Raw genomic sequence first — 129,782 nt, 5'->3', positions numbered from 1 at the left:
AGGGAGGGTGTTTCATGTGCATGCACACTTCTTCAAATACTTTCTTCAGATATTTTGTGCATGCACACCAAAGCTCATACCGATAACAAACTGAGTTGGTCTCTAAGGTGCTACTGGAAGGAATTTTCTTTTGTTTTGTTTCGACTACGGCAGACCAACATGGCTACCGACCTGAAACTAGAACGAGAAGAAAACTTATTTTCCCTCGGGGTGCGGTCCAGCTACCAACCTGCAGCCTGGCCTCCTGCCTTCTACAGATAGTTCTGGATCCCTCCGAGGATCCCTTCCCACTGCTGCTTTCCCGGATCCCCAAGGCCTCTCTCTGCCTGTGGGCAATCTGCAGGCACAACAGAGCTGTGAAAAGTGAAAGACAGACTTATCCCAAAGCTACTTCAACCCGAAGTATGACTATACCTAGCTTTATCTCCTCATTCCAACGCCATTTTAACCCGGCTCTGACCCACGAGACCAGGGCCCTGCAGGACTTGATCTCCTTCCTCCGGGCCTGTAAGACAGAGCTATTCCGCCTGACCTTCAAGTTGAATTAGCCTGCTCCTCTACAGTCATACCTCAGGTTACAGACACTTAAGGTTGCATGTTTTCCAGTTGCGCACCGCGCCGAACCCAGAAGTACCGAAACAGGTTACTTCCGGGTTTCGGCACTCGCGCATGCGCAGAAACACTAAATCGCACTTTGCACATGCGCAGACGCGGCGCTGCGGGTTGCGAACATTGCAACCCGAGTGTCCACTGTACACTTAAATCCGGCACTGCCCCCCCCTTCTGCCCCACTGACTGAGCAAGGCATTGTGGGAATCCCTGTGGGCGAAGAAGAATCAAAGCCCATTTCTGTGACTGGTGTTGAGTTTGCCCCCTCTGCCTTCCGGGCCCCTTCTGCTCAATCTCTCCCCTCCGCAACCGCAGTCCCTGCTGGCACCACAGACGTCATTGGGGAGGAACAAAGGCTGCCCCGGTGCCAGGCTGGGGAGCCACTCCCTGCCTCCGGGGGCCAGAAGCAAAGGCAGGCGGCTGACATCACAGCGCTGGCAGGGCAAGAGAGGGGCAGACTCAGCGGGAGATCTGAAGATGCTCTGCTGGGTGGAGTCCCTGGCAGAAGGGGCAAATGGCAAGGGGCCTGGGGGCCCCTCAAGGACTGCATCTCTCCCTCCTGCTTTGCAGTCTGGACTTTCAGATGCATCTCCTTCACCCAGAGCAGAAATAATAATAATAATAATAATATTTTTTTATTTATACCCTGCTCTTCCCGGTTAAAAAACCGGGCTCAGAGTGGCTAACAACAAATTTAAAACACTTTAAAACATTTAATTATAAAAGCAGCATAAAATACAGTATAAAAACATGAATAACAATAAAATTCAAAAATCAATTAGATAATCCCCAGGGCTAACTGGCTGAATTGGTCCTGCTTGGGCCAGCGAGGAGGCCAGGGGAGAATTAGCTGTGGGGTCTCAGAGCGGGTGATCTTCATAAAAGGGGAGGGGGAGGGAAGAGAAGGGAAATCAGGCTGAGTTCAAATTAAAGGCCAGGCAGAATAGCTTTGTCTTACAGGCGCGGCGGAAGGAGGTTAAATCCTGAAGGGCCCTAGTCTCATGGGACAGAGCATTCCACCAGGTCGGAGCCATCACTGAGAAGGCCCTGGCCCTGGTGGAGGATAGTCTGACTTCCTTAGGGCCTGGGACCTCTAAACTATGATTATTCATGGACTTTAAGGTCCTCTGCGGGGCAGACCAGGAGAGGCGGTCCCGTAAACACAAAGGCCTTAAGCCACAAAGGGCTTTAAAGGTCGAAACCTGACCCGATACTCCACTGGGAGCCAGTGCAACTGGTAAAGCAATGGGTGAATATGCTCCCATGTCAAGGACCCCGTGAGGAGCTCGCCGCAGCATTCTGCACCTGCTGGAGTTTCTGGGACAGTTTCAAGGGCAGCCCCACGTAGAGCGAATTAAACTGTGGAACTCCCTCCTGCAGAGGCAGTGGCAGCCCCCAACCTAGATGCCTTTAAGAGAGGATTAATGGAGAAGAGGGACGCGGGTGGCACTGTGGGTTAAACCACAGAGCCTAGGGCTTGCCAATCAGAAGGTCGGCGGTTTGAATCCCCGTGACGGGGTGAGCTCCTGTTGCTCTGTCCCTGCTCCTGCCCACCTAGCAGTTTGAAAGCACATCAAAGTGCAAGTAGATAAATAGGCACCGCTCCGGCGGGAAGGTAAACGGCGTTTCCGTGCGCTGCTCTGGTTTGCCAGAAGCGGCTTAGTCATGCTGGCCACATGACCCGGAAGCTGTACGCCAGCTCCCTCGGCCAATAAAGCGAGATGAGCGCCGCAACCCCAGAGTCAGCCATGACTGGATCTAATGTTCAGGGGTCCCTTTACCTTTACCTAATGGAGAAGAAGCTACTAGCCAAGATGGCTCTGCTCTGCCAACATGTTCAGAAAAATAATAGGGGGGGGGAGTTCTGGGGCCCCCCCACATCTTTAAAGTTGTTACAATGTTACAGATATTATGCCTGAATGTATCCTTTCGACTTGACGGCTCAGATACCTAGCTTTATAAATTTGAAGAAAATCCATACTTCAACCGACTCTCCTCATTCCAATGCCATTTTAACCTTTAAAGAAAGGTGAATTTGGGCTCCACGTCCCTCCATGGACCAATAAGCAGGCAGCAGGAACAGGACATCCTGCCATAATTCCCCAAGCATGAGAGCACAGACACGGCCCCCCACCCAGGGAGTGACCAGGGGGGCAACACTGGACATCCGCAGAGGCAGTTGAGCAAGTCAGGTGTTCTGAAAGCCCATCTCCAGACAAGTCCTGAGGGCAAGGAGATGTCAGGAGTTTTATTCTTCTTTCGGTGATGGTGTTGGGAAAGGTGTCTGATTACCGGTAAGTGACCTAATGTTGAACTTGTGTAACCCTTGTATAACCCTCCCCATTTGTGACATGCTAGTGATGTAGTGATGACGTATCAATGATGCTGCTCGAAGTGTATTCTGGAGGAAAGAGGGAAGTTTTGAAAGAGGATGTCACCCCGTGTTCGGGGTTCTTACTCCTGTGGGGACCTGTTGTGCAACGATAAAGATCGTGCTCTACTGACAGCTGTTTTGCTCCAAATTACTTGGCTGGAATTTCCTTCTTTTACTGACCGCATGGACCCACAGGAGACTTGCACCCCGACGAGCAGGGCTGTTGAGTAGCCTCTCACCCCGGAATTTTTCCCATAACATGCTCAAATCCTGCTTGTTTGGGGTTTCCCACAGGCATCCGGTTGGCCACTGTGAGAACAGGAGGCGGGACTAGATGGGCGTCTCTCTGGCCTGATGCAGCAGCCACGCTCTTCTTACGTTCTTGTGGAACCTCCAAATCCAGTGGCAGTCTATCCAGATTCCTAGGTTCTTTCTGGTATTCAGCCACTGTGAGAACTAGATTGGCTCCCTTTGAGTGATGGGGAAGCAGCTTTCCGCCGCGGCTGCACTGGGCCCGGGGGTAACCCATGAAACGCGGTCCAGGACCGGTCCAGAATCCGAAGGTTCCGCTGGGAGTCAGTCCGACAGGGCGAAGGCAGGAAACCAGGCAAGGACAGGTGCAGGATCTCAGGCAGGATCTGGCAAACAGCAATGTTGCTCCCGCAACCTGGGGCGGGGTCCGACAGCCTTTTATCTTTGTTGGGGTAGCGGCCGGTCCTGATCCCCCAGCGACTCGCCTCCCTGTTTCGCCCGAAGGTGAGCACTCCTTCTGCGAGTACTCAGGTCTCTCCTTCTCTCAGACCTTCGTCTCTGCAGCTCAGGAGACGTCAGTGGGTGACTAGACCCAGGGGCTGCCTCAGCCTCCCCTGACCCAACCGGCAGTGGAGCAGCTGTAAGTGATGGCCCAGCTGGAGGCAACGAGGGAATCCCCACATCTGGAGCCAGGGCAGGCTCAGGCCCCTGACTCGGCCCAGCTGGTGCTTGTTGCAGGGGAACCTGTGCAGACTGAGACTTCAGGATTGGGCCCCAGACTTGGTTCGGATGATGCCTGAGGCAAAGGATCCGGTGCCGAACCCAAGTCCCGGGCCATCACACCAACTCTCCTCATGTTCTGATGTAGGCCATCTTCTGAGGGCCACAGACAGATATGGGTGATGAATGTGATTATTATTTTTTACCTGTGCAGTAAACCAGGTTCTTCACACTCACACAACCCCTTCTGCCCTAGATCCACACAAAGAAGCAGTGTGAGGGGAGCTGCAGGATGCTCTGCAGGCAAGCAAAAGCCCTCAGGTAAAGGTAAAGGGACCCCTGACCATTAGGTTCAGTCGTGGCCGACCCTGGGGTTGCGGCGCTCATCTCGCTTTACTGGCTGAGGGAGCCGGCGTACAGCTTCCGGGCCATGTGGCCAGCATGACTAAGCCACTTCTGGCGAACCAGAGCAGCGCACGGAAACGCTGTTTACCTTCCCGCCGGAGCGGTACCTATTGATCTACTTGCACTTTGACATGCTGTTGAACTGCCAGGCTGGCAGGAGCAGGGACCAAGCAATGGGAGCTCACGGGGATTTGAACCGCCGACCTTCTGATCGGCAAGCCCTAGGCTCTGTGGTTTAACCCACAGCGCCACCCGCGCCCCTAAAAATAGCCCTCAAGGGCACTGCAAATCCAGGCCGGCGAGGGAAGGGTGCAGTATGGCCTGGAGAGAGTCCTGTGGGCCAGATTGTGGGGTGCAAAGGGCCACATTTGCCCCCCAAGTCCTGAACACCCCCCCGATCCCTGATGCAGACTCTGCTGCAGGGAAGAGATTACCTGCTGCTGTGCAGGAGGCGAAGGGGGGCTTGGCAGCCTTTTTGCCTGGCCAGCAGACATCCCCGCTGAATATTGCATGGAAAGTGCTTCCATCTCTCTACTCAACCCATAAAGAGCTGTGCTGGAACGAGGCCAGACAAGCTCCCAGCCTTACTCTCCAGTGGAGGGTGGAGTGGATGGGGAGCGCAGAGGGGAAATAAATATGATGGACGCCCAGTGCGGATGCTGAGCGGGCAGAAGCCGTCTCGGATCGATGAGGGGGGCGGGAGGCGCAGGCAGTAAAAGGCTGGCTGAGTGAATGGGGGTGGGGAGAGGCCAAGCCAGGCACCCCCTTGGCAGAAACCAGAGCCTGCGCTGCACTTTCTGCCTTGTTCCCGGCCGATGAGAACCAGAAAGCCGATCTGTTTTATTGGACCAGAACTGTTATGTTCTACAAACGGTGTTGGTACAATAAGAAAGAATCCTTTCTTGAGTTTCTGCCCCTTGATTCGGCTCCACGTTGGTGCCTCAATTCGCTCCAAATGGCCTGCCTGTTTTTCCTGAACTATATTTATTGATTTCCGTCCCTATGACCCAAATAACGAAACATAACTTCATGAGACCAACACATAAAAAAGCAAACCGATCCAAACCAAGCCTGGAGTGGGATGCTGGATTTGCCGGAAGAAATGATGAAGCAGGTTATCCGGATATTTACGATGAGATAACAGGCAGGTAAGGGACGCGGGTGGCGCTGTGGGTTAAACCACAGAGCCCAGGACTTGCCAATCAGAAGGTCGGCGGTTCAAATCACCGCGACAGGGTGAGCTCCCGTTGCTCGGTCCCTGCTCCTGCCAAGCTAGCAGTTTGAAAGCATGTCAAAGTGCAAGTAGAGAAATAGGTACCGCTCCGGCGGGAAGGTAAACGGCATTTCCGTGCGCTGCTCTGGTTCGCCAGAAGCGGCTTAGTCATGCTGGCCACATGACCCGGAAGCTGTATGCCGGCTCCCTTGGCCAGTAAAGCGAGATGAGCACCGCAACCCCAGAGTCGGCCACGACTGGACCTAATGTTCAGGGGTCCCTTTACCTTTACCTTTAACAGGCAGGTACAAGTGGAGAGAGATTTTGTTAAAATTGAGAGAGCAAGAGCCCACCTGACTCGCAAGATATATGTAAGCCTAGGGCTGAAACCCTCCGAGGCATGAGGTGTATGCAGAATAAAAGGCTCCATGTTACATCAGTAAATTTTCAGCCAATTAGATGTAACTTATCCCAAATTTCTTGAGAGACTTGTAGAAGAGACAAATATAATCTCTTTATGCATTTGATAACATCCCACCAAACTCGGATGAAAGAGGTTAACTTTGTTTATACAGCAAGAGTAATAAAAAAGAAATTGTTATTTAGGGGATTTGAATTTAATTCTAAATTATATACCAGAAAAGTGGGAGATTACAAGGGGTCAAAAAAAAAATGGATGTACCGTGCCATATTAGAAGCAAAAAAAATTGTTTCGATGAATTGAATGAGCCACAAAAAGATTCCATTTAGCACATGGATTCAGCACATAGCTACATACGAACGAATTGCATATTGACGCAAATTAAGAACGGATAAATATGAAGAAATCTAGAAGGAATACTTAAGCGATAAGGCGGACAATGGTGGGAAGTAGGGGGAGGAGAGGTGGGGAAATATTGTTTAAAAGGTGTAGTTATAGGTATGTTGTTGTTGTTGTTTAGTCGTTTAGTCATGTCCGCCTCTTTGTGACCCCCTGGACCAGAGCACGCCAGGCCCTCCTGTCTTCCACTGCCTCCCGCAGTTGGTCAAACTCATGCTGGTAGCTTCAAGAACACTGTCCGGCCATCTCGTCCTCTGCCGTCCCCTTCTCCTTGTGCCCTCCATCTTTCCCAGCATCAGGGTCTTTTCCAGGGAGTCTTCTCTTCTCCTGAGGTGGCCAAAGTCTTGGAGCCTCAGCTTCAGGATCTGTCCTTCCAGGGAGCACTCAGGGCTGATTTCCTTCAGAATGGAGAGGTTGGATCTTCTTGCAGTCCATGGGACTCTCAAGAGTCTCCTCCAGCACCAGAATTCAAAAGCATCCATTCTTCGGCGATCAGCCTTCTTTATGGTCCAGCTCTCACTTCCGTACATCACTACTGGGAAAACCATAGCTTGAACTATACAGACCTTTGTGGGCAAGGTGATGTCTCTGCTTTTTAAGATGCTGTCCAGGTTTGTCATTGCAGTTATAGGTATATCTGTACTCAAATCTGAATTGTTAAATTGTGTTATTGGTGTTATTGTGGTTTTTGTTGTATGTGTCTTTTGTGGTTGCTGTTTGTATTGAAAAATGATTATTATTTTTTTTAAAAAACCCACTTTGTTTTTACTTTAAAAAAAGGTGACGCAGTTAAGTTTTTCATGAAATGCAGTCAATGAAAGGTTCATTTAAATATCAATGAGCAACAAAGCAGAAAAAATGTGATGCGTCTTAAGGTGCCCAGGAACCCCTGCTTAATCGATGAGCAGGTGGGTGATTTTCTGCTCTTATCTTTGCCTGGAAAGCCCACTTCACCCTGCAGTTAGGATTCCCTTCTTTTGCAGCCCGAAAGAGTGGCGTTTGCAACCGGCCACGAGAGGACAGCATCTCACTATTTTTACTCGCCTGCCAAGACTCCTCCAGCCCGTTCCTCAAAGGCCCTGAGAAACCCCCGGCAGCAATGCCAACTGGGTGGTGAATGTTTGCAAGCGGTTGCTGGAGGAACCAGCCTGGGCCCCTTGTTCCCATATGCAAGTCCTTGCAGTTCCCGGACAAAGTTCTGGACCTGTTTCCGCAGGACAGAATCGTCTGCTGTTTTCCCAGTAGCTTCATGAACTGTCAGGGCTGGTTTGAAGACAGCTGCCTTCAGTAGAGCAACTCTTCTCATGCTTCTTATTCTTCTGCAATCCCTCGTAGCTGAGTAAGATTGTCTTCCATAAACACGGTTTTAACATTGAGTCTGTAAGTGTGGAGGCCAGTTCTGGATCCACATGTCCTTCCACAGTGGGGACATGGGTTTCTGGGCGGGAGTTGATCCTGGTGAGGGTTTGCCAAGCGTACCTTCCTCTTGGCATGTTTCTCCCTTGTGTCCTGAGTTCAAGTGTATTCCAAGCCCATGACACCTTTGGTAAAGGCTGTTCTCCAACTGGAGCGCTCGCAGGCCAGGGTTTCCCAGTTGTCAGTGTTTATACTACATTTTTTCAGATTTGCCTTGAGAGAGTCTTTAAACCTCTTTTGTTGACCACCAGCATTTTAAGTTCAGAGTACAGTGGTACCTCAGGTTACATACGCTTCAGGTTACATAAACTTCAGGTTACAGACTCCGCTAACCCGGAAATAGTGCTTCAGGTTAAGAACTTTGCTTCAGGATGAGAACAGAAATTGTGCTCTGGTGGTGCGGTGGCGGCAGGAGGCCCCATTAGCTAAAGTGGTGCTTCAGGTTAAGAACAGTTTCAGGTTAAGAACAGACCTCCGAAACGAATTAAGTACTTAACCCAAGGTACCACTGTAGAGTTGTTGCTTTGGAAGACGATCATCAGGCATCCGCACAACATGACCAGTCCAAAGAAGTTGATGTTGAAGAATCATTGCTTCGACACTGGTGATCTTTGCTTCATCCAGTACACTGATATTAGTTCGCCTGTCTTCCCAAGTGATGTGTAAGCACAGCGATCCTGGAAAGGGAGGCGTCAAGGATTACACCCAAACTTTTAACGGAAGGCAATGGCACTAATTGGGCCCCCGCAAGAGAAGGGAGTTGGTCCCTCGTCCCCATGCCATCCCGACCCAGCCAGAGGACCTCTGTCTTCGAAGGATTTAATTTCAATCGGCTCCCACAAAACCATCCAGCCACAGCCTCCAAGCATCTGGTCAGTGTGTCCGGGGCCGAGTCAGTGTGTATATCTCAGTATACACACTGCTTGGTCAGCAGATAGAGCTGAGTGTCATCAGCATACAGTCATACCTCATGTTATGTCCGCTTCATGTTCTGTTCTTTCAGGTTACGTCCCGCGGCGACCCGGAAGTACCGGAAAGGGTTACTTCTTGGCTTTGTCGCTCGCACATGCGCAGAATGACATCATGCGCATGCGCAGAAGCGGCAAATCGCAACTCGCGCATGCGCAGACGCACCACTGCAGGTTGCGCTCAATTCATGTTGCGAATGTGCCTCTGGAACGGATCCTGTTCACAACCAGAGGTACCACTGTATTGGTGACAACCCAGCCCAAAGCTCCAGACAATCTGGGCAAGGGTGTGTGTGCCTCTGTGCATGTGCAGAAAGCACACCACTAAGGAACCACAGTCAGTCGTCCCCATCCCCCCCCCCAGTTATCAGGGGCTGGGTTTTCTCATTGGAGGGCTCCTGGCAGCCCGCCCCCCCCCCCGTGCTTTTCAGAAAACTGCTGCCAGCTGGGTCTCCTGAGCCAGAATGTGGGGCAGGAGCAGTTCTGGCAGACAGGTTCCCCCCACAGGGACCAAACTGTGCTTAAGTCACAGAAAGTGTGTTAATCACCGGCTGGCCTCTGGGGGTGGCCTGAGCTAATGAGCTGCGCTTTCTCTCCCCCCCCCTCAAAAATATGGGTCACATCCAAGCTCCCTTATTGCTGGCACATGGATTGATGAGCAAGATGCAAGTTGCTAGCGCAGAACCCCAGTTGGCTGCGAAGCTCGCTGGCGGTGACTTTGGGCCTTGTCGCAAGGTCGCAGGTTTGATCCCCCTGTGGGACAGCTGCCTATTCATGCATTTCAGGGAGTCGGACTAGATTATCCTCAGGGTCCCAGGGTCCCTTCGAACTCTGTGATTTATTGATTTTTTTGAATTTGAATTTGATTTATTTGTTAGCATTCTGATATTACATCGGTAAACGCTGTCATGTTACATTACAGGACTTACTATAATATAATTTCCAACATGTATACAAAAATTATATACAAATTTTATATACCTAGAAAGAAAATGAAACAAAAAAAGAAAGAACAAATCCCCCCCACAAAAACAACATATACATGCCAACACACTAGACATCCTGTCTTTCCTGTTGTATATTCCTTTTTCTTACAAATGAATGTACTCTTATTATTGTGTATTTCTTTACATATTATCTAATACATGATGTCACCTTGCCAACAAAGGTCTGTATAGTTAAAGCTATGGTTTTCCCAGTGGTGATGTATGGAAGTGAGAGCTGGACCATAAAGAAGGCTGATCGCCGAAGAATGGATGCTTTTGAATTCTGGTGCTGGAGGAGACTCTTGAGAGTCCCATGGACTGCAAGAAGATCAAACCTCTCCATTCCGAAGGAAATCAGCCCTGAGTGCTCACTGGAAAGACAGATCCTCAAGCTGAGGCTCCAAGACTTTGGCCACCTCATGAGAAGAGAAGACTCCCTGGAAAAGACCCTGATGTTGGGAAAGACGGAGGGCACAAGGAGAAGGGGACGGCAGAGGACGAGATGGCAGGACAGTCTTCTCGAAGCTACCAGCATGAGTTTGACCAAACTGCGGGAGGCAGTGGAAGACAGGAGTGCCTGGCGTGCTCTGGTCCAGGGGGTCACGAAGAGGCGGACACAACTAAACGACTAAACAACAACAACAAATGGAACCTCCAGCTCCAGAGACAGTCTATCCAGATTCCCAGGTTCTTAGGGGTATTAGGCTGCTGTGAGAACAGGATTCTGGAGGACTGGGTGGGACCCCTTTGGCCTGATCCAACAGCACTCCTTTTGCTCTTTAATTACATAAGAAGAGCCAGGTCCTGGTCCTGACACATTGTGAAGGAGCACCCTTGGGCCTGATCCTGCAGGCACTTCTTATGTTCTTAAGGGGCTGGGCTGGGCTTCTGAGGAATGCACCAGCAAGATACCAGTCTCCTTGGGAGGGAATTTTTCCGTGTGTGTGTGAGAGAGAGGAGAGCGTGTGGGGCAGTGCATGCCACTCACAACCCCTGCCCGATTTTTTTGTCCATTGGTATGGCCTCATGCTGCGACCCAATAATGAGCTCTGCATCCCATAATCTCTCCCCACAGGTGCAAGGAAGAGCCCTGCGACAGGTGCGGCAGGCGGCGCGGGGAGCCCCAGCGAACCTGTGAGCCTTGGAATGCCACAGGAGGGAGGCCATGGGGTGTGTGTGTGTCAGTGTGCGAGTGTGCATGTGTGGGTCAGCTGATAAATGAATGGTGGGCCAGAGACAGCTGCTACTGGCAGGCGATTCTGAAACCTTGCAGGAGCCGGCGCCACCTTCTGCAGCAAGCAGCTTTCCTTCTTTGGTTCCCGAGGAGGAAAACGGCAAGTGGCGCCTCCACAACCCGCCCCTGGTCCGCACATGGAGCGCACTCCTCCTCTGGAAGCCTCGGCGCTGAAACGCAACGGAAGCCTCCTGAACACGGCTGCCGGTGTTGGCTTGTCGCAGATGTGGGTCAAGGCAGGCGGTGGCTCCCCGCAAGAGACCCGAATCGCAGAGTTCAGAATTCGAAGGGTCCCCCAAAGGTCATCCAGACCAACCCGCCTGCAGCGCAGGAATGCACTTGCACCCAAGCAGGGAGGTGCTCACAGGCAATGGCCAAACGGTCCAGTGCAAGGGTGTTTCGCCCTATGCCCTAACCCCAGAAAAGCAGGGTGTGTTTCAGACCACAACTCTCCCCTCCTCCGGTTTCCATAGTATTGTAGGGCTGGGAGGGTTCCCAAGGGATCATCTAGTCTCACCCCGTGGACCGTGGGAATCGCAACGAAAGGATCCCTGCCAGGGAGCCACCTGACCTCCACTTAAAAACCATAAGACCTTAAAAAACATTTTAAATCTTTAAAATCTCCAGCCCTCCGCTTTCTGGGGGTGTCAGGATTTGCACCCCCAGCCTGAGAATGCTGGCTGCTTCTCTGGGGAGCCGGGGACAGGGAGACAGTTTTCTGCACCCTTCTTTCCAAAACCTGCCTCTCTTTGGCGTGAAACTGGAGACGGGACTTGCAGCTGGAGAGGTCTCTAAAAATACACTGCTCAGCCCAGTTCTGACCGTCTGCCAGGATTGAATTCCCATGAGTGAGCTGATTTATTGGGGTGTGGAGGCAAATAGCAGCCCCTCAAGGCACCCAGTCCTTCACTCCCCTTGCAAAATATGTAGAGAGACAACTCCCCACCCTCTAACACCAGGTATCCTGCATGCCCCCCCTCCCATTAGCGAAAGGGCTAATTGGGGAAATTAACAGTGGCCTGGAATCTGGATTTGCGGTTTTTATTTTTCTGCCAGAGAGACTGTGCAGAGGTTGTTGTTGTGGGGTTTTTTTGCCCTGACGCTGCAGATATGTGTGTCCAACTCCCCCTCCCCAATTCACCTGGGCCTCAGTTTCCAAAATGTCTGATTTGACATGCTTATCACTCGCCCCCTACCCCGCTCGAGGTCTAGATTTCTGCCGCCTCAGCTATCAAATACGAGGAACCGAAACTGATCCGATGTCCCCGGGACAGTTTGTTCCAACCAAGTCATATGTCAGGCCTAGAGGCGGCGGCAGGGGGGGAGGACAGACAGACGCCAAATGTGGATTTCCCCAAAAGAATCAAATCCTGAAAAGTGCAAAGAGGGTATGTTTGGCGGAGGGTGCCTCTGAGCATATGCCGAGTGCCCAAGTCCCTATGGGGTTCTGGATTCCCGTGTCTCTCTCTCCCGATGCTGCATTGCTTTTTAAAATCTGAATACAGGGGAGAATACAGTGGATATTGCCAATTTTGCTCTCTCTGTGATGCATGTGAAGCCCAGAAGCAAGGGAGCCCCACTGCAGGGCTTGTGGGCTGCTGCACCGATGAAGATGCTAATCAGCGGTTTGCGCGTCTTCTTAAAAAGGAGCGTGAGGTCCTGTTACACGCTTCAGCCAAACGGTTTCACCTTTCTCTTGGTCCTGATCCATATTCCGGCCTGCTAAAGCATCCATTACCACACCCCACCCGCTCAGCGAAAAGGCTCAAGGCCAGATATGCTCTTTCTGGAGGGAAAGAACCACTGAACTTGGAAGGGTACCCAAAGGTCATCCAGTCCAACCCCCCATCCAGTGCAGAGCTCAGGCCCAAATTCTTCATGTGCATGGAGACACTTCCTTCCCCAAATCTTCAGGGGCCCAGCGGCCTGGAAAGTGCCTCCCCACGTTCCCATGTAGGGCGTTTGTTTCACTCTTTGTGTGCTCAGGGACTCCCTTTCCCACCTCTCCAAGCAAACCAGAGCCAAAGAACGGGTCCCAGGGCTGGTGTTCTCTTCCCGGTCTCCATCTGCTCGGGTCGCAAAGGCTGCTGGGAGCTGGCCGCTGGATCACCAAGGTTGGCCAAGAGGAGAAAGACAAGATGGGGCAGTGTCCCTGGGCCCCACGCAGCAGCCAGCGATACTGCCAAATGCTCCAACATTTCTCGGATGAAAGTACAGTCATACCTCAAGTTGAATGTGCTTCGGGTTGAGTGCGTTCAAGTTGCGCTCCGAGGCAACCCAGAAGTAACGGAGCGCGTTACTTCCAGGTTTCGCTGCTCGCGCATGCGCAGACGCTCAAAATGACATCACACGCATGCATGGAAGCGGCGAAACGCGACCCACGCATGCGCATGCGCAGATGTGACGTCGCGTCTTGCGTTCTGTTCGGGATGTGAACGGGGCTCCGGAATGGATCCCGTTCGTGTCCCGAGGTACCGCTGTATTGTTATCCCAGAAATGGAAGCAAGAAGAAATTCCGACGAAAGAAGAACGGCAGGCAAAATTAATGGACCACGCAGAATTGGATAAAATGACAGGAAGGATTCAAAACCTGTGGGACCAGAGATTCACAGAAGATTGGAATAAATATATGAACTATTTGAAGAGCAGCTGTAATCAACAAATTACGTTAGTAGGACTACAAAGAAGTTTTGTGAGGAGGAATATATGAAACATTGCAAAGTAGAAAAAGGGTAGAGATATCAGTTATGAGATTTAAATGTAATAGTGAAAGTAAGAAATGTATAGGTAAGGGACTCCTGACCATTAGGTGCAGTTGTGGCCGACTCTGGGGTTGCGGCACTCATCTCGCTTTATTGGCTGAGGGAGCCAGCGTACAGCTTCCGTGTCATGTGGCCAGCAGGACTAAGCCGCTTCTGGCGAACCAGAGCAGCGCACGGAAACGCCGTTTACCTTCCTGCCGGAGTGGTACCTATTTATCTACTTGCACTTTGACGTGCTTTCGAACTGCTAGGTTGGCAGGAGCAGGGACCGAGCAACGGGAGCTCACCCTGTTGCGGGGATTCGAACCGCCGACCTTCTGATCGGCAAGTCCTAGGCTCTGTGGTTTAACCCACAAGAAATGTATATTAAGTGATTAGGTTGGAAAATTTTCAGATGTGATTGATGGAAGTAAAAAAAAATCGTATAAGATGTAAAAGTATGTTTAATTACTGTTGAAAATGATATGTTAAAAAACTTCCCGTATTTTTTGCCCTATAAGACGCACCAGACCACAAGACGCACCTAGTTTTTGGAGGAGGAAAACAAGAAAAAAAAGATTCTGAATCTCAGAAGCCAGAACATCAAGAGGGATCGCTGCGCAGTGAAAGCAGCAATCCCTCTTGCTGTTCTGGCTTCTGGGATAGCTGCGTAGCCTGCATTCGCTCCATAAGATGCACACACATTTCCCCTTACTTTTTAGGAGGGAAAAAGTGAGTCTTATAGAGCAAAAAATACAGTGTGTGTGTGTGTGTGTGTGTGTGTGTGTAACATTTCTTGGATGAAAGCAGGGACGTTGTCTTAAGGAAAAGTGGGGCATTCTGGGACCAAATCCGGGAGTCTGCATGGAAAATAGGGACATTTAGAGGGTCTGGACTCCTGGCTTGGCTGAAGCCTGCTCACCTGATCTCTCGCCGGCAGGGAGAGGGTGAGGCGAGGGCAGCAAGGTGCAAACCCAGCGTCTAGGGAGCGTCCGGCTGGCTCTGCACCAATCTCACCGCCGCTTTGCTTCTCGACCTGCTGGTCAGCGGCCAGTCACAGGACAGAGTCAGCTCAGGAAGGATATTGTACAGTTCAGAGAAGGGCAGACAAGATGGTCAAAGGGATGGAGGTTGCAGGGTTTGGGACTTCCAGATTAGAGAAAAGCAGAGGGAGGGCTGACATGATAGGAATTTATAAAATGGCATGGAGCGTGTGGCTTGGGAAAAGCAGCTTGCGCCCTCTCTCAAAACACTGGGATTCATCGGAAGATGCAGTACAGGTCAAAGAACAGTTGATCTCTTGAACATTTCGGCCTCTGACCTTGGAGCACAGCCACCAACATCCCTCTCCTCCATGAATTTGTCTCATTCTCTTTTAAAGCCATCTGGATTGGTAGCCGTCACTGCCTCCTGTGGCAGGGAGTTCCATAGTTTAACTGTGCCATATTTTGTGTTTTCTTCTCCTTGTATTTTTATGTTGCAAACCACCCTTAGATACAGGGTGATGCAGAAGATGGGAACATTTTATCACATGTGGTGGGAATGTAAAAAGGTGAAATGCTTCTGGGAGATGATATATAATGAGTTGAAAAAAAATGTTGAAATAGACATTTATTTCGGCCATTTGGTGCTGACCCCTGGTGTACACTGCTCTTTGGGTTTTCATGCAGTGGAAGGGAAGAGTCCCAGCTTTACCTGGAGAAGTCGTTTAAGGATTGAACCCTGTGACATTCTGCATGCAAAGCATGCCCTCTGAGCAACGGCCTCTCCCTAGATGACCCTTGATCCCGCTGCATTGCAAGGGGTTGGGATGGATGGCCTCTGGGATCCCTTCCGGTCACGCTACAGTTCTGTGATTCTATGACCCCCCAGCCGGCATATCAGCTCTGCAAAATGCTTTCACCCTCCAAAGCCCACACCTCTAATCTCTCTGCCCCACTCCCCCAAGGCCTTCCTCTTCCTTCGCAGGCCTCAAGGTCAATCGAGTGGGCAGTCCTTTGCCAGGAGGCAGCAGGCATGCCAACCTGGGGGTGGGGGCTGCGCGAGATGATGAGATCAGGTTCCCACAAATCACTGTTGAGAAGCAGCTGCTGTCAGGCCCCCCCGCCCTCCTTTCGCTGCCGCTTTATAAAGGGGGCTGGGAGGGCGAAACCCAATCGCCCGGCTGTTTTGGGGGCCCAGGGTGCAGAGGTTGGGAAGGGGGCCAGCTGAGAAATTGCAGCCTATATAAAGCCCTGAGCTTAGAAATGTGCGCCTGGGGGGGGGGGGGCGGCGGTAAGGAAGATGACCCCACGCCCTGGGAGGTTTTGTGCATGTCAAATTACATGCAGGAGGTGTCTTCCCTCCGCGCCCCCCCTCATAATCTAAGGGGGCAGCCCAAGAGGCATCCAGTCTTTAGGGGGGGGCAGATGTCAAATAAGACTGAGGGGCACCTGGAGCACAAGCCCTCAGTCCCCCCTCCCACCCCTACAATTCCCCAGCTGTGTTCAGATCGAAGGATGATATCCTTCACCTGTTCCTGCTTGCCACCTTATCCCACCCTCCTTCCTCTGCCATCATATATTTCAATTAATGGATTGTGATTTTATATAAACTGTGTTACTTTTATTGTTGTTAGCCGCTCTCGACTGGGGAGGGTGGGATATGAATAAAATTTATTATTATTATTATTATTATTATTATTATTATTATTATTATTATCTCCCAAGGCTGGCATCAGCACCAAGCATCTGTGGGCAGCTGGTGGTGCTCTACTGCCCTGCAAGGACCCGCTTTTCTTCATGCGGTGCAGAGTTAAGACTGTGGAACTCCCTGCCACTTGAGGCAGCAATAGCCACCCACTCAGAAGGCTTTAGAAGTGGCCTGGAGAAATTCACAGAGGAGGAGAGAGCTATCAGTGGCTGCTACTAACCGCAATGGCTATGCTCTGTCTCCACAGTCAGAGACAGCAGTGCGTCTGAATACCAGTTGCAGGAAATGGCAGGAGGGGAGGCGGTTATTGCGCTTGAATGCTGCTTGTGGGTTCCCAATGGAGGCATCTGGGCGGCCACTATGAGAACAGGATTCTGGACTAGAAAGGCCACCAAGCTCCAGTTAGGGTCTCAATTTTCTGCCATGTTATTTATTTACTTTGTGTTTACTGAACTTAAGGTAAAGGTAAAGGGACCCCTGACCATTAGGTCCAGTCATGGCCGACTCTGGGGTTGCGGCACTCATCTCGCTTTATTGGCCAAGGGAGCCGGCGTACAGCTTCCGGGTCATGTGGCCAGCATGACTAAGCCGCTTCTGGCAAACCAGAGCAGCACACAGAAACACTGTTTACCTTCCCGCCGGAGCGGTACCTATTTATCTACTTGCACTTTGACGTGCTTTTGAACTGCTAGGTTGGCAGGAGCAGGGACCGAGCAACGGGAGCTCACCCCGTCGCGGGGATTCGAACCGCCGACCTTCTGATCGGCAAGTCCTAGGCTCTGTGGTTTAATCCATAGTGCCACCCGCGTCCCTTTTACTGAACTTATATCCCACCTAATTTCTCCAAGGCGTCCTAGGTGGCTTGCATGATTCTCCCCTTCCTCATTTAATCGCCACAGCAGAACCCTGTGAGATAAGGTTAGGCAGAGAGAGAGAGAGAGGGAGAGAGAGAGAGAGAGAGAGAGAGAGAGAGAGAGACTGGTCCCCAAGGTCACATGTGAATTCCATGTCTGAAGGGGGGATTTGAACCCAGGTCTCTCCCAGGTCCTAGTCCGACACTCTAACCCAGAGGTTCTCAAAGACTGGGGCAGGAGAGGAGGCTAAAATGTGGCAGGAAGACTCCAGGATGATAAAAGAAACATTTAAACAGTACAGTATTTTATCAAAATATTTTTTGTTATTTGCAGAATATGGAGAGATATCTTCTCAAAATGAGAGCATTGGAGGAGCACGAGACTCTTGTGGGTTTGAGCCCCATGTTGGACAAAGGATACTGTACCTCCATTGCTGCAGGGTTGGACTTAGATGATCCTTGCAATCCCTTCTGACTCCACAATTCTACGATTCTGCGTTATACAGAGGACAATCCCTGTTGCGTTTCCCAACGCATTTCTTATCAGTAAAATAAACTGGCGTGACGGCAGCATTTTATTCTTCTGAAAGTGTGGCCCAGGGACAAAAGTTTGAGAACCGCTGCTCTAACCACTATGTCCCACTGCCTCCTCTAGCCTGTTGATGCTACGATGAGAGCAGTAGCTGCAAATTAAAAATGGCAGGCGTCAAATAGCTTTGCCCTCCATGAATTCATCCGCTCCACTGTTCTAATCGAACGGACATACCCTGGGGGGATTCCCTCATGCCCAAGAAGGGAGGGGGCGGCAGGAGATCAACCCGCCCCCCCCAGATGCATCTGTCAGGGTTCCAGTTACCACCAGTGTCATCTGCGGATGGGGCCCCACTTTCTCTGCAGCTGTCAGCAGCACAGAGGGGGTCTCCTCCATTTGGATAAAGCAGAGAAGGTCCGTCTGTAGCGCATACCAGTCCTGGAATGGTGTTTGTGTGTTGAGCATCTTGCAGCCCCCAGCAGGTGCAACATGCCACTTGGAGGTGGGGTGAAGGCTGTCTAGTTGGGGGCTGGGATGTTCGGGGAGGGGGGGGCGCCTTTGGCACGGCCAAAAGGAAAGACCCTGGAGAAGAAACGCCTTGCGGCTCTCCCAGGCCTGCGAATCTGGGAAGGGCAAGAATTTCTACAGCTTCCTCCAGCTTTTGCTGCCAATCGAGGTGGGCATCTTTCAGGGCCAAACCACCCCCCTCTCTGTGCGCTGGATGAGACCCACTGGATTTAGGGGGCGGGGAGAGCAATTAGCAGGCTGCCCCCGACACCCAGCGATGGCTCAACCTTACGCAAGTGATAAGACGGTTTTGCACCAAAACAATATAATCCAGAAACAATGGAAATGTTTAAATGATTATTTATGTAGACAAAGATTAAATGTAAGGTATTAGTTGTGTTTAGAATAGGTTTATGAAAGATTTAGAAAACTTATCGGTTGGAATATTTGTATGAGGAAAATACGGAATAACGGATACAATTTTGCTTAAAATGTATATAGGAAGTGCAGTGTAAGCGATGGAAGTCAATCATTGAAATATCTGTGGAATAAATTGGGAAGAAATTCTTCCAACTTTTCTTCTTTTTCTCCTTTTTTCATTTCTTCCTTTTTCCTTTGTTGTTCTTTTTTTTAATATCTGTGTGCTTATCTGAAATATATGTGTATGCATGTATTTGCAATATTTTGCTTATATTTTGTAATAATTATGTTAAATAAAATTAAAACAAAAACAAAAACAAATGATAGGCGGTTTTGCAACTGCTTGCCAAAGGACAGCCGAAAACAGAAGATCCTTCTGCCCACGACAAATGATTGGCACCTGTTGGCGCAGAGGGTGATAATGGTCTCTGACTCAGAGGGTCCTCAGGGAGGGCGAGAGCGAATCGATGGAGGCAGAAGGGGTCTGGTCTGGACCTCTTTGCCAGGGCAGCTCAAAAGGCTTCCCAGGTGCAGCAGCTGTGCAAAAAGGCACACATCCTGCCAGGAATCATTAGGGAAGAATCTGAAAACAAAACCGCCAATTAACGTAAGGCCACTCTGCAAATAGGGAATCATCGAATCATAGCATTGTCGAACTGGAAGGGAACTAAAGAGTCATCTGGTCAAACCCCCTGCAATGCACTGCGTAGCGTTTTGGCCACCTCACCTCAAAAAGGATGCTGTACAGTTAGTAACAGGGGTGACGCTGTGGGTTAAACCACAGAGCCTAGCACTTGCCGATCAGAAGGTCGGCGGTTCGAATTCCTGTGACGGGGTGAGCTCCCGTTGCTCGGTCCCTGCTCCTGCCAACCTAGCAGTTCGAAAGCACGTCGAAGTAGATAAATAGGTAGGTACCACTCCGGCGGGAAGGTAAACGGCGTTTCCGTGCGCTGCTCTGGTTCGCCAGAAGCGGCTTAGTCCTGCTGGCCACATGACCCGGAAGCTGTACACCGGCTCCCTCGGCCGATAAAGCAAGATAAGCGCCGCAACCCCAGAGTCGGCCACGACTGGACCTAATGGTCAGGGGTCCCTTTACCTTTACCTTTACAGTTAGGAAAGGGTCAGAAAAGGACCACAAAAAGCATCAAAGGGATGGAGCTTGCAGTTTAGAGGAAAGCTGAGGAAGAGGCAGCGTGATAGAAGTTTATAAAATTAGGCATGCCATGGAGAAATTGCAGAGAGAAAGCCTTTTTCTGTCTCGCCTAACACCAGAACCCACGGACACCCAAAAAAGGTGAATGTTGGGAGGTTCAGAACAAAGACAGTTTTTATTCACGCAGCAGAGTTTTGTCTTTAAATATACGTATTTTCATTTCATTTTCAATAAGGGACACAGACATGTTTGTAACTTAAAGAAGGCAGTAAAGAAATTCAAGTGAAAGGAGAAGGAAAAGAGGTAAGATACCGCATTTTTTGCTCTATAAGACTCACTTTTTCCCTCCTAAAAAGTAAGGGGAAATGTGTGTGCGTCTTATGGAGCGAATGCAGGCTGCACAGCTATCCCAGAAGCCAGAACAGCAAGAGGGATTGCTGCTTTCACTGCGCAGCGATCCCTCTTGCTGTTCTGGCTTCTGAGATTCAGAATATTTTTTTTCTTGTTTTCCTCCTCCAAAACTAGGTGCGTCTTGTGGTCTGGTGCGTCTTATAGAGCGGAAAATACGGTAGCAACCTGCCACGGAAACTGTGCCGTGGCCTTAAATTAAAACTTGCCCAGTTCTGTGCATTCGCAGCTTCCGTTTCCAGGATGCAAAGGTTCGTCCTCAACCGCTAGGGCTCATCGACAGGAGTCAAGCTGGCATCTCTCACCGGAACACTTTGGATGTTCTCGACGTCGTTTACGTAAAAAATTAAAGACTGCCAAACTTTTTTTTTTAAAACGCTTTACAAAAAATTATCCTCGACTCAACCTCATTTCAACTGTTGGAAATCGCACAGTGTAGAGTTAACCGGTGGAACTCCCTGCTACAGGATCTCGTATGGCTTTAAAAGATGGTTGGACCGATTTATGGGGGAGCAAAGGGCTATTGAAGGCTACTAGGCAAGATGGCTGTGTTCAGAGCAGGCCACGCCTCTGAATACCCACTGAGGGGTCTCAGAAGTGGGGAGAGGGCTTCAGATCCACTCAGACCCCATTGGTGGACTTCCCATTGGAATATCTGGCCGGCCACTGTGAGAACAGGGTGCAGGATCAGACGCAGGCCTCTTTGCATGCTCAGAGGCAGTCTAGCTCTGAATACCAGTTCCTAGGGATGGATGGGCTCTTGTCACCATCGTGTTCTGAACTTCATAGAAGCATCTGGATAGCAGAAGCAGGACGCCAGGATGAATCCGTTTGTCTGATTCAGCAGGGTTTGGCCAGGGGAGAGGTCTCTTGTCCTTGAATCCTGCTCGCGAGGATCCAGGCAGCTGGGTGGGCCCTGAGAGAACAGGATGCTGGGCTACTGGTCTGATCCAGCAGCCAGGCTCATCCTATGTTCTTATGGAACCTCCAGCTCCAGAGACAGTCTATCCAGATTCTCAGATTCTTAGGGGTATTAGGCTGCTGTGAGAACAGGATTCTGGAGGACTAGGTGGGACCCTTTTGGCCTAATAATAATAATAATAATAATAATAATAATAATAATTTTTTATTTATATCCCGCCCTCCCCAGCCGAAGCCGGCTCAGGGCGGCTAACAACAATAAAATAGTACAACATTCTAAAATCATTTCATTCTAAAATTAATTCAAATCAAATTGATGGCAACCATTGGGCTAAGTTCTGTGAAGATTGCCAAAGGAGGGGGTCAGACTGTGCCTTGGCCAAAGGCCTGGTGGAACAGCTCCATCTTGCAGACCCTGCAGAACGATGTCAAGTCCTGCAGGGCCCTAGTCTCTTGTGACAGCGCGTTCCACCAAATTGGGGCCACAGCTGAAAAAGCCCTGGCTCTAGTTGCGGCGAGCCTAACTTCTCTGTGGCCTTGGGACCTTCAGGATGTTTTTGTTTGAAGACCGTAAGTTCCTCTGTGGGACATACCAAGAGAGGCGGTCCCGTAGGTACGAGGGTCCTAGGCCATATAGGGCTTTAAAGGTTAAAACCAGCACCTTGAACCTGACCCTGTACTCCACCGGGAGCCAGTGCAGTTGGTATAGCACTGGGTGAATGTGATTCCGCAGCAAGGACCCCGTAAGGAGTCTCGCCGCAGCATTCTGCACCCGCTGGAGTTTCTGGGTCAGTCTCAAGGGCAGCCCCACGTAGACCGAGTTACAATAATCCAGTGTGGAGGTGACCGTCGCGTGGATCACAGTGGCTAGGTAAGGAGCCAACTGCTTAGCTTGGCGGAGATGAAAAAATGCTGCCTTTGTTATAGCTGCAATCTGCGCCTCCATGGAAAGGGAGGTGATCCAGCAGCCTCTTCGTTTGCCCTTTAATTACATAAGAAGAGCCAGGTCCTGGTCCCGACACATTGTGAAGGAGCACTCTGCACATGCTCCAAACCACTCACTTCACGTGTTTTTGGGCCCTGCATTGCGGAAGCAGGACCTGGGGCTGAGCTTTGCCTCGGGGGGGGGGGCGGGAAGGAGAGCCCTGCAGGAGTCGCTTCAGCTCCATCAGGGGACGGAGGCGAAGAAAGCTCCCGACCCAAATTTCAAGCGGGGACGGGGAAGCAACGCCCAATCAGAGGCTGGCTGCTTGTCAGCGTTCGGCCAATGGCAGCGGGGCACAGGGTATATATGTCTAGGTCCTTGAGCCAGGCTTTCGGGTCACCTGTTGTGCTGGAGTGAGACAAGGCAGCGCCAAGCCCCTGGGGATTTTGCAGGATTTGATTCTCCCTGTCAGGTAACAGCCGTCTCTGGTTCCCAGATTTGGGTGCGTGGGGTGGGAGAAGGGAGGACAGAGAAACGGGCAGCAACAGCTGCAGGTGCGTCGCCTGCAAAGCAGGCCAGATTTTTTAAAATCTGGAATTTGATCTATCAAGTGGATGGGGAGCGTGTGCGGCAGTCCAGAGAATTTGGGGTGCCAGCAGGGACCCTCTACTCCAGCAATCTGCTTCGGTGCTTCGCCCCCTAGAATGGCCAAGTATAGGGTTGCCAGGCTCCTAGAGCTGCCCTTCTTTTCGGACGGCCCCAAATGGCGCCAGTGACCCCAAACCTTGCAATGACCTTGCTGAGTGCCCTAGACGGGCGTCCTTGCTGGTTGTAAGCTGGAGAGGAGGTCCAGGAAGACCCTGGCATGCGCCCACTGGCCAGCCCTCCTGCAAGCGCCTGCGAAACTCTCCCCCTCTCTCCTCCCTTGCTGCATGCAGAGTGCTTTCCCCGCTTCCCTCCCCACCCCCCTCAGCCCGCCTGGAGATTGGATTCCTCGCTGGGCACTTGGATCCGGGGACCGCTGACACTTTGCAAAAGTAGCCGCTGGAATGCAAGCTGAGCTGGCAGCCAAAATGTTCTTCCACGCCATCGGGGGCCCTTTTGTGGACAAGAAAGTCGGCTATAAATAAACCGGTTTCCGAGGGGCCGAGGGCTAAAATTATCCCTGGCTCTCCACTGGCGGCAACTAGATAGGAGTGCTGGAGCCTGCACGCCCCCCTGCCCCACACCTCCCCACCCACTTGGCCCTCTTGACCTCTCCATATGGGTTCCATACAGACAGGCCGCAGAGCTGGGAATGGGATTCCTCACCACCTTGGGAACTCTCCACTCTCCAGCAAAGGCTGGGTGACTTGCGCAAGGAGAATAAATAATATTAATAATAACAACAATGCATATCTAGAATAAGCACTGACCCATGGAACGGCCCTTGCCACAGGGGCTGCCGATGTGCTTTGCACGCTTCAAGTTCCCAGATCTCGGCTGGGCAAATTACGAAGGAGGTGGAGAAAGTGGATAGGCCCCTCATTAAGAACCTCGGAAGAGCCTGGCTGTGGTTCAGGGCAACGGCCCAACAAGCCCAGCATCCCAGATGCTTCTTCTAGGGAACCTGCAAACAGGATTCAAACGCAGAGCCCTCTCCTCTCCTCCTGTGGTTTCCAGCAATTGGGATTCAGGAGCACTGCTGCCTCCAACGGTGGAGGCAGAGCAATAACCGTTATGGCTAATAGATAGCAAGAGGCATCTCCTCCTCTATGAATCTGCCCCATCCTTTTTTAAAGCCATCCAGGTTTGTGGCTGCAGCGAGTTCCATAGTTTAACTATGTGCTGTACGAAGGACGACTTTCTTTCCTCCGCAGTGGCGTAGCGTGGGGGGTGCAGGGGGGGCGGGCCGCACCGGGCGCAACATCTGGGGTTAGGGCAAATCCATGGGTTAGGGGGCGCAAATCCACGGGTTAGGGGGCGCAAATTACTTGCCTTGCCCCGGGTGCTGACAACCCACGCTACGCCACTGCTCCTCCGTCCCAAATCATCCAACGCTCAGTCTCATTGTGTTATGGAGAGAGGATGCAGATGGCACTGTGGGTTAAACCACAGAGCCTAGGACTTGCCGATCAGAAGGTCGGTGGTTCGAATCCCTGTGACGGGGTGAGCTCCCGTTGCTCGGTCCCTGCTCCTGCCAACCTAGCAGTTCGAAAGCACATCAAAGTGCAAGTAGATAAATAGGTACCGCTCCGGCGGGAAGCTAAACGGCGTTTCCGTGCGCTGCTCTGGTTCGCCAGAAGCGGCTTAATCCTGCTGGCCACATGACCCGGAAGCTGTATGCCGGCTCCCTCGGCCAGTAAAGCGAGATGAGCGCCGCAACCCCAGAGTCGGCCACGACTGGACCTAATGCTCAGGGGTCCCTTTACCTTTACCTTTACCTTGCGGGGTGGAAAAACTTCTCTCTCTCTCTATCTCCATGCCACACATAGCGTATTTTTCGCTCTATAAGACGCACCAGACCACAAGACGCACCTAGTTTTTGGAGAAGGAAAACAAGAAAAAAAATATTCTGAATCTCACAAGCCAGAACAGCAAGAGGGATCGCTGCGCAGTGAAAGCAGCAATCCCTCTTGCTGTTCTGGCTTCTGGGATAGCTGTGCAGCCTGCATTCGCTCCATAAGACGCACACACATTTCCCCTTACTTATTAGAAGGGAAAAAGTGAATCTTATAGAGCAAAAAATACGGTAATTTTTATAAAGCCCTATTGCACCTACCTGCAAACTTAAAAAGCCCTCAACGCTGTGCCCTGCTTTCTTGCCACAGGACTCTCCCCGCCACCCGCCACCATGCCTTTCGGAAACACCCACAACAAGTACAAGCTGAACTACAAGTGTGATGAGGAGTTCCCTGACCTCTCCAAACACAACAACCACATGGCCAAGGTCCTCACCAAGGAGCTTTACGAACAGCTGCGTGGCAAGGAGACTCCCAGTGGCTTCACCCTGGACGACTGCATCCAGACCGGTGTGGACAACCCAGGTGGGTCCTACCTCTTGGACGAAGCAAACGCCAAAGCCACACTGAGCATCTCTCTTTGCTTTGCGGGCAAAGAGGTCACCCAAAGCCAGGCATGCAATTTCTCCCCAATCCGGCTTGCCATCTCCCTCTGGCGGCCAGTTTGCATAATGCATTTGCCACACGGTGGGGTGGGGGGGTGGAGGTCGGGGGGGGGCGGGGAAGGGGGAGGAAACAAAAGAGTCCAGAGTCCAGCCTGCTTTGAGCCCCAGCAGCTAGAAAGAGTAGCAAGGCATGAGAATCACAGGAGAGCACAGCTGGAAGGGATCCCAAGGTCATCTGGTCCAAACCCGTTGCAATGGAGGAATAGCACCTATAATTCAGAACAACTCATTTTCCCGTGGAGATTTAATTGGAAGGTCCCTGTGGCAGAACATCTGCCTGGGAGCCCTGGCCATAGCTGTCAACTTACAGATTTGAAAATAAGGGACCAGCAGCCTCGAAAATAAGGGATCAGCAGCCAAAATAAGGGATTTTAGTCAAGCAGCAGCCAAACGAAGCCTCAAGCGGTGGTTCCCACAGCGCAGCAACCGGGCAAAGGGGATGCAGCAAGGAAAACCACCGTCACCTCTCCGCTGGGAAGCGCTGAGCAAAGGCGAGTCCCCAGGAAACGCGGCTGATTTGATTGGCACAAGGCATGCAAGCTCCACCCCCCAGTCGTTCTTAGACTCCTTATTGGGTGAGCAACGGAGCCAAGCAACACAGTTGGAGCCTCCCTCCTCCCTGGCCGGCAGGGAGGGAGGGAGAGGAGCTGCTTCCTTTGAAACCCGGGAAATTTAAGGGACGCCATCAATAAGGGATAGCAGCGGGACACGGCGCTGGGATAAGGGAGTTTCCCACCAAATAAGGGACGCTTGACAGCTATGGCCCTGGCAATGTCACCATTCTGAAACCCTGGAGAGCTGGGCTGCCAGTCAGTGTTGGGAACACTTGGCTCAATGGGCCAGTGGGTCTGACTTGACATAAGACAGCTTCCTAGGTTCCTAACTGAGAAAAGATTAAAGCTAAAGGGACCCCTGACCATTAGGTCCAGTTGTGGCCGACTCTGGAGTTGCGGCGCTCATCTCGCTTTACTGGCCAAGGGAGCCGGCGTACAGCTTCCGGGTCATGTGGCCAGCATGACTAAGCCGCTTCTGGCGAACCAGAGCAGCGCACGGAAACGCCGTTTACCTTCCTGCCGGAGTGGTACCTATTTATCTACTTGCACTTTGTTGTGCTTTCGAACTGCTAGGTTGGCAGGAGCAGGGACCGAGCAACAGGAGCTCACCCCGTCACGGGGATTCGAACCACCGATCTTCTGATCGGCAAGCCCTAGGCTCTGTGGTTTAACCCACAGTGCCACCCACGTCCCTTGAGAAAAGATTTGTTGTTGTTGTTTAGTCGTTTAGTCGTGTCCGACTCTTCGTGACCCCCTGGACCAGAGCATGCCAGGCACTCCTGTCTTCCACTGCCTCCCGCAGTTTGGTCAAACTCATGCTGGTAGCTTCGAGAACACTGCCCAACCATCTTGTCCTCTGTCATCCCCTTCTCCTTGTGCCCTCAATCTTTCCCAACATCAGGGTCTTTTCCAGGGAGTCTTCTCTTCTTATGAGGTGGCCAAAGATTAGACCATAACAATTTATCAAATCAGGTCCCCAGCTGTAGTATGAATACAAGGACCCACATATTACATACAAAAGCCCAAACAAACCTCTTGCAAGTTGCAAATATTACTGGGAGTGTTGACTTCCAGCCAACCACAGGAAGTGGTTTCCAGCTGACCACTCCTGGATTAAATAGCCAAGCCCCCTTGCTGGGTTCAATTTGTGGGGGATGCACATAAAACCCCGCGTATAATTCTGCATGTCTCCAGCAGAGACACAGGCTTCATTCATTCATTTGTATGCAATTGTATGCAATTGTATGCAATTGTATGCAATTGTATGCAAAAATCATGCTCAAAGCGGCTTACAACAAAGAAAACAACATTATGAAAACAATTGCATCATAGCATGGAAAAGACACTGGAGGGAAATACTTGTGGTTTTGGTTGTTTCTATACTAATGCACAGAGCATGGGAAATAAGCAAAATGAGCTCGAGCTCTTAACACAGGAGCCTACAATTCTATGATTCCCTGACCCTGCAGAGTGAGATCTCACATGCAGCGCCTGTTCCTTTTCAACAAGCCCTGCCAAAGAGAGCACCCCACTGGTCATACCCGCCAATCTCCCACTTTGAACACTCTAATCCCATTCCCACCGGGAATCATCAGTTTTTTAAGGGGCAGGGCAACGTTCTTGATCATATTATTTATGAATTATAGAATTGTAAAGTTTGAAGGGACTCGCGCCCCCCAGGGGTCATGTAGTCCAACCTCCTGCAACGAGAGAATCACAGCTAAAATAATCCCTGGCAGATGGCCATCAATGAAGAACGCTGCTTCAGGCGCCCTTCTCCTAATCTAACACCTCCTCCCTCGTTCACACACAGGCCACCCCTTCATCATGACCGTGGGCTGTGTGGCTGGTGATGAAGAGAGCTATACCGTATTCGGCGGACTCTTTGACCCTGTCATCCGGGACCGTCATTGCGGCTACAAGCCAACTGACAAGCATAAGACTGACCTGAACCATGAGAACCTGAAGGTAGGAACCAGGACTGGCCAGGGCTGAGGGGCTGGAGGGCTGGGCCGTAGTTCTATAGGGGCGCCCATGCTTTAGACACCCAAATTTTAACCACCCCCCCACAGTGCCTGGTTCCCTGAACAAGGGAACTCACCTGCACAGGAGGCAGCGACAACTATCAACCTGGATTCAGGACAGATAAAAAGAAGGACAGAGGCCGAGTTAGCCTGTGGAACTCCCTCCCACAAGAGGCAGGGATGGCCACCAAAACTTGATGGGCCCCGTTTGCCCTGATCCAGCAGCCAGGCTCTTCTTGCCAGTCAGAGTAGACCCGCCTTTGCCAACCTGCTGCCCCAAACATCTGGAGGGCATCAGGTTGGCAAAGGCTGGAAGAGAAGGCACTGTGCTTGACAGATTCGTGGTTTGACTTGGGAGGGGGGCAGGTTCAGACGCTCGCACGGAACGGGGAAGGACCGCCGTGCTTGTGAGAAAGGCAGGTGTGTTGGGGGCTTGCCTAGCCAACTCACGGCAGGCCTCTGCCTCTCTGTTCCCCACAGGGTGGAGATGACCTGGACCCCAACTATGTCCTCAGCAGCCGCGTGAGGACTGGGCGCAGCATCAAGGGGTACACCCTGCCCCCCCACTGCAGCCGCGGAGAGCGCCGGGCTGTTGAGAACCTCTCCATCACTGGTAAGATTGGAAGAATCGCGTCGGGCAAAACAGATTCCTTCTTTGGGTAGCGCAAGAGTTGAACTGCGGAACTCCCTGCCACAGGATCGCTTCGAAATACAATTAGGCAAATTCAGGGAGAAGGAGAGGGCTGTTAGCCACGATGGTTGGGCTCTGGCCCCCACAGCTGGAGGCAGCAGTGCACCTGAATACTAGTGGCTGGAAACCGCAAGAGGGAAGCGTGCTCTTGTGTTCAAATCCTGCTGGTAGGTTTCCTGTGGGGGGGAAACAGGATGCTGGAGTATTTGAACTCCCTTCGCCTGATCCAGCCAGCTTTCCTTATGTTGTTAAGGCGACAAGAGGAACCGGGAATGTCTTAAGGGCTCTCTCTTTGAAAGATCAGTGCATTCCCCCTAATTTTGGGCCATTTCTGCACTATTTATACTAATTTAAGTCATTCCTTCTTCCTAAGGAAGCCTGGGAACTGTATTTTTTTGAAAAGCCTTTGCAGGGCCAGACTAGATTACAATTCCTTCTCCGGTGGAAGAAATTCTAAGTTTGAAGTGCAGTTAAAGAGGGCTTTTTGCAACCTCCAGAATCAAGAGGGAACAGTCTGCTCAGGTTCTCTTTTGGGATGAATATCCATCAGACATTCGCCAAATATCTGCTGACTCTGGGCAGCGTATGATTTCAGTCTCAGTTGTTTGAGAGCTGACATGCAATGGCATGAGGTATTTGGCAAAGGTCTGATGATGTTTACTTCTGTGTTTAGTAAATAGCAGGCAATGGGATCCGGTCTTTAACAGATGTCAGTTCACAAAGCTTCAAATTTGACATATACCCCAAATCAAAAGAATGAGGGAGAATGCCCTCAGCTACAAAGCACACCCAAAAATTCAAAGTTGGGAGAGAGGCCCCCCATTCAGAATTTGCTGTGCACGTACACAGATAGACGAAATATGCTTTTATTTGGCAATATGGGGAGCATATTAAGACCTTGGTGGGGTTTTTTTTTGTTTTTTTACTAACAAAAAGTTTTATTTATAAAGAACTACAATTCAACACCAGTGTAGAAAAGTTATTGAAAATTATGCAAGCTCAAATTAAGTAACTGGCTTCATTCTTCACTCTTCAGACACCAACGGTAGAATTGGGAGTGATACCATGAAACCACTGCATATTTTCTTCTATAGGTTTAAAGATTAAAATAATAAGCAAAACACACTCTATAGCTATTTCTAGTTAGAAACACTCTGTAGAAGAGTAATATCATCTCCTTTTAACATGATTTGACCCAGCTGTTTCCTTGATTTTGTCTTGGAGTGAATCTCCTCAGCATCATACAGAACCAAGTTCATATATTCATCAAATCCAATAATACAGCCTTCTAGCCTCATGTTCACCTGTTCATACAGCCACACCTGAATTCTGGACCTATTCTGTAGGTATCTGAAGATGAGGTTGATGGGCTGCAGCATCACTTTCTGCACCTTCTGGCCTTGGCCGGCAGCTGGGCTGGGAACGACCCCCGGCTTAGGTGGGACGGGGCAGCCGATGGTCAACTCCTCTCACTCCTCGCTTTCATTGTTATTGTTGTTGTTGTTGTTGTTTAGTCGTTTACTAGTGTCCGACTCTTCGTGACCCCCTGGACCAGAGCACGCCAGGCACTCCTGTCTTCCACTGCCTCCCGCAGTTTGGTCAGACTCATGCTGGTAGCTTCGAGAACACTGTCCCACCATCTCGTCCTCTATCGTCCCTTTCTCCCTTTCCCAACATCAGGGTCTTTCCCAGGGAGTCTTCTCTTCTCCTGAGGTGGCCAAAGTACTGGAGCCTCAGCTTCACGATCTGTCCTTCCAGTGAGCACTCAGGGCTGATTTCCTTAAGAATGGATTGGTTTGATCTTCTTGCAGTCCATGGGACTCTCCAGAGTCTCCTCCAGCACCATAATTCAAAAGCATCCATTCTTTGGCGATCAGCCTTCTTGATGGTCCAGCTCTCACTTCCATACATCACTACTGGGAAAACCATAGCTTGAACTATACAGACCTTTGTAGGCTAGGTGATGTCTAGCGTTAGCCTTTTTTGCTGCTGCATCACACAGTCAACTCATGTTTGGCTTGTGGTCCACAAAGTCCCATAGATGCTTTCCACATGTACTGCTGGCAAGCCAGGCGTCCCCCATCTTATATTCCTGCCTGAGTGTAGAACCTTGGGGGGGGGAAGCAAAACGGTAAATAAGCGCCGCCGCCAAAATGTGTGGGTGTCAAGGGATGAAATAGCGAGCCACACATCCAGACAGCAATTGCTAGAGATAGGCGGTCATGGCTGTAAGGCCTCTTTGGTCCACACTCCCATGCACCATAGTGGGCCATGCAGGCTGTGTCCAAATGGTCCTCCATTGCAGCGGGTTGGGCTAGATGACCTTTGGGGGTCCCTCCCAATTCTGCAACTCTATGGTTCTACGAAATGGTCAGCGCCTAGGAGTGGCCTCCTCCACTTGGTGTCTCTCCCCAGCTCACCTCCCTACCTTTCCCCCTGTTCCACAGCCTTGAACAGCTTGACTGGAGAGTTCAAGGGCAAGTACTACCCTCTGAAGAACATGACCGACGCAGAACAGCAGCAGCTCATTGACGACCACTTCCTCTTTGACAAGCCCGTCTCTCCTCTCCTGCTTGCCTCAGGCATGGCCCGGGACTGGCCCGACGCCAGAGGCATCTGGTAAGCAGCAACACATTGATACCCCGCAACATTTTTCTGATGAAAATAGGGACATCCTGTTCAGTGACAGAGGGACGCGGGTGGCGCTGTGGGTTAAACCACAGAGCCTAGGACTTGCTGATCGGAAGGTTGGCGGTTCGAATCCCCGTGACAGGGTGAGCTCCCGTTGCTCGGTCCCAGCTCCTGCCAACCTAGCAGTTCGAAAGCACGTCAAAGTGCAAGTAGATAAATAGGTATCACTCCAGTGGGAAAGTAAAGGGCGTTTCCGTGCACTGCTCTGGTTCGCCAGAAGCGGCTTAGTCATGCTGGCCACATGACCCGGAAGCTGTACGCCGGCTCCCTTGGCCAATAAAGCGAGATGAGAGCCACAACCCCAGAGTCGTTCGCAACTGGACTTAACTGTCAGGGGTTCTTTACCTTTTTCATTCAGTGACAACAACAAGAACAATTTTATTGTTTATACCCTGTCCATCTGACTGGGTTGCCCCAGCCACTCTGGGCATGTCCAGCTCCACCCAACCTCTCACGCCCTTCCCTCGCAGCTTGAAAAATGTTTAATGGAGCAGGGGCCACCCAAATTGCATTGTGCGGCTTGCAAAAATATAGCATAGATACATTTTTTCTGCAAACGATACAAACATTTTGCTCCCTGTTCTACGTGTCCTCCCCTTTTTTTGAAAGCGTTGCAGTGCGTATCTGCATTGTACTGCCTGATCACGTCATGTGTGCAATTATCTTATGCGGTTTCAACCTTACACTGGTTGAAATCTTGCAGATTAATTGCATGCAAAGCCGTGAGCTTAAAAGCCCCTTTTGCACCAGGTTTTCCTGACATGGGAAGAGCTTCTAAGCCTTGCTCTGGTGAGAATTTGGAGGGCCCACGAGATCTCACGAGAGCATCCCAGATTCGCCTTGCTTGTGAAGTAAGGATGGTCGTTCAGGGGGTGGATCGGCTATGTGCATTTTTGCATATATACACCATCCTACAACATAACCCCTGTGCAAAATGCATTCATACCATATGGTTTCTATCTTCTGTTGAAAGCTGCCTCAAACACCCTGGTAGAAAGGTTGGAGAGAAATGATCATGATAAAGATGCTAAATAATAATAATAATAATAATAATAATAATAATAATAATAATAATAATAATAATAATTTATTATTTATACCCCACCCATCTGGCTGAGTTTCCCCAGCCACTCTGGGCGGCTTCCAATTAAGTGTTAAAAACAATACAGCATTAAATATTAAAAACTTTCCTAAACAGGGCTGCTTTCAGATGTCTTTTAAAAAGAAGATAGCTGCTTATTTCCTTCACATCTGAAGGGAGGGCGTTCCACAGGGCGGGCGCCACCACCTAGATGGCCGTCTGCCTGGTTCCCTGTAACCTCACTTCTTGCAATGAGGGAACCACCAGAAGGCCCTCGGCGCTGGACCTCAGTGTCCGGGCAGAACGATGGGGGTGGAGACGCTCCTTCAGGTATACTGGACTGAGGCCATTTAGGGCTTTAGAGGTCAGCACCAACACAAACGTTCTGGGAGCCAATGCAGATCTCTCAGGGCCGATGTTATGTGTAAATGATAATAATTACATTCCTGGTGCGCTTCAATGCCCTTTTGTGCTGTCCCAGTACCTCCAATGCACTCGAGAGGTTTGAGGCACTCAGGCCTGCGGCGTTCACACTCTCCCCTCTGCCCACCCCCCAGGCACAATGACAACAAAACCTTCCTGGTCTGGGTGAACGAGGAGGACCACCTCCGCGTCATCTCCATGCAGAAGGGCGGCAACATGAAGGAGGTCTTCCGGCGCTTCTGTGTCGGGCTGCAGAAGGTGAGCTTTGCAGAGGGGCTGCTTTGAAAAGGGGGGGGGGAGGCACCTGGCTGTCTCAGAGGCCACGTGGGGAGAGCTGTGGGGTTTTGGGCTGGCAGAGAACGGTAGCCCAGAGCGACAGTCCCTGGCAGGCAGGGGAGCAGCATGTGATACATGATTCCCGCATCGCAGGGGGTTAGACTAGAGGACCTCTGGGGGTCCCTTCCAATTCTACAATTCTCATTGCCAACAACTATTTATTACAGTTCTACGATTCGTTGGCAGGCACCTGACAGGCTCACAGGTGACTCAGGCAGGCTGTGGTCAGTTGACAGTGTCCGAGCTGGTACCACCTGCAGTTCTGCCTCTTCACTGGCTGAGCCGGGTTTGAGGTCCGGGATGCTTGCCACAATTGCTAGCAGGAGTGAGGCCCTGGCAGCCCAAAGCACCTGTGCTCAAAGATCTGTGCCGGCTGCCGAGGTCCCTCTGGACCGAGTTAATGTTGTTGCAGTGTGGTGTAGTGGTTAAGAGCAGTAGTCTCGTAATCTGGGGAACTGGGTTCGCGTCTCCGCTCCTCCACCTGCAGCTGCTGGGTGACCTTGGGCCAGTCACACTTCTCTGAAGTCTCTCAGCCCCACTCACCTCACAGAGTGTTTGTTGTGGGGGAGGAAGGGAAAGGAGAATGTTAGCCGCTTTGAGACTCCTTCGGGTAGTGATAAAGCGGGATATCAAATCCAAACTCTTCTTCTTCTTCTTCAGTTCATAACCACTTGAAGCCCATTTACCTCACTCCAAATGTGCCTCACCCCATATGTGCCCACTTGGTCACTTCGATCGGCAAAACTGGCACTATCACAGGTGCCATATAAGACCCATTCTACACTGGTTAGCAATCAATCATTTAGTGTGGCTGCACCTACACTTTGGAACTCCCTGCCTGTTGACATCAGGCCCTTTGCTGTACTTTTTCGGCATCTCCTAAAAACATTCCTAGAGACGCGGGTGGCGCTGTGGGTTAAACCACAGAGCCTAGGACTTGCCGATCAGAAGGTTGGCGGTTCGAATCCCCGTGACGGGGTGAGCTCCCGTTGCTCAGTCCCTGCTCCTGCCCACCTAGCAGTTTGAAAGCACGTCAAAGTGCAAGTAGATAAATAGGTACCACTCCAGCAGGAAGGTAAACAGCGTTTCCATGCGCTGCTCTGGTTCGCCAGAAGCGGCTTAGTCATACTGGCCACATGACCCGGAAGCTGTACGATGGCTCCCTCTGCCAGTAAAGCGAGATGAGCGCCGCAACCCCAGAGTCGGCCACGACTGGACCTAATGGTCAGGGGTCCCTTTACCTTTACAAAAACATTCCTGCCTAAAGAACCCAGAGGCTTAGAAGGTTGGTGCAAGTTTCGATCCGTTTTTAACTTTTTGAATGTTTCAAAGTGTCCTTGTTGATTTTTCCTATTTGATCTTTTCTGCAAACTGCTTCGAGGTGTTCTCCCTCCTGCCAATCAATTGGTGGTATAAATTTCATGAAATAAACCAGAGGTCAGCAAACTTTTTCAGCAGGGGGCCGGTCCACTGCCCCTCAGACCTTGTGTTGGGGCAGGACTATATTGTGAAAAAAATAATGAACGAATTCCTATGCCCCACAAATAACCCAGAGATGCATTTTAAATAAAAGGACACATTCTATTTCTGTAAAAACACGCTGATTCCCAGACTGTCTGCGGGCCAGATTTAGAAGGCGATTGGGCCGGATCTGGCCCCCGGGCCTTAGTTTGCCTACTCATGAAATAAATGAATGAAAACTCCCAGTCCTAGGCACTGCTAGCTCCCTACAAGTTCCTACAATGGACATTCCCAGTTTTGCAGATAAAAGACTGAAGGAGCTTCTTTAAAAGCCATCTGAAGGCAGCCCTGTTTAGGGAAGTTTTTAATGTTTAATGCTGTATTGTTTTTAACATTTGATTGGGAGTGGCTGGGGAAACTCAGCCAGATGGGAGGGGTATAAATAATTAATAATAATAATAATAATAATAATAATAATAATAATTATATTATTATTATTATTATTATTATTATTATTATTATTATTATTATTATCAGTGGCGTAGCGTGGGGGGTGCAGGGGGGGCCGGCCGCACCGGGTGCAACATCTGGGGTTAGGGCAAATCCATGGGTTAGGGGGCGCAAATCCACGGGTTAGGGGGCGCAAATTACTTGCCTTGCCCCGGGTGCTGACAACCCACGCTACGCCACTGATTATTATTATTATTATTATTATTATTATTATTATTATTATCTCTCATCCTGCTCATCTTTTCCTTTCTCTTGGGGAAGATTGAGGAGATCTTCAAGAAAGCTGGCCACCCCTTCAGCTGGAACGAGCACTTGGGCTACATTCTGACCTGCCCCTCTAACCTGGGCACTGGGCTGCGTGGGGGTGTCCACGTCAAACTGCCCCATCTCAGCAAGCATGCCAAGTTCGAGGAAATCCTCACGCGTCTCCGTCTGCAGAAACGTGGCACAGGTGAGAGGGCAGGAGGGGATTTCCATCCTTATTTCCAGAAATAAGACAAGCTGGAGGCACCTCAAAGGGACTAGGGACTTGATTCTATTTTTAATCGCTCCCTTGGCCCCACTTACCTGGGAGCGAGCCCCGGGGGGGCGGGGATTCAGTCCCTGCACTTCTGAGTAGACAGGGTTAGGCCCGTGCTGTTATTTGTGGGGCCCCCTTGCCCATCTCGTGCCATGCAATTGACTGGCGGTTGCTGCATTGCAGGGGGTTGGAGTAGATGACCTCTGGGTGTCCCCCTCCAGCTTTACAGTTAAATGACTTAGTTGAATTAGCAGAGGGGTGAGGGGAAGGGGAATGTGCTTCTTTGCAGAGATAAATCTTTGGTCTGGAATCCAATCCTTATGAGGGATGCTCGAGGGAGCTGGGTATTTTTAGACTGGAGAAGAGATGGCCAAGAGCTGATACAATGACCCTCTTCAAATATCTGAAGGGCTGTTGCATTCTTGTCCATGGCAGCTGTCTGCCAGCTCCATCTGGTACGCAGGATGAGACCCTCCCTGCCCGCAGACTGTCTCTCCAAAGTGGTGCATGCTCTGGTTATCTCCCACTTGGAGTACTGCAATGCGCTCTACATGGGGCTACCTTTGAAGGTGACCCAGAAACTACAACTAATCCAGAATGCGGTAGCTAGACTGGTGACTGGGAGCGGCCGCTGAGACCACATAACACCGGTCTTGAAAGACCTACATTGGCTCCCAGTACGTTTCCGAGCACAATTCAAAGTGTTGATGTTGACCTTGAAAGTCCTAAACGGCCTCGGTCCAGTATACGTGAAGGAGCGTCTCCACGCCCATCGTTCTGCCCGGACACTGAGGTCCAGCTCCAAGGGCCTTCTGGCAGTTCCCTCATTGCGAGAATCCAAGTTACAGGGAACCAGGCAGAGGGCCTTCTTGGTAGTGGCTCCTGCCCTGTGGAACGCCCTCCCACCAGATGTCAAAGCGATAAACAACTATCTTGACATTTAGAAGACATCTGAAGGCAGCCCTGTTCAGGGAAGTTTTTAATGTGTGACATTTTAGTGTATTTTTGGTCTCTGTGGAAGCCGCCCAGAGTGGCTGGGGAAACCCAGCCAGATGGGTGGGGTACAAATAATAAATTATTATTATTATTGCATCAAGGAGGGAGCCAGCAGGGCCTGAAGCGATAGATTCCGGACCACCAGGAAGGAGATACCTTCAAACAGACTCTCTCCTTCCTTGGAGGTTTCTGAGCAGAGTTTAGATGGCCACCTCTCAGGGATGCTTTGCTAGCACTGAATTGCAAGGGTTTTGAGCTCCATGAGCCTTGTGGGTCCCTCCAGTTTTATGAAATCCACACTACAAGGAAAAAATAACCCGAGCAGATGCTTGTTTTTAAATCTCTTCCACCACCTGCCTTCCAAAACTGTGGGCATACATATTTATTTATTTTTATATATACCCCGCCCTCCCCAGCCAAGACCGGGCTCAGGGCGGCTAACACCAGGTATAAAAACAACTGATTAAAATACAACGTTAAAATGCAGCCTCATTTCAGTAGAAACTCAAATCAAAAACTTTTGGGGGGATGAAAACGTCCAATCTTCACCAAGGCATACTATCCAGACTGGTTCTACGTGGGCCAGAAAAAAGCCTGGGAAGTCCCCAAATAGGAGTTCCATCACAGAAGGCGAAAGGAAAGAGGGGGAGGGAATCAAATTGGCTCCAAGCCAAAGGCCAGGCGGAACAACTCTGTCTTACAGGCCCTGCGGAAAGAAATCAGATCCCGCAGGGCCCTGGTCTCATGAGACAGAGCGTTCCACCAGCCGGAGCCATCACTGAGAAGGCCCTGACTCCAGTTGAGGCTAATCTGACTTCCTTAGGGCCCGGGACCTCGAGGGTGTTGCTATTTATGGACCTTAAGGTCATCCGTGGGGCAGACTGGGAGAGGTGGTCCCGTAGGTACGAGGGTCCCAGGCCCATTTGTGTGCATTGTGTCCATGGGGAATCTTAGCACCGTGATGCAAAAGGTGTCCATAGGCAAATGGAACAGACTTCCTCTGAAGGTGATGGACACCCCTTAATTGGGTGGCTATATCTCAGGGATTCTTTAGCTGTGATTCCTGAATTGCAAGGGGTTGGACTAGATGACCCTTAGGGGTCCCTCTCAAGCCTACGATTCTACCAGACTGATTCCTGGCTCAGTAGGGAGTGCAATTTTAGGGGGTGAACCTGAATTATTCAGCGAGCAGTCTTAAAAAACACATTTTGGGGGCGTGAGGAATTCTGACCAGCTATTATTTCTGTGGCAGCGCAGGCACCATTTGGCCTAGTAAGTCTATGGTTTAATGACAAAGCACATAAACCAGAAAGCCGAATTCTTTTAGCTTTACCTTCCAAAAATGTCGCGTAATGCTAAATACTAATAAAATGTTAATATATAGCGTAACGGCAAGCAACGACCGCTGCGTCATTGTACACACGCATTCTGCTTACCGACCAAAAACTAAATCCTATTCATTTAAGCAAAATACACCGCATTTTTCGCTCTATAAGACGCACCAGACCACAAGACGCACCTAGTTTTTGGAGGAGGAAAACAAGAAAAAAAATATTCTGAATCTCAGAAGCCAGAACAACAAGAGGGATCGCTGTGCAGTGAAAGCAGCAATCCCTCTTGCTGTTCTGGCTTCTGTGATAGCTGCGCAGCCTGCATTCGCTCCATAACACACACACACATTTCCCCTTACTTTTTAGGAGGGAAAAAGTGAGTCTCATAGAGCAAAAAATACGGTATTTCAAATGGCCGAGTCACTTGTTGCGACTTACAACCACTTCTTGGAAACTGAACGTTGCAAAACGAAAGGCGCCCTATGGGCTCAGCAACCCACTTCCAGTTTCTGGAGGGTCTGGAGGGGGCGATCCAAGTAACGGCGACTCTCCCCCCACCCCCCCAAAAAACCCTGCAGGTGGTGTGGACACAGAGGCCGTGGGCGCCGTTTTCGACATCTCCAACGCTGACCGCCTGGGCTCCTCTGAGGTGGAACAGGTGCAGCTGGTGGTGGATGGCGTGAAGCTGATGGTAGAGATGGAGAAGAAACTGGAGAAGGGCCAGGCCATCGATGACATGGTCCCTGCGCAGAAGTGAGGTTTCCCGCGGCCGCTGTCCTGCTGACCCCGTGTGGACTGGGACTTGGACTCCGGGAGGGTGACCCCAACCTGCCACTCCCGGCCACCCACCGCCCCGTCCCTGGGCGCCCTCCCTTCTCTTGTGAAGGAGGGCGGAGGGCCGCCTGGGGTGGGGTGGGGCAGCCGGGACGCTCGTGACACCTGAGTCCTAGTGGAAGGAGTTAATAAAGCGAATTATGGCCCCCGGAGCCTTGCCTCCTCCCAAAAGGAGTCTCTTGTGCTTTTTTTTTTTTAAAGGTATTTTTTAGTAAGCATACCAGGGGGTTGGGCTAGATGACCCCTGGGACCCAACTCTATGATTCTGTGATGAGCACCACAACCCCAGAGTGGTCTGCGACTGGACTTAACTGTCAGGGGTCCTTTACCTTTACCTTTTTAAAGAAAGGGTACAGTGAAGGCAAATGGGATGCGGGTGGCGGTGTGGTCTAAACCATCGAGCCTCTTGGTCTTGTCGATCAGAAGGTCGGCAGTTCGAATCCCCGCGACGGGGTGAGCTCCCGTTGCTCGGTCCCTGCTCCTGCCAACCTAGCAGTTTGAAAGCACGTCAAAGTGCAAGTAGATAAATAGGTACTGCTCCGGCGGGAAGGTAAATGGCGTTTCCGTGCGCTGCTCTGACTCACCAGAAGCGGCTTAGTCATGCTGGTCATGACTGGACCTAGTGGTCATGGGTCCCTTTACCTTTACCTTGGGTTATAGACGCTTCAGTTTACAGACTCCGCTAACCCAGAAATAGTACCTTGGCTTAAGAACTTTGCTTCAGGATGAGAACAGAACAGCTGGAGGCCCCATTAGCTAAAGTGATGCTTCAGGTTAAGAACAGTTTCAGGTTAAGAATGGACCTCCGGAACGAATTAAGTACTTAACCCGAGGTACCACTGTACAGTTGCATTTGCACCTTTTCTTCGGCGGGGAGGGAGAAAAGCCGGTGAGGTCTGAAAGGAAAGCTGTGTGCAGTGAGCTGCTCTTGTGTTCTGATCCCGATTGCATGTTTCCCATAATGGGCTCTCGCACCCAGGTCTTGCCTTTGGGCTTCACTTTGGGCCACTGTGAGAACAGGATGGAAGACGAGATGGGCCAATGGGCTCTTCTGATGGAACCTCCAGGCCCAGAGGCAGTCTATCTGATTCCTGGGTTCATAGTGGTAGTAGTATTTGACAACAGAAGGAGCAGGAGGCTGGGCGTGATGGTCCCTGGCCCTGATCCAGAATGCTCCTCATAAGTAAATAAGAGGCCTGCTCGATCAGGCCAAAAGCACATCTGGGAATTAGAGAAGGCCACTGATTACTACTAGCTACAAGGGCTATGAATTGCCTGCGGGACGCGGGTGGCGCTGTGGGTTAAACCACAGAGCCTAGGACTTTGAATCCCCGCGACGGGGTGAGCTCCCGTTGCTTGGTCCCTGCTCCTGCCCACCTAGCAGTTCGAAAGCACGTCAAAGTGCAAGTAGATAAATAGGTGCCTAGGTCCTTAGGGACATTTGGCTGAGGATTCTGGGGCAGACGGGCACTGGGTAGCCCAGCTTGGAGAGAAGAGATTATGAAGGTGTGAGTGTCAGGATCCTACATACGTTCCCTGCCATCACCAGCGTCAAGAGTTTCACAGGGCTGGGCTTTTGACGTCCTGACGTTTAGGAAGGGTTACTAGGCTATGAGCCGGAGAGCTTGCAGCGTGCGTCCCTTGACTCAGTTCAGCTCTTCCCCGTCACACACCAGCTGTCCCCAAAGTGTCAAAGGAACCCCAATGGCAACCCCACACTCAACCCAGTACCCACAAACATACTGGAGGAGCTCTCCGCAAGTCTTGTAACCCTGCCGGAGGCTAGGTCAGCAAACCCCAAAAACGAGATTCAAAAACGGGCCTTTCTCCACGCAACACAGCACCTATTTGTGGAGTTTGCTGCCGTGGGAGGCGATTTTGGGCACCGGCCAAGATGGTTCTAGAAGTGGTTTAAACACACACCCGCCTATTGAGGGTTATTGTAGCTGCAATGGTTCAGTGGAGCCTCCATTGGGAGGGGCAGTGTACCCCGACATAGAAGGAGAAGCTGATCTAGGACCTTCTCAGTCACTCCTTGAAATCAGAGTCCTGTTTCAACCCCCCCCCCCACGCCAAATACGAGAAGGAAGCAGAGCACCTCTGAACATGGGCAGAGGGCTGCTCTCAAAACCGAGTGATCCCAACACACAAACACACACACAGAGACACACCTCCTCAGGCACACAAAGGGTGTGAGTTCCACGGACTCTACCTCTCCGTTGAGATGTGGGGTTGGGCTGGATAACCTTTGGGGTTCCCTTCAGTTTCCACGAAGGGCCGCTTCGAGCCCCATTCCACCCCCACGGACGAGAGAAGCGGCTCAGGAGCGGACGAGGCAGAGAAGACGACGGGCGGAGGCTTTCTACGTTTATTAAGGGTTTGGTACAGAACTGTCGCTCTGGGGCCGGAATAACTTACAATCGTCCCAAGGCTAAAGGGTCGGCTCATTTAATAATATCGCTAACCCAATGATAACGGGGGCTAACCGGACAATTATTTACAGGGGAGTCTGTACAGATGGGGAGGGGTGTGCGCCCAAAGAGGCAGGGTCCGGGAGGAAGGGGGGGAGGTCACAGCAGGGGGACCCAGTGTACAGAAGTGGGGTGAGGCGAAAGGAGCAAGGGGGAAAAGGGGGCAGGAGGAAGGAAACCCACTTAAAATTTCTCCCCGCCAGAGCTGCCGAATTTCGCGTCGCCGCTGTCGCCCGTGACCCCCCCCAAGCCGCCCCACCACCAGAGACCAGGCTGCCCCTCTCCTCCGCCCCGGGATGTGGGGGGTGCTGGCCGCAAGGCCCCCTCCACACCGCTGAGCCCATTTCCCAGGCGAGCAAGAGAAGGCAGGGAGCATGGCAGCCGTGCCCGAACCGGTGTGCAATGCCCGTTTGTCCGGTGTGCGAGAAGCAGCCTTTTCTTTTTGGGGAGGGGGGTGGACGCTGCCCCCTCCCCTCCTGAGGGGAGCCGCAACCCCCCCAACGTTGCACCAGCTCTGGCGGGGGCCCCAGCTGTCAGGACGATGGATCTGAGCCCTTGAAGCGACCGCCGGGAGGGCCAGCCTCCTCTCGAGAAGGCCGTCTCAGCACCGGGATTCCGGTTTGCGAGTGTGTGTGTTGTTGGTGCTGCTGTTGTTTTTAGTCTAGCGATGTGGGGCTGGTGGGGAATGGCGGTGAGGGGGCCGGCCCGCCACTCAAGGCCTTGGTGCGCTGCGGGGGAAGTTCAACAGGAGAAGCCAAAACCCAAACCCCCAACCCACCCTCCCCAAGAGGAGAAGAAGCTCAGCGGCCGTCTACCACCACGGCTGCTGCACCGGTTGAATGGCTGCCGCCGTATCCTGCAGCCTGGGGGCTGAGCACCAACCGGGACCCAAAACTGCCCTTCGCGGGCCAAGCCAGCCCCTTGGCAAGACGGGGTCACGCCATCCCCAGGACCTCCCAACTCTCCCCCTACTTCTCACCACCCCTGCCTGGGCAAGAGGATATCCTCTTTTGGCAACATTGCCCCCCAAGTTTGGCTAAAGGCCGGGGTCCCCACTCCCTGCTCCAGAAAGACTTTGGCAGATTTTGCTTCGTGGCTGTTGAGTTGGCTGCCGGGCTTCGGGTGGGAGTTGCACCCCCAGCTCTCTGGCAATCAAACAGCCCCCCCCCAAAAAAAAGAACTGGGATTCGCATCAGCCAGAGACATAATTGTGTCCCAAATACTAAAATGGAGCTGGAATTAAGACACCCACCCAAAAAAGTGGTTTGCAAGAGGGAAAGTTTGCTACTTCTGGGTGCAGCATTTGCCAATGGATGGAAGTGGGGGGCTGGGGGGGGGACCAAAATTATTATTATTATTTTATTGAATTTATATACTGCCCTATACCCGGGGGGGGGGGTCTCAAGGGTCTCTGAGAGAGACTTGCTTTGCAGGGATCCCAGTTCCTAGACTGCAATGGCAAAGGGGGTAGGAGAGGGGTCTGCAACACCACAATTTGCCAAAGACCCCCCTTTTGCTTTTGAGGCTCCCCATGCCATGCACCTGCTAGTTAACTGAGTAAAGCCCCCCCAAAAAAAACTTAGAAAGGGAGGCAGGCCGAGAGAGAGAGAGCTCCCCCTTTAAGATTCCCGCAGCAGCTGAGGACCCCCCTGGGGCGATCCAGGGACCCCCCCTAGAGGCAATCCTTGGGCCAGGTAGGGTGGCAAGGGCGAGGCCGGCCCCGGTGGTAGCTTGACCCCCTTTCCTCAACGCCCCCCCTCTTTCCCCTCCCCCAACCCCACAGCCCCTAGCGCAGCGGGCAGGCCAGTGGGAGCCCCCCCAGAGCAGCTCCTCGTCCTATCAGGCAGCAGGATCAGGCCCCAGATGAAAGCCCCCGGGGGGACGCAACAGAGAGGGGCACGCCCCCTCTCTGGCCCCCCAACAGCCCGTGGGGTTGGCGCGGAAGGAGGAAGCCCCGCCAGCCAGCGCTGTGCCCCTGCCGCTGGCCTAGAGTTGCAGCTGGTCCGAGATTTTTGCCACCAGGGTGCGGAAGGCCAGGGAGGTGCCCGCCTGGCGCCGGAAGAGGACGCCGTGGAGGCCGCCCAGGCGCTGGAGGCGACACACCTCCACCTCGAAGGAGCAGAAGTGCTCGCTGGGGCTCTTCTCGTGGGTGCAGGACAGGACGAAGGGCTCCGTCTGGCGGCAGCAGCAGCTGGCGGAGTCCGTGGCCTGGCGGAGGGCAGCCAGAATGGCCTCGGCCGAGCGGGTGCTGGTCAGCTTCACATTCCAGGTAAATCGGAGCAGCCGGGGTTCTGCTTCCTTTTGATGCCAAGGTAGATTGCAACTGCGCAGGGGAGAGGATAATAAGAAATAATAGTAAAATTTTATTTACCATATTTTTCGCTCTATAAGACGCACCAGACCACAAGACACACCTAGTTTTTGGAGGAGGAAAACAAGAAAAAAAATATTCTGAATCTCAGAAGCCAGAACAGCAGTGAAAGCAGCAATCCCTCTTGCTGTTCTGGCTTCTGGGATAGCTGCGCAGCCTGCATTCGCTCCATAAGACACACACACATTTCCCCTTACTTTTTAGGAGGGAAAAAGTGAGTCTTATAGAGCGAAAAATACGGTATATCCCGCCCTCCCCAGCCGAAGTCGGGCTCAGAGCAGCTAACAACAATAAAAGTAACAGCATTCTAAAGTCAATTTATTCTAAAAATCAATTCAAAATCAAATTAATGGCAATCATTGGTCTAGAGTTCTGTGACTATTACCAAAGGAAGGGGTCAGACTGTGCCTTGGCCAAAGCCCAGGCAGAACAGCTCCGTCTTGCAGGCCCTGCGGAAAGATGTTGTGTCCTGCAGGGCCCTAGTCTCTTGTGACAGAGCCTTCCACCAGATCGGGGCCACAGCCGAAAAAACCCTGGCTCTGATTGAGGCCAGCCTAACCTCCCTGTGGCCTGGGATCTCCAAGATGTTTTTGTTTGAAGACCGTAAGGTCCTCCATGGAACATACCAGGAGAGGCGGTCCTGTAGGTACGAGGGTCCTAGGCCGTATAGGGCTTTAAAGGTTAAAACCAGCACCTTGAACCTGATCCTGTACTCCACTGGGAGCCAGTGCAGCTGTTATAGCACCGGGTGAATGTGATCCTGCGGTGAGGACCCCGTAAGGAGTCTCACCGCGGCATTCTGCACCCGCTGGAGTTTCCGGGTCTGTCTCAAGGGCAGCCCCACATAGAGCGAGTTACAGTAATCCAGTCTGGAGGTGACTGTCACGTGGATCACAGTGGCTAGGTCAGGGCGAGAGAGGTAAGGAGCCAACTGCTTAGCTTGGCGGAGATGAGAAAATGCCACCTTTGTTATAGCTGCAATCTGCACCTCCATGGAAAGGGAGGTGTCGAAGATTACACCCAAACTCTTAACGGACGGTGCAGGCACTAATTGCACCCCCGCAAGAGATGGGAGTTGCCCCCCCCCCAATCCCATATCTTCCCAACCCAGCCAAAGGACCTCTGTCTTGGAAGGATTTAACTTCAACCGGCTCCCATGTAACCATCCAGCCACAGCTTCCAGACATCTGGTCAGTGTGTCTGGGGCCGAGTCAGGATGGCCGTCCATCAACAGATAGAGTTGGGTGTCATCAGCATACTGATGACAGAGGGAGAGAAATTTAGGGCACACACACCACATATGCCCGCTTGGCCCCTGTGATCGGCAGGTGCCACCTAATGCATGTTCTGCGCTTGTAGGAAATTGACTTAGTGGGTTGGCAGCTGCGCTTTGGAGCTGGCCCGGGTTCTGTGGAACTCTCTGTCACTAGAGATTCGGAAGGCGCCTTGCGGGCCGACTTTCTTTTAAAATCAATTCTACTGAGAGTCTTTAACATAAGATACAATGAAAACCAAACTAAAGAAGATAAACAGAAGAGAAGCAAGCAGAAGGAAGAGATGAAAATAAAGAAACAGAAAAGGAAGAGAAGGAAAAGGAGAAGAAAAGAAGGAAATAGTTCCTCTGTGCCAACTTTCTAATGCCTGCTGAAATTTTTCTCTATTCCTCCAGCAAGGCAATGAAAAATACACCCTTCTACTTCGGGTAACTGACTTCAGATTCTAGCTTTTTAAATATGGTTTTCATTGCATGGTTTTATATTCTCGTTGTAAGCTGCGTTGATATATATATATTTTCCCCTGACACAGAGGCCTTCAAATATTCCTGCGAACAAATGAATGACCCTGACTTCCAGTCAGAATTGGCAACAAGTGTTTTCCATAGTGTTTTTCCCTATTTTCCCTAACATAATGTCACAATGTATAGTTGCATAAGTTTTGCTTAAACTGAAGCAAAAGCTCTGGAGAACTGTGATTTAAACAACTTGATACATTCCTAGTTCATCTTGCTTTCTTCGTACTCTTTCAAAAAAACCCACAACCCTCCCCTGCAGTCTTTCTCTTTAACTGACTAAACTTTATGAGATTGTCTGTTGTTGTACACCTGTATTGCAGCTACTGCATGGAACTGTACAAAAAGCTGGTAGTCTTTTTAAATTAATAAAAATTGTGCTCTAAAAAATAAAAAATAAGAATGAATGATGGTGACGGCGAGGGAGCTGGGTACCCACCTTGTGAGCGCAGGTCCCCTGATTCTCTCAGGTTCGTCTGCGACCCTGGAAAGAGGAAGAAGAGGAGAGCGATGAAGAAGGCACGGCCGACGGTGGAGAGGTGGGCCAAAGGGTGGGCAGGCTCTTTCCCCCTTCCCAGCCGCCGGAGGAGCCTTGAACCCCGGCCCGGGAGAGAGATGGAAGGACCAAGAGCCCCGCCCTCAAACCTTCCTTGTGAGCAGAGAGCCCAAGCTTCCCTGGCTGAGAACCGTGGAGTTGGGACCCCCAAAGGTCATCCAGTCCAACCCCCTTGCAAGGCTGGGAATCGCAGCTAAGGGAGGCTGCATCAGAGACCTTCCCCGGGGAGGGGAGCTCTTCTATCTGCGTGTGGGCTGTACCCCTTCCAACTGCATTTTTTGGGGGGGTGAGGCAAGGTGGGATCACACAGCTGATACCGCTTGGGGCTTGGGGAGGGGAAGGCACCGCAAGGAGAAAGCCAGTGCATCAGGGAGAAGGGCCTTCTCCCCAGCCTGGAACTTGTGTCGACAATGTAAAGGGGCATTCGATCAGTCTCACAAGCCCCTCTGCGCTGCTTAGATATGGTGTGGTGCAAACTATTCTTCATTTATTGTTTTATTTCTTGCATGGCTTTTTCTCAAGGGGGCAACCCCATGGTTCTCTGCCTCCTCATTTAACCCCCCCCCACTACAACAACCCTGTGAGGCAGGCTAGCAGCGACTGGCCGCCGGGGTCACGCCCTGAGCTTCACAGCCAAGTGGGGTGGGGCCGGGGGATTCAAACCCTGGTCTCTCTCTGTCCCCGCCACTCTAACCACTACGCCACGCTATCTCTCGGCTAGCCCAGCTATCCTCCTGGCCTGGCTCTTACCCAGCCTTGCTTAAGAGCTCCCGGGGAGGGGGTGGAGCCATAGAGCTTAGCTCAGACCTGGAATGTAAGGAAGAGAGTGCTTTTGAGAACGTGCAGAGCGCCTTTCCGCAGCCATCCGAGGGGACCGAGGGGCTTCCGGGTTTGGAAGCGGGGGGGTGGGGGGTGGAGTGGGGAGCCCCTTCTACCCCGCCAAGCACTCGTGTTAGAAGCTAAGCCCCGAACAACACAGTCTAGATTTCTAGTCAAGCGAGAAAGAAGCAAAAGCTTTTATGGGATTTTTTTTGGGGGGGGGGAGCAAGTGGGGAGGAGGCAGGAGGGGAAGGGGCTGGAGGCAGGCAGGCAAGGCTTCCCCCCGGCACCCCCAGGGAAGAAGAAAAGGCAGCCGGACTTACTGATTTTAGATCCTTGAGGCATTGAAGCACCCGAGACACACCTGTTAGAATTCTGGCGCTTAGAGGGGTCAAGAGTGACCCTGAAAACAGAGAAAAGCAAAGTGAAACCAGCACAGAGGGGAAAGCGATAGCAGCAGCAGGAGGAGGAGAAGGGAGCAAGAGAGGTTAGTGTCAACTTTCCCCTTTTCTCGCGAGGAATCCTATTCGGAATAAGGGAATTTCCTTTTTTTAAAAAAGGGAAACGTTGACAGCTGTGGTTAGTGGGGGGAGCAATCTCTTCCTTCCAGCAGAAACGCCTCCAAATGGGGGGGGGAGAGGGGACAGGATCGTACAGCTGGGACCCCCAAAGGTCATCTAGCCCAACCCCGCTGTGGTGCAACAACCGGAACCGGCGCCTCGTGGGCCGAGAGAGCCAAGTCCCGGAGTTTCAATTCCCAGGGTTCCTCGTCTGATCTGATTATCAAACCACGCTGGTAGCTCTGGGAAGGGAATTTGGACATCCCCCCTAACGAAATCTCGTCACCCTTAACAAACTACTGAAGGAATGGGTTTCTGTGCAGTCAGTCGGAAAGGGGACCCAAAATCCTCATTTTTCCTCCTCCAAGGGAGCATTTCTAAAACGCATTAACTTGAGCTCCTGAGCCAATGTGTAAACAGAAAGCCAGCTGTATAAACAAGTGCTCAAAGCCCTCTCCTTTATCAGTCCGTGACAGCAATGGATGGCCTTGCCAGTTCCGAGTGGAGCAGGGATGGCGCGTCTAGGTCTTATCTTACATCCTGACCACAAAGACGCACAGACCTTGTCAGGTCTGACAAGAGACCCGGGAACGGCGCCAGGAGTGCTCTTAGAGTTGGTGACCTCCTGCCCCAAGATAAGAGTATAGGAACAGGAACAGCCTTTTATGGTCAAGAGTACCAGAACAGGAATATCTGTTTATGGTCATGGATGTCAACTTACGTGTATAAGCTGACGTGGTTGGATTCCTGGGGAAGGGGGGAGAGGGTGCCTGAGTATATATATACTGCATGAAATATCTCATTTTTTTGGACTTGCTGTGGACTGACCACGCAAGTGCCTTCTGCTATCCGGAGAGCAGAATAAACTCTTTCTCTGAACCAAACCTCGGTGTCATTTGACTTCCTTTCTTCCTCCCGGGAGCAACGCAGACCCCACCAGTCGGTAAAGTCTAAGAAGGCTACACTACATCTCCCAGAACTCTTTGGGGGAAGCGGCGGCGGTTTAATGAGGCTTTAAAACGCCCGCCATGAACGTGGCCGCAGGAATGGGGCGTTTGTGGCAGATTCATCCCGTTTTGCTAGCCGTTCTGCGACTTGGCCGACATGATGGCTGCATGGAGGGCTTGCAGCACAGCAAAAAATAGGAATCACAGAATCAAAGGACTGTAGAGTTGGAAGGGACCCCAAGAGTCATCTAGTCTAGTCCCCTGAAATGCAGGAATCTCAGCTAATGTTAAATAAGTTGGAGTTCTCGTTATTAAATATACCAAGAAAAAAGTACACCATGAACTCAGGCCAATGTAAGTTTCAATAGTAGGAGTGGTCCCTTCTCGCAAATCAGTAGTCAATAGTAACAAAAACTAATCCATTCAAAAGCTTGTATTCTGACAAGGAATACAAACTCAAATAGAGATAACAAACTCTGTTAGATTTGATTAGAAACATTTAAATTCTAAATGATCATAAATTATAAAACAGTAGAAAATAACAGGATATACCGTAGTTTTCGCTCCATAACACGCATTTTTTTCTTCCTAGAAAGTAAGGGGAAATGTCTGTGCGTGTTACGGAGCGAATGCTTCCCTCCTCCGTGGTTTCCAGCGGGAGAAGAGCCGCTGAATGGGGAGGAGAGAGGGACAGAGTGCCTGCTTCTTTAAAGGAGCAAAGCGGGAGAGGAGAGGAGCTGCTTAGACGAGTGTAAGCGGCTCCTGTCCGGTTGGCTCCTTTAAAGCAAGCAGGCTCTCTGTCCCTCCTCCCCACTCAGTTCGCTAAATAGCAGCAAAGTTTTTCAGCTCGCTAAGCCGGGGATGAGCGGGGAGGAGGAAGAAAAGCAGAGCCTGCTTGCTTTAAAGGAGCAAAGTGGGAGAGGGGAGGAGCCTTCTCCCCTTATACCCCTCTTCTCCACACACAGCATCCTTCTCCACACACTCCACGCGTGCTCCTTGTGCTTTTCCTTCCCTCCCCACTTAAAACGTGGTTACAAAGCACAGATCCACATGGATCCTCAGGATTTTTGCACTGGGTCACCCCAAATTCTCCATCAGATCACATAGCATGTCCATGGCTACAGTTTGCACCAAAAAAATCACGCACCCACTGTTGCCTGGGGCCGCAGTGGTGCAAAAACGTGGTTACAAACATGGATCCACGTGGATCCTCAGGATTTTTGCATTGGGCTACCCCAAACTCACCGTCAGATCACATGTCTGTGGCCACAGCATGAACCACAAAAATCATACATCCACTGTTTCGTTTAGAATATTTTTTAAATTGTTTTCCTCCTCTAAAAACTACATGCGTGTTATGGTCGGGTGCGTGTTATCGAGCGAAAAATACGGTATGTATCCGAAAGTCTTCAAACTTACACGACCCTTTAAAAATTAGGTAAGGAACCAAATGTTATATAATATTGTTTTATAATTTATGATAATTTAGAATTTAAATGTATTTTCATGTAATATTTGATGCTTCCAGCTGATGAAGGTGAATACATCGAAACAGTGCCATGTCCTGGTTTCTAATCTATAATTGACTTCTGACTTCAGCTCTATGAAGACCTCCACGTCGAATCTGACTATGGACTAACATAAACTTATCTCTACTCATAAACTCTTATTTCTAATTCTGTAACGAATTATTGTCTTACACATATATTTATGAGCTTGAGCTTGTAATATCTGTTAGAGTTAGTAATCTCTATTTGAGTTTGTAATCCTTGTCAGAATACATACTTTTGAATGGATTAGTTTTTGTTACTATTGACTATTGATTTGCTAGGAGGGACCGCTCCCACTATTGAAACTTACATCGGCCTGAGTTCTTGGTGTGCTTTTATCTTGGAATCTCAGCTAAAGCATCCCTGACAGATGGCCTTCCAACCTCTGCTCAAAAACCTTCAAGGAAGCACACACACACACCAGAACATCTGTGCTAAGAGATGTTGCGGGATTTCAGGTTTGCAGGATCCGCACTGATTGGAAACGACCCCTTCCCCCAAAACCTTTGCAGGGCCTTCTCGGTGGTGGCTGCTCCCAGGCAACTTTGGAACTCCCTGCCAAGAGAAGCCAGGCTGGTTCCCTCCTTGCTGTCCTTCAGGTAAAGCCTTTCTTTTCCCAACCGGCTTTTGGGGAACTGACTGCTTTTAATGAAAGGGCTGGCGCCGTGCCCTTTTTATTGCTTTGATAATTGTAATTATCTGTTTGCTTTTAGATATATGCATGTATGCCGTTTTAAGTCTTACTGACCAGTGAATTAAACCAAGTCTTATTGACCAGTGAATTAAACCAAGTCTTATTGACCAGTGATTTAAACCAAGTCTTACTCACTAGTGAATTAAACCAAGTCTTACTGACTAGTGAATTAAACCAAGTCTTACTGATTAGTGAATTAAACCAAGTCTTACTGATTAGTGATTTAAACCAAGTCTTACTGACCAGTGAATTAAACCAAGTCTTACTGACTAGTGATTTAAATTGTGATTTAAATCGATTTGATTTTTTTAAAAATCCCATGCAATAAATCAAACTGGGGGGGGGGGGGGGAGGAAGAGGAGTCGGGGAAAGGCAACCACCCAGCTTGCATTCTCGATTTCGTTACCCTCTTCGCCCTCCCGCCCGCCTGCCCCCTTTGTCGCGGCTGCCCGCTCACCTCCGCGTGAGTTTCGACGTGAGCTTGCTGAAGAGGTTGGAGGTGGCGCGGCTGCGGCTCTGAGGCAGAGGGGTGGCTTCGTGGGAGAGCGTGGGCGAGGTGGGGGGTCCATTCTGAACGCCGGTCCCCCGCCGGTCCCGCACCTGGCCCCCATGGAAGGTGCTGCGGATGTTGGTGCCGCGAGACAGCCGGGTGCGGTCTGAGGAGGTGGACGAGGTGGCGATGCTGTGGCTGGAGGGGGAGGCGGGGGGCACACGACTGGTGGCAGAGCTGCATGGGGCGGGGGGGGGCGGAGAGAGGGGGAGGGGGAGAGAGAGAGAGAGAGAGAGAGAGAGAGAGAGAGAGAGAGAGAAAGAGATATGAGGCAGAAATCAGCGTCACCCATCATTTTGGACAGAAATGATAGAATATTTCTAAAGAAACGATTGCCTGCTGTCCGTAATTAACGGCACCAAATATTACAAACCACCCCATCACGGTCCTTCAGTCCCATCCTAACTACAAACAAACAAATTAGAGAGAGTCACAAAAGCCTAGACAGTATCTTAAAAAATAGAGACATCACCCTGCCAACAAAGGTCCATATAGTTCAAGCTATGGTTTTCCCAGTAGTGATGTATGGAAGTGAGAGCTGGACCAAAAAGAAGGCTGATCGCCGAAGAATGGATGCTTTTGAATTCTGGTGCTGGAGGAGACTCTTGAGAGTCCCATGGACTGCAAGAAGATCAAACCAATCCATTCTGAAGGAAATCAGCCCCGAGTGCTCACTGGAAGGACAGATCCTGAAGCTGAGGCTCCAAGACTTTGGCCACCTCATGAGAAGAGAAGACTCTCTGGAAAAGACCCTGATGTTGGGAAAGATGGAGGGCGCAAGGAGAAGGGGACGACGGAGGACGAGATGGTGGGACAGTGTTCTCGAAGCTACCAGCATGAGTTTGACCAAACTGCGGGAGGCAGTGGAAGACAGGAGGGCCTGGTGAGCTCTGGTCCAGGGGGTCACGAAGAGGCGGACACGACTAAACGACTAAACAACAACAACAGGAATGGAAAGCGATAAAATGACCCCCTCCAGCCTCTCCTCCACAGAGAGACATGGAAATGTCCTTCTGTTCTTCCACAAGATCTGTTTTCAGAATTCCTCTGGTCCATACTCTGGGCTGAGGAGGAGGAGGTTGAGATGGACCCTCCTAGAAGCTGAAAGAAACAGGGCTTCTCTCCCCCCCCTCACCCCCCCTGGTCTCTGGAGACTGTTCTGGATTCTCCCACAGCCAGTCACACGGGTGACCGACCAGGGCCTGGAGACTCCCTGGGGCCAGGGCAGCATTGAGCCAGAACGAGACCAGTGGAAACTGGGCAAGCGTCCAGCGGCAAGCTGAAGTCTGTGGGAAGGGACAGGGATGGAGAGGTGAGAGGGGGGAGGCTGGAACTCAGCTCCCAGGCCAGAAGAAACCGGGAAGAGCAGGGAAACCAAGAGAGGCTAATCTTCCTAATGATAATAATAATAATAATAATAATAATAATAATAATAATAATAATAATAAATTTTTATTTATACCCTGCCCTCTCCAGCCAGAGCCGGGCTCAGGGCAGCTAACACCAATAAAATTTCAGTAAAAACATAATAAGAGGGGAAAAAAGATTATTATTTTTTTTAAATACAGGTTAAAATGCAGCCTCATTTTAAAACTGAAAACCATAAGGCGAGGGAAACATAAGGGTCAGACTGAGTCCAAACCAAAGGCCAGGTGGAACAGCTCTGTCTTGCAGGCCCTGCGGAAAGATGTCAAGATGTTTGCATAGCAATGGAATTACAGAATTGGAAGGCATCTAGTCCAACCCCCTGCAGTGCAGAAATCACAGCTAAGCAGTGTTAGAAATTCAGATATAGAAGCCAGATGGCTCCCGAAACCAGGGTTACAGCCGCCGAAACAGAATGCCTAGTTGCCATTTTTGAGCCAGATGGCTAGAAAGTCGTATTTTTCATTACAGCCATTTTGGTTTCTGAAATTCCTTCTGATCATAGCTGTGAACTTACAGATTTGAAAATAAGGGACCAGCAGCCTTGAAAATAAAGGTTCAGTGGCCAAAATAAGGGATTTTGGCTTAGCTTTGCTGCCACTGACTGTGTTTTGCAGGGGGTTGGACTAGATGAGCCTAAGGGTCTACAACTCCCACCAAAGAAGAATGGCAGACAAAACTGATGAACGACATCGAGATGGCAAAGCTAACAGGCAGAATTAGAAACCAGGAAGAGGACGTCTTTAATAAAGAATGGGGAAAGTCTATAATTTATTTGAAAAGCTATTGTAAAGAGTTACATACATTGGTAAGATTGACAGAAAACTTGTAGTAAAAATTGGATGGACAAATGGATGATTTATAAAAATAGAGTTATGAAAGGGATGCAGAGGGGGAAATCACTACGTTGAGATGCTGCACTGGTTGGAGGGGCTGCCATTGTCCTGGCGCGAGGAGTTCAATAGGCCCTTCCCCGCCCGAGAGAGAGGGAGTGAGGGAGAGAGACTCTCACCCACGCCACCCACGAGCCCAGCATGAGGCGGTTGCGGCACTGCGGTGGCCGCTGAAGCGTCGCCCTTCTGCGTCCCTCCCCATCCCCTCCTCTTCCTCCTCCCTCAGGCTGCCTCCTCAGCCGCCGCCGCCACCTCCGGCTTCCCCTGGCAGTGCGGTGGAAGTCTCACAAGAGAGGGGCTGCCTGCCCGCCCGTTGCCACCCATCTCCTCACGACGCACCCCTGAGGGGGGAAAGGCAGAGACGGAGATGCGGCAGCTTGTGCGCGCGCTCTCTCGCGGCGGAGGACCCTGAGCCGCTGCTTCCCTCCCAAGCCGGGCGAGCATGAAACCCGGGAAATTTAAGGGACATCATCAATCCGGGACAGCAGTGGGACACGGCGCTGGGATAAGGGAGATTCCCGCCAAATAAGGGACGGTTGACAGCTATGCTTCTGATTGTGTAGATAAAATTCTACAGGATGTGTGGCTAGTATGTGAAAATAGTCAAGGGCTCCCACAATGCACCTTCAGAGGGTGGAGATGTTAGCGGTCATCCCGGCATCTGGGCATCTTCACTCGGTTACAAATGGCCGACAGCCTGGTGGAAAATGCGCCTGGCAAATTTCGAACGCGGTAGCAGAGGCGTACATTTGTAGGAGCCACCGTACTTTGCCTTTGCAAGTAGTTTTGAAACTTTTCCCCCCAATGTCGTGTTTTGATTGCCGCAGCCTGTCCTAGGACCTGAGAGGAATAATCACAGCGATACCTGTTCTCCTTCCCGTTCTGGAGCAGGGAGTGTCGTTCTCCGCCAGGCCGATCCGTGCAGACGTAGGTATTCCTCCGGGTCATCATACTCGAGGGAATGTTATTCTGCAACGAGAGATGAAGAGCCCAGGCTGAAGAGGCGGAGGCGGGAGAGAGACGACGGCAAACCCCCCCCCCCCAAGACGGAACTTTTGAGAAGCCAGACTCGTTTCGGCAAACCGGTTTTTCGCCGGCTCAGCTCAGAGCTCTCCAAACCGGGAAGCAGGCAGCCGAACGCCCAGGCATCTCAGAATGGGGATTTGGGGGGCAAGTCAAGGCTGTGTGTCCAAGAGGGATTTTGAAGTTGCTGAGACAGATTCCAACTTCGGACATGCCTGAATGTGCATGAGCGGCTATGCACATGCGTGCTTGCTGCCCGTGTGGGGTTGCTACACATTACAAGACACAGATTTCCCCCCCCCCAGGGTAGATGACCAGACCTGCTGGACTTGGCTACTGCAGGGCGCTCTGAATCTGGTCCCAGGGTAAAGGTAAAGGGACCCCTGACCATTAGGTCCAGTCACGGACGACTCTGGGGTTGTGGCGCTCATCTCGCTTTATTGGCCGAGGGAGCCAGCGTACAGCTTCCGGGTCATGTGGCCAGCATGACTAAGCCGCTTCTGGTGAACCAGAGCAGCGCACGGAAACACCGTTTACCTTCCCGCCGGAGCGGTACCTATTGATCTACTTGCACTTTGATGTGCTTTCGAACTGCTAGGTTGGCAGGAGCAGGGACCGAGCAACGGGAGCTCACCCCGCCGTGGGGATTCGAACCGCCGACCTTCTGATCGGCAAGCGCTAGGCTCTGTGGTTTAACCCACAGCACCACCCGCGTTCCAGGGTAGTTTGAGGCTTTTGCCTCTCGCCCGAACCCAGCCATGCCTCCCTCCATCTTGAGCCGCTGCCTGGGAATAACTCACAGGCAAGACCAGCGTCCAGAAGGACAGCTTCCGCAAGGGCTTCTGGGGCACAAAAAGCAATGTGCGTTTAGGGGAGGAAATTTTCGTTTTCTCTGCACCCCAGCTCGGAAGCGGATGGGGTTGCAGCCACGCCAGAGCTGCAGGCCCCTACCCTTGCCTCCCCACGAGTGGGGGTCACTGGGATGGGGCGCCCGCAGGACCCCGGAGCCCGCTCCTGCTCACCGTGTTCACGGCACTGTCCTTGCGGCGGTCGGGGATCTCAGATTTGTTGGGGTTATTGGCACTGCTCACCATGGGGCTGGAGGGTGGGATGCCTCTGCCACTACTGCTGACGACGCTGCAGCTGGCCTTGCGCGAAGGCATGCGCTCCTCTTTCAGCTCCCCGTCCCCCGTGCTGGTGGGGCTGCGCTTGGGGTGCATGGGCACTGGGGATGGGCCGCCTGGAGAGGGAAGGAGGAAAGAGAGGGCGTCAGAGACAGAGAGGAGAGAACCCGCGGCTGGTCCAAAGGAGCGCTCCTTAGCAGAGCAGGGATTCGAACGCAGGTCTCTGGGAAACCGAAGAATGGATGCTTTTGAATTATGGTGCTGGAGGAGACTCTGGAGAGTCCCATGGACTGCAAGAAGAGCAAACCTCTCCATTCTGAAGGAAATCAGCCCTGAGTGCTCACTGGAAGGACAGATCCTGAAGCTGAGGCTCCAAGACTTTGGCCGCCTCATGAGAAGACTCGACTCCCTGGTGGAAAAGACCCTGATGTTGGGAAAGATGGAGGGCGCAAGGAGAAGAGGACAGCAGAGGAAGAGATGGTTGGACAGTGTTCTCGAAGCTACCAGCATGAGTTTGACCAACCTGCGGGAGGCAGTGGAAGACAGGAATGCCTGGCCTGCTCTGGTCCAGGGTGTCACGAAGAGTCGGACACGACTAAACGACTAAACAACAACAACAAGAACTCTGTGAAACTTTTAGTTCACGGAAAACAAAAGCAAGGCGAGAGCCACTGTGGTTGGACTAGGTCCACAGGGGTCAGCAAACTTTTTCAGCAGGGGGCCGGTCCACTGTCCCTCAGACCTCGTGGGGGGCCAGACTATATTTTGGGGGGGAAAATGAACAAATAGGGGCAGTCTATCTAGAATTCTAGGTTCTCAGGGGTATTTGGCCACTGTGAGAAGAGGATGCTGGACTAGGGGAGCCCTTGGCCTGATCCACCAGCCTGGCCTTTCTTTAGGTTCCTTTTTCTCACTTGCCTTGTCAGCATTTTCCAATGTCTCCGAAAAATTTTACACATCACTTGGGAAGACAGGAGAACTAATACCAGTGTATGTAATCACCAGTGTCAAAGCAATGATTCTTCAACATCAACTTCGTTGGACTGGTCATGTTGTGTGGATGCCTGATGATCCTATTCCAAAGCAACTACTCTATCCCGGACTTAAAAATGGGAAGCGTAATGCTGGTGGCCAACAAAAGAGGTTTAAAGACCGTCTCAAGGCAAATCTTTAAAAATGTAGTATAAACACCGACAACTGGGAAACACTGGCCTGCGAGCGCTCCAGTTGGAGAACAGCCTTGACCAAAGGTGTCCTGGGCTTTGAAGACACTCGAACTCAGGATGCAAGGGAGGAACGTGCTAAGAGGAAGGCACGCTGGGCAAATCCACACTGTGATCAACTCCCACCAGGGAACCTATGTCCCCACTGTGGAAGGACGTGTGGGTCCAGAATCGGCCTCCACAGTCACTTACGGACTCAATGTTAAAGCTGTGTTTATGGAAGACAATCTTACTCGGCTACGAGGGATCGCTGAAAAAAAAAGAAGAGGAGGAGGAGGAAGAAGAAGAGGAAGAGGAAGAGGAAGAAGAAGAGGAGGAGGAGGGGGGACTTCCGGGTTGGCGCCATCGCCGAATGGCGGACTCCCTCCGAGCTCCGGAGGGAGCCGGCTCGGCAGGGGCTGGGTTTTACCGCACCGGCGATGCGGGGACCCTTAGAAACCACGGCCACGGGGGCCGTGGACTTGGAGACTCGGCTAGCACCGCTAGCGCCCTCCCGACTCGTGAAGGAGCCTTTTTAAAGGCTACGGATCGGGTGCCGGGGAGAAGCGTGGTGCTTTGAGTCCTCTGCCATCCCTGCCGAGCGAAGCCGCATGCCATCCGGCGGAGAGCGCTGACTTCTTCCATTGAGAATTTGGACTTTTAACAACAACCCGTGAGTAAATTGGAAATCGGGTTTAAAAGAAGAAAAATTTTTTGGATTTGAGACGAGCGGGGGGGGATCTAAAAAGGAAGTCAGTCCCCCTCCCTATTGTAGACATTTTAAAACAAGGATTGGGAAGCCAAGGCCCAAAAAGAACGGTATCTTTGCTAAAATCAAGAATTCCATGATGGGAAAGTACAAGAATTGTGCTGGAGGAAGAATTGAAGGAGAAGGAAAATGCACCCCCCTCCCTGGGAACCGGGGCGATTGAGGAGTGAGCCTGGTGAAAAGAGCCGGTGATTTTGACAGCTGTCAAAGTAGCTGTCAAAGTCGGAATTTTAAAGAGGATTTTATTACAAGGACCTTGCTGGTCAAATTTGTTACAACTTGATATAATTTGTTAAGACTTGAATACAAAATGGCGAAAATACGGAGAACAATCGGATTTTTGGAAACAAAGTTACAACAACCCCCCTAGAGGAGCTTCGGGACATTACAAAGATGGGCGTAAGCCGGGAAAAATACAACACTTCGGAATTTCACAGAACTGGTTATCTCCTGGGAAAGCTGCAAAACTGAAACTGAATCTTGTCTACAGGGTGTTTAGACTAAAAGGAGACAACAGAATACTTTACTGAAGAAGGAAGGGACTGAACGCAAGTTTTTGTTCCTGAATAACAACAACCCATGTAGAGTTACTAAACTTCTGAATAAGAAAGTTTTAGCAGCGGAACAAGAGGAAGCTGGACTATAACCTTGAAAGAACAATGGGGGGAATTTTATAATTTGACATTTTTAAAGATTTAGGAATTAATTTTTAAAAAGTAATCCTAAAAATGGGAAATAATTCTGCAAGGAGTTGGGGGAAAAATGGGATTGATGGACTTAAGATTTCCAGGCTGGAAACATAGATTGGAGGATAAGGGAAATTAAACCGGGGAAGGGGAGGGAGAATTAGAATCCAAAGGCTTGCAACTATTTTCTGAATTGGTTTTCTTTTTTCTAATATATTTCTTATTTTTTTATACTTTTATTCTGTGTGCTTTTACTTTAATGGGAAAAAAGGGGGACATTGTGGAAAGAAAAGGGGGTGGGCTATGGGGAGAGATCTTTTGCTTTTTTTTATCAAGGGTGTTGCATAAGGTTTGTATAAATTTAAATTTGAACAATGGGGTATATAAATTGTGCTTTAAATCAGAAATAGAACTTGTGGAAACAACAATATGAAAGGGGAATACGGTAGGGGTGGGGGAAGGGGGGAGTCCCAGAAAGTGGATGTTTGAAAATAAGGTTCTGAATGTATCTTCATAATTTCTTTTCTTCTCTTTCTGTATTTTGGAAACTTCAATAAATATTATTTAAAAAAAAAAAAAAAAAGAAGAGGAGGAGGAGGAGGAGGAGGAGGAGGAAGAGGAAGAGGAAGAGGAAGAGGAAGAGGAAGAGGAAGAGGAAGAGGAAGAGGAAGAGGATTCCCTTTTCCATTCAGACAACCAAGGTGTCATGAAACGCCCATGGACTGGAATAATCTTCTAGGGACTTTCACGGGAAATGGAGCAAGGAGCTGTTTCAGCCCTGCACTGATCAGTTTGGGGGTGGTACGAGACTGGGACGAAGAGGTTGAGGGGGGCGCAGGGAGGGAAGGGAGCCCACGTCACTCACAGAAATCGCTGTGCCGCCGCTGCCGGTGGTAAGTGGAGGAGCTCCGCTGGCTCTTGGAGTGAGACGAAGAGGACTTGCTGGTGCCGTTGGAAACCTCGCTGGGCGCCCGCACCCGGGCCAGCGAGAGGCTGCTGCCCGTGCGAGACTCGCCCCCTTCCACCTGCTGGGAGACAGGGAGGCGACACGGCGGACACTTATAAGATTACGCACAGCACAACGAGACAACGACCTGTCCCAAAAATGGAAAGGGGAAGAAGTCGCAGCAAAAACCATTAACGGAGAAATCTGAGGGCTCCCTTGGACAAAAAACAAGGACACCAGCCAGCAAAACCAGTAGGCTTGGTCTTGATTGAAGACTGTCGCGACAGGACTCCCACCTGCCACAAGGTGGAACAAGAAGGAAGCCCCGAACAAAAGAGAACCCAAACTTTTATTAGCTGCTAATCCCCATGTTACACCCCCCCAAACTACATCATGGTTACATCATGAAAGGGGAGGTCTGGTGGCTGTAATCTGAGCATCCTGGACCCTGCCCCATGGTTCTCCTTGCTCTCCACCTAACACCCATCAGGTGTAACAAAAGAGATATGTACATTTCCCCGTTTCCCAGCCAAGTTATCACACCCCTTTGCCTTCATCTGGGCTTGTTATTTCTAGTATGGCTACATCTCTGGCACTCAGGTATCAGGATGCCAGGGATTATCACTCAGGCAGAGGGGCTGCTGAGTAGCTGAGCTCACATGTCTATATGAATTTCTGAAGTTTCCCCAGTGAGCCAGTACAGAGATACATTTGTCAGTGAATTCTTACATTTGGTATCGTGCAGCAAAGGCCCTTTGAATAGGCAGGAATAAACTGTGATGAAGTGTTTTGTGGGGACAAGTCACAAAGGTCACAAAAGCGATTGTGCTGGTTTTGGTAGTGGGCTGCATGTGCATGATATCTGCTGGACAGGCAACCCCCCCAACCTAGACATAAATTACTGCAACACCCCCCTCCCCGCCCGTAACCCTGGGCCTCACCTCGTTCTTCCTGCCCAGCAGGAGGTAGGTGGCCGTGACCTCGTTGTACTTCTGGCTGGTCAGGGCTTCCTTGATCTCTTCGCGGGTGTAGCCCATGCCCACCATCACTTCTGGGCAGGGAGAGGAAAGAGACGGCGAAGAAGGTTAGCCTCTAAGTCACCAACTTACGCGACACAAGGGAAACAAAAAAATGCATGCACACTTCTTCAGATACACATGTGCATGTGTATGTGCATGCACACGAAAGCTCATACCAAGAACTAACTTAGTTGGTCTTTAAGGTGCTACTGGAAGGAATTTTTTTTTTTTTGTTTTGACTATGGCAGACCAACACGGCTACCTATCTGTAACTGACACAAGGGAAAGTTACAGATAGGTAGCCGTGTTGGTCTGCCATAGTCAAAACAAAAAAATTTTTTTGCAGTCGTTAAGAGTCGTCAACAGGCTCATCACAGCTATCTGCCAATCACCCATTCCCACCACCCTTCTGAGTAATACCCCTCCCCACCTTCTCACTATATAGAAGGATCTGGCAACTTCTGTTTCAGTGTATCTGAAGAAGTGTGCATGCACACGAAAGCTCATACCAAGAACTAACTTAGTTGGTCTTTAAGGTGCTACTGGAAGAAAAAAATTTTTTTGTTTTGACAAGGGAAAGTGGTTCAGATGGAGGAAGTTAGAAGGTGTTTTCTGCTGCTCCAGAGGGCAGGATCCGAACCAACGGATTCAAATAGCAAGGAAGGAGAATCCGACTAAACATTAGGAAGGATTTTTCTTAGGGTTAAAGGTAAAGGGACCCCTGACCATTAGGTCCAGTCCACTGGGGTTGCGGCGCTCATCTCGCTTTACTGGCCAAGGGAGCCGGCATACAGCTTCCGGGTCATGTGGCCAGCATGACTAAGCCGCTTCTGGCACACCAGAGCAGCGCACGGAAACACCGTTTACCTTCCCGCCAGAGTGGTACCTATTTATCTACTTGCACTTTGACGTGCTTTCGAACTGCTAGGTTGGCAGGAGCTGGGACCGAACAATTGGAGCTCACCCTGTTATGGGGATTTGAACCGCCGACCTTCTGATCGGCAAGTCCTGGGCTCTGTGGTTTAACCCACAGCGCCACCCGCGTCCCGCTCTTCTCAGAAGCTGGCACACCCCTCCTTCCTTGGAGGCTTTTAGGCAGAGGTTGGATGGCCCTCTGTTATGCATGCTTTAGTTAAGATTTCTCCATCGCAGGGGGTTGGGCTGGATGACCTTTGGACACCCCCTTCCAACTCTACAATCCTATGTTTCGATGACTCTGAGTTCTGGGAGGAAGTGTTCGTTGAAATAAAAAGCTATTATTATTAAATTTATTTTAATAATAAAAAATTATTAATAATATATTATTATTTAATAATAATAAATTTATTTATACCCCGCCCTCCCCGGCCAGAGCTGGGCTCAAGGCAGCTAACACCAGTAAAATTACAATGATAATAATAATAATAATAATAATAATAATAATAATAATAATAATAAAACACCAATTTAAAATACAGGTTAAAATATAATTTAAAATGCAGCCTCATTTTAATAGTAGTCCATAGATCAAAACCATAAGGGGAGGGAAACATAAGGGCCAGACTGAGTCCAAACCAAAGGACAGGCGGAACAGCTCTGTCTTGCAGGCCCTGCGGAAAGATGTCAAGTCCCGCACGGTCCTAGTCTCTTGTGACAGAGCGTTCCACCAAGTCGGGGCCAGTACTGAAAAGGCCCTGGCCCTAGTTGAGACCAATCTAACCACCTTGCGATTTGGGACCTCCAAGGTGTTGTCATTTGTGGACCTTAAGGTCCTCCGCGGGGCATACCGGGAGAGGCGGTCCCATAGGTACGAGGGTCCTAGGCCGCATAGGGCTTTAAAGGTCAAAGCCAGCACCTTAAACCTGACCCTGTACTCCACTGGGAGCCAGTGCAGCAGGTAAAGCACTGGATGAATGTGATCCTGTGGCAAGGACCCCGTAAGGAGCCTCGCCGCAGCATTCTGCACCTGCTGGAGTTTCTGGGTCAGCTTCAAGGGCAGCCCCACGTAGAGCGAGTTACAGTAGTCAAGCCTGGAGGTGACCGTCATGTGGATCACTGTGGCCAGATCAGGGCGAGAAAGGTAAGGGACTAACTGCTTAATTACTGGACAAAATGTCTCCCAATGCCCGGAGTTAGCTCTCCTCAATCTTTTCACGGGAGACAGTATTAAATTTGCAGCTTTAGGTCCCTAGTTAAATTATCTTCTCCGAGCGGCCAGGCTGAGGAGGATAACCAGACCCTGGAAGAACTTGAAGGGCGGTTGTCTGGCAAAACAGTATGGCGAAGGGCACTTGTGGAATAAATAAGCAAGGAAACAAAATCGGCACACGGCTTGAAGCACAATAACTCCTCGGGGACTGAAAGGCACAACTTTATTTTGTTCGTGGCTTAAAAAAAAACTAAAGCAGAGGGCACCCTCACAATGCAAAACTCTTTGGTTACCTTGGACTGTTTATCATCTTCTATACAAAGAGTAGCCTGGGATAGGAACTGGTGTATAGAACCCGTAACAATTTGGGACCAGTTTACTTGCAAAATCACCTCACCCAATATCATCATCATCATGTTACTTATACCCCGCCCACCTGGCTGGGTTTCCCCAGCCATGCCGGGCGGCTCCCAACAGAACGTTAAAAACACGATAAAACATCAAACATTAAAAACTTCCCTGTACAGGGCTGCCTTCGGATGTCTTTTAAAAGTCAGATAGTTGTTTATTTCCTTGACATCTGAAGGGAGCACGTTCCACAGGGTGGGTGTCACCACCTAGATGGCCGTCTGCCTGGTTCCCTGTAACCTCACTTCTTGCAATGAGGGAACCACCAGAAGGCCCTCAGAGCTGGACCTCAGTGTCCGGGCAGAACGATGGATGTGGAGAAGCCGAGGCTGTTTAGGGCTTTAAAGACCAGCACCAACACTTTGAATTGTGCTCGGAAACGTACTGGGAGCCAATGTAGATCTTTCAAGTCCGGTGTTATGTGGTCTCGGCGGCCGCTCCCAGGCACCAGTCTAGCTGCCGCATTCTGGATTAGTTGTAGTTTCCGGGTCACCTTCAAAGGGATCCCCACGTAGAGCGCATTGCAGTAGTCCAAGCGGGAGATAACCAGAGCATGCACCACTCTGGAGAGACAGTCTGCGGGCAGGGAGGGTCTCATCCTGCATACCAGATGGAGCTGGACACAGAATGGACCTGCTCCTCCATGGACAGCTATGAGTCCAAAATTACTCCCAGGCTGCGCACCTGGTCCTTCAGGGGCACAGTTGCCCCATTCAGGACCAGGGAGTCCTCCATACACACCCACCCCCTGTCCCCCAACTGCTTCAAAGTGCGGACCCTGTTATGTGCTGAAGTTCTCACCCTGGGCCAGCAGGGGGATACTGTAGATAGTTTTCACTCAGGTCCACATATGCAAATAAGGGATTGAAAGTGATGTTCAGTGATTGGATAGTTACAGAAAATGGTTACTGTTGCATTGTAATGGAGCTCTATATAAGCAGGCTGGCTGAACCCTTCAGTTCAGTTCTGTTCTGGCCTGTGAATAAACAAGAGCTGTTTGAAGAATTGCTGTGTCGTCTGATATGTTCACCCACAACTTAACAGAACTGACCCTGTTGCAGAGTCCACATCTGCAAGAAATCAGTCTTTGAGTGTGGCAGCACCTGCTGTTTCATACCCAGCGAAAACACACCACACGCCCTTACCAATGCGCTTGGCGTCTGTGAAGTCCTCTTCCGGCTCTTTATAGGGCTTTAGTTCGTCCCCCTCGTAGCCAATATTTATCCACTTGTCCTTCATGATTTGCTGCGGAGAAGAAGAGCGTTCGTGAAAGGGAGGGGCGAGAAGGGGAGGCCTAGACATACACACACCCTCTGTCCATGCCTGGAAACTCCTTCCTCTCTAACCCCAGTGGTTCCCTAACTTTTTGGGGGTTCCACAGACTTACTCCCAGTGGATTCTACCCTAACCTATATAAAAAAGCATTTTTCAGAATAGCCCTTTGCATGGCACACCAAGGAAGTCAACAGCACCATAAAATCCAGAACAGCCACAATTAATTGCACACTTATTCAAAGCCCAATGAAAACTATTCAGTTGAAGTAATTCATTCAGTTGGACTTGATCCAGCGCTAGCAGGTTTACGAAATCGTTTGCACCTCAAAATTGTTTGCACCCAACATGCATCTTAGCATTCTGCTAGGTCACCCCATGTATCGCTTGTGCTTTGGGAACCACGGTTCCAATTCCTGCAAGCTCAGCCGTGAGGGAGAAGCACTCTGCACCTGCTCAAGGGCACCCTTGCTCGTCACAAAACAGCTGCAGGAACAAACTCGCTTTTAATAAAATAAAATGAACAACAACAGGGCCGCAGCTCAGAGCATCTGGTTTGCAAGCAGAAGGGGTCTTGGGTTCAAATCCAGGTAAGGCTGGGAGAGGCTATCTGCTTAAAAATCCTCGAGAGCAGCTGCCGGCCAGTGAAGACCGTATTGCACTAGATGTATCAACGCCCTGACGCTGCGTTTTTAAAAAACGACAACATCTGGACTCAGGAGAGCAGAGGCTCTGAGATCATCTTTAGCCAGAAGGGACCCCTCAGCGAAGAAGACCCCCCCCCAACACACACTCAGGGCATCCTCACCCCCCCCCCCATCTCTCAGCATCCCCACCCAGAAGCCTGCGAACTACGCTGGGGGAAAAGGCAGGCAGGAGGGGGGTGAGGCTGCTCTCTGCCGCCCTGACACACGGTATAATTATCCCTGAGTCGATTAGGCTAATTACAGCCATCCATGGGGGGAGGGGGGGAGGGAGAGGCGGGTGGGCAGGGCCAGATCCCATGGAGACATTAGCTAATTAAAGGTCTCCTCTCGCAGCAGCAGCAGCAGCAGCAACAGCTTCCTGTAAGGAGAAACGGGTTGGAGGGCAGAAGATGGAGCTGGAGAATGGGTCTGGGGGGTGGAATCGTGGCTCGGAGGAGGTGGGGGCACCAGCTGCGCTCCCTCGTTCTCCCCCAGGGTACGAGCAACGTCTCAAGCAATGGCTTAGAGAACAGGGAAGAAAAAGCAAGCAGCGGTTGCAGGGTCAATGCTTCTGAATGCCAGCTGCGGGGAAAATGGCAGGAGGCGAGAGTTGCTCTTGCACACGGATCCTGATTGCGGGTTTCTCATAATGGGCAATGCGGGAATAGGATGCTGGACTAAGAGGAGGCCCCCTTTGGGCTCTCTTTTCTTATGTTTTTATGGCCCAGAGGCCATCTATCTATTTTTTATTTTATATAATTTTTATCCAATTTTCTGTTTTACCATTTAAAACACTCATTTTCACCTCCTTGGTGACTTCCTTTCTTTCCATCGTTCATTTTACACATCCTGAATCCCTGCGTGTTTTGCAGAAACTATCCCATTCGGTATTCCATTATTATGTCCATCGCAACTGTTGAATCTATCTCCATGGTGCCAGCGTTTTCAGCTGTACGCGGTTATTCCCCATGTATTCAATAAACATTTTCCAATCTTCTCTAGATCCCTAGGTTCTTCGGGGTCACTTGGCCACTGGGAGAACAGGATGCTGGCGGACTAGATGGGCCCCATTGGGCTTGATCCAGCAGGCTCTTATGGAATCAAAGAATCGTAGGATTGGAAGGGACCCCCAGTGGCCATCTAGTCCAACCCCCTTATAATAATAACAATAATAATAATTTATTATTTATACCCTGCCCATCTGGCTGAGTTTCCCCAGCCACTCTGGGCGGCTCCCAATCAAATGTTAAAAACAGTACAGAATTAAATATTAAAAACTTCCCTGAACAGGGCTGCCTTCAGATGTCTTTTAAAGATAGGATAGCTGCTTATTTCCTTCACATCTGAAGGGAGGGTGTTCCACAGGGCGGGCGCCACTACCGAGAAGGCCCTCTGTCTGGTTCCCTGTAGCTTTGCTTCTCGCAATGAGGGAACCGCCAGAAGGCCCTCAAAGCTGGACCTCAGTGTCCGGGCAGAACGATGGGGGTGGAGACGTTCCTTCAGGTATACTGGACTGAGGCCATTTAGGGCTTTAAAGGTCAGCACCAACACTTTGAATTGTGCTCGGAAACGTACTGGGAGCCAATGTAGGTCTTTCAAGACCGGTGTTATATGGTCTCGGCAGCCACTTCCAGTCCCCAGTCTAGTTGCCGCATTCTGGATTAATTGCAGTTTCCGGCTCACCTTCAAAGGTAGCCCCACATAGAGTGCATTACAGTAGTCCAAGTGGGAGATAACCAGAGCATGCACCACTCTGGCAAGACAGTCTGCGGGCAGGGAGGGTCTCATCCTGCGTACCAGGTGGAGCTGGTAGACAGCCGCCCTGGACACAGAATTAACCTGCGCCTCCCTGGACAGCTGTGAGTCCAAAATGACTCCCAGGCTGCACACCTGCTCCTTCAGGGGCACAGTTATCCCATTCAGGACCAGGGAATCCCCCACACCCGCCTGCCCCCTGTCCCCCCAAAACAGTACTTCTGTCTTGTCAGGATTCAACCTCAATCTTCAGTGCAGGAATCTCCCCCCCCCCACAGTAAAGCCATGGTCCTTGGGACATGGCTTAGCCTCCACCCCCCGGCCATCTTCACCAGGCCCCCTCACTAAGCCCCTCTTCTCCCCCCCCCACACCCAGCCATCTTAGGTGCCCCTACCTCCAGGGTGCAGCGCTTGGAGGGGTTCAGGACCAAGAAGCGCCGCAGGATGTTCTCGCAGTCCGTCGACATGTAGAAGGGCACGCGGTATTTGCCACGAAGGACACGTTCCCGCAGCTCCTGGATTGAGCAGGTGGAAACGTCAGTCATATCCAAACCGGGTTCCCCCGTCCTGCCTCAAACTCACCCTCCTTTCCCCCGCTTTTGGGTCAGCCAGGCCCTATACCGGCAGAAAAACGGAAGGTTTGGGGTGCGGAAGGGCACCTGCAAGGAGTTAATACTGCTTCCAGTCTCTGTGGGCGCCACCGCCACTGGTTGCCGCCCCATAAGCCACAGCCTGGGGTCGTAGGTGGTTAAGGAATGCTGCAGCACGATTGCTGACAGGAGGGAGGCCTGTAACACCTCGGTGCTCAGGGATCTGCCCTGTGGAACTCCCTGCCTATTGACATCAGGCAAGTGCCTTCACTATCCTCGATTCCTGGTCTGGGAAAAAGGTGGGATTTGAATAAATATAGTAACTATGATATAATTTGGTCTCTGCTAAAAAACATTTTTCTTTAGGCAATTCCGCTGGGATGTTTAGAACGCTGATGTGAGTTTTCGCAAGTTTTAAATTACTGTTAATCTTCCTTGGTGATAGCTTTATTTCCAAAATCTCTTTTGCAAGCTGCTCTGAGGGTTGTTATAACCAAGCGGTGTGCAAATTTTATGAAACAAAAATAAAATAAAGAGTTGCTGGGCAGAGGAATCGGCATTAACTGGGTGGAACATGCATAATATCTGTGGCTTTCATATTTTGTCACAGAGTCATTCCTTTCTCTGGTTCCTCATCTTTTCCTCAGGTCTTTTTTACCAGTTTATTTCATAAAAGTTACGTACTGCGTGATCGTTAAAAAACAAATGAACTTCAAAGGGGTTCACATAATGGATAAAACAATGAAATGACCAGTGACTATGTGATAATAAATGTATTATTATTTATAATAATATATTATAGGAATATGTTGTTGTTACTATTATTATTATGTCAGAGCCTAGGACTTGCCGATCAGAAGGTCGGCGGTTCGAATCCCTGCGACGGTGTGAACTCCCGTTGCTCAGTCCCTGCTCCTGCCAACCTAGCAGTTCGAAAGCACGTCAAAGTGCAAGTAGATAAATAGGTACCACTCCAGCGGGAAGGTAAATGGCATTTCCGTGCGCTGCTCTGGTTCACCAGAAGCAGCTTAGTCATGCCGGCCACATGACCCGGAAGCTGTACGCTGGCTTCCTCGGCTAATAAAGCGAGATGAGCGCCGCAAACCCAGAGTCGGTCACGACTGGACCTAATGGTCAGGGGTCCCTTTACGTTTACCTAGACTTTGCCTAAATAAATATGCTTTCAGCAGGAAGGAGTACAGTGAAGGCAACCCGCCTGATGTCAACAGACGAGGAGTTCTGAAGTCTGCGCCTGTAAAAGATCCATTTGGGAAGAATTTCCATTACATAGAACACAGAAGACAGGATGTTGTACAATTTAGGTGAGAAGTGTAGTTTGGGGAGGCGGGTTAAGCTTTTGGGGAGAGGAACCCCTTGTGCTATTCCAACAAAGCTGTCTGCAAGTAGAGGCATGGAATAGTTTTTGTTTCAACTTATTCCGTCGGACATTGTCGAAGTAATGTCACAGGAAACAATGTGGAAGGTCAAATCCACCACGATAAGGGACAGATGGGACCCCCGTCTTCATTGGATAAAAACTACTGGAACAAAAGACGTTCGGTGGAAACAAAAGACACTATGCCCGTGGCTGAGGATAATTGTTTGAACCCTTCCAATGGATATGGATATGGGGGTGGGGGTGGGGAGGGAGGGAAAGAAAAAAATTGTACAGGAAATTTAAAAATTGGAAGGAGATAACATGCAGGTGAAACTCGGAAAATTAGATTATCGTGGAAAAGTTCATTTATTTCAGCAGTAATTGATGCAAAAGGGGCCCAAACCAAGTAATGAGTACATATGCATGCTTCTACGTCTCAGAGGTCCAATATTGCTCTATTTGCAATCCTTGTTTTGCTGATTTCATTTAATATTCTAATTTTCTGAGACTGTTAATTTGGGGTTTTCACCAGCTGTATGCCATGATCATCACAATTACAACAAATAAAGGCTTGACATATCTCGCTTTGCATGTCATGAGTCTATCTTATGTATTAGTTTCACCTTTTAAGTTGAATTACTGAAATAAATGAACTTTTCCACGATATTCTAATTTTCCGAGTTTCACCTGTAATGTATGTAAAAATCCCGAATTCGAATAAAACGGTTCTTAACCTGAAAAAAAAACAACCACCTGTCTGCAAAAAGAGAAAAGTTCAAGGGGCCCAAATAGACCCCCTCCTTGCCCCCCACCCTATCTCTGCTTCTGGCTTGGGAGACCCTGCAGTCCGCTGGGCCTGTCTCCGGCCCCATAACCCCCCACTTCCCCCTTCAAGGCTTCCTGGCGACCCCCACTCTGCCCCACCTTGAGGTTCTGCCCGTCGAAAGGCAGGGAGCCGCTGACCAGTGTATAGAGGATGACCCCCAGGCTCCAGATGTCCACCTCGGGGCCGTCGTACTTCTTGCCCTGGAAGAGTTCTGGGGCGGCGTAGGGGGGGCTCCCGCAAAACGTGTCCAGCTTGGAGCCCAACGTGAACTCGTTGCTGAACCCAAAGTCGGCGATCTTTATGTTGGCGTCGGCGTCCAGCAAAAGGTTCTCGGCCTGTTTTTGGTGGCGGAGGGGAGAGTCACAGAACGGACGATGAAGTCACAGAACGACAGAGCTGGAAAGTTGGAAGGGACCCCCAAAGGTCAACTAGCCCAACCCCCGGCAAGGTGAGGGGCACAGAAAAATTCTAGGAATCTGAATCAGCTTTGGGGTACCTGGATTTGGGTTCTTAAGAGCCGGCACGAAGCAGATAAACTGCTGAAGGCCCCTCTCTGTTTGCCCTGCTCATCCGACAGGGTAATAATTATGCCCATTTTACAGATGGAGGAATGGAGGCAGAGCGATTTGCTGCAGACCATGCTGTGAAGTCCAGGGCAGAGGCTTGCACCCCGAATTTCGCCAGCCCAGCTGTTCTACTGAGTGACGTGGTGCTCATGGCATCGTAGTTACTGGGACGGGGTGGAGGGGAGGGAGAGGAAATGGAGGGGAGCAGCCCAGAGCCCCCTCACCTTCAGGTCCCTGTGGACAATGTTCTTCTGGTGACAGTAGTGCACGGCCGAGACAATCTAGGAGCGAGAAGAAGAAGAAATATAATTAATAATAATAATAATAATAATAATAATAATAATAATAATAATATTTTATTTGTAGCCCGCCCACCTGGTTGGGTTTCCCCAGCCACTCTGGGCAGCTTCCAACAAGGATTAAAAATACATCAAAATGTCACACATTAAAAACTTCCCTGAACAGGGCTGCCTTCAGATGTCTTCTAAATGTCAGGTAGTTGTTTATCTCTTTGACATCTGGTGGGAGGGCGTTCCACAGGGCAGGAGCCACCACCGAGAAGGCCCTCTGCCTGGTTCCCTATAGCTTCACTTTTCACAGTGAGGGAACCGCCAGAAGGCCCTCAGCGCTAGACCTCAGTGTCCGGGCTGAACAATGGGGGTGGAGACGCTCCTTCAGGTCTACTGGGCCTTTGAGGCCGTTTAGGGCTTTCAAGGTCAGCACCAACACTTTGAATTGTGCCCGGAAACGTACAGGGAGCCAATGTAGGTATTTCAAGACTGGTGTTATATGGTCTCGGCAGCTGCTCCCAGTCCCCAGTCTAGCTGCCGCATTCTGGATTAGTTGTAGTTTCCGGGTCACCTTCAAAGGTAGCCCCACATAGAGCACATTGCAGTAGTCCAAGCGGGAGATAATGTGGTGGGTGAAAATGTCCTGGGGTGTGGGAAAGATCCCTGAAAGGCTCTCACACTTCCTGCAGAGATGACACTCCCATCTGCAGAGATGTCTCCCCCCCATCCAGAGTCGTGAGTGCCCCCCTTTTAAAGCAAAACAGGCCACGCTGCCAGGATCAATCCTTACCCCGCCCCCTCGGCTGGAAAGAGAAAGGAAATCAATCCTTGGCCACGTGAGAAAGCCATAGGGGATGGATTTGGACCAGGGAGTGTCTGATATCCTCTCTGCCCCAGAACATCAGCCAAAAAGAAATTGTTATTTAGGGGAATTGAATTTAATTCTAAATTATATTCCGGAATACATGGGAGATTACAAGGGGTCAAAAAAAAAAATGGATGTACCGTGCTATATTAGAAGCAAAAAAACGTGTTTTGATGAATTGGAAGAGCCGCAATTATCCATTGATAATATGGACAGATTAGCTGCATACGAACGAATTGACGCAAATTAAGAACAGATAAATATGAAGAAATCTGGAAGGAATATTTAAGCGATAAGGTGGATAGTGGTGGGAGGAGAGAGTGGTGGGAAAATATTGTTAAAAAGGTGTAGTCACAAATGCCCTGAGAGGCAATTCAAAACAAAAATTTATGGAAAAGTGGGATAGATATAAAACATATGTTCCAAAATACAGTAAAGGTTCGCTATCTATGCTAGCATTTGACTGACGTTGGAGCCAGACTGAGTTCAGAAATAAGACTAAGAGCACATATTGATATAGGAATGTATTAGATAAAATGTAAAGAAATATACAATAGTAAGAATACATTCATTTGTAAAAAAGAAATATACAACAGGAAAGACAGGAAGTCTAGTGTGTTGGTATGTATATGGTTTTTGGGGGGAAAGTGGGTTTTTTTCCTTTTCTTTGTTCTTTCCTTCTTTTTGTTGTTGTTTCATTTTCTTTTTAGGCATATAAAATTTGTATATAATTTTTGCATACATGTTGGAAATTATATTCTAGTAAGTCCTGTAATGTAATATGACAATGTTTACCGATGTAATATAAGAATGTTAATAAATAAATAAAATGCAAAGAAAAAATGGTGTAGTCATAGGTATATCTGTGTATTCAAATCTGAATTGTCAAGTTACTGGTGCTATTATGGTTCCTGTTGTTTGTGGTTGTTGTTTGTATTGAAAAAATGATTAAATATTTTTTTAAAAAAAACCCAAAACATCAGACAAGCCACATTCCTGCCAATCACCCCTCGCCCCTTTCATGGCACCCAAAGAGCAGCCGGGCCCCCGGCTGGGGTCTCCTCTCCTCACCTGTCTGAACTTGGCCCGAGCCTCCTTCTCCTTCATGCGCCCGTGGGAAACCAGGTAGTCAAAGACTTCTCCTACAGCCGGAGAGAAAAGGACGTTAGGCTAACATCAGAAGAGCCTGCAGGATCAGGCCAGTGGCATCCTGGCTAGTCGCCATGAGAAGCCCTCTCCTCCTCCATGAATTTGTCTATTCCTCTTTTAAAGCCACCCAAGCGGGTGCCCACCACTGGCTCCTGTGGCAGGGAGTTCCAAAGGTTAGCTATGTGCTGCATGGGGGGAAAATCCTTTTATCTGTCCCACATCTTCCAACATTCAGCCTAATTAAATGTGGGTATTATGAGAAAAGAAGAAAAACTTCTCCTCTCCACTTTTCCCCTCCCCACTTTTCATAAACTTCCATCAATGAATTGAATTTTATTATTATGGTCACAGACCAGTTCCGGTTCACTTACAATATCAGGAAAATCATAAAACACAACAGGAATACATTGCATTGCAATTGGGTATAACAGAGACAATACAGATATAGCGGCAGTTAAAAATATATATTAAATCTTGATCACTAAAATATAACCTAAAATTGTCATTTAAATCTTCCATCATTTCGCCTCTTACTCACTGCATCCCCTCCATCATTTGGGTGGCCTTTGCTGAACCTTTCCCAGTTCTACTGGGACCAGAACTGCACACCTTGCTCCATAGTTCTGCACAACAGCAATATGATATCGGCAGTCCTATTTTCCATTCCTCTCCTAATAATCCCTAGCTGCGCACAAGGCGTCTTGCGGGCCGTAGAAAAAAACGAGATATAGAACAAAGACCCCCACGTCCTCTAGCAATCTGACCCAATGCAAAACAATGTCTAAAAATATGACTTAAAATAAACAACATACACTGAATAAGGTGATAGTCCATAATCCATTAGAATATTATGGCAGGCAATGAAATTAATTCTCAAAATATCAGCAAATGAGGACTGGACAGAAGTTGACTCAACAGTTACTATAAATCATTGCCAAATAATCATAAATAAAAGTAATCATTGGTCAGCGTAAATGGATTCTCCGTGACCTCATTTCTGCAAAAAGATTGATATTGATACATTGGAAGGATGAAAATATGGTTTTTTATGTATTCTCTTACCTGCCCTCTTTTTCTGTTTTCCTGTTTTCTTATTTATTTTAATTTACTATAATAATCTCAGTAAAATTATAAATATAAAAAATAAATCAAAGTAACAGCAAAATATAAAATACCGCAGTGCATTAAAAAATAAATAAATGCAAAAATATCGAATTGAGCAACAAGGTCATAAAATGGATGCAATGCCCGCAGAACTGTGGAAGTGGGTGGGCAGTGTACTGGGCAAGGGCTGGCATGGAGCTAAACTGTGCCTGATTATCATCTTCCAAAGCAACTTCTCTATTACAAACTTAAAAATGGAAAGTGTAATGCTGGTAGTCAACAAAAGAGGTTTAAAGACCGTCTCAAGGCAAATCTTTAAAAATGTAGTATAAACACCGACAACTGGGAAACACTGGCCTGCGAGTGCTCCAGTTGGAGAACAGCCTTGACCAAAGGTGTCATGGGCTTTGAAGACACTCGAACTCAGGATGCAAGGGAGAAACGTGCTAAGAGGAAGGCACGCTTGGTAAATCCACATCGTGATCAACTCCCGCCCAGGAACCAATGTCCCCACTGTGGAAGGACATGAGGATCCAGAATTGGCCTCCACAGTCACTTACGGACTCATTGTTAAGATCCATGTTTATGGAAGACAATCTTACTCGGCTACGAGGGATCGCCAAAGAAAGAAAGAAAGAAACTGTGCCCCTGTAGGGGTGCAAATATCGAGAGTGTGAGAGTGTGGGGGTCAGGTGGGATTGCTATGAGGAATTATGAAATATGGAGCAAGCCATTGTGTCTGCTATGAAAGCACTGCGTTGACTGGGTTTGATTCATTGACAACAGTTTCTGATAGAATCCCACAGGCCTCTCCACCTTTGCTTTCTCTACATGACAGGCACGTATATGCATTCTGAAATACAGGCCAGTTGCTTCATCAGGCATCCTCAATACATAGAGATAGGAGGCTACTTTGATGTAGTTTAATCTTTAGCTAGATCTTAAGGGTCAGGAAGAGAGTTCACAAAGAGATGGTAAATGCTGCCATCCTGTCTCTCCTGTTTATTCCTGTTTACGACCTCTGGGGTTTTGCTGAATGCATTCCTCCTTTTATTCCTCCTTTATTTACTCTGGACTACTATGCATGCTGTGTGGATGCGGGTGGCGCTGTGGGTTAAACCACAGAGCCTAGGACTTGCTGGTCAGAAGGTTGGCGGTTCGAATCCCCGCGACGGGGTGAGCTCCCGTTGCTCTGTCCCTGCTCCTGCCAACCTAGCAGTTCAAAAGCACGTCAAAGTGCAAGTAGATAAATAGGTACTACTCTGGCGGGAAGGTAAACGGCATTTCCGTGTGCTGCTCTGGTGTGCTAGAAGCGGCTTAGTCATGCTGGCCACATGACCCGGAAGCTGTACGCCGGCTCCCTCGGCCAATAAAGCAAGATGAGCGCCGCAACCCCAGAGTCGTCTGCGACTGGACCTAATAGTCAGGGGTCCCTTTACTTTTACTATGCATGCTCAAGAAGGAAATAGTTTCTTTGTAGTTTTAACTTTAACTTTGTCCCACATGGGTTTTTTGAAATGCTCAGAGGAAATCTGATTGGTTCTTACGAACACTGTGTAAAAAGTTCTTTTGTGAATAAAACGACCTGGGCCAAGGGGTGGACAGGTATTATTATTGGCAACTCCATCTTAAAATGCAGAGACATCACCTTGCCAACAAAGGTCCATATAGTTAAAGCTATGGTTTTCCCAGTAGTGATGTAGGGAAGTGAGAGCTGGACTATAAAGAAGGCTGATCGCTGAAGAATGGATGCTTTTGAATTCTGGTGCTGGAGGAGACTCTTGAGAGTCCCATGGGCTGCAGGAAGATCAAACCTCTCCATTCTGAAGGAAATCAGCCCTGAGTGCTCCCTGGAAGGACAGATCCTGAAGCTGAGGCTCCAAGACTTTGGTCACCTCATGAGAAGAGAAGGCTCCCCGGAAAAGACCCTGATGCTGGGAAAGATGGAGGGCACAAGGAGAAGGGGACGACAGAGGACGAGATGGTGGGACAGTGTTCTCGAAGCTACCAGCATGAGTTTGGCCAAACTGCGGGAGGCAGTGGAAGACAGGAGTGCCTGGCGTGCTCTGGTCCAGGGGGTCACAAAGAGGCGGACACGACTAAACGACTAAACAACAACAACCCAGAGTCCTGCTGGTCAAGCCTTGTGTGTATTTTATTAATCAGAGTCCAATCCTTCCTTGTTTTGGGAATGCTACATGCCCCCGACTCACCTGCGCTGGCATACTCCATCACTAGGTAGAGCGTCTTCTCTGTCTCTATCACCTCAAAGAGTTTCACTGCAACAGCGAGAGAGAGAGATTTCAGCCCCCGGATTCCACGGAGCAAGATCTGCCTGGATTTCTTGAACATGACCCTCTCCCTCCCTCCTGGTCCTGCCCTCGCGCTCCTTAAGAGAAAGGCAGCTGCCATTGTGAACGAAGGCGGACCTCTTTCCAGGCTCCCGGCTCTCTTACCGATGTTGGGGTGATTCAGACCCTTCATGATCCTGACTTCTCGGAAGAGCTGCAAAAAACGGGAGGAGGAAGGTGGGTTAAGCCAAGTCATCCTCTCCAAGGGCCGGTCGCCGCATGTTTTCACACACAAACACACATTTTGGACATGTTCCCATTGCAAGAACATACTGTATTTGGGAAAACGATTTATTCAGAATGAAAGTGGGCTGCGTGAATCGTCTGAAAGAGGAAACCTTCCTGCTGGTTCCTCCCCAAGCAAACTCTGTTCCCAAAATCGCTCTGGAGGCAGTTATTTCCTCCCCACAGATACCACATTTTTTGCTCCATAAGACGCACATGACCATAAGATGCACCTAGTTTTTAGAGGCAGAAAACAAGGGGAAAAAAATATTCTGAACGAAACAGTGGATGGATAATTTTTGTGGTTCATGCTACGGCCACAGACATGATATGTGATTTGACGGTGAGTTTGGGGTAGCCCAATGCAAAAATATTGAGAATCCATGTGGATCCGTGCTTTGTAACCACATTTTTGCACCATTGCGGCCCCAGGAAACAGTGGGTGTGTGATTTTTTTGGTGCAGGCCGTAGCCATGGACATGCTATGTGATCTGATGGAGAATTTGGGGCGACCTAATGCAAAAATCCTGAGGATCCATGGGCTTTTACCTCCCCCCTCCCAGGCAGCCTCCTTTATCTCTAGAGTCCCTTATCTCCCTCCCCGATCGCTTGCTGATCAGCTGCTCAGCGGCTTTGTTCCAACACCCCCTTCCCTCTTTCTTAAAAAAAAGGGACCATGCATTCGCTCCATAAGGCGCAGAGACATTTCCCCTTACTTTTTAGGAGTAAAAAGATGCGTCTTATGGAGCGAAAAATACGGTACTTTGCTCTCAGGTATTCCGAAGGGGGATGGCAGGAAGAGTTAATTTCTAAAGAGAAGAGGTGCCAAGGCGAGAGAGCTTTAACATGGAAGCCTCTCTCCACAATCCTGGCAAACCCTGACAATTTGGCAGTGGCAGCAGCAGCAAAAAACATTCTGCGCATGCTCAGAGGCCCTCTTGCCTTTGGTATCGTATTAAGTGTTTGAGCCACTCTGTGGATCAGATCATCAGCTTCTTATAGCAAAATTCAAGCTTAAACTGAAGAAAGTAGGAAAAACCACTGGGCTGGTAAGATACAATCTAAGTCAAATCCTTTATGAATACACAGTGGAAGTGAGGAACAGGTTTAAGGATTTAGATTTGGTGGACAGAGTGCCTGAAGAACTATGGATGGAGGCTCGTAACATTATACAGGAGGCAGCAACTAAAACCATCCCAACGAAAAGGAAATGCAAGAAAGCAAAGTGGCTGTCCAACGAGGCCTTACAAATAGCGGGGGAGAGAAGGCAAGCAAAATGCGAGGGAGATAGTGAAAGATACAGGAAATTGAATGCAGATTTCCAAAGAATAGCAAGGAGAGACAAGAAGGCCTTCTTAAACGAGCAATGCAAAGAAATAGAGGAAAACAATAGAATGGGAAAAACCAGAGATCTGTTCAAGAAAATTGGAGATACGAAAGGAACATTTCGTACAAAGATTACCATAATAAAAGACAAAAGTGGAAAGGACCTAACAGAAGCAGAAGACATCAAGAAGAGGTGGCAAGAATACATAGAAGAATTATACCAGAAAGAAATGGATGTCTCGTACACCCCAGGTAGTGTGGTTGCTGACCTTGAGCCAGACATCCTGGAGAGTGAAGTCGAATGGGCCTTAGAAAGCACTGCAAATAACAAGGCCAGTGGAAGTGATGATATTCCAGCTGAACTATTTAAAATATTAAAAGATGATGCTGTTAAGCTGCTACACTCAATATGCCAGCAAATTTGGAAAACTCAGCAGTGGCCAGAGGATTGGAGAAGATCAGTCTACATCCCAATCCCCAAGAAGGGCAGTGTCAAAGAATGCTCCAACTACCGCACAATTGCACTCATTTCACACACTAGCAAGGTTATGCTTAAAATTCTACAAGGCAGGCTTAAGCAGTATGTGGACCGAGAACTCCCAGAAGTGCAAGCTGGATTTCGAAGGGGCAGAGGAACCAGAGACCAAATTGCAAACATACGCTGGATTATGGAGAAAGCTAGAGAGTTCCAGAAAGAGATCTACTTCTGCTTCATTGACTATGCAAAAGCCTTTGACTGTGTCGACCACAGCAAACTATGGCAAGTTCTTAAAGAAATGGGAGTGCCTGATCACCTCATCTGTCTCCTGAGAAATCTCTATGTGGGACAAGAAGCTACAGTTAGAACTGGATATGGAACAACTGATTGGTTCAAAATTGGGAAAGGAGTACGGCAAGGCTGTACATTGTCTCCCTGCTTATTTAACTTATATGCAGAATTCATCATGCGAAAGGCTGGGCTGGATGAATCCCTAGCCGGAATTAAGATCGCCGGAAGAAATATCAACAACCTCAGATATACAGATGATACAACCTTGATGGCAGAAAGTGAAGAGGAATTAAAGAACCATTTAACGAGGGTGAAAGAGGAGAGCGCAAAATATGATCTGAAGCTCAACATCAAAAAAACGAAGATCATGGCCACTGGGCCCATCACCTCCTGGCAAACAGAAGGGGAAGAAATGGAAGCAGTGAGAGATTTTACTTTCTTGGGCTCCATGATCACTGCAGATGGTGACAGCAGTCACGAAATTAAAAGACGCCTGCTCCTTGGGAGAAAGGCGATGGCAAACCTAGACAGCATCTTAAAAAGCAGAGACATCACCTTGCCAACAAAGGTCCGTATAGTTAAAGCTATGGTTTTCCCAGTAGTGATGTATGGAAGTGAGAGCTGGACCATAAAGAAGGCTGATCGCCAAAGAATTGATGCTTTTGAATTATGGTGCTGGAGGAGACTCTTGAGAGTCCCATGGACTGCAAGAAGATCCAACCTCTCCATTCGGAAGGAAATCAGCCCTGAGTGCTCACTGGAAGGACAGATCCTGAAGCTGAGGCTCCAATACTTTGGCCACCTCATGAGAAGAGAAGACTCCCTGGAAAAGACCCTGATGCTGGGAAAGATGGAGGGCACAAGGAGAAGGGGACACCAGAGGACGAGATGGCTGGACAGTGTTCTGGAAGCTACAAACATGAGTTTGACCAAACTGGGGGAGGCAGTGGAAGACAGGAGTGCCTGGCGTGCTCTGGTCCAGGGGGTCACGAAGAGTCGGACACGACTAAACGACCAAACAACAACAACAACAACAACAACAACAACAACAAGAGCAGCAGAAAACAAGCTTTCTCTCAGTGAGCTTCAGGGTGGCCGTGTTGAGGGAATCTGAACCCTGAACTCTCCCAGGTTGTGCGCTCTAACCACTGCCCCACACTGCCTCTTCAGCACAGCTCAGTCCTACGATTCTCTTAATTAAATGTCAGGATTAGGAATGCGATCTGTTTATGAAACCCATCAATGGGGGCAGTCAGTGGGAGTTGGGGAGGGAGCACCCATTTCATGGGGGGTTTTCCCCTTAAAAGGAGCTGTGAGATGGATGGCAGATGGATTTCGGGGGGGGGGAGAGAAGGAAAGAGGCTTCCAAGGGAGTACAGGGCCTCCCCCCCCCGCCGCCGCCCAAAAGGATGCTGGGGGTGTCAGTCTGGCTGCAACTGGGAAGACTGGATTGAACAGGGAGCTTCCCCCAGCCCCTTGCCAGGGGAAATGACTAATTTGAAAGGGGGGGCAAGGAAAGGCCTTCAATATCCATCTCTCCCCCCCCCCATCTTCCCCAAGCTCATTTGGCCTGGAAAATCCAGCCGCTAATTAGCAGCTCCACCCCCCACAACCTCCCCCACAGCGAGATGCTGGCAGGAGGCGGCGTTACCACAGCGACCAACTTGGACTCCAGGCGCTAATTAGGGAGGGGGGGCAGAAAGCGGGGGGGGGGATGAAGAGCGATGGGTGTCTTTGGCAATGAGCAGACCAGAGGAGGGAATGGTGGGTGGGGGTCAGTGACGTGAGGGAGACAGAGACCCCAGAGAGAGAGAGAGAGAGAACAGGGTCCCCGTGAACCCAGTGCTTTTTTTCCGGGGGGGGGGGGGGTACGCAGGGGTACGCATACCCCTAAACATTTTGTGGATCTTCATACTTTTGTCCGTTTACTGTATTTATTTTTCCCAATTTGAACTATAAAATGGTGATCGTCTTGAGTCAAAATGAGAGTACCCCTAAACATATTTATTTACTGGGGGGGGGAGGAACTTGTGTGAACCAAATAATAATAATAATAATAATAATAATAATAATAATAATAATTTATACCCCACCCATCTGGCTGGACTTCCCCAGCCACTCTGGGCGGCTTCCAAGAAAATATTAAAATACCGTAATACATCAAACATTAAAAGCTTCCCTGAACAGGGCTGCCTTCAGATGTCTTCTAAAAGTCTGGTAGTTGTTGTTCTCTTTGACATCTGGTGGGAGGGGGCTGGACTAGATGTCCCTTGGAGGTCCCTCTCAATTCTGCAGTTCCGCAATTCTAGGCCACCATGAGGAGGAAAGGAATGGATCTGGACCCCTCTTCTGCCATTTTCTGGGCCCCTCTTCTGCCATGCGGCAGCTAGACTAGTGACTGGGAGTGGCTGCCGAGACCCTATAACACCGGTCCTGAAAGACCTGCATTGGCTCCCAGTACGTTTCCGAGCACAATTCAAAGTGTTGGTGCTGACCTTTAAAGCCCTAAACGGCCTCGGTCCAGTATACCTGAAGGAGTATACTCCACCCCTATCGTTCTGCCCGGACACTGAGGTCCAGTGCTGAGGGCCTTCTGGCGGTTCCCTCACTGTGAGAAGCAAAGCTACAGGGAACTAGGCAGAGGGCCTTCTCGGTAGTGGCTCCCGTCCTGTGGAACGCCCTCCGACCAGATATCAAAGAGATAAACAACTACCTGACATTTAGAAGACATCTGAAGGCAGCCCTGTTCAGGGAAGTTTTTAATGTGTGACATTTTGATGTATTTTTAATCTTTGTTGGAAGCTGCCCAGAGTGGCTGGGGAAACCCAGCCAGATGGGCAGAGTACAAATAATAAATTATTATTATTATTATTATTATTATTATTATTTACACCTCCAGAGTCCGCCCCCCAGCTGCCTTCTGCCTCTTAGCGCCCACCTGGGGAATCCTCTCTGGGTAATGGGGTTCCCCAGCAGCCGACCCCTGCAATCCCTGATACCCCCCACCCCGGGCCAAAACACCCTTTGGGGCATTTGTGCACTGCAAAGGGGTTGGACTAGATGACTCTGGGGGTCCCTTGCAAATCTAGAGTTCTACAATTCTGATCAAGGGGGGGTGTGTGTTGAAACAACAACAAACATACACACCTTCTGGAGGCTTGTTGGATTCAGCTGCGTCTTGTCGATTATTTTTATAGCCACCTGGAAGAAATGAAATGCCAGAAAATCAGTCTGGTGAAAAAGTGGGGGTGGCTGGGGGCGGAGAGGGGGGAGAGAGAGAAACGTCCATGCAATTTTGGGAATTATAGGGACAGAACAACCTGAATTGTATCGAAATTGACTTATGAATGCTACTCGCCCAAAAATGAAAAGAAGCAGAAGTCCCAGCAAAGGAAGAACAGATTAAAAAACAACAACTTCTGGAATATTTACAGATAAATTGCAAACAGATAAAAACACTGGCAGGGTTATTGCAATAACCTGCAGTTTCATAAGAGTGTATATTTAAAGCAGATAATTAAATGAGCAAATCAAATCAATTTGGATACGCAGAAGGTATTAAAAAAATACATTTAACGAACCGCAGAAAGAGGGGGAAGGAAGTCAAACTCTGAAATGTTCAATTGATTGTAAAACTAATGATATGTATAAACTTGAAACGTATAAATAAAAACTTTTAAAAAGGCCATGCAATAGCTGGTTCCTACCAGCAATAATTCACTAAATCCTCCTTTCCAAAATCAGCCCCCCCCCCGTGATTTCCACCTGCTCCTTCCTTTCTGCCTTTCCTCATTCTCCCTCCCCACCCCCATCTAGACTACCCCCTCGCCACCTAAAGTCGCACCTGCATCCCACCTGCTCAAGACAGACGCACCTGAGGCTTGCTCCAGCCCTTCCTCACGGCTGCAGAAAACATCACCAAGGAGGATGCCGGGACGGTGTCCAATTAGTCCTGGGGTGCCTCACAGAGGACCCAGAACGCCATTTGCACATGCACTAAAAATGTTAACTGCTCTAACTCTCCCCGGCATAAGGGTAAGCTGGGCAGGTGCTTGAATCTGTGCCTTGCAGACTTCACATTCAGGCTGTGAGAACAGGACTGGCTCTTCTGATGCTGCTATGGAGCCTCCAGATTCAGGCGCAGTCTACCTAGATTCCCAGGTCCTTTGGGGCATTTGGCCACTGCGAGATGCTTTGGCCTGGTCCAGTAAGCTCTTCTTGTGCGGGACAATAAACTGAAGCCGATTTCTGGCCTTAAGTGAAATCTGAGGCTCTCCTCAGGATTGGCAACCCAGTTGTGGAACACGCACGCACACAGGTCAGGCTGGCACCCACCTAGTGCAGCAGCAGGGACCAGGTGAAGACTGGCTTTCAGAAAGGCTGGGACCATATTGGTCTATGTGAGAAATTGACAGACCTGAGAGTACAGTCATACCTCATGTTACGTCCGCTTCATGTTACGTTCTTTCAGGTTACGTCCCACAGCGACCCAGAAGTACCAGAAAGGGTTACTTCCGGGTTTCGCCGCTCACGCATGCGCAGAAGCACAAAATGACGTAACGTGCATGCGCAAAAGCGGCGAATCACAGCCCGCGCATGCGCAGAGGCGCCGCTGCGGGTTGCACTCTTTTCATGTTGCGAATGGGCCTCTGGAACGGATCCCTTTCGCAACCAGAGGTACCGCTGCATTTGGTATTTCCGACAACTTGTTCTATGCATTGATTTGTGATAATCAGGGCCCTTGCAACAGAAGGCAGGGCGTGAGTTCTGGACAAACAAAGAAGCGACCCAGCTTCCCAGAGGCCCACCTAGCCTGGCATCCTGTTCTTGCAGATAGACTGCGCGTGAAGCTGGAGGTTCCATGAGAAGATACAAAGAGCCGCCACCCCCAAAATTTGGCGGCGCGAGAACCGCGGCAACGGGAGGACTTTCAGCATCAGTCCGGGAACCAAGACTCAACAAGCGCCTTGCTATCTTAGGTCTCTGCTCAAGACATTTTGTATGAGAAGGCTTCCGTTGGAGTGTGACCGGAGTCATTTTATGGAATATTAACTGCTACAATTGCAGAAAGGGTTTTATTGCTCTTAGTTCACTGAGTTAGTAACCTTCCGCAGTTTATCTTGGCTTGTTCCGCACTGCTTCAGTAGGCTATGAGCTGGTTTATAAATCGGCAACCCCAGTCCTGAGAGGGGGACACAGTGACCCAGCCTTGCGGCAGCCCACAAAACAAGCTTTCCTGCTGCAATGAGTGTTTTTAGGCTCCTGCGAAAGGCAACCTTCCCCCTTCTTTTTCCTCCAGAGACCCCTTCTGCCTCACCCACATAGCAACAGCATATTACTACTTACGGTCACCTTCAGTTACGTGTCCTTTGGAATATGTCTGTGGCAAACCAGGAAGTGTTTTTCCAGGTTTCGCCGCATGCACAGAAGCGCTAAATTGCGCTGTGCGCATGCGCAGAACAAGGGCCCCCGGTTGCAAATTCCTCAGGATCCGTCCAGAGCTCCGGAACGGATCCTGTCCGCAACTGGAGGTACCACTGTATGTTGTACTTAAACCTAGAAAATATGTATATGTGTGTTTGTGTGTATGCAATTCAATTTATTCTGTGCGGGTAAGTACCGCATTTTTCGCTCTATAAGACGCACCAGACCACAAGACGCACCTAGTTTTTGGAGGAGGAAAACAAGAAAAAAATATTCTGAATCTCAGAAGCCAGAACAGCAAGAGGGATCGCTGCGCAGTGAAAGCAGCAATCCCTCTTGCTGTTCTGGCTTCTGGGATAGCTGCACAGCCTGCATTCGCTCCATAAGACGCACACACATTTCCCCTTACATTTTAGGAGGGAAAAAGTGAGTCTCATAGAGCAAAAAATACGGTAGTTGATTTTTGACTTTGCTGACGTGCTCTGTGCTTCACCTGCTTGCATTTCGATGTTTCGAATGCTTGCTGTAAGCTGGTAGGAAGAGGCATGCGAGTAAGCGTAACTCATCTATCCATCCATCAATCAAGCAACCCTTCTTGCCCATCCTTGCGCCCCACCCCTTCCGGCCCCCGCTTACCTCCCTTCCTGTCAGGATGTGCCTGGCCAGCTTAACCTTGGCGAAATTGCCCTTTCCGATGGTCTTGAGGAGGCGGTAGTTGCCAATGTGAGGCTGCTCGTCGGCGCAGGAGGCGATGGAGTTGCGGCAGCGAGCGCCCAGAGAGCGGCTGGACCATGACGAACCCTTTTCCGAGCGGCTGCTGGCCAGGGTGGAGGGCTGCGGGGACAGCGGAGGCGTCGCCGGGGCGGGGGGCGGGTCGAGGGTGACCACCGGGCAGCGCTGGTGCTGGGGAGAAAAGGAAGACGGAGACGTTACATACGAAGGGGCAAAGGATATATCTTTTCCCAGAATGCTTTTGTTATTTTGCATGTCCATCACCACATGGGATACAATATACAGTGGGCGTTCGGGTGATGCGTGCAGGATGCACATCCGCAACCCGCGTCTGTGCATGTGCAGGTTGCGATTCGGTGCTTCTGTGCATGCACAAAGCGTGCCTTAGTGCTTCTGCACATGTGCAACTGCCAAAACTTGGAAGTAACCTGTTCCGGTACTTCCGGGTTTCGGCGGTCCATAACCTGAAAAAATGCAACCTGAAGCGTCAGTAACTCGAGGTATGACTGTATAAGGTAAAGGCAAAGGACCCCTGACAGTTAAGTCCAGTCGCAGACGACGCTGGGGTTGCGCGCTCATCTCGCTTTACTGGCCGAGGGAGCTGACATTTGACTGCAGACAGCTTCCGGGTCGTGTGGCCAGCATGACTAAGCCGCTTCTGGCGAAACCAGAGCAGCGCACAGAAACACCGTTTACCTTCCTGCTGGAGCGGTACCTATTTATCTACTTGCACTTTGACATCCTTTCGAACTGCTAGGTTGGCAGGAACTGGGACCGAGCAACGGGAGCTCACCCCGTCGTGGGGATTCAAACCGCCGACCTTCTGATCGGCAAGTCCTAGGCTCTGTGGTTTAACCCACAGCACCACCCGCATACCTATTGATACCATATATAATGAGTTATATATAACGAGTTGAAAAAAATTGTTTAAAATAACGTTTGTGGGGGAAAACCAGAACCTTTTTTTTACTAGGAATTCTAGATGCAGAATGATTATTCGTCTATGCAACGACACTACTGGCCCAGAGATGGAAAGAAGATAAAGTCCCGACCGGAGACGAATGGTTGATGAAGATGATGGACTATGCCGAAATGGCCCGGGAAAATCAGAAACCAGACAGGAACTTTAAGAAGGAATGGGGGGGAAATTACAATTTACTTAAGAGAACACTGTAAAACAACTAAAGACTTTGGCAGGATTAAAAATATATGATGCAATAGAAAATGTTTGATAATGGAAACCATGGGGGTGGAGTCTAAGGATTCAGGAAATACTAAATGTTAATGATTATGATCAATGTTTGAATGTAAATGTGTAATGTGAAATTGAATAAAAGAGATTAAAAAAAAAACACCACAAATGGGCAAAGGATTCAGAGCAGGGCCAGTCTGGCAGTTGGCCCTCTTCACGCTTCTCGATGTACATTTTGGGGAGTAGGGGGGTCATTCATTATGCCCACAAGCTCCAACCCCCCATTTTTTGCCAAATCTTCCTCCCCTCTCCCAACCAGTGCCACTGTAGCTGTCCAGGAGTTGGTGGGGTATAGTGTTAGGGTCGTAGGAACATTTTGACAGCTGCTTTGTACTAATTCACCAAACTCAGTATTGTCTGCTCTGACTGACAGCCGCAGCTCTCTCCCCAAGCCCTGCCTGGAGATGTCATGGAGTTTTGAACTCAGGACCATCTGTATCATAGCAGTGGTGCAGCAGATGGTCTTCTGACTGCAGCAGCAAGGAGGGACACACAGACCCCGCCAGGAGATCACAGGAGAGAAAGAAACCAAGTCCTGTGCAACTCTCTGCCACTAGAGATCTGGCAGGCGCCTTCTGTGCCAACTTTTAGATGCCTACAGAACACATTTCTGTTCTGCCAGGCCTAGGCAGGCTATTAAGAATACATCTTCCCCACACCAGTTATTTGACACCTGTTTTAAAACTCTTAACTTCTTCACGGATTTTATTAGATGGTTTTTGCGTTTGGCTGCCGCTAACTGCTTTGCTCGTGGGACGCGGGTGTCGCTGTGGGTTAAACCACAGAGCCTAGGACTTGCTGATCAGAAGGTCAGCGGTTCGAATCCCCGCGACGGGGTGAGCTCCCGTTGCTCGGTCCCTGCTCCTGCCAACCTAGCAGTTCAAAAGCACGTCAAAGTGCAAGTAGATAAATAGGTAGCACTCCGGCAGGAAGGTAAACGGTATTTCCGTGCGCTGCTCTGGTTCGCCAGAAGCGGCTTAGTCATGCTGGCCACATGACCCGGAAGCTGTATGCCGGCTCCCTCGGCCAGTAGAGCGAGATGAGCACCGCAACCCCAGAGTCGGCCACGACTGGACCTAATGGTCAGGGGTCCCTTTACCCTTTACCTTAACTGCTTTGCTAACTTCCATACATCTCAGTAGTGATGTATGGAAGTGAGAGCTGGACCATAAAGAAGGCTGATCGGCAAAGAATTGATGCTTTTGAATTCTGGTGTTGGAGGAGACTCTTGAGAGTCCCATGGACAGCAAGAAGATCAAACCTCTCCATTCTGAAGGAAATCAGCCCTGAGTGATCCCTGGAAGGACAGATCCTGAAGCTGAGGCTCCAAGACTTTGGCCACCTCATGAGAAGAGAAGACTCCCTGGAAAAGACCCTGATGTTGGGAAAGATGGAGGGCACAAGGAGAAGGGGACGACAGAGGGTGAGATGGTTGGATAGTGTTCTCGAAGCTACCAGGATGAGTTTGACCAAACTGCGGGAGGCAGTGGAAGACAGGAGTGCCTGGCGTGCTCTGGTCCAGGGGGTCACGAAGAGTCGGACACGACTAAACGACTAAACAAAACAAACAACTGCTTTAATACTTTCATATTCTTTGGCACAGTGGTGCACCAATATCTTTTATAAATAAATATCACGTTGGTCCTTGCGTGTGACCGTAAAATTACCCAGGCCCAGAGATGTGTCCTGTCAATCTACTAGCAGGTGACGCCCTCAAAACTACCTGTCCAAGGCCTTGGGTCCCATGATGAGAGAAAGATAGATATCCATTGAAGCCCATAGCTGTCAACTTACAGATTTGAAAATAAGGGACTAGCAGCCTTGAAAATAAGGGACCAGCAGCCAAAATAAGGGATTTTAGTCAACCAGCAGCCAAACGAAGCCTCAAGCGGTGGTTCCCACAGCGCAGCAACCCGGCAAAGGGGATGCAGCAAGGAAAACCACCGTCACCTCTCCGCTGGGAAGCGCTGAGCAAAGGCGAGTCCCCAGGCAACGCGGCTGATTTGATTGGCACAAGGCATGCAAGCTCCACCCCCCAGTCATTCTTAGACTCCTTATTGGGTGAGCAACACAGCCAAGCAACACAGTTGGAGCCTCCCTCCTCCCTGGCCGGCAGGGAGGGAGGGAGAGGAGCTGCTTCCTTTGAAACCCGGGAAATTTAAGGGACATCATCAATAAGGTACAGCAGCGGGACACGCGCTGGGATAAGGGAGTTTCCCACCAAATAAGGGACGGTTGACAGCTAAGTTGAAGCCCCCCCCCAACTCCAGTTGATAATAAACTGCAAGGCAAGGTTAAAAGGTGTTGTTTGTGTCTGCTTGCGATCTCAGCACCGTTGGCGGGGCTGCAATTGCACCCGGCCCGGGTTCACAGAGGCATCCCGGCCTGGCAAGTCCACGTCCCAGAAAACTCCCCTGGGAGGCCGTTCGCCTTAACGAGCTTAGACAGCAAAAGATCTTTAAGTCCGGGGAGATTATGGAGATCAAGAGCCACAGCGATGCTTCCCTGAGGCCCAATCTGAACCGCCTGGCACAGGCCGGGAGAGGAGGCTGCCAAGGGGTGCCCCATCCCAGCTCCTGCCAAGGGGTGCCCCATCCCAGAGACCTTCCCCTTGGCAAGCCGGAGGAATCCCAGCACATAACATCATTTTAGGAATCAAGAAAACCTGGATTTGAATCTGCGAATCAGACACACACACTCTAAAAACGGGACCTCCGGTTCAAAACTAGCTTCAAACAGACAACGCACTTTCAAAAATCAAATTCCAATGGGAACCCACAACCAGGAGATCGTTTTAACCGTGGTTCTGAAATCCTACTGGAATTCAACAGAGCTTCTCCCATGGGTAAAGGTAAAGGTACCCCTGACCGTTAGGTCCAGTCGCGGACAACTCTGGGTTGCGATTCAGTGCTTCCACGCATGTGCAAAGCACAATTTAGCGCTTCTGCGCATGCGCGACCACCAAAACCCGGAAGTAACCCGTTCCGGGTACTTTCGGGTTTCAGCGGTCTGCAACCTGAAAAAATGCAACCTGAAGCATCTATTACTCAAGGTATGACTGTATAAGGTAAAGGTACCCCTGACCGGTAGGTCCAGTCACGGACAACTCTGGGGTTGCGTGTTCATCTCGCTCTATAGGCCGAGAGAGCCGGCATATTTCCGCAGACAGCTTCCGGGTCATGTGGCCAGCATGACTAAGCCGCTTCTGGCGAACCAGAGCAGCGCACGGAAACGCCGTTTACCTTCCCACCAGAGCAGTCCCTATTTATCTACATACACTTTGATGTGCTTTCAAACCGCTAGGTTGGCAGGAGCAGGGACCGAGCAACGGGAGCTCACCCCGTCGTGGGGATTTGAACCGCTGACCTTCTGATCGGCAAGTCCTAGGCTCTGTGGTTTAACCCACAGCGCCACCTGCGTCCCCTTTCTCCCACGAGTAAAGGTAAAGGTACCCCTGACCGGTAGGTCCAGTCACGGACAACTCTGGGGTTGCGTGTTCATCTCGCTCTATAGGCCGAGAGAGCCGGCATATTTCCGCAGACAGCTTCCGGGTCATGTGGCCAGCATGACTAAGTCGCTTCTGGCGAACCAGAGCAGCACACAGAAACGCTGTTTACCTTCCCACTGGAGTGGTACCTCTTTATCTACTTGCACTTTGACGTGCTTTTGAACTGCTAGGTTGGCAGGAGCAGGGACCGAGCAACAGGAGCTCACCCCATCGTGGGGGTTCGAACTGCCAACCTTCTGATTGGCAAGCCCTAGGCTCTGTGGTTTAACCCATAGCGCCACCCGCGCCCCCTTTCTCCTGCGGACACTTTGGGTTAAACCTCAGATGGGAAAAATAAGCTTAGGAGCTCTTTCTGGAGTGGCAGCTGAGAAATGGACACACACACACACACACACCCTGATCCCCAGTGGGTTTGCCAACCGACCGCTTCGCTCCTTTTGACTCAGCCTTGTCTGCGGAAAGGGGGAAGAAAAATCTCCACCAACCAGTTATGAATCCAGGCCTGCGGAAGGCAAGCCTGGCTCTTCCGAAAATTGGCGAGCAAAGAGAGTGGGTTGGTATGAAAACCAACCTGAAAGGCAGGGCGCAGCCACAAAGCCCGGCCGGTTCACAGGAAAGAGAAAAGGCGGGTTCCCTTTTGTCCCATCTGAGGGGAGCTTGATGAGAGGTGGAAAGGTGCTTATTAGGAGCTGGCTCCCAGCCAGGTTCAGCGATGCACCACTTGCCACCCTGACAGAGCTAGGAGAAGGCCAGCACTTGGGGTTTTCCCCAGGAGATGCAAGTGAAGAGCTTGCAGGATCAGGCCAATGGCCCAGCTGGTCCAGCCTCCTGTTCTCCCAGTGGCCAGCCAGGTGCCTGGGAGAAAACAGGAAAGCAGGACTTGAACACAGGACCACTCTGCTCCCTCTTGTGGATTCCAGAAACTGGGATTCAGAAGCACGACTGCCTCCAACTGCAGACTGGCATCATGGCAGGTAGCCATTTGTAGCACTCCCCACTAATCCTCTTTTAAAGCAATCTAGGTTGGCGGCCTTCCCTGCCTCCTCCTGTGGCAGTGAGTTCCACAGTTCAACTCTGCACTGCTTCCTTTTTTTTCCTGCCCAAGGAAGCTGCCATCTATCACGTCCCTCTGCTATTATTCGTTTATTAATTGTATTTATATCCCCGTTGTCTTTGTCCGTGGAGTTTTCTTGGCAGGGATACTGGAGTGGCTTGCCGGTTCCTGCTCCAGGTGGATCACGTTGGGTCAAAACTCTCCACTATGACCTGTCCGTCTTGGGTGGCCCTGTAGGGCATAGCTCACAGCTTCTCTGAGTTATTCAAGGCCCTTCACCAGAACAAGGCAGTGATCCAAGAAGGGCGCAAAATATGGTCTGAAGCTCAACATCAAAAAAACAAAGATCATGGCCACTGGGCCCATCACCTTCTGGCAAATAGAAGGGGAAGAAATGGAGGCAGTGAGAGATTTTACTTTCTTGGGCTCCATGATCACTGCAGATGGTGACAGCAGCCACGAAATTAAAAGACGCCTGCTTCTTGGGAGAAAAGCGATGACAAACCTAGGCAGCATCTTAAAAAGCAGAGACATCACCTTGCCAACAAAGGTCCGTATAGTTAAAGCTATCGTTTTCCCAGTAGTGATGTATGGAAGTGAGAGCTGGACCATAAAGAAGGCTGATCGCCGAAGAACTGATGCTTTTGAATTTTCGTGCTGGAGGAGACTCTTGAGAGTCCCGTGGACTGCAAGAAGATCAGACCTCTCCATTCTGAAGGAAATCAGCCCTGAGTGCTCACTGGAAGGACAGATCCTGAAGCTGAGGCTCCAGTACTTTGGCCACCTCATGAGAAGAGAAGACTCCCTGGAAAAGACCCTGATGCTGGGAAAGATGGAGGGCACAAGGAGAAGGGGCCGACAGAGGATGAGATGGTGGGACAGTGTTCTCAAAGCTACAAACATGAGTTTGACCAAACTGCGGGAGGCAGTGGAAGACAGGAGTGCCTGGCGTGCTCTGGTCCAGGGGGTCACGAAGAGTCGGACACAACTAAACAACAATTGTATTTATATCCCATCCTCTTCGTCCAAGGAGATCAGGGTGGTGTACATTGCTCTCCCCCTCTCTTCAATGAATTCCCCACAACAACCCTGTGAGGTAGGTTGGGCTGAGAGGCAGGGAGCAGCCCCCAAGGTCACTTCTGGGCCAAGCAGAGATTTGAACCCTGGTGTCTCCCGGGTCCTACTCCTGACACTCTCACCACTGAACCACACTGCCTCTCGAATCCAGTGATGCTTACCCAGACTGGCAGCTGCTCCCCAGGGTTTCAGGCAGAAGAGGACTTTTTTTTGAAGCCCCACCCGGAGGTTGAACCTGCGCCCTTCAGCATACAAAGCCACAAGTCACACAAACATCCCCAAAGGCCTTGAAGCCTCCACCTCACAGCTGCCTCTTGATTATAAGCTCGGTTGGCAGAGCATGAAGTTCTTAATCTCTGGGTTGCGGGTTTGAGCCCCATGTTGGGCAAAAAAAAATCCTGCCTTGTAGCGGGTTGGACTAGATGACCCTCCTGGTCCCTTTCCGACCCTACTATGATTCTATTATGCCCGTTGGCAGCAGGGGAGTCTTTCCCATCCTGGTTCCATTCAGATGTTGTTGGACTACAATTCCCATCATGCCTCTGGGCATGCCAATTAGGGCTGATGGGAGTTGTAGTTCCAAATATCTGGTGAGGGTGAGGGTGAGGGTTAGGCTAGAACATGGGTAAGCAAACTAAGGCCCAGGGGCCGGATCCGACCCAATCGCCTTCTAAATCTGGCCCGCGGACGGTCTGGGAATCAGCATGTTTTTACATGAGTAGAATGTGTGCTTTTATTTAAAATGCACCTCTGGGTTATTTGTGGGGCATAGGAATTCGTTCATTATTTTTTTCCAAAATACAGTCCGGCCCCCCACAAGGTCTGAGGGACAGTGGACCGGCCCCCTGCTGAAAAAGTTTGCTGACCCCTGGGCTAGAACCAAGGCATAGATTCACATCTACGTTCCATCCCACTTTCGAACTTGTTTGAACAAGCAAAAGGAGGCTTCGGTAGAAGCCTGCCAGATAAACCGAGTGCTCGTCTTTGCCCCTATAATAACCCAGGACAGTCACAGAATCACAGAGGCACCCCAAGAGTCATCTAGACCATCCCCCTGCAACGCAGTCCTCTCCTGCTTGGTTTGCCGCAGGACCACATAGTTGCAAAGTTGATTTTATTTTATTTTATTCAGTGGGTCCTGCTCAGCTGTCTTTAGAAGCAGCCTTAGATGTTGACATTTCAGCAAGTGAAACTTTTCCATGCACAGAGAAAAAGGGGCAGGAAAAGCTTCGCCAGCTAAGCTATCTGCGTCTCAGGCAGCTGGTAACAGCACAGGAGCAAAGCGAGCAAAAATGTTGGCAACCCTACATGTATTTTTGGGGGGGTGTCACAGGAAAGAGAAACCCTGGTAGAGCCTGTCTCCTCCTTATAGCTGCCTGCCAACACTTGCGAGAAGGAGGGAGACCAGAATAGACGAGGACTCCTCGGAGGAATAGTTGAAAAGGTTGGGTTATGTTTGGGCTAGGAAACAGACGATTAAGATGGGGGGGGGGAATATTTAACACATTTATCCCCTGCCTCTCCTCCTAGAGCTCAAAGGGGCGGACGAAGACGAAACCATCAATTAACAGTTAAAAACATCCCTTGGAATTTAACGCTGAAACAAGAGGAGGAAGTAAAGGCAGCCAAACGCAAGCCCACTTGATGTGGGAGGTATACTGCTTCTGGATACAGAGGTTCTATTCTTAGCCATCATGACTAATAGGCATCGACAGACATTGTCCTTTATGACTTTGTCTACATTTTTTCAAGAGAGACAGAGAGCCACCAAAGGAAGCAGCCGCCACGACGTCCTGTGGGAGATGACTTGGTTTCGTGGCATCCGAATTTCCTTTCGTCGGTCTCGAATCTGCTGCTACGACACAAGGAGACCCTCCCCATTCGCCCCAGCACAGGGCAAGAGCAGGCTTGCCCCTCTGGGTTGCCCTCCGGGGGCATAAGGAGAACCAAAAGAGGGCGAACGTGGCAGGGAAGCAGATTTCAGCTCAACGTTCGTATTTTGGCTAAACGTTAAACAGTGGAACTCCCTGCCACAGGATTCAGTGATGGCCATCAACCTAGACAGCTTTAAAAGAGGAAAGGGCAAATTCATGGAGGAGGAGAGGGCTGGCGATGGCTGTCCCCAGTCTCCATGGCCCGAGGCAGAAATGCTTTTGAATCCCAGTTGCTGGAAATCTCAGAAGAGAGCTCTTGGGAGACAGGGGGTGGGCAGGTGTGGAGGACTCCCTGGTCCTGAATGGGGCAACTGTGCCCCTGAAGGACCAGGTGCGCAGCCTGGGAGTCATTTTGGACTCACAGCTGTCCATGGAGGCGCGGTCCATTCTGTGTCCAGGGCGGCGGTCTACCAGCTCCATCTGGTATGCAGGATGAGACCCTCCCTGCCAACGGACTGTCTTGCCAAAGTGGTGCATGCTCTGGTTATCTCCCGCTTGGACTACTGCCATGTGCTCTACGTGGGGCTGCCTTTGAAGGTAACCTGGAAAATACAACTAATCCAGAATGCGGCCGATAGACTGGTGACTGGGAGTGGCCGCCGAGACCACATAACACCGGTCCTGAGAGATCTGCATTGGCTCCCAGTACATTTCTGAGCACAATTCAAAGTGCTGGTGTTGACCTTTAAAGTCCTAAACGGCCTCAAAGGCCCAGTATCCCTGAAGGAGCATCTCCACCCCCATCGTTCTGCCCGGACGCTGAGGTCCAGCGCCGAGGGCCTTCTGGCGGTTCCCTCATTGTGAGAAGCCAAGTTACAGGGAAGCAGGCAGAGGGCCTTCTCGGTAGTCGCTCCCGTCCTGTGGAACGCCCTCCGACCAGATATCAAAGAGATAAACAACTACCTGACATTTAGAAGACATCTGAAGGCAGCCCTCTTCAGGCAAGTTTTTAATGTGTGACATTTTAATGTATTTTTAATCTTTGTTGGAAGCCGCCCAGAGTGGCTGGGGAAACCCAGCCACATGGGCGGGGTAAAGGTAAAGGTAAAGGGACCCCTGACCATTAGGTCCAGTCGTGACCGACTCTGGGGTTGCGGCGCTCATCTGGCTTTATTGGCCGAGGGAGCTGGCATTTGTCCGCAGACAGCTTCCGGGTCATGTGGCCAGCATGACTAAGCCGCTTCTGGCGAACCAGAGCAGCGCACGGAAACACCGTTTACCTTCCCACCGGAGCGGTACCTATTTATCTACTTGCACTTTGACGTGCTTTCGAACTGCTAGGTTGGCAGCAGCAGGGACCGAACAACGGGCGCTCACCCCGTCGCAGGGATTCGAACCGCCGACCTTCTGATCGGCAAGCCCTAGGCTCTGTGGTTTAACCCACAGCGCCACCCGCGTCCATGGGCGCGGTACAAATAATAAATTATTTATTAATTTATTATTATTAATAAATTAATACTCGGCCCTCCAGCTGTTTTGGGACCACAACTCCCATCATCCCTAGCTAACGGGACCAGTGGTCAGGGATGATGGGAATTGTAGTCCCAAATCAGCTGGGGGGCCGAGTTTGGGGGTGCCTGGCCGAGACAAACCCCCAAACACCCCATGGCACTAAGGGGGCAAAGTACCAGGTGGGGGGGGAAAGCTGCATCTCAGAAATCCAACTTGGGGATGTAAGAATTTGTTAGCAGGTGTGTGGCCGTATAATAAAATGTTTGATTGATTGATTGACATGAGAAGCTGAGAGGAGCCTGTTGGATGTATCAAGCCAATGGCCCAACCATCTAATCCAGCATTCTGTTCTCACCTGTGGCTACCAGGTGACTCCGAAAAGCCTCAATGACTCCTCCCCTCCTCTGACCGGCCAGGTAAGCAGAACACAGCCATTGTGGTGAGCGGCCATCGATAGCCTCATCCCGAATTAATCAGCCTAATCCTATTTTAAAACCACTTACGTATTTATACCTGGTTTTCTAAAACAGGGTTTCAAAGCGGCTAACACTTGTACGACAATTGAAAAGCAAAAGGAACGTCAGCGGTCGACGCAGCACTAAAAATCATATTCACAGGATCGTGGAAGGGAACCCAAGGATCATCTAGTCCAACCCCGGCAATTCAAGAATCACAAATAATCCCTGACAGGTGGCCGTCCAACCTCTGCTTGCAAATCTCCAGTGATGGAGAGCCCTCTATTAAAAGCTGTAAACACAGGAGGCAGATAAAGCCACATCACTGTTGGCCAAATTGGCTGGGGGAAATGAAATATTTTTTTTCCAGGTTGGCCCCAAAATCTCACAAAATCTCGCTGGAACCCCTCAGCGGGTGGGGAGCCACTCCCCCCCCCCCGAAGGAACGACCTCAAAGGCTGAGTGGGAACAGGCCCCCTTTCGATACTCCTTAGGGAATGAGAGGATGGCAACATTTCCTGCATTGCAAAGGGGTTGGCCTAGATGTCCTTTGGGTGGCTTCCAAAGCTAAAACTCTATGAAACCTGCTTGGAAGACACAAGAACTACCCACGCTGGAAGAATGGCAGACAAAGGTGATAGACTACATGGGACTGGCTGAGATGACGGGCAGAATCCGCGACCAAGGAAAAGAGACGGTGGAAGAAGATTGGAAGAAATTTAAAGCTTATCTTAAGAACTGTTGCAAAATTAACGAGTGTTAAAATGTCATGGGTAAGGCAAAATAGAATTGCAGGGACAAACAATTGGATATGAGAAAAAGGATATAAAGAAAGTGCTATAAGAAATTGAAATTAGGGGTTGCTGGAAAGATTTAAAACAGGGATGCAGAAAAGGGAGGTATGGGGAAGTCGCTGAAAGAAGGTTTAAAGAAAAAAAGGTTAAGAAATTATACGTGTTTATATGTTTGTTTGTTCATGTATTGTTTTGTATTGTCCTTTAATATGTGTTGAAAAACCAATAAAAATCTATATATATATAAAAAAATAAAACTCTATGAAACCTGCTGCCTAGTTTCAAAACAGGCAAGCATGAATCGGACAAGACTCGCCCCTTCCCAAACCGATATTATTCCAGCAGGAACCGTAAATGGAAATGTTGCCAGCGTCCCCGTGAAGACCAGAGGAATCTGTGCAAGCAAATTTTGTCTCAAAAGGACACATTGCAACACACACACACACACACACACACCGGCCTTCCCTTCTCCGCACACACAAAGGAACCCTTTTCTGCCCCATTTCTTCCTTGAGTGGACCGAACGAGAGAGCCGGGAGGCGCATTTTTCTGCCTCAGAAGGCGCTTTCTCCGAGCGTGGCGGAGAAGGCAGACCCGGCGCAGGGAGGCAAGCTGTGCTGCAGCCACCAGTCGCTCTGTTCACCGCACAGCGGAGGACGGTAAATGCCACAAGAGCGTTTGTGTGAAGGATCAGGGCCTGGGCTTGGAGCCCTGAGCCTGTTGCGGATCTCCAGGAGGCCAGCCTGCAAGACGCAGGTAGCAGCAAGAAGTTACGGGCTGGGCAAACAAAGGGAGAGATAGCCATCCTTGCAATGCTTATTTTCAAAGCAAGCCATCTCGATAAGGGCTCTGCTCTGAGGCTCGTGGTCTGTGGCTGACGAGCCTGGTCCCAAGGCCACACGCTCCCATCCCATACGTTGCCGAGCACAATTCAAAGTGTTGGTGTTGACCTTGAAAGCCCTAAACGGCCTCGATCTAGTATACCTGAAGGAGCGTCTCCACCCCCATCTTTCTGCCCGGACACTGAGGTCCAGCTCCGAGGGCCTTCTGGCGGTTCCCTCGCTGCGAGAAGTGAAGTTACAGGGAACCAGGCAGAGGGCCTTCTCGGTGGTGGCACCCGCCCTGTGGAACGCCCTCCCACCAGATGTCAAAGAGAAGAAGAACTACCAGACTTTTAGAAGACATCTGAAGGCAGCCCTGTTTAGGGAAGCTTTTAATGTTTGATGCATTACTGTATTTTAATATTGTGTTGGAAGCCGCCCAGAGTGGCTGGGGAAACCCAGCCAGATGGGTGGGGTATAAATATATTATTATTATTATTATTATTATTATTATTATTATTATTATTATTATCCTGTTCCTAAACGTGTTTGGAAAAGGAGGGAAAGGAGAACATAAAAACAGTGCTGGCCCATCGAATCCAGAATCCTGTTCTCACAGTGGCCAACCAGATGTCCCGATGGGAACCTGGCCAGCAGGATTTGAGCGCTGGGGTTTCTAGCAACTGGTATTTAGATGCATTGCTGCCTCCGACTGTGGAGGCCAGAGGACATCCATCCTGGCTGGTAGCCATTGATAGCCCTCTCTTCCTTCATGAATTTGTCTCATCCTCTTTTAAAGCTGGTGGCCATCACTGTGGCAGGGAGTTCCGCAGTTTAACTACATGCTTTATTTTATCTGTCTGGAATCTTCCACATGCAGCTTCTGGTAAAGGTAAAGGTAAAGGTAAAGGGACCCCTGACCATTAGGTCAAGTTGTGGCCGACTCAGGGGTTGTGGCACTCATCTCGCTTTATTGGCTGAGGGAGCCAGCGTACAGCTTCCGGGTCATGTGGCCAGCAGGAGTAAGCCACTTCTGGCAAACCAGAGCAGCGCATGGAAACGCCATTTACCTTCCCGCCGGAGCAGTACCTATTTATCTACTTGCATGGATGTGCTTTCGAACTGCTAGGTGGGCAGGAGCAGGGACCGAGCAACGGGAGCTCACCCCGTCGTGGGGATTTGAACCGCCGACCTTCTGATTGGCAAGTCCTAGGCTCTGTGGTTTAACCCACAGCACCACCCACATCCCACAGCTTCTGTTACATCATCATTAAAAACGCTAGGGGGGGGAATACACATAATCAGTAAAGCAACATTTAAAACTAGAGATTCCGAAATCCCACTTTCTTAAAAAGGTAATTGTTGTGTATTAAGTCATAGTGACATATTTGTGTATCGACCTCAAAGTAAATTGAGCTGGATAAATCGCTGACTGGCAGATGCACTGGAGAGTGACTGCCTTCTCTTTCCTTGTGTTTTAAGTCCACCTCTCTCTCTCTCTCTGCATATACCTAGCAGCCAGTACAAGGCTCGCTTGCAAAACAACTTTGCTAATCCTGAGCAGCTATGCACCTCAGCTCTTGCAAGGGCAGCTTAAGGTAGGGCTTGCCAGAATCAAGCTGTCATGACAGCTGCAACTGGCTGGTGTTGCCGCTTTTGCAGGTGGCAGAGAAGCAGGGTGGGGACTGGGGAGCATTCAGAGGTCAATAATGTCACACAAAGGAACAAGGAAGGAAGCACTAAGGCAGGCAGCCTCTGCGTCACACAGGTCACCTAGCCGTGCACCCAGCCAGCAGCCTCTTAATTGCACAAGGTCGTTCTTATGACCACTGCCAGGGCGGCTCCACTGGTTGTGGCAGCTGCGGCCAACGACCTCTCCGAGCTCCCCGCAAACTCGCTGCAATCTCCTGGGGAACCCCGCACCGTAAAACTCTGCAGCTGGCAGCTCCTTCGTGGGGAAAGAACAGCAGCAGCTTCTTCCGCTGATGGTTCATAGGGCCGATCCTGAACTCAGGGCATGCGCCCCTCTTGCCATGGGCCTCTCGGGAGGAGGGAGGGCAGGCGCTGATGCACCCGAGAGAGAACAGCCATTTCAAACTTCCTTGGCCTGAGAACCCACAAAGAGCCTGGCTGCTAGTCCAGCATCCCTTTCCCACAGAGGCCAAATACCCCTAAGAACGTAGAACTATATTATAATGGAACCTCCAGGTCCAGAAGAAGTCTATAATTTATTTATACCCTGCCCATCCGGATGGGTTTCCCCAGCCACTCTGGGCAGCTTCCAACAAAACACTAAAATACAATAACCTATTAGACTGAGGGCACAAGGAGAAGGGGACGGCAGAGGACGAGATGGTTGGACAGTGTTCTGGAAGCTACCAGCATCAGTTTCACCAAACTGGGGGAGGCAGTGGAAGACAGGAGTGCCTGGCGTGCTCTGGTCCAGGGGGTCACGAAGGGTCGGACACGACTAAGCGACTAAACAACAACAATTAAACATTAAAAGCTTAAAAGGGCTGCCTTCAGATGTCTTCTAAATGTCAAATAGCTGTTTATTTCCTTGACATCTGATGGAAGGGCATTCCACAGGGTGGGTGCCACCACCGAGAAGGCCCTCTGCCTGGTTCCCTGTAACCTCGCTTCTTGCAGAAAGGGAACCGCCAGAAGGCCCTTAGAGCTGGACCTCAGTGTCCAGCAGAACGATGGCGGTGGAGACGCTCCTTCAGGTATTTTGGGCCTTTGAGGCCGTTTAGGGCTTTAAAGGTCAGCACCAACACTTTGAATTGTACTCGGAAACATACTGGGAGCCAATATAGGTCTCTCAGGACCGGTGTTATGTGGTCTCGGCGGCCGCTCCCAGTCACCAGTCTAGCTGCTGCATTCTGGATTAGTTGTAGTTTCTGTAGTTGTAGTTGTAGTTACCTTTAAAGGTAGCCCCACATTGCAGTAGTCCAAGCGAGAGATAACTCACATTAAGTGTCCTGTTCTAATAATCATAATCATAATCATAATAGACTATGACCCTACCGGCTAAACAGAGCAGGGATAGCTGTGTTGCTGTTGTCATACTGACTCGGACCACTGGTCCATCAAGTCCAGAACTGCTTGCTCCCACAGGCTCCCTGGGGTCTCTTGCAGATGCCAAAGTTCGAGTTTGTTGCTTTCTGCATGCCAAGCAGCTGTTCAGCCACTGAGTCCCCAGAGAGAGGTACACCTGTTCTGAAATCTCAGCTACATCTAATTTGTCTGGTGGTACGGAGGCTGTCCTTGGTGGCTGTCATGGGAGGAAGATGACCACCTTCCGAGGGAGTCTGTTGCACAGGGAAATGGACTTTGTGGGAAAGTTTTTAAGCAGAGGGAGGATGGCCATGTCTCTGAGATTCCGGCATTGCAGCGGGCTGGACTAGACAGTGGCGTAGCATGGGTTGTCAGCACCCGGGGCAAGGCAAGTAATTTGTGCCCCCTAACCCGTGGATTTTAGCCCTTGGGCAGAGAGCTGCAAGTGCGAGCGCGCGCCCCCCCCCGATGTGCGGCTGGCCCCCCTGCACCCCCCACGCTACGCCACTGGGACTAGATGCCCCTTGGGGACCCTTCCAAATGTACAATTCGATGATTCTATTACCTCTGTGCATGGCCTGAGACACCAGCCCCTTTACCAATACAGTGGACACTCGGGTTGCGAACGTGATCCGTGCGGGATGCACGTTTGCAACCCGCAGCGTTCGCAACCTGCATCTGCACATGCGTGGGTTGAGATTCAGCACCTCTGCGCATGCGCAAAGCGCGATTTAGCGCTTCTGCGCATGCGCAACCGCCGAAACCTGGAAGTAACCCGTTCTGGTACTTCCAGGTTTCGGCAGTCCGCCACCCGAAAAAACGCAACCTGAAGCGGCTGTAACCTGAGGTATGACTGTACCCAGGATGCCCAAGGTGGTGCACACCAAGCTGGGCACAGCCTACCAGCCACTGAGAGCCAGTGTGGGGCAGTTGTTAGAGTCAGACTAGGACTTGGGAGAGGTAAAGGTAAAGGGACCCCTGACCATTAGGTCCAGTCGTGGCCGACTCTGGGGTTGTGGCGCTCATCTTGCTTTATTGGCCGAGGGAGCTGGCGTACAGCTTCTGGGTCATGTGGCCGACATGACTAAGCCGCTTCTGGCGAACCAGAGCAGCGCACGGAAATGCTGTTTACCTCCCCACCGGAGCGGTACCTATTTATCTACTTGCACTTTGACAGGCTTTCGAACTGCTAGGTGGGCAGGAGGAGGACCGAGCAACGGGAACTCACCCCGTGGCGGGGATTCGAACTGCCGACCTTCTGATCGGCAAGTCCAAGAGGCTCAGTGGTTTAACCCACAGCGCCACCCGCGTCCCTTGGATTTGGGAGAGAGCAGAGTTCAAATCCCTCCCCACGCACAATTTAGGCCACGAACCTGACTGGGTGGCCTAGGCGATGCCCGTCACTGTTATCTTTCAGCCTAACCTACCTCACAGGGTTGTCGTGAAGAAGACATGGGGAGGAGGGGAGCGATGTGCGCTCACCTTGAGCTCCTTGGAGGGGGGCCAAGTGGGCTATAAATGCAATACAGAAATAAATAAATAACGTCGTCTTTTTTTCTGCCTGCCTGGGATTTTTTTTGGGGGGGGGAGCGTAAGAGGTTCTCTCTGCGATGCAGAAGGCCACACTACGCTTTGCATTTTGCTCGGTCGACAGGCCCGGGGGGGGGCTTTCAAAAGGCCATTTTCCCACCAGCGGTGAAGGTTTATCTGGGAAGAAGCAGCCCCAACAATGCGCAACTCATCGGTTTACTTGTTTCCAATGAGAACAATGCGCCTTTCTGTGACCCATTACGCACTGTGCTCTGGGGCAGCGGAGATTGCTTTGGGAGGAAGCAGCCGATAAGATGGCAACTTGTCTGGGGGCCAGGAGGTGTCGCCTTCGGTGCCCTCGGCTGTACTCCCCAAAGCCATAAATTAAGTGGGGTAACTTGGAACCAAGGAGAAGCAGGACTGAGATGTGGAGATATGCTTCAGAGGTCCAGACTATGGGGAGCTCCAAAAAAATCAATAATTATAATTTGGTCTTTTTTATTTTAGTTTTTTATTTTAATTGGATTATGAGTGGATATATTAATTGGATGTTTTTTATTGGAAAATTAATAAAACTGATTAAAAAAACAACAACTTGGAACCACCAAAAGCCTGCTCCAGTCTGCACAGTGAACTTCTTAACTTGCAGAGACGTGCACCCGGGGATCCCACAACACCCTATGTTACTTTCTCATTGCAAGTGGCACCTGTCAATTACTTTTCAGTTCTTTCGAGTAAAAAAAAAACCTACATTGGGAGAAGGAAACTTGGAAGGGGAGCCAAGGGCAGGTGCCTATGATGCTCTCCAAACCCCATCAGGACTTCAAGATGAGTCCAGAAGGTGGATCAGACCAAAGGCCTAGCTCAGGGGTCAGCAACCTTTTTCAGCCGTGGGCCGGTCCACCATCCCTCAGACCATGTGGTAGGCCAGATTATATTTTGGGGAAAAATATGAACGGATTCCCATGCCCCACAAATAACCCAGAGATGCATTTAAAATACAGTGGTACCTCTGGTTACGTACTTAATTCGTTCCGGAGGTCCGTACTTAACCTGAAACTGTTCTTAACCTGAAGCACCACTTTAGCTGATGGGGCCTCCTGCTGCTGCCGCACCGCCGGAGCACGATTTCTGTTCTCATCCTGAAGCAAAGTTCTTAACCTGAAGCACTATTTCTGGGTTAGCGGCGTATGTAACCTGAAGCGTATGTAACCTGAGGTACCACTGTAAAAGTACACATTCTACACATGTAAAAACACGCTGATTCCTGGACCGTCTGCGGGCCGGATTTAGACGGCAATTGGGCCAGATCCAGCCCCTGGGCCTTAGTTTGCCTACCCCTGGCCTAGCTAGTCGGTTTGGTGCAGTGGTTAGCATGTTGGAAGGGACCCCAAAAGTCATCTAGTCCATCCCCCTGGCGAACAGATATTCTGTTGTGTTGACCATAACCTAGCTTTGATATCGGGGTTCCTAGCACTGCCCTGATCCTGGCGGCCATTGTGACCAGAAGCTATTGATAACCCTGCCCTCTGCGCCTCCATCTCCTCTCCCGCTGGATCAGGCCAATGGGGGACCATCTAGTTCTCACAGTGGCCAACCAAATGCCCGTCATGGGGAACCCTCAAGCAGGGTTCGAACACAAGTCTCCCCTCCTCCTGTGGATTCCAGCAACTGCTGCCTCCGGCCACAGAGTCACAGCAGAGCCATCCTGGCTAGCAGACATTGGATAGCTCTCTCCTTCTCTGTGAATTTGCCCGGTCCTCTTTTAAAGCCATCCAGGTGGGTAGCCATCGCTGCCTCCAGTGGCAGGGAGTTCCACGGGTTAACTGCGCGCTGATCATTTCGGCACTGAAATAGGCTGTGAACTAGAATTACAGAAGTTCAGGCTGGTGGGAGGCAGACAGGAAATGTGGGGGGGGGTGGCTAAAGTGAGTAGGAAGTGCATAAAAGTTTGTGGGGCATGTGTAAAAAAAAAAACAAACAGAGTTAGCAGTGCCTCCTCCTGCTGCTCTTTAATCTCTGCTCGGGCTCTGAAGTTTGCAAATGTTTTTGTACCCCTGCTGAAGCCCTTACGAACAAAGCCCTTTGGTATCTCTGCATACTCCATTTGGCAACAAGGAGATGTTCCCTGGATCACAGAGCTCTGGCTTCACAAGCTGATAGGAGGACTTAGCTAAGAAAGCCGTAGCAGTGGTTAGAGTGCTGGTCTAGGGCTGGAGAGGCCTGAGTTCGAATCCCTGCTTCAGTCTCTCTCTCTCTCTCAACATAAACTTCCTCAAATTGTTGCTGCGAGAATAAAACAGGGAGGGCAAAGAAGGACCACGTGTGCCACACTGATTACAGTGGTACCTCAGGTTAAGAGCTTCATTCGTTCCGGAGGTCCTGAAACTGTTCTTAACTTGAGGTACCACTTTAGCTAATGGGGCCTCCCACTGCCACTGCACCGCCGCCACGCAATTTCTGTTCTCATCCTGAAGCAAAGTTCTTAACCTGAGGTACTATTTCTGGGTTCGTGGACTCTGTAACCTGAAGCGTCTGTAACCTGAGGTACCACTGTGTGTGTATGTGTGTGTGTGTGTGTGTGTGTGTCTATTTACAGTGCTACCTTGGGTTACAGATGCTTCAGGTTACAGACTCCACTAACCCAGAAATATTACCTCGGGTTAAGAACTTTTGCTTCAGGATGAGAACAGAAATCGTGCTCCGGCGGTGCGGCGGCAGCGGGAGGCCCCATTAGCTAAAGTGGTGCTTCAGATTAAGAACAGTTTCAGGTTAAGAACGGACCTCCGGAACGAATTAAGTACTTAACCGGAGGTACCACTGTGTGTGTGTGTGTGTGTGTGTGTGTGTGTGTGTGTGTGTGCATATATATATATATATATATATATACACACACACATACAAACACTATGTATACAAACACTCTCTCAACATAAACTTCCTCAAATTGTTGCTGTGAGAATAAAACAGGGAGGGCAAATAAGGACCACACTATATATATATATAGAGAGAGAGAGAGAGAGAGAGAGAGAGAGGGAGCATTTGGGCTATGCCAACATTTACAGGCTATCTGTCCAGCGAGAACAAGCAGGACACATACCTAAATCTCAGCAGAAACCGTAGGCAGTGCAGATGGCATGGTGGATTTTAAGTCCACCTGGTTTTCAAGGTGAAGGTATGTGGCCGAGTGACGTAGAATCTCCCTTGCAAGCAGAAGGTCTGGGTTCCACCCCGTTGGTCTCTCCAGGCAGGGCTGGCAGAGCCTCCCTGCCTCAAATCCTGGAGAGCCTCTGCTGCCCGTCAGTGTAGACACAATGTGGACCAATGGTGTACTCAGTATAAGGGAGATTCCTATGTTCCTAGGTTCATCTGTTTTCGACAGAGCTGCTTATGTTTTTTCCTGTACATCCTCTTCTTCCAAAGGGTGGTATAGCGGTTAATAGTGCCAAACTCTTATATATCACCTTTCTTTTGCCCTTTTCCTATTTTTCTTTCTTTACTTTAATCTCTTTAATTCATACTTTAATGGGATGCTGGTGGCGCTGTGGGTTAAACCACAGAGCCTAGGGCTTGCCGATCAGAAGGTCGGCGGTTCAAATCCCCGTGACGGGGTGAGCTCCCATTGCTCAGTCCCTGCTCCTGCCAATCTAGCAGCTCAAAAGCACGTCAAAGTGCAAGTAGATAAATAGGTACCACTCCGGCAGGAAGGTAAACGGCGTTTCCGCACGCTGCTCTGGTTCGCCAGAAGCGGCTTAGTCATGCTGGCCACATGACCCGGAAGCTGTACGCCGGCTCCCTCGGCCAGTAAAGTGAGATGAGTGCCGCAACCCCAGAGTTGGCCACGACTGGACCTAATGGTCAGGGGTCCCTTTACCTTTACCTTTACCCTCATACATATATATATATATATATATATATATATATATATATATACACACATATATATATATTTGTAAAGTGTTGGACATGGGCCTGGGAGGGACCAGGGTTCAAATCTTGCCTGGCCATGAAGCTTGCTAGGTGGTGATCTTGGGCCAATCACTGCCTCTCTCAGCCCAGCCTACCTCCCAGGGTTTTCGTGGAGATTACAGTGGTACCTCAGGTTACAGACGCTTCAGGTTACAGACTCCGCTAACCCAGAAATAGTACCTCGGGTTAAGAACTTTGCTTCAGGATGAGAACAGAAATCATGCTCCGGCGGCACGGCGGCAGCAGGAGGGCCCATTAGCTAAAGTGGTGCTTCAGGTTAAGAACAGTTTCAGGTTAAGAACGGACCTCCGGAACAAATTAAGTACTTAACCCGAGGTACCACTGTATATGAGGAGGGGGGAGAAGAACCACGTATGCCAATCTTGAGCTCTTTGGAGAAGAAAGTGGGAAACAAGAGCAAAAAAACCCCAACAAACCGACACCACCCATGTCTCTTGCCCTCTTGAACCAGAATCCCTCCCCAGCAAAAACAGGTGCGATTCCCGAAAGGGGACTCTGCCAACATTCAGCCAAAAGCCCAATTTCCCACCCAGGCAGGTTTTCTTTCTTTCTGGGACTGCCCCACTGCCTTGGCTTACTCAAAAGAGGCCAAACTCAGCCCAAATCAAAGCTCCAGACTCCCAATTACTTATTTTGGTGGTTTCGGGTTGTTGTTTTTACTTCTGCAAAATAAAGGGGAGAGAGAGAGAGAGACTCAGTGGGAAGGAGGATTAGAGATCTCCCCAAATTAAGCGCCCTGGGCAACAGGTGCCAACGTGAACCAGAGGAGACGGCGCTGGCCGGCAGCAATGCATTCTGGGAGGCAACTAGCCGGGTCTCCAGGGGGTGCGCAGACCAGGAATCTGGCTCGCTCCCCAGCAAGGAAAGGGCAAATTTGGTTCCGGAGACGGAGGCAGGTGACGGGGGGGGGGGAGAACCTATTTGCAAGCTTATATTGCGCACAAACCCTGGGGGAAAAAAACACATTCTGGCGTTTGGGGGTTTTTGTGCCGTCTGGGAAAGATTTTTTTTGGGGGGGGGAGTTGGTGTTGGTAACATGCTCGCTGTCACAGCCTGGCCTTTCTGAAAAGCTGGCTCTGCAATCCCATGGGAGGTTATTCAGGAATGCCTCGCTGCATTGTGGGACGCCGAGGAAGGACGCCTGACAGGCTAGCAAAAGGGGGGAGGGCCTAGCACCACACACAGCCCACCCCACCCCCCCACTCTCCTCTGCAACCTCCACCTCAAAGCCCATCAATAATGCACTGGAACACAACACGCCGTGCGCCACAAGGAACGGAGGGCAGGGTGAGGGGATGTGCTGGGTGCCAGCAGGGGACGGACAAACACACACACACACAGGTGTGCACAGAGGAGACTGCTTTTGTGTTGCATGCGAGAGAGGGGGGATTTATTCATTTAGAATCTGCTCAAGGCGAGGCAGAGAAGGATTGAAGGTGCTGCACTGTGTGAAATTCAAAAAACAACAACACAACCAAATACACATTAGACGTTGCACAAAAAATTGGAAAAGGCCACGGAAGCGACCCAAACAGCTCCCACTAACATAGAATCGTGGAGCGGCAGAATGGGGTTCGTGAGGCTCATCGAGTCCAAGCCACATCACAGGTAACTTGACTGAAAGATATAAAGGTTGGGCAATTCAGGCAGGGAGAAAGCAAGCGGGGATTGTAGGATTCAGGTAGATCTGATGGATCTTCCCCTGGCAGCCAAAGGGCTGGGCAAGGACCCCAGAGAAGGGGGCATCTGGCTCAGGAAGCTTTTTGGTCCTCACACAATGCAGAAGGCTCTCTCCTTCTCCACGGTCCTGGCATTTTCCAGGCAGGGGGAACTTGAACTGAGCATTAAGAACGTAAGAAGATCCTGCACATGGCCCATGGAGCCTAGGATTCAGATCTCACAGCGGCCAAGCGAATGCCTGCGGGAAACCAGGAAGCAGCGTTCGTGGGCAAAAGGAATGCTCCCCTTCTGTGCTTTCCAGCAAGACGGATTCAGAAACATCGCTGCCTCTGACAGAGCCGAGCCATAATGGCTGGTTGCCACCAATTCCACTCTCCTCTGTGTCCTATCCTCTTTTAAAGCTATCCTCGTTGGGGGCCATCCCTGCCTCCAGTGGGATGGAGTTCCACAGATTAACTATGTGTTGGCAACACACACAGTCTGCACGACACCTACCCCTCTTCAGTTTCAGACTGGTGCTTTTTAGCCTAATCTCAGTGACACTTTACCTAGAACACAGCTCTGGGCAGTGCCGGACTTTGGGCTTTCAAATTTCAGCAGCGCCATGTGAGACGCCAAAATTCTGCACCCCCCTGACTCTCGACTTCCATTCCACATCATTGTCGCAGCGCCCTTTCGGCTCAGCACCCGGTGTAGGCGAATAGGTTGAGCTCCGCAAAAATCTGTCTCTGTTCTAGATGCAAGTGGAGATGCTCGGAAATTGACAGGCCACACCTGCCCTTCGCCAAGCCAAACCACCACACAGTTTCCTGATTATTCCCTCGTAGTAAACCTCGCCCTCAAAGCCCCCTCCCCAAACAGCCATGCCCAATGATGTACTGAGTCCTCCATTCTTACTTCACTGCAGTGTTCAAAATTAGCCAGGCACCAGACGCATTTTGCACCTGGCTTCCGGGCGGAGCTGTGGGATAAACCACAGAGCCTAGGACTTGCCAATCAGAAGGTTGGCGGTTCGAATCCCAGTGACGGGGTGAGCTCCCGTTGCTCAGTCCCTGCTCCTGCCAACCTAGCAGTTCGAAAGCATGTCAAAGTGCAAGTAGATAAATAGGTACTGCTCCGACGGGAAGGTAAATGGCGTTTCCGTGCGCTGCTCTGGTTCGCCAGAAGCGGCTTAGTCATGCTGGCCACATGACCTGGAAGCTGTACGCCGGCTCCCTCGGCCAGTAAAGCGAGATGAGCGCTGCAACCCCAGAGTCAGCCACAACTGGACCTAATGGTCAGGGGTCCCTTTACCTTTACCTTCGATCACTTGGGACCAAGTGAAGATGCCTGGGCGCCAGGATAGTGCCTAACATCTCCACCATCTGGGACTTCCGGGTTGGCGCCATCGCCGAATGGCGGACTCCCTCCGAGCTCCGGAGGGAGCCGGCTCGGCAGGGGCTGGGTTTTACCGCACCGGCGATGCGGGGACCCTTAGAAACCACGGCCACGGGGGCCGTGGACTTGGAGACTCGGCTAGCACCGCTAGCGCCCTCCCGACTCGTGAAGGAGCCTTTTTAAAGGCTACGGATCGGGTGCCGGGGAGAAGCGTGGTGCTTTGAGTCCTCTGCCATCCCTGCCGAGCGAAGCCGCATGCCATCCGGCGGAGAGCGCTGACTTCTTCCATTGAGAATTTGGACTTTTAACAACAACCCGTGAGTAAATTGGAAATCGGGTTTAAAAGAAGAAAAATTTTTGGGATTTGAGACGAGCGGGGGGGGATCTAAAAAGGAAGTCAGTCCCCCTCCCTATTGTAGACATTTTAAAACAAGGATTGGGAAGCCAAGGCCCAAAAAGAACGGTATCTTTGCTAAATTAAGAATTCCATGATGGGAAAGTACAAGAATTGTGCTGGAGGAAGAATTGAAGGAGAAGGAAAATGCACCCCCCTCCCTGGGAACCGGGGCGATTGAGGAGTGAGCCTGGTGAAAAGAGCCGGTGATTTTGACAGCTGTCAAAGTAGCTGTCAAAGTCGGAATATTAAAGAGGATTTTATTACAAGGACCTTGCTGGTCAAATTTGTTACAACTTGATATAATTTGTTAAGACTTGAATACAAAATGGCGAAAATACGGAGAACAATCGGATTTTTGGAAACAAAGTTACAACAACCCCCCTAGAGGAGTTTCGGGACATTACAAAGATGGGCGTAAGCCGGGAAAAATACAACACTCCGGAATTTCACAGAACTGGTTATCTCCTGGGAAAGCTGCAAAACGGAAACTGAATCTTGTCTACAGGGTGTTTAGACTAAAAGGAGACAACAGAATACCTTACTGAAGAAGGAAGGGACTGAACGCAAGTTTTTGTTCCTGAATAACAACAACCCATGTAGAGTTACTAAACTTCTGAATAAGAAAGTTTTTGCAGCGGAACAAGAGGAAGCTGGACTATAACCTTGAAAGAACAATGGGGGGAATTTTATAATTTGACATTTTTAAAGATTTAGGAATTAATTTTTAAAGAAAGTAATCCTAGAAATGGGAAATAATTCTGCAAGGAGTTGGGGGAAAAATGGGATTGATGGACTTAAGATTTCCAGGCTGGAAACATAGATTGGAGGATAAGGGAAATTAAACCGGGGAAGGGGAGGGAGAATTAGAATCCAAAGGCTTGCAACTATTTTCTGAATTGGTTTTCTTTTTTCTAATATATTTTTTATTTTTTTATACTTTTATTCTGTGTGCTTTTACTTTAATGGGAAAAAAGGGGGACATTGTGGAAAGAAAAGGGGGTGGGCTATGGGGAGAGATCTTTTGCTTTTTTTTTTTTTATCAAGGGTGTTGCATAAGGTTTGTATAAATTTAAATTTGAACAATGGGGTATATAAATTGTGCTTTAAATCAGAAATAGAACTTGTGGAAACAACAATATGAAAGGGGAATACGGTAGGGGTGGGGGAAGGGGGGAGTCCCAGAAAGTGGATGTTTGAAAATAAGGTTCTGAATGTATCTTCATAATTTCTTTTCTTCTCTTTCTGTATTTTGGAAACTTCAATAAATATTATTTAAAAAAAAAAAAAAAAAACATCTCCACCATCTGGGGACCATTGGATCTGGACTGTTTTCACACACTAATACCCTATCCTGTAGAATTGTATCAGTTACATATTATCTGCACAACTGGAATGAATTTCTGGAACCATATTGCTTTTTCTGTGCAGCCTGAGCAGGAGCAGTCGCCATCAAGAAAAAGAGGTTGGAATAGGCCAATATCTATGTGGACTGTCCCTGGACGAAGTGATTTTCTTCTTTAAGTTCTGAAAGTTTGTGCCCTAGCTCAAGGTTGTCATCTGAACTAGCCAGATGTTTAACTGAGAATCAATCACAGTCATTCGAAAAATAAGAATTGAGAGCTGTCTTGCCCTTAAATGGCAATTAGACATTCCGTTTTTAGCAACTGCAACCTTGGTTTAAGGAGCCAGATGGCTCCTAGCTTATATATTTGAGTTTCTAACACTGCTGCACTGCCATGGTTGCTGCTGAGTTTTTAAACCCACCCCAAACTCAATAACCAGGTTGGGACTGGAGAATGAAGCAGAGATTAGGCCAAATACAGGCACATTCTGTGTTGATCGAGCACTCCACGGCATTCAACATACTTCACAAACACCACCACGGTCTCCGTAGAGCCCTGCAGGGTAGCCCAGGAGCCTTGCCCACATTGCAGATCGAGGTTCAAGAGGCAGCGTGATACTCAAAAGATCACCTAGCAAATCCTAAGACTTGGATGAGACATTCCGGCTGACGCTCAAGTCTGAAAAGCTCCTGGCTTTTTTGGAGACGCAAAGACATGACTGGAATATATATATTTGTATAGCTTTGGAGATATAAACCTTGGCATCCTTCCCAACGAAAACTTCCACAAAACTCAAGGTCTGAGATGTTCTCACGCCAATCTAAGCTGTCCCAGTAAAAAGGTACGCTTCTACCCTGGGCTTTCCTTGGGGAGCAAAACGGCCCCCACTTTCTAAAAAAATAAATAAATAACTCAAAGTACAGGTTTGCTTTCCTTACGAAGCCGTCGCAGTTATTAAAAGGGGAAACCCTGGAGCAAACAAACAGGCCCATTAAGTTCCCTTGACTCACGCGATTTCTGCCGAGCGCAGGATTCCAGTCTCCTTGGGGCAGAATCTGGCTTTCTCCTGCCCAGACAGCCACGGATGTTTCCGTGCAGAGGGAGCCCTCAAGCCGCAACAGGAGCCCGGTGGATTTGGGGGGTAGTGGGCCAAAGCGTCTGGCCGAGGTTGCGGGAGGAGAGCTGTGCTTTCCGCCAAACTGATGAAATGCTATCGGCTTCTTCATTCAGGAAGATCAACAGAGCAGGGAGGCCGGCCAGGAAGTAGGGCCCTGCCCTGACACCTCACCCCGAAAGACAACTGCGCGCAGAGGCCGCAAAACCAGCTGCAATTTCAAGAGAAACCGGTATGGCACTCGGGTCACCTCACGCTGCGGGGAGGTTGCCGACACAGCGCAAGACAGCGACCGCCTCGTTGGAGAAGGGAGGCAAGGAGATTACAGCACAAAGCGGCATATAAATGCACCACCAAGGGAACAAGGCTAAGGACCCAGCGCACAGGCGGGCCGCAGCTGTGGGTTGCCCTCAGTCTACGGCCACGTTCACACCATGCCTTTAAAGCACCACGACCCCACTTCAAATCAGTCACGACTCGCTTCCCCCCAAAGGATCGTGGGAAGTGTAGTTTTGTTGAGGGTGCTGAAAGACATTAAAGGTAAAGGACCCCTGACAGTTAAGTCCAGTCATGGACGACTCTGGGGTTGTGGAGCTCATCTCGCTTTATTGGCCAAGGGAGCCGGCATACAGCTTCCGGGTCATGTGGCCAGCATGACTAAGCCGCTTCTGGCGAACCAGAGCAGCGCACGGAAATGCCATTTACCTTCCTGCCAGAGTGGTACCTATTTATCTGCTTGTACTTTGACGTGCTTTCGAACTGCTAGGTGGGCAGGAGCTGAGACGGAGCAACAGGAGCTCACCCTGTTGCGGGGATTTGAACCACCGACCTTCCGATCGGCAAGCCCTAGGCTCAGTGCTCGGTCCCTGCTCCTGCCCACCTAGCAGTTCGAAAGCACGTCAAAGTGCAAGTAGATAAATAGGTACTACTCCGGCGGGAAGGTAAATGGCGTTTCCGTGCACTGCTCTGGTTCGCCAGAAGCGGCTTAGTCATGTTGGCCACATGACCCAGAAGCTGTACGCCGGCTCCCTCAGCCAATAAAGCGAGATGAGCGCCGCAACCCCAGAGTCGGCCACAACTGGACCTAATGGTCAGGGATCCCTTTACCTTTAACCAAACCTGGCACCGAGAAATCTCCTTGTACTTGGAACTGGACCCGTGGCAGTAGCAACACACCTGGCGCCTGGGGAATTTCAAACACCGCCCTGAGCTACAATTCTCAGAGAGGTTTAACCCACAAATCCTCTTCCCAAGGGGGAAGTGTGGTGATCAGTGTGCCGGACTAGGACCTGGGAGACTAGGGTTCGAATCCTCACTCAGCCATGAAGCTCACTGGGTGACCTTGAGCCAGTCGCCGCCTCTCTCGGCCTAACCTACCTCACAGGGTTGTTGCGCGGATTAAACAAAGAGGAGGAGAAACACATAAGTCACTTGAGAAGAAGGTGGACTATCAGTGCAATAAACAAACAAGCTTTGGGCATGGTGGGAGGGGAATGGGGGGGGGCTCCTAAAAATTCCCAGCATTCTTAAACTACAGTTCCCAGAATTCTTTGGGGGGGGAGAAGCCATGACTCTTTGCAGTGGCATCAGAGAACTTTAGAAGTACAGTGGTACCTCGGGTTAAGTACTTAATTCATTCCGGAGGTCTGTTCTTAACCTGAAGCACCACTTTAGCTAATGGGGCCTCTAGCTGCCGCCGCACGGCTTCTGGTCTCATCCTGAAGCAAAGTTCTTAACACGAGGCAATATTTCTGGGTTAGCAGAGTCCGTAACCTGAAGCGTATGTAACCTGAAGCGTATGTAACCCAAGGTACCACTGTATGGTGTGAATGTGGCCTGACATCAGATTTCCCCAACCCTGCACCCTCTGGATGTGCACAGGCTACAACTCCCTGTTGGCTGGGAGGTCAAAGAAATTCTGTGCAGGCCCTTACACATGCCCCCTACGCAGATCCATCGTTATAATCTTCTTCATGCTCAGTTTCTGAGCGTGTAAAAGACTTCACATAACCACCTCCGGAACGCTTACAACAACCATGTGAAGTAGGCCCGGAGGATAAACCAGGAGCAGGTCAGCGCTAGCAGTGGGCGGCCATGCCGAGGCCTAGGGGTCAGCGGGGTGAGAAATATTCTCCAGCTGAGAGTCCTTGAGGTCAATGGCTGCATCTCAGGGTTTGAGCCTCAGAGCTGTTGAAACAGAGGAGGAAGTTCCCACTCCCTTGATTCCGGCAGAGGAGAAGGCCTCATCCTGGCTTCGCAATACCTGCCAACTGCAAGGACCAGGACCGCATCTTCTCTACAGCGCCACCCCAAAACCTGAGAACACCATAGCCCTGTCCTCCGTTAACTTCCCCAATCCGCTTTCAAAGCCATCCGCCTTGGTGGCCATTGCTGTCCTTTGGGTACGTCCCTTGACCCGCAGGGATTGTTTCTGCAGAGCCCCCGAGCTCCCAACTCAGGACGGGCAGAGACGAACTCGGCACTGAGGGCTTGGCGCATGCTCAGAGGCACCCTTCTCCTCGCCACCGCCCTGCGAGTTTGAGCGTGGCTGCCACTGAGGACAGGCTGTGGGGCGAGGCCCACTTGGCTGCCGTGGCAAGGATTTCGCTTCCATGGAAACACAGCAGTGGTGGTGGTTGCAACAGAGAAGAGCTCTTGTTGTTGGCGAGAACGGCTAACAGCAGCCGCAGCAGCAGCAGCACAGGGTGGGGCCCTGAGATCCGATGACAACAGCAAAGGTGTGAACTAGCGTTGTTTGGGTTGGAAGCCGGTCTCACCTGTGCGTTCAAAGCCACGTGGGCCATGACGTCTGAAGACCTGGATTTCACAATGAACCGTCTGGGGGAGAAGGAAGACTGGCCTCTCTCTCTCATGCATGCCAGATGCAACTGGAACCGCGCGCCTATCAGACTGGATAACAGATTTCTTCTATTACTGCTATCTTCATTATCATCACCATGTACATTTGCGGCTTGCCTGGCCAATGACGCTTCCTTCTTGAGGAACGGAGGAAGCCGTCTCACGCTGAATCGGACCACTGGCTCATCTCTGTCCCTCTTGATTGATTAGATGGGCTCTCCGGGGTTTCAGACAAGGGCTCTCCCTCCCAGCCCCACCCAGAGATGCTGCCAGGGACCCTCTGCACGCCAAGCGCTGAGCGACAGCCCTTCCAGTCCCTTCCTGCCACGAGCCTGCGAGGTAGGCCGCTCTCATTACGATTTTTGCACGCTGGGGAACCTAGGCTGAGAGAGACGTGCCCAGGAAGCCCGTGGCTCACCTGAGATTTTTTAAGTCGGAAACCAGAACCTATTGTATACTTTTTTGGTCATGAAACCCAGTGGACTTACCTCTGGGTAAAAACAAAAGTGTATGTTTTAAGACTGGGGTTATTGTATTAAAAGAGCAGAAATTGTCAGGGTTCCTTCTTTCATCCATGAGAACTGCATTCTGTAGTTAGGTCTGTGCCCCCCTCGCAGCCCCTAACCCCAAAGCAATTTATTCCAGGATGAGTGAAAGTTATGCCATGGAATCACAGAACTGTGGCATTGGAAGGGACGCCAGGGGTCATCTAGTCCAACTCCCTGAAATGCAGGGATCTCAGCTAGATCATACACGACAGGCGACCATCTAAAGGTAAAGGGACCCCTGACCATTAGGTCCAGTTGTGGCCGACTCTGGGGTTGCACGCTCATCTCGCTTTACTGGCCGAGGGAGCCGGCGTACAGCTTCCGGGTCATGTGGCCAGCAGGACTAAGCCGCTTCTGGAGAACCAGAGCAGCGCACGGAAACGCCGTTTACCTTCCCGCTGGAGTGGTACCTATTTATCTACTTGCACTTTGATGTGCTTTCGAACTGCTAGGTTGGCAGGAGCAGGGACCGAGCAACGGGAGCTCACCCCGTCGTGGGGATCCGAACTGCCGACCTTCTGATTGGCAAGTCCTAGGCTCTGTGGTTTAACCCACAGCACCACCCGCGGCCATCTAACCTCTGCTTAAAAACACCTCCAAAGTTGTAGTTGTGCTCAAGAGTTTTCCAGGAGAGACACCTGGGTGGCCACAGTCAGAAAAGGAAGCTGGACGGGGGTGAGTCACTGGCCTAATCCAGCACCTGGCTCTTCTTATGTGCTTATAACCTGGGGCGGCCCTCTCTCACCCCATGCGCTAAAGGAAGATGCCTCTAGACCAGCAGTTCTCAACCTGTGGGTCCCCAGCTGGCCTTGCTAGCTAGGGGTGATGGGAGTTGTAGTTCAAAAACACCTGGGGACCCACAGGTTGAGAACGGCCGCTCTGGACTCCTGTCCCAGGACCCTGTGCTCCACACGGGTGGAGGGGAAGGAGAAAGTCACACACCCTGAACTGCCGCCGCCACCCTGAGCTTTCTCACCCAAACACACTGCAGCGCCCGAGATCTCAAGCTATGTATTCCGTTTCCTGGCTTATCTAAGCCATCATAAGGGCTAGGTACCTGTGTGTGCATGCGTGTGTTAAATTTCCAGAAGGCCAAATGCCTAATATTCAGAGTAAGATGTAGAGTTGTCCATGAAGGATTCTGGTAGTGCCACTGGGCATACTTTGGCAGAGGGAGGGACTACCGCCAGCTGCATGCAGGAGGCGTGGGCCTTGTGGGTCAGTATGTGGCCATTCAGAGCTCCGCACAATATCCACCAAGTAGCCATCCATCTTGCAGCCTTGAGGAATAATATTTTGGAACAGAGTGTTTCCCCCAGAGAGAGAGACCAAGCACTCTGAACAAATTGGCCGGGAACACGTTCCTCTTGTAATCTCCGGGGTGCCTTTGGTGTGCTGTTTTTGGGGGTTCACAACACGGAGATGAATGAAGGCTGAGAATCCCTCGACTTCACAGCTTGCTCCCTCTCTGTGTAGGCCTGCCACTGTGTAAGGGCCTTCTGGCATGACGGGGGGGGGGGGGAGGACCTGGATCCTGAACACAGGCCCCTGCCTGAGTGTTTGCACGGTGCCTCCACAGCGCCCACTTAAACCCTCCATGGCTGACAAAGGATTGCCCTCCGGGCCCCCACGGACAGCAGCCAAAGGCCCTTTGCATCACATCAAAATAAGCAGCCGCCGCATGGAACTCTGCGGAGATTAGCAGAACCGCCTTGCCTTCTCAGAGAGGACCCCCCTCCCTCCACACACAGGTGCATCTGTCTGGGGTTCTGCCAACCAGCAGCGTGAATATCCCCTACTGACTGCCCACCTGTGCTCATGGGAGAGAGCCCACCCTGCCCGACTGACCGGCAGGCACCACCGCAACCCAGAGCCGCCAAACCTCCTGGCTCCCAGACCCAAATGTTACCTAACAAGAGCAGGCCAGAGGAAGCAAAACGGGCATTCAGGGCTGGGCACGATGCCCATCCCGATGGCATCAGGCCTTCCTCGCGGGCGGATCCTTTGCCAAATCGAGGGAGAATGTTAGGCGGGTGGGGTGTCCCCCCTTCCTCCCCCTGCGGCTTATCCACCCGTGTTTTCAGGCCGCATCAGAAGAGGGTGAAGGAGGTCTCGGGGTCGCGCGCTCCATTCCCCCGGAGAGAGAGAGAGATCCAAGAAGCCGGGCCCCGTGGGTCACCTCGAGAGCCGCCTCCGGAAAACAACGCCGGGCTTGGCTCAGCCGTCCCGGAACGGATCGATGGGAGAGAAAAGCCTGTGATGATTTTTGCTGCCCGCCCTAGTGATTGGGGGATGGGGCAGTGGGGGGTGGGTGGAGAGAAGGTTCCTGCCTTTGCCAGTCATTCCGCAGTGCCCAGCTCCGTGGCTGGGGGCGCAAAAGCGAGCCCCCCATCTGGCTAGCCGGCGGGCGCGCGCGCGCACACCGGCCAAACGAGGGGCCACCGGCGCACCCCGACCCCACCCCGTCCACCCATCCATACACACACACACCCCACCGGCTCTTGCGCGCGCGCGCGCGCGCACACACACTCACAGCGCCCGGTAAACAAACGGGACTCACCGTCTCGGCATTGCGCTCATTGCCCGTCGCCAGCGCGGTGCGCAAAGACATCGTCCTCCTCCTCTTCCTCCTCCCGGAGCCGGGCCGCCGCGGGGGCGAGGGGGCCTACCTTCCTGCTGGCCTCCCCCCAAGCGGACACTCATAGAAGCCTCCAAGCACCGGGCCGGCGGAGGGAGGGACGGACGGACGGACGGAGGGCGCTGGAAAGCGAGATGCGATGGGTGGGGGAAGAGGGCGAAAGGCGCTCCGTGCGCCCCCGAGGAAAGGGGGCTTATTTCCCCAAGGGGGGGCTCATGTTTGGAGTGGGGTGGGGGGCAGGCTGCCGCCGCCGGTGCTGCTGGTGCCGCCGCCGCCGCCGCTGCTGCAAAGGCCACTGGTCAGTTGCTGGTGCCGGGGCTGCCTCTCAGAGCCTGCGCGCCCAGCCCGGCCGCCGCGTTCTCCCCGCAGGCAGGAAAGGGCAGAGGCGCTTCCTGCCACCCCCCATAAGGCTCCCGAGCGGGGAGGAGGGCTGCGGAGGGAGAGAGGTCCGCCCGGGATGCGGGCGTCCAAGGCGGGCGGGCGCAATCCGAGCCACCGGCAGGCCCCCTCCCGTCGTTGCCGCCGCCGCCGCCGCCAGCACAAAGCTCGGTGGCTCTGCTGCTGCCGCCGTCGCCGCCGCTCCTGCTCCTGCGCCGGCCGAGGCGGGGTTCACCTAAGGCTGCCGGGGCTCCGGGCGGGCGGAGAGGGAGCCATCGGGGCTCCCCGCCATCGGCAGGCGGGCTGGAGGCGGTCGGGGCGGGGAGGGGGGCTTGGGGAGGAAGCCGAAAGAGAGCGCCCCTCGCAGGAGCCTGCCAACGCCGACGGGAGACCGCGAGGAGGGAGGAAGAGGAGGAGGAGGAGGAGCAGAGGGGGGAAAAGGGGAAGGGAAAAGGACGCCGAGGAGGAGGAGGAGGAGGCTGGGCTGGGCCGGACGACTCACACACGCCAGGCGGAGGAAGCGGGCGCCGCTTAAAGGCGCCGTCGCCACCGCCGCCGCCTGCGTAAAAACGCGCAGCGGGGCGAGGGCGCACGGAAAATTATGGGGATTGTTGGAAAGGGACGCCGCCCTGGAGCGCCAGCAGAAGAAGGAGCTTTCTCTCCTCTCTCCCGCCCCCCCCCCACACCACACAGGCAATGGGGATGGCGCGTGTTGGTAAGGAGGGGTGCCTCTGAGCATGGGCAGAGCGCCCCGCTTCATCCAAGACCGGGCTAAGAGGAAAACGGGAAGCAAAGGCGCCAAGCAAAGGAGAGCGCAGGGAGATCGGGGCCGATTCTCTTGGGGCCCGCCATTTTCAAAGCCAGGATGTCGACCCGCGGGAAGGCGCAGTGAAGAGCGTGCTCCTGAGCATGTGCAGAGTGCTTTTCTTTGAGGAACCGCACGTAGCTTTCACTCAATTATATTGGAATAAGGAAGGGAAGGACGCTTCCCCGAGCCTTTTTTTTAAAAGTAATTAAAAGTGTGCGGGCCTCTGCCCGTCACCTGAGCTGCTCAGCGGCAGGTAACAATCAGTATATTTGCCCTGCTTTGTTCAGCCTCCGCAGGCGAAGATTCTCAAAGGCAAAAACGCTCATTTAGCATTTTCTTAAAGTGATCCTCTTAAAGTAGAGGCAGTGAGAGATTTTACTTTCTTGGGCTCCATGATCACTGCAGATGGTGACAGCAGTCACGAAATTAAAACACGCCTGCTTCTTGGGAGAAAAGCAATGACAAACCTAGACAGCATCTTAAAAAGCAGAGACATCACCTTGCCGACAAAGGTCCGTATAGTTAAAGCCATGGTTTTCCCAGTAGTGATGTATGGAAGTGAGAGCTGGACCATAAAGAAGGCTGATCGCCGAAGAATGGATGCTTTTGAATTCTGGTGCTGGAGGAGACTCTTGAGAGTCCCATGGACTGCAAGAAGATCAAACCTCTCCATTGTGAAGGAAATTAGCCCTGAGTGCTCACTGGAAGGACAGATCCTGAAGCTGAGGCTCCAAGACTTTGGCCACCTCATGAGAAGAGAAGACTGCCTGGAAAAGACCCTGATGTTGGGGAAGATGGAGGGCACAAGGAGAAGGGGACGACAGAGGACGAGATGGTGGGACAGTGTTGTTGAAGCTACCAGCATGAGTTTGACCAAACTGCGGGAGGCAGTGGAAGACAGGAGTGCCTGGCGTGCTCTGGTCCAAGGGGTCACGAAGAGTCGGACATGACTAAACAACTAAACAACAACAACAAAGTGACGCGGCTGCAACCAGGACGCCTGTATCGGAACACACCGAAAAAGCAAAGCGGGTTGGGAATTTTTAATTATTTATTTCCTTGTCTTGGGAAAAACCTGCGGAACTCCCTGCCGGTGCGCCGCTGGACTGCGAGAAAGGCGTGACATCAGAGTCGGGGAAGAGCTGGCCAGCAGTTGGTCACTGGGATCCAGGCAGCTGCTGATCATGTGGCCAAGGGGGGGTGCCTCTTTTTTAACCCTCCAAAGGCTGGAGGAGCGGGTGCTAATTGGTCGTTAAGACGTGGGATCTTTTAAACACAACAAAAATGTTTTTTTAGGAGTGTTTCCTCTGCGTTATTTGGTGTCTGGTGGAGACGCGCTGCAGCGAGATTCCGTCCTGGAGCTCTGGCCACTCATCTCTGGCTGCCTCTGAGCATCTGCAGAGTGCCTTGCCTTTGCACACTTGAGCAAGAAGCCCACCTCCACCACCACATATCTGGAATCTGAGGGGAAGTCTCCTAAGCAGGCCTTCTCGGCCTCCCGAGCACCTCTCCTTTTGGAAATTAAAGCACTTTGTAATTAGAACTGGGAAAGCCGCTAGTCCTCAAGGTTTTCTGGTTTGCTTAAAGCAGGCTTCCTCGGCTTGGGGGCGCCAGACGTTTGGGACTACAACTCCCATCAGCCCCACTGTCTGGGCGGGGGGTTGATGGGAGTTGTAGTTCAAAAGTCTGGCATTATCCATGGTGGAGAAGGCTGCTCTGCTCTCCACCCCTTACCTTTCCCGCCCCGACCTGCCTCAGTGCTCCATGCGACAGTCACCTCCAGGCTTGACTACAGTAACTTGCTCTATGCAGGGCTGCCCTTGAAGCTGTCCCAGAAACTCCAGCGGGTGCAGAATGCTGCAGCAAGGCTCCTCACGGGGTCTCTGTCATGGGAACATATTCACCCAGTGCTTTTCCAGCTGCACTGGCTCCCGGTGGAGTACAGGGTCAGATTTAAGGTGCTGGTCTTGACCTTTAAAGCCCTTCACGGCCTAGGACCCTCGTACCTACGGGACCGCCTCTCCCGGTATGCCCCACGGAGGACCTTAAGGTCCATAAATAGCAACACCCTAGTGGTCCCGGGCCCTAAGGAAGTTAGATTAGCTTCACCCAAAGCCAGGGCCTTTTCAACACTGGCCCCGGCCTGGAGGAACGCTCTGTCTCATGAGACCAGGCCCCTGCAGGATCTGATTTCTTTCCGCAGGGCCTGTAAGACAGAGTTGTTCCGCCTGGCCTTTGGCTTGGAGCCAATTTGACTCCCTTCCCCTCTTTCTTTTTTCTTTTTCCTTTCTCCTCCTGTGATGAAGCTGCATTTTAATATTTTATTGTTTCAATATTTTAATGTTGTATTTTAATCTTGTTTTTTAGTTGTATTCATTCAACTTGTTTTTATTATTGCTTGTCAGCCACCCTGAGCCCGGCCTTGGCTGGGGAGGGCGGGGTATAAATAAAAATTATTATTACTATTATTATTATTATTATAAAACACTCCAGGAACAGCTTACAACAGCTTTAGCAAAAAAAGATGAAACACAAGTTTAATACCAACTGTACTAAGTCAGGGGAGGCAATATTATTCTTATTACATCATTACTTCTATTGCTATTTAGACTATTGCCCACCCTTCACCATGGGGTTGTAGGACAGAACACAACATTTTAAATATACAGCAGGCATAAGCAAACTTCGGCCCTCCAGATGTTTGGGACTACAATTCCCATCATCCCTGACCACTAGTCCTGTTAGCTAGGGATGATGGGAATTGTAGTCCCAAACGTCTGGAGGGCTGGAGTTTGCCTATGCCTGATATACAGTATAGTAGGCATGTCCAACCGGTCCATTGTGATCTACCAGTCGATCGTGGGGCGTCCCTGTCTGATCACGTGATCACTGCCGGTTTTCTTTTTTCGTGGGAGTAGATCACAGTCTATTGGGAGTTGGACATGCCTGAATATAGTATTAAAATCCATTAACACAAATTACAGTCCAGAAAATAGGGTGTACTCTAATATATATAAAGGTAAAGGGACCCCTGACCATTAGGTCCAGTCGTGATCGACTCTGGGGTTGCGGCGTTCATCTCACTTTATTGGCCGAGGGAGCCGGCGTACAGCTTCCGGGTCATGTGGCCAGCATGACTAAGCCGCTTCTGGCAAACCAGAGCAGCTCACGGAAACAGCGTTTACCTTCCCGCTGGAGCGGTACCTATTTATCTACTTGCACTTTGACGTGCTTTCGAACTGCTAGGTTGGCAGGAGCAGGGACCGAGCAACAGGAGCTCACCCCATCGCAGGGATTCGAACCGCTGACCTTCTGATCGGCAAGTCCTAGGCTCTGTGCTTTAACCCACAGCGCCACCTGCGTCCCTCTAATATATATAGAGAGAGTTTAATTGTTGAAAGCCACCCAGAGTGGATGGGGGGCATATAAATAAAAAATTACTATTATCATCTGTATTTTGGGGATCAAAGCTTTAGTCCTCCAGGGCAGAAATTCCTGGCTAGGGTGACTCTTCTCGCTGCCTCTCCAGCAGCAATGAACAGGAAGACACACATCTGGTTCCTGAGCAGGTTCCTGGCGGAACAGGCCGCTCAGTTCAGTGGCGCTTGCGCCCAGGGAAGCATACAGAACTCTGCAGCCTAGCTGCCTGGTTTCTGAAAGGGGTGGCGTAGCAGGCAAACAGCCCAGGAAGGAACTTGTTAGCGCAGGAATATTTGGTTCAGCACTTGAAGGAGTGTGTACAAAGGTGGTTCTCTGGAGTCGTGTGCCGGCTTGCTCAATTCCTGCAGAAGCCCCACTGAAATTAAACCTGCCTTGCAACACATGATCTGAAAATCTCACCCCTTGAACCCGGATTCCTGAGGTAGTGGGCTGGGGTTGCTCCGTCAGTAGCGCTCTGCACGTGCTCAGGAGCGGTGCCTTCTGTTCTGTGATATGCCATAGCCAGATCCTAAAACCAAACATGCCTCTGAAAGCTGGGAATCACAAGTGCTTATTGTGCTGTTGCGCCCAAGTCTTTTTGCAGTCTTCCCAGAGACGTCTGGTTGTTCCGTCGAGAGAAGAGTATTCTGGGCTAGATGAGCCTTTGGGCCTGATCCAGCCTCAGGCTATTCTTAACGCTCGTAAAATAGATTCCCATAATAAGACGGGCTTTCCCCCATCGTCCCTGCATGTGGGAAGCCGACCAGAGACTGGTGGACCTGAAATTCTGAGACCTAACTTGTTCTACTTTTTTTTTATTGTTGTAAACCGCTGTGATATGTTTCCAGGATACAGCAGTATATAAATATTTTTATCCCCCCCCCCCCAAAAAAAATAGCAGCCTCGCCCAACTGCCCCAGAAGTGATCTTGCCAACTGGCTGAGACCTCAGAAGATCAAGAGATCCTTTCTGCTTGCGGCAAAGCTTATGAAAAGCAGGTTGAACAATCAAACAGGACTGGACTGGCAAACAGAACTGCGGTGAAATCACACCGACATTTAAATTTGATTGTATTTGAATCCAGAGTTTGCAGAATTTTAATTCTGAGAAACTCTTTGGGCACTGGGAGGCTAAATTTGTTGGTTAGTGTTCGGCTGGTAGTGTTCACCCTTGTTTCAAATTTCCACTTTGCCATGAAACTCATGGGGTGATAGCTTCTGGGAGATGATATATAATGAGATGAAAAAAATGTTGAAATATACGTTTATAAAGAAACCAGAAGCATTTTTACAGGGCATTGTAGGGAGTGATATAAATAGAAAGGACTGTGAGCTCTTTTTATATGCAACAACGGCAGCAAGAATATTATTGGCCCAAAATTGGAAGCAAGAAGAGTTACCAACGAAAGAAGACTGGAGGATGAAATTAATGGACTTTGCAGAACTGGATAAACCAACAGGAAGGATTTGAAATTGGCGGGACCAGAAATTCACAGAAGACACGAGTAAATTTACAGACTATTTGAAAAGTATTTGTGAAGATCAGACGACGTTTGTAGGTTTGCAAGAAGTTTTGTGAGGAGTATTTTTGGAATTATTGCAAAAATGGAGAAGGGGAAGGATGACATTTAAAGGTAATATAAATTTAAGAAATGCATAAGACGTGGTTAAAACGGTGGATCAAGTCCAAAAAAGATTGTATAAATGATAAAGTTTTGTGGTATGTATTATAATTTATATGTTAAAATTAATAAAAATTATTATTATAAAAAAGAAACTCACGGGGTGACTTTGAGCCACTCATTCTCTCTCTCTCTCTCTCTCTCTCTCTCTCTCTCTCTCTCTCTCTCTGCCTCACAAGTTTGTTGTGAGGATACAGAGGAAGGGAGAGGAACAAGTGTGAGAGGCAGTGTGGTGTAGTGGTTAGAGTGTCAGACTAGGACCCAGGAGACCAGGGTTCAAATCGCCACTTGGCTGTGAAGCTCACTGGGTGTGAACATGGGGGCCAGCTGTTGCCTAACCTACCTCACAGGGATGTCGCGAGGATAGGTAAAGGTAAAGGGACCCCTGACCATTAGGTCCGGTCGTGGCCGACTCTGGGGTTGCGGCGCTCATCTCGCTTTATTGGCCGAGGGAGCCGGCGTACAGCTTCCGGGTCATGTGGCCAGCATGACTAAGCCGCTTCTGGCGAACCAGAGCAGCGCACGGAAACACCGTTTACCTTCCCGCCGGAGCGGTACCTATTTATCTACTTGCATTTTGACGTGCTTTCGAACTGCTAGGTTGACGGGATAAATGAGGATGGGGAGATATAAATAAATGAATGAATAATGATGATAGTAGTAGTAGTAGTAGTGAGGTTTACTGCCATAAGCTCTGGAATAAAAGATGAATTAAATAGTCTTTGCCAACCTGGTGCCCTAGAGCTGTTTTGGACTACAACTCCCATCAGCCTCCCTGGGCAGCGCAGCCAATGGTCACAGTGGGAGTTGTAAGGTAAAGGTAAAGGGACCCCTGACCATTAGGTCCGGCCGTGACCGACTCTGGGGTTGCGGCGCACATCTCGCTTTACTGGCCTAGGGAGCCGGCGTACAGCTTCCAGGTCATGTGGCCAGCATGACTAAGCCGCTTCTGGCGAACCAGAGCAGCGCACGGAAACGTCGTCCACCTTCCCGCCGGAGCGGTACCTATTTATCTACTTGCACTTTGACGTGCTTTCAAACTGCTAGGTGGGCAGGAGCAGGAACAGAGCAACGGGAGCTCACCCCGTCACAGGGATTCAAACCTCTAACCTTCTGATTGGCAAGCCCTAGGCTCTGTGGTTTAACCCACAGCGCCACCCGTGTCCCTTAGTGGGAGTTGTAGTAAAAGAATAAAACACCCATAGCTGGAAATGTTTACAAAGCCAGCTTAGGGAAAGCAGAACTCTTTGCTGCAAAATCAGACCGGGAGAACTTGCACAAGAACTTCCCCTTAAATCTGGCTTTATCTCGGCCCTCAACCTGCTGCACTCCAGTTTGCATCAATGCGCCAGCTTGGGTGAAGTGGGCCCTTATCGCTGAGCCTCTGCTGACATTTAGAGGACGCAGATGGGCAATCCATTTTCCTGGGCAGACTCATTTCCCCCATTTCCCTAATAATTAGAGGCGTAAAGCTGTGCTGGCCTGGCAAAAGCCATTGCCAGCTGGGCTCTCGTTCCTCTTTGAAAGGGGCATGGCAGAAATGGCCCAGTTAAGGGCATTTCTGCTGACACAGCGTCTGTCTGTGTGCAGTGGCAAACCCTGGACTGGTTTCAAAACAGAAAAATCCCAAAGGAGAGTTTGGGTGCCTCTTTTCTTTTTTAAACACTCTCCTAATTTAGGGGTTCAAGAGTTGGGACTTCCTTTGAAATCCAAGGCTGCTGTCAGAGGGTCCCAGGGAATGGAGTCTGAGGGCCTTGCTGGTGTTAAGCAGGATGGGGGGCTAAAGGTAAAGGGACCCCTGACCATTAGGTCCAGTCGTGACCAACTCTGGGTTTGCGGCGCTCATCTCTCTTTATTGGCCGAGGGAGCCGGCGTACAGCTTCCGGGTCATGTGGCCAGCAGGACTAAGCCGCTTCTGGAGAACCAGAGCAGCACACGGAAACGCCGTTTACCTTCCCACCGGAGTGGTACCTATTTATCTACTTGCACTGGTGTGCTTTCGAACTGCTAGGTTGGCAGGAGCAGGGACCGAGCAACGGGAGCTCACCCCGTCGTGGGGATTTGAACCGCCGACCTTCTGATCGGCAAGTCCTAGGCTCTGTGGTATAACGCACAGCGCCACCCGCATCCCTAAGATTGGGGGGTTAGTTGGAGGGAAATTCTTGGGAACCCCCCCAGAGGCTACCTCTGGTTCCATGATGGCAACGAAACGGGGTTTGAGCGAGGCCCCCCGGAAGGAAGGCAACATCTGGGCTTTCTGCATTGCAGGGGGTTGGGCTGGATGACCTTTGAGGTTCTCTTCCAGCTCTGCAGTTCTAGGATTAGCTTAGAAAGAAAGGTAGTAAAGGGATAGGGGAGCATATACAGTTATGTACAGTGTGGAGAAAGTGGATGGAGAGAAGTTCCCCTCCCTTTCTTCTCATAACCAGAAGCTGAGATTCTTCAATGAAACTAACTGCTGGGAGATTCATAGTTTGACCTCACGCTGTGTGAATTAAAACCTTCTGCCCGGGACCTTCCGACATTCTGCTTTATCATTGCATGCCCATGAGTTCTAGCCTTATATTAACACATATTAATGCCATTAATAAGATCCTGCTTTCTTCTGAAAGCATCCAGAACCACTAGAGCTAGGCATCAGGTGCTTCAGGAAAGCATCAAAGCAAACTGTTCTGGTGAGTTTTCCCTCTCCTAGAAAACCTCGGTGAATCCTCGCTTCTGGTGATGCTAATATAAAGGTAAAGGGACCCCTGACCATTAGGTCCAGTCGTGGCCGACTCCAGGGTTGTGGCGCTCATCTCGCTTTATTGGCCGAGGGAGCCGGCATACAGCTTCTGGGTCATGTGGCCAGCATGACTAAGCCGCTTCTGGCAAACCAGAGCAGCGCACGGAAACGCCGTTTACCTTCCCGCCAGAGCGGTACCTATTTATCTACTTGCACATTGAGGTGCTTTCGAACTGCTAGGTTGGCAGGAGCAGGGACCGAGCAACGGGAGCTCACCCCGTGGCGGGGATTCGAACCGCCGACCTTCTGATCAGCAAGCCCTAGGCTCTGGTTTAACCCGCCTCCCTAATAGAATACATTTCAAATGCTCAGCATCCTGCCGCAACCTCTCAGTCACCTTTACAACAACCCTGCAAAGTAGATTGCTGCTGTCCTATTGCACGCAGGGGCACATGTGCCGATGCTGAGGTTCTTCTCTAAATTTGAGCCCGAGGAGAGATTGGTGGTGGCATCTCACAGCCCACAATGGCCCACGGTGGCGGTCTCAGCTGCTGCCATGCCACCACTCACGCCCAGGAGGCCTGACATTTGCCAGGCGCCTTCTTGCCATGAGTTCATCTTTGGAACAGTCCTCTCCCTCCTTGCCTTTCCCTCCCAGCCGGAAAGCTTTTAATCTAAAGGAAAGGTGCCGTCTGAAGTTAAGCCTCTTGCACACGCATGAATTGTGCTCCATTGCAACAAAGGGTTTGACATTTTGGAGCAACGCAAGCAGGGGACCTGGCAAGGGGGTTATCTAAGCCTTCTCTCTGCAAGGATGCGCGCACACACACCCGGCCGCCTCTTGCAGGCTAGAGTGCACCAAAGGGCCAGCATGACCCAGCCTGGCCCTCGGGGTGGTTGCACAGGGCTGCCGGTGCCCACCCTGCCAAGCACGGCAGCCAATGCCCAGCCGCCGCAGTGGTGGGGAGCCAGCCCCGCCGGGCTGCGATTGGCTGCGAGGTGGCATGGAGACAAGACCGGCCTGGCTGTCACCCTCCCCTCTCCCTCCCCACCCAAATCCTTGCCGAGGGTGACTTTCAGCCTCCATGCTCACTCCCCATTGGCTTCCGGCCGCAGCCAATCCCCGTCCCCCAGCCAGCTGGGCATTAACCCTTGCGCGCCAGCGTGGTGTTGCAGGCAGATGCGCCTTTGCGCATGGATAGACCACAGGTTGGCAAACTCGGCGGGGAAGGAGGGGGGGTGGAGGATAAAGCGGTTCTGGCAGACAAAGCAGCTTGCAAATGATTCTCCTCTAATGTTGTTGTTGTTGTTTAGTCGTGTCTGCCTCTTCGTGACGCCCTGGACCAGAGCACGCCAGGCACTCCTGTCTTTCACTGCCTCCCGCAGTTTGGTCAAACTCATGCTGGTAGCTTCGAGAACACTGTCCCACCATCTCGTCCTCTGTCGTCCCCTTCTCCTTGCGCCCTCTATCTTTCCCAACATCAGGGTCTTTTCCAGGGAGCCCCATAGCACACGAATTCAAGTGCACCGTAACATCCCTGGGGTTTTCTCCTGCGCAAGCCCCCTTTGACCAAGGCTGTCTGAAGCGCCATATCCTGCACCCCCCTCCAATATGAACCTGCCCAGGCCCATGGTGAGGATGCAGGAAAGGGCCTTTTCGGTGGTGGCTACTTCCAAGCGACTTTGGAACTCCCTGTCTAGGGACGCCAGGCTGGTTCTCTCCTTGCTGTCCTTCCACCAGCAAGTGAAAATCACCGAGGGGAGGGACACAACCCTATCCAGTGAGTGAACCGCAAGGCACCCACCAGCCCCATTGTTGTTGTTTAGTCATGTCCGCCTCTTCGTGACCCCCTGGACCAGAACACGCCAGGCCCTCCTGTCCTCCACTGCCTCCCGTAGTTTGGTCAAACTCATGCTGGTAGCTTCGAGAACACTGTCCCACCATCTCGCCCTCTGTCGTCCCCTTCTCCTTGGGCCCTCAATCTCTCCCAACATCAGGGTCTTTTCCAGGGAGTCTTTTCTTCTCACGAGGTGGCCAAAGTCTTGGAGCCTCAGCTTCAGGATCTGTACTTCCAGTGAGCACTCAGGGCTGTTTTCCTTCAGAATGGAGAGGTTTGCTCTTCTTGCAGTCCATGGGACTCTCAAGAGTCTCCTCCAGCACCAGAATTCAAAAGCATCCATTCTTCAGCGATCAGCCTTCTTTATGGTCCAGCTCTCACTTCCATACTACTGGGAAAACCACAGCTTTAACTATACGAACCTTTGTCGGCAAGGTGATGTCTCTGCTTTTTAAGATGCTGTCTAGGTTTGTCATTGCTTTTCTCCCAAGAAGCAGGCGTGTTTTAATTTCGTGACTGCTGTCACCATCTGCAGTGATCATGGAGCCCAAGAAAGTAAAATCTCTCACTGCCTCCACTTCTTCCCCTTCTATTTGCCAGGAGGTGAGGGGACCAGTGGCCATGATCTTCGTTTTTTTGATGTTGAGCTTCAGACCATATTTTGCGCTCTCCTCCTCTAATAGCACCCCCTGATAGGGTGAGGGTTTTCTCACTGGCTGCCCTGGCCTATTCCACTGGTAATATCAGGGGCACTGGTATAGTTATGGAGAGGAAGATGAGGAAGTGGACTGGGTGGGTGGTGAACTGTAGAAGTGCCACCAGCCCTTTTGCTCCACGGAGATGACCCCCGAAGGAAAAAATCTTCTTGGGAACCAAGGGAAGGAGGGAACAAGCAGGACTCAGGTGCCATCTGGTGTTCAGCCAGAAAAATCAGCAACATTAGGATTTGGCATCTCCGTTGAAGGAACTTCATAAGAACATAACATCAGAATATCGGAAGAGCCTGCAGGCTGAGGCCAAGTGCCCATCTAGTTCTTGCAGGAGCCAATCAGGTTGTTGTTGTTGTTGTTTGGTTGTTTAGTCATGTCCAACTCTTCGTGACTCCATGGACAAGAGCACGCCAGGCACTCCTGTCTTCCACTGCCTCCCGCAGTTTGGTTAAACTCATGCTGGTAGCTTCGAGAACACTGTCCAACCATCTCGTCCTCCGTCCTCTCCTCCTTGGGCCCTCCATCTTTCCCAACATCAGGGTCTTTTCCAGGGAGTCTTCTCTTCTCATGAGGTGGCCAAAGTCTTGGAGTCTCAGCTTCAGGATCTGTCCTTCCAGTGAGCACTCAGGGCTGATTTCCTTCAGAATGGAGAGGTTTGATCTTCTTGCAGTCCCCTAATTGAAAACCAGCAAGCAGGATACGGGCACAAAAGCCGTCTTGGCTCCTGTGGCTTCCAGCAACTGGTGTTCAGAGCAGAGGGCTAGGAGCCATTGGTAGTCCTCTTCTCCTCCATGAATCTGTTTAATCCTCTTTTAAAGCCATCCATGTTGGTGGGAGAGCTAGTTCAAGTGAGAAGATGGCACTTCTGGGCACCACAGTTTAAGAAGGACAAGCGGGAAGGTGTGCCGAGGCGGGCGACCAAGATGATGGAGAGTCTGGGGGAACTAAGCCTGATGAGGAGTGGTTGAAGGAGCTGGAGACAAGGACAAAACAAAGTCCACTGGAGAAGAGGAGACGGAGAGGAGATAGGATAGCCATTTTCAAATGCATAAAGGGGTTGTCAGGTGGAAGATGGAGCAAGCTTGTTTTCTGATGCTCCAGAGGAGACGACTCTAACCAATGGGTTTAAATTGCAATAAATGAGATTCTAAGTAAACCTTAGGAATAACATTGTATTTTAATATTTTGTTGGAAGCCACCCAGAGTGGCTGGGGAAACCCAGCCAGATGGGCAGGGTATAAATAATAAATTATTCTTATTCTTATTCTTATTCTTATTCTTATTACAGTCATGCCTCGGGTTATAGACGCTTCAGGTTGTGTTTCTTCAGGTTACGGA

General features: G+C 50.6%; 3 protein-coding genes and 1 long non-coding RNA gene across 10 annotated transcripts; 2 read left to right on the top strand and 2 right to left on the bottom strand.

The window, feature by feature from the left end:
* The first annotated feature begins 22,467 nt into the window (after window positions 1–22,467).
* CKM (creatine kinase, M-type) lies at window positions 22,468–38,937 on the top strand. Of its 2 annotated transcripts, none has more exons than XM_083627682.1 (8): window positions 22,468–22,620; window positions 24,959–25,174; window positions 27,682–27,836; window positions 28,373–28,505; window positions 31,031–31,202; window positions 32,913–33,036; window positions 35,347–35,536; window positions 38,511–38,937. In XM_083627682.1, exons 2-8 carry the CDS (start codon window positions 24,982–24,984, stop codon window positions 38,687–38,689), a joined length of 1,146 nt encoding a protein of 381 aa, XP_083483808.1. In that variant the 5' UTR covers window positions 22,468–22,620; window positions 24,959–24,981; the 3' UTR covers window positions 38,690–38,937. The 2 variants fall into 2 exon arrangements, with proteins under 2 accessions (XP_083483808.1, XP_083483809.1); XM_083627683.1 differs by having other exon boundaries at window positions 22,547–22,620; window positions 24,959–26,578; window positions 26,818–27,836.
* LOC310768111 (small nuclear ribonucleoprotein E-like) lies at window positions 29,491–30,883 on the bottom strand (the record flags this gene model as incomplete). Its single annotated transcript, XM_083625821.1, has 2 exons — window positions 29,491–30,051; window positions 30,844–30,883. 2 exons carry the CDS (start codon window positions 30,881–30,883, stop codon window positions 29,723–29,725), a joined length of 369 nt encoding a protein of 122 aa, XP_083481947.1. The 3' UTR covers window positions 29,491–29,722.
* A 2,183-nt stretch (window positions 38,938–41,120) lies between the features above and the next one.
* On the bottom strand, window positions 41,121–117,701 carry MARK4 (microtubule affinity regulating kinase 4). 6 transcript variants are annotated; one of them, XM_083627063.1, is made up of 18 exons: window positions 116,807–117,675; window positions 83,909–84,175; window positions 80,996–81,049; window positions 75,634–75,682; window positions 75,391–75,456; window positions 71,996–72,066; window positions 69,994–70,050; window positions 69,302–69,538; window positions 66,805–66,924; window positions 63,842–63,941; window positions 60,083–60,192; window positions 59,061–59,223; window positions 55,506–55,654; window positions 54,257–54,360; window positions 50,981–51,250; window positions 47,096–47,175; window positions 45,837–45,881; window positions 41,121–43,560 (listed from the first exon to the last, which is right to left on the bottom strand). In XM_083627063.1, exons 1-18 carry the CDS (start codon window positions 116,855–116,857, stop codon window positions 43,496–43,498), a joined length of 2,058 nt encoding a protein of 685 aa, XP_083483189.1. In that variant the 5' UTR covers window positions 116,858–117,675; the 3' UTR covers window positions 41,121–43,495. The 6 variants fall into 6 exon arrangements, with proteins under 6 accessions (XP_083483189.1, XP_083483185.1, XP_083483187.1 ...); XM_083627062.1 differs by having other exon boundaries at window positions 43,361–43,560; window positions 55,437–55,654; window positions 116,807–117,674; XM_083627064.1 differs by lacking the exon at window positions 41,121–43,560 and adding an exon at window positions 46,704–46,760 and having other exon boundaries at window positions 45,834–45,881; window positions 55,437–55,654; window positions 116,807–117,674.
* LOC310769263 lies at window positions 90,149–122,374 on the top strand. Its single transcript, XR_014551587.1, has 2 exons — window positions 90,149–90,819; window positions 122,059–122,374. It is a non-coding gene; the product is annotated as an uncharacterized lncRNA (long non-coding RNA).
* Window positions 122,375–129,782: the final 7,408 nt, after the last annotated feature.

This window comes from Podarcis filfolensis (assembly GCF_964270895.1).
Source record: "Podarcis filfolensis genome assembly, chromosome: 8".
In the NCBI taxonomy this organism is placed as follows: Eukaryota; Metazoa; Chordata; class Lepidosauria; order Squamata; family Lacertidae; genus Podarcis; species Podarcis filfolensis.
Note: the sequence above shows the minus strand (reverse complement) of the source record. Positions and strands in the feature narration are given on the sequence as shown.

Coding starts and splice junctions, on each gene's coding strand:
- MARK4 (XM_083627059.1), bottom strand. CDS start 116,857: ATGTCTTTGCGCACCGCGCTGGCGACGGGCAATGAGCGCAATGCCGAG. Junction 75,457..75,633: donor TCTGAATCACCCCAACATCG/GTAAGAGAGCCG, acceptor TCGCTGTTGCAG/TGAAACTCTTTGAGGTGATA. Junction 66,925..69,301: donor TCGACGGGCAGAACCTCAAG/GTGGGGCAGAGT, acceptor TGCTCAATCCAG/GAGCTGCGGGAACGTGTCCT.
- CKM (XM_083627682.1), top strand. CDS start 24,982: ATGCCTTTCGGAAACACCCACAACAAGTACAAGCTGAACTACAAGTGT. Junction 25,175..27,681: donor GACCGGTGTGGACAACCCAG/GTGGGTCCTACC, acceptor GTTCACACACAG/GCCACCCCTTCATCATGACC. Junction 28,506..31,030: donor TGAGAACCTCTCCATCACTG/GTAAGATTGGAA, acceptor CCTGTTCCACAG/CCTTGAACAGCTTGACTGGA.